This window comes from Micromys minutus, assembly GCF_963924665.1.
Source record: "Micromys minutus genome assembly, chromosome: 10".
NCBI lineage: Eukaryota > Metazoa > Chordata > Mammalia > Rodentia > Muridae > Micromys > Micromys minutus.
In genome coordinates, this window is record NC_137979.1 from 25,835,902 (window position 1) to 25,977,207 (window position 141,306).

Here is a 141,306-nt window from a genome sequence, read left to right on the forward strand (position 1 = left end):
CTTAAAATCTCAGCATTTTTGTAAGCTGACTTGAGTCCTTCGGAAGAACAGTATGCGTTCTTAATGCTGAGGATGATGAGCCATCCCTCCAGCATTTTCTGGTTTTTTATTTTATTCATAGGTATAAAATATCATGAATATTTTTTCTTTTCTTTTTGTTGTTTATTATTGTTGTTTTTCTCCCTCCTCCTCACAATTCTGGGTACAAACCAAGGCCTTGAACATACAATGCCAGTGCTCTTCCACTGAGCTCCCTCCCTGTCCTCTTGCCCCTGTTTTGTAGAAGTCTGATTGGTAACCCACCTGGTCTTAAAATCCTAGTCTTCTCTCCTCAACTTCCTGAGTCTAATTACAGGTGTGGGCTTCCGGCTGTATCTTCAATATGCTTCTTTAAATCACTGGGTATCTTCCTCCCTCTCTCCCTCCCCCCCATATATATATGTGTGTGTGTGTGTATGTATGTATGTTACTGTAAATATTAAAAATGAAAGGCTTATCTCTTTATTGGTCCCTGTGGTCTCACCGCTTTAGTATGGAGCTGAATGCATGAACTCTGTCACTCAGTCCACAAGCTACATTCTGCATAAGATTCCCTTCCAGACGGTTCACTCTGCCTGCCCTGGTGCTTCTGCCCCCGGCATGTTTCTTTATCCCACCGCCCAGCACAAACATGACTCTAAGGACCGATAGCTTTTCATACAGGTTTATATATTACATTCTTGATCCACAAACCTTCTATACCACAAGATTACATCAAATGGACAAAGGTGCAAAGTGCCCTTCTGTATGTGATAAAAGACCTATAGAATCCCTTAAAATAGTCATATTTACCTCTTGCTGATCAAGTCCACCTGGATCTAAGTCTGCTTTCTCCAGCTCCATCTTGCTTCCCCTCAATCCCTGTTCCTCTTCCATTTTCTTACCTTTTCTCCACCTACCTCTCCACTGTCCAATTATTTATTGACTTAACACAAATCTACATATATATGTATATGTGTATATATATGTGCATATATATATATGTATATACCCCTATTCCTGCACATCTGTCCTCCAGTTATCCTTCATCTAGTTCTTTCCTTCTTATAAATTCTCAAATGTGAATGTAGTGGTTCAGTTTGTTTAGAGTGTGTGTGGTGTGGTGTGTGTGTGTGTGTGTGTATGCGCGCGCGCGTGTATTCTCTAATGCATGTTGACATGCTGAGAGCTTTCCCTGACAAAAAAGATTATATTAATTTATCTCAAACAGCAATATCTGATGCTTGGTCATCTTTATTAACAGTTTTGGAGTGGTTTTTGTTTTTTCATATTAAGATCATGAGTGCAGGGCTGGGAAGATGGCTCAGCAGATAAGAATCATCGGTTCTCTTAGCAGAAGACTCTCTTTGGCTCCCAGAGAGCATTTAATAATTCAGAACAATCTGTGATGCTGGTTCCAGGGATCTGATGCTTGCAGATCTCCAGGGCACCAGTTGTGCGTGCAGCTCACAAACAGACAAGCAAGTGAAATACTCACACTTAACATAAATGAACTTAATTTGAAAAACAGGATCATGACTGTCTTTAAGAAAGCAGGAGGAGAGGGGGTGGGACAGTTTGGTGGGGTAGTGTGTTGGGGTACACTTGTGTGACAGTCAGAGACATGCACACACATACCACAAAGGTGATTTTAAAAGAAAAAAAATCGAAGACCACAATTGTAATTCTTTGTCTTGTCATTGAAATTGTGTGTTTTGTCCTTTGCCCCAGTGGTTCCAATTGTAGGAATCTTTGAAATATCCAAATTCCACAGAGCTTACGCTGGATGACTGGTATTAGTAGATTTGTTTGTTGTCTGAGTAAGCTCTACTGCTCTGAGCAATCTTTACTATGTCCTTGGCAAAGCCACCTTGAGCTGTGGCAGAAGGAAACCCATCTTTACTTACGAAGAAGGAGGGACAGAAGCTAACTCAGAGTCCTTGGACGATGTCACTGTTGTTTAGACACCATCAGTGTCTACTCTTTTGAAGAAGAACCACTTGCTTCTAGCACTTTCTATCCTCAGTGTTTAGAATCTCAATTCACCTTCCTCTGAGACAGCAGACCTTGGCTTGGGCACAGGTGTTTGCCCTGCCCTGTCTTTCAAAGGTCAGTGGCGACACGTGCCCAACTACCTGAGAGGCAGGGAGATGACGAAATGTGATAGTGATGTTTCCACTTGCTCACAAACCCTCCATTCTTTCAAGAGAAGGGCTTGAGAGGAGTCTCAAGGATCCTAGGCTGCTAGGGCTGACAGTGACCTTGAACTCCTAGTCTTTTGGCCTCCATCTCTCAGGCTGGATTGTAGTTGTATGGTTCTCCTCCCTTTTTGAGATGTGGTCTTTTACATAACCCAGACTGGCCCCTTCCTCCCTACCTTCTGAGCTCCGGAATTACAGACATAAGCTGCCACACTTGGTTGACGGGTGAGATCTTAGGATTTAGCCTGTGAGAGGGCTCTACTCTCACTATGGGATTAATGCTGTCACGGTGGAAGCGATTTTTACTACCATTGGCACTGGGTTTATTACAAAAGGGTGAATATAGCCACCCCTAGCCCTTGAGCTCTCTGGTCTTCTGCTTTCCACCATGAGATGATGATACATTATAAAGGTCTTTACTGGGGTTGGAGAAAGCCCAGGGGTAAGGGCACTGTGGCTCTTGTAGAGGACACAGATTCACTTTCAAGAATCCACATGGCTGCTCAAAACTGTTTATAACTTTAATTCCAAGACATCTGACACCCTCTCCTGGCCTCTATCAGCACCTGCATACACATGGTGTATTTGAACTCACACAGGTATACACACTCGTGCTCGCACACTTGCACACACACACACACACTTTTCTTAATGTTATTTTTTTTGAGATGTAGTGCTGGCTGTCCTGGGACTTGCTGTGTAGACCAGGCTAGCCCCGAATTCACAGAGGCATTAAAGGTGTGCACCACCAGAGTTGGCTTTGTTTTTGATTTTTGAGGGAGATGATGTAACAGGGACCCAGACTTTATAGATCTCCAGACTTTAGCACAACAGACTCCATGATGGAAGTACTTTTCAGGCCATAAAACTCAGTATGTAGCACCACCGCTGAAACTAAAACAAGGCCTAATCCATAAAAGTCCATACAGTTCTGAGAAAGTCTCAAAATGTACTAACCTTGTTTGTGAGCTTTTGTGGTTCCAGTTCTGGCTAACTGCTCTTGTTAACTGAAGAACACCAACCCATAGTATGTGTTTTTGTTTTTTGTTTGTTGGGTTTTTTTTTTTTTTTTTTTTTTTTTGTGCTTGAACGCTCACCCTGAGAAAGGCTCCGTGCTACACTGGGACCCCAAACACCCAGTGTAGTGGCGGGCTGGCTAATACTTTCTATTAGCTTAAACCTTTGCCTGGGGCTGGAGAGTTGGCTCAGTGGTTAAGAACACTGACTGTTCTTCCAGAGGTCCTGAGTTCAAATCCCAGCAACCACATGGTGGCTCACAGCCATCTGTAATGAGATCTGATGCCCTCTTCTACAGTGTACTTATATATAATAAATAAATAAATCTTTTAAAAAAAGAGAGAGAGAAAAAAAAAACAAAACAAAACAAAAAACCTTTGCCTGAGCAGTCTTCTCTGGTGACTACCCCACAACATACTCCAGGCTGTTGTCAAACTCTCTTTGTAGTCAAGAATGATATAAATCTCCTGATTCTTCTGTCTGTGTGGGCTCCTGTTCCACCCCACCGCTGGGGTGTGAGAGACAGGTGGATAAAATGCTGAGTTTACCCTGGTCTGCCCCTGTCAGGGGCTTGGCTCGAGCAAAGCGCAGAAGTACTGCCGGGGTGGGGGTGGGGGGGGGAGACGTAGCCTAGAATGTGGGAGGCCGAAGCTGAGGTTCCCTCACCCCTGGGAATCCAAAACCGCACAGAGGAGTTGGGATCTCGGAGTTGGAGGCCCGAGGGCTGAGGATGACAAGGACAAGTTGCTGAGCCGGGAGAAATGGGAACTCTGCTTAGCTCATGGGTGAAGTTTCTTAGCTCAGCAGTGGCTGTATGCAGAGGGGCCTTCTACGGGCGACTTAGGCTGCAGCTCTGTAGGCGGAAGGGCTCCGTGCTCCCCGTGGCGGTTTAATGGAAGAGACAGTCCTCGGTTCCAAACTGTTTATTGATTGTTCATCATGGAAAATGGGTACATACCCTCTTCTCAGGGTGGACCAGAGATTAAATACTTTTTGCAGGGAGGAATGTCAGGGAAGGGAAGCTTATTGGCTAAATCTGAAGGGCCTCTATATACCTAATTAGCATGGAGAACTCTGACTGATCTGGGGAGTGTGGTCACGTGTTCCGGGCCAGGAATCTAGTAGGGAGTAGAGAGATACTTCAGTCTCAGGTGGGTCCTTGGATGCTGGGGGTTTTGGACCCACTCAACCTTACTCGATTTCCTGGCATGGTCCACTGTCCCACATGCCTGTACCTCCCAAATGTCACAACTACAGGCGTTTCTACCACATATTTTCTAAAACACAATTTGAGCTTTCTCCTGATGGTTGTGTATGATTGTGTATGCACTCCTGTGCCTTTGAGACAGGGCCCTGTTGTCTAGCACTATCCAGACTAGGACTTCCTATCCTGCCAGGCAGGGCTGGAACCTGTAGCTGATCCCTGTGCCTCTATACTTCCACTGGGATTACAAGGGCTAAGCACCCCACCTGGCTTGATAAACCCCTCGTTAGTTGGCGACTGGCATGAACTTGATTCCCAGGCAGCAGACTGCACAGGTAAGTGTATCATTGTCTCAGTGTAGGAGCTCAAAGCTGACACGGCAGCTTGGCATGTCAAGGCCTGAGCACAGAAAGGTTCTCTTCACCTTTCCACTCTAGCCTTAAAGAGAGGAAGGGATTTATTTCATGGTTGAGCTAGGTTGTCAGCATGCAGGAAACCCAGCCTTCCTGCCTCTCAGTCACACATGACACTGCCCCATTTCCATTCCCTTCCACCCCAGCCTGAGCTCCTCTGTCCTGCCTGGAGGAGGCTGGCATCAACAGACATCGATCCTGCACAGGTTTCCCTCCAGTTCTTCCTCCTTTGTGATATTTACAGAACTCACTCATGGAGGTAAAGGACTGGGAAAAACCTGAGTCTGGTTTTGACTGAGCTTACCTGAAAGTCATGAGTTTTGCTTGTAGAGACCCTAGGGTATAAGAAAGAAAATTTATGCAACTATAGAAAACCAGAACCACTACTTCTGAGCTCATGTTAGTTTAAAAAAAAAAAAAAAAGACTCTTTTGTTCCTTTGAGAACAGCTAGGAACTCCAAGAGGACCTTGAACTTCTGACCCTCCTGTCTCCACCCCCAAAGTCTGGGGTTTTAGGCATGTGCTAACACTCCTGGTTTCTGTGGTGCTGAGGATGGAACTCTCTCTCTCTCTCTCTCTCTCTCTCTCTCTCTCTCTCTTTCTCTCTCTCTCTCTCCTTCCCCCCTCTCTTTCTCTCTCTCTCTGACATGCTAGGCAAGCACTCTACCAACTGACCTACAGTCCCAGACCCAGAAATGTGTGCATTACTTCAAACGTGGTTTGACTTGAAGAGACTGGAGAGAAAGGGGAACCTACACAGGAACACAGGATTGTACAGGCCCTGCTTAACTCTGTCCTCTGAGGCTCTAAGTTAGTCACCAGTTAGCTCATCCTGCCTGGCAGGTAATCAATGGGTGACATCATGGACATGGTGAGCCAAGTATGGTGAGCCTGATAACTGTGAGGCTTTGTTTATGGGGAAGCGAGGAACCCTCTGTAGCTGAATAAGTCATCCCTTCTCAAAGGATGATTCTTGGGATCAGCAAATCTTACCATTGCTTGCTAAGAATGCAGTTTGGTTGGGTGCAGCTTTGATCCCAGCATGCTGGTGGTAGTGAGTTCGAGGCCAGCCTGGTCTACATAGTGAGTTCCAGGCTAGCCAGAGTTACATAGTAATACATGTCTCACCCCCACACAAAAACAAAGAAAAAACAGAAAAGAAGGAATCTGACTTGTTTGGTCCTCTCTCTCAGAGCTACTGCAACCACATCTCTGAGAACAGGGCTGGTACTGTGCACTCCAGCAAGGCTGACAGGGGTCCAGCTCAGATGTGATGACTGTACTCTTTTGTGTAATTTATTATGTGTTTATCTTGGTTGTAACCTTATTTGTATATGTGCCTATGTGTGCATGCGTGTGTAAGTGGCAGGTAACTACAGTGGGTACAGGGAGGTCAGAGAACACCTTGGTGCACACTGTCTCCTTCCACCCTTACATGGGCTTCAGGGGCCCAGCTCAGGCTGTCAGGCTTACACAGCAAATACTTTTACCCAAGCCAAGTAACCACCATCTTTGGGAGTCTGTCTTCGCCCCCTGCAGGATTATCCCAGCTGGGCTTGTCGGTGGCCTCACACCTCCTCCTGGAAGGATGGGGGAGGGTCATGTGACCCTGGCCTGAGTCTCCAGTTCTCCCTGTCACTTGTATGCAACAAGTGATTGTTGTGCCTTAATTGTGTACGGGCTCCAGGATCTTTTCCTTATGAGACAGCTCTCATTCCTGGGATGAGAAGCTCGTTGTAATTCAGGGTAGTAATGAATTCAGTATGGATCTCAGGCTGACCGTGAATGTGAAACTTTCCTGCCTTTGCCTCCAGAATTCTGGGATTACAGGTATGGACCACTGAGTCTGTCTTGAACATGATTTTTAAATCACATGTATTTACTTATTTGGGGGTGCGAGAGGGAACACGTGCTACAGTGCACATGTGTAGGTCAGAGGACAATTTCTAGGAGTCCGTTTTATCTTTCCCTCTTTCCCTGTTGTAAGTCCTGGGGACTGAACTCAAGTTGTCAGGCTTGATTGCAGGGGCCTCAACCCATTGAGCCATCTTGCTGGGCTCTTGTGACGAGCTTTAACTTTTTTTTTTTTTTTTTTTAGACAGGATTTCTCTGTGTAGCCTTGGCTGTGCTGGAATTAAAGGGTGTGCCACCACTACCCCGATCTAGATGAGTGTTTATATTTTCTGTTGTCCCATATTTTATTTCCTTGTCTCCAAATGAAGTACAACAGATGAAGTACAAAAGTACACTCTGGGGTGGGGCTATGCAGAAAAAGTGTCAGAGACCTAAGTAGCATTTATTTTTATAAATGCTGAAATATATAGCCCAAAGGTGCATGGTATGCATGCATAAATCATAGGTTAGCAGACACCTGTGAGTCTAACACAACCAGCGCTCCAGAGTCCTTGTTCCCTGCCTTAGAGTAACTACCATTCTGAATTGGTTCCCTAATCTTTGCTTTTCTTTCTATTTTTCACACACACACACACACACACACACACACACACACTCCCAAGCAGTAAGTTTTTCTACTTTGCTCATTGTGTAATTAAACACGAGTGAATTTATTGTAGAATTTGCTTCTAAGCTTTATTCATGCAGTGTGCATATATTCATTCATTTGAGCATTCTATTGTTCTATTGTACCACAATTTGTCTACCTGTCCAAAGGTATTAGTATTCTTTATAGGTCTTTTAAAAGCTTGATCAGTGCTACTAAGAACATCCTGGATCTTCAGGCTTTCCGGAGCCCATGGGTAAAATTGTTTCCCTGGCATATAGGTATATATGGGCATGCATGTGTGTGTGCCCTGAATGGAATTATGGGGTCCAGTTACTTTTCAGAGCTGATGGACCAACTAATGTCCCCCAGCAGTGTTCCTGTTGTAACATATACGCCTGCAGTCTTGGTGTCCCTTTCTCAGCCAGAGCCATGCCCCTTTAAATGTCCCAGAGAATCTGTAGAGGTGTTTTTCTGTACTCTTGTATCCATAACTGAACAAAAGTGAGCACCGAGACAGAAGAGTCAGTCATGAGGTTTTCTCATGTGCCCATCAGAGCTACATGTCCCTCCTGTGGATATGTTACTTTTGCTCCACCCCAAAGTGCACCCCAAAAGTCTTGTCTCCTGGAGTGACAGAAGATACCTAATTATTTTTTTCCCATCACCCTCCCTCCCCATGTCCTTTCCTGCTTCTCAGGTGAACACAGTTACCTCTACTCTCTGTGTTTCTTGTGGTCTACATGACAGAAACAGTTACACTGGATGGAGAATGTAGCTCTGTCAGAGTCTGATAGGGTGGCTGGGAGCAAAGCACATTCTCAGTCCCTTTCTGACTGACTCAGACTCTCAGGGCTGCTGCTCCTGAGCTTTCTGCCTAATGAGTTCCCCAGGTGACATGCATGTGCCGATTTGGGAGCTGCTGCTTTCAGGATTGCTAGAACAGGAGTCAGGCCAAGGTCATCTCCAGGCAGGTTCAGCCACCCTCCCAACAGCTCTTCCAAGAAAGAGACAACCTTCATCTACTTCTGGTCCTTCCCCTACTTCTGTTGCCTCTCACAGGACAATAAAGACAGAGAACCGGAAAAGACCCAACTGCCAATAGATGTCCAGTCAGCTACAGAGTGGGAGGATTTCCCAATGGAATACTTTGTTTTCTTTATCTCTGTGAGTAGCCCTGGTTGCTGTCCTGGAATTTGCTCTGTTGACCAGGCTGTCTTTGAACTTACGGAGATCCACCTGCCTTTGTTTCCCGGTGTTGGTATTAAAGGTGTGTGCTACTACTTTCTGGCTTATTTCTCTTAATTAAAACAAATTATTTTAGGGGCTGAAGAGATGCTCAGCAGTTAAGAAGTGTGGCTGCTTTTCTAGAGAACCCAGGTTTGATTTTTAGCACCTGAATTGCAGTTCACAACTGTCTCTAACACCAAGGGGGAATCCCACACCCTCTTCAGGCCTTTATGAGCATCACATGCATGAGGTGCACAGACAAAGGCAAGCAAAGCATCAATCTATACAAAAATAATACAGAAAACACTCAAAACAACTCTTAAAAAAGATATGTTGTTTTCATCTTATGTGTGTAGGTGTTTTAGTTGCATGAATTTCTGTGTATCACTTGTGTACCTGTGGAGGTGCCAGAGACATTGGGTCCCCTGCAGCTGAGGTTACAGTTTTGAGCTGCCCAATGGGTCCTGGAAATTGACCTTGGGTCCTTTGGAAGAACAATGTTCTTAACTACTGAGCCATCTCTGCAGCTCCATTTTTCTAAAAGATCTATTTTATTCTTCATTGTGTGTACTCGCACTTCTGTGTTCTGGTATATGCACGTGAGTGTAGTGCCAGAGGAGACAAAGAAGAGGGTGTCAGGTACTCTGGGGTGTGCATTATAAGCTACTGTGAGCCACCTACATTTTTTTTTTCTGCAAATATTTAGTAACAAAAATCTTTTAAATAAAACTAACTTGTGTGAGTGTATGGCATAGGTGTGTGTACATTTGTGGAAACCAGAAGAGGCCATTGGTTGTCCTCTATCATTGTCTCCCTGTTCCTTTGAGACAAAGACCCAGCTATGTCTTGCTTGCTATGTGGAGACTAGGGTCCAAATCCTGGTTCTCATGAATGTCCATCAAGTGTTATGAGCCATCTTGCTGGCCCACCACATTTTATAGCTATGCCATATTACCAACATGTGTGTGTGTGTGTGTGTGTGTGTGTATGGGTGTATATGTGTGTTAGTTTACAAAGGACTTTGCATTCCTCCTCTAATATAGTGGTATACTATTGCCTTCGCTTTTTGAGCAGGGTCTCATGTAGACCAGGGTGGCCTTGAACTTGATATACAGTAGAGGAGGAAGTTATACTCCAGTGTCAACATCCCAAATGCTGGGATTTAACACCATACTCAGGGTTAAATGAAGAAAAAATGGGGCTAGGCAATTGAGGGGGTATTTGCATAGCTAATAGCTAATTAAGTTGCCAAGGTCAGTGTGCTCCTGGTCGTGATCTGTTTGATTCTGCAAGGTGCTTGAGGGAAGCAACTGGGCTCCCTTAAGACAATTATTCCTGCTGCAGCATACAGCATCATCTATGCAGGTAATTGCCCTCAGTGTGTGTAGAGGCAGTCCTGTCCTTTGAGGACTAGCATTGCTCCATGAAAGCATTTATTGATCAGTCCTATTGTTCCAGGAATACAAGGTGACTTACTTTTTTTTTTTTTTTTTTTTTTTTTAGAATACACTGTTGCTGTCTTCAGACACACAAGAAGAGGACATCATCCCATTACAGATGGTTGTGAGCCAGCCACCATGTGGTTGCTGGGAATTGAACTCAGGACCTTTGGAAGAGTAGTCAGCACTCTTAACCACTGAGCCATCTCTTCAGCCTGGTGACTAACTTCTTATGAGACAACTGAAACACCCTTTGGGCAATCTGGAATAGAACATTATAAAAATTAACTACAAAATGCCAGGATTTTATCCTTTTACTTTGTGAGTCCAAACAGATTCAATGTTTTTTTTAGCCAAATCAGTACCTTTTTTTTTAGTATGGAATAGAGTTTATTCAAGTCATTGGAGAGTTAAGAGGGTAGTAGAGGCAAAGAGAGAGAGGAGAGAGAGAGAGAGAGAGAGAGAGAGAGAGAGAGAGAGAGAGAGAGAGAGAGAGAGAGAAAGTATAGAAGTAGAGGCCAGCCATGAGCATGTGGAGGGGGGGAAGGAAAGGGGAAGAGGAGGGGGCTAAGGGGGGGGAGAGCAAGGCTGCAAGAGCACAAGAGAGGTGAGAGCAAGGGCAATCAGTACCTTTTTGAAAAAAAAAAAATTAAAAGGGGTTTACTTTTATGTGTATGGGTGTTTGCTTGCGTGTTCCTGCACCACGTGCACGCGTGCCTTCCGAAGGTCACTAGGGGCTAGAGTTACAGCTGGTTTTGAGTCACCATATTGGGGCTGGGACTCGAACCTGGGTCTTTTGTTGGAGTAGCCAGTGCTCTTAATTGCAGAGCCATTTTTCCATTCCCTCATGCCACCCAAATCAGCTCCTAAGTGCCAGTTATTTATTTGCCCATCTCACGGTTTATCTGTAACTACTGGCTGTGTCATCACATAGACTTGCTGTACAGTAGGTTGCCATCAAACCCAAGAGTATCCTTTTCTAGCCTTCCAATTTCCTGCCCAAGACTAGATTTAGTACGATTTAGTAAGGCTGGGGAGAGGTGAAGAAAGGCTACATTTAAAAAAAAAAAAAGTTTACGGCTTGGTGGTGTAGCTTGTCCCTGTAATCCCAGTACCCGGGAAAGCCAGGGGAGGAGGGTAGCTCCAAGTTCCTGACCAGACCCTATTACAAGATTACATGCCAGAAGACTAGTGACCCGGTCCCTCCAACTGCTAACCGAAGACATCTCCGGACCGACCACGCCCCCACGTCCCGGTGAAAACACGCCTTCATCTCCAAGTACCGCGACAGTTCCTTCTTTCTTAGGGCTAGGCCAAAGATCTCGCGAGAGTAGCCTGTCCAATCACGGCGCTGAGTGGCTGCGCAAGATGGCGGCGCGCTTGGAGCGTAGTATCTGCGTCTTTAGGAGCTTGGTTGTGTGAGTGGGTTGAGATTCTGGGTTATTGCAGGCCCAGCGACACACTCCGTCCGGCTACTACATTGGCCTACGAGGTGCGTGGTTCAAAATCTCTTACCCGGTTTCGCACAAGGATCGTCTAAGAAGTGGATCACCTGCTTTTCTTCCTCTGGCTCTCGGATCCTCCGGGGCTTAAAGTTGGATCAGAAGCCGGGGACCTGGGGCGGGTGTGTTTGCGAACGCAGGCGGTAGGTGGGAGGAGTTGAAGGAGAGATTTCCTCATCACCCTCCTAGGCTGATGTTCAGAGAGCGCTGAAACCGAGGCGGGAAGAAGGCGTGGATGAACCAGAGAAGTGGCGGAGGATAAGTCAAATTTATGAGGTGGGGGCGTGAAGAGAAAACAGAAGTGTTGGGGCCGAGGTGGGAGACATCTGTTCAGTTTTCTGTTCTTCTTAAAAACTTAAGAAAAAAACACACAAAACTTAGTGCGTTTTGCCAGCATGTATGTCTGCACTACTTGCACAGTGCACGCGGAGGCCAGAAGAGGATGATGTCATTAGACTGGGTTACATACAGACGTTCGTGAGCAGCCACATGGGTGCTTGGAATCGAACCCAGGTTCTTTGGAAGACTAGCCAATGCGCTTAGTCTCAGATCTAACTCTATAGTCTCCATAGTTTGTTTTTATAAAAGCCAAATTTAGAGTATCCTATAAGCTTCTGTATTAGAAAAAAAATGTGTGATGAGATAAAGGCCAAGAGGAATCCAGAAAACATGAAGTTTTAAAGAGGAAAGAAGGCTGGCCTCAAGGTCTTGGTTTTTGGACTTGGCTCCCATGAGCCTTTTTTTTTTTTTTTTTTTTTTTTGTTGTTGTTGTTGTTTTGGAGACTCACCTGGGCTGCCCATTCAGAAAGAGAATGCTGTGTCTCAGTGACTTATACAGTGAAAAGTATTTCCTACTCATTCCCTTCATTTCCTTTGGTGCTGATGACTAAACCTAGGGCCATGCTCTGTCACTCTGAGCTGCAATTCCTGATGACTTCAAATTCTTCTCAGTCAACAAATAGTTGAGTGCTTCCTCTTACAGGCCCTGTTTTAAGTATTTGGGCACCTCTGTGAACAAATACATTCTCCTCATTAAGTTTACTTGTAGGGAAGATTTTAAGAATGAAAGCAAATGCCTACCACATGTCAAGTGAGTAAAAAGACTGAAGTCAGGAAGCTAATACAGTGTGTGCTCCAGGCACTGAATATTTAAGTGAGGTGGTCAAGACAGATGGTAGTTAATAAGGTAGTATTTTACCAAAGACCTAAAGGTTCAGCACATGTGCTTTTCAGTGGGGTGCACAATCCATGCCAACTGAATGGCAGGAAGTGCAAGCCCAGTGGGATGGTGCACACTGGACTCACAGCACTTGGAGGATATGGAATTCTAGACCAGCCTTGGGTGCAGAGTGAATTCCCAGTCAGCCTGAGCACTGGAGATCTTGTCTGACAGTGGTAAGAACAAAAAGACTGCCTAAGTAGTCCGTGGCACTTGGTCAGGAAATGGCTCAAAGGCCAGTGGCAGGAACAGAGTAAATTGGTGCTAGCAGACACTCAGTAAACTCTGAGGAATGGGATGGATGGATAGATAGAAACCCAGAAGTTAGTTATCTTTTGTGGAGCAGTCCTTGGTAGAATATGTGTGTGATACTGTGTTCAATTCCCAGTTGAATTTTTTCTTTAAACAAAGGTTAAAGAATCAAAAGGAGCGACTTTATTGAGTGTGTCTGTTATAACCTGAATAAATAGTGAAGAAAAATGAACTGAATTGTCCAAGGTTGTAATTTAACTTGGGTCACGGGTCACATATGTTTAGAGTATGTGCCTGTAAACTGTGTCTTCTTTAATGTGTTGGAGGTCCTAATTCATCAGTATCTCTTGAACTTGTTACAGGAGTGCCTTTTTTTTGTTTGTTTCGCATTACATGAAAGAAAACCATTTCCCTTTGGTATTCTTGGGGCCTGGGGACTGTCCTCAGTTTATGCTGCTTTTTACTCTGATATTTGCAAGGGGCATTTGAATATTACGGAATTGAAACTGCTAAATAGTGAATTTCTACCATTTTGTGTGTGTGTGTGTGTGTGTGTGTGTAATTCTGAAGATTGAACCCAAGGCCTTGGGCTGGAGAGATGGCTCAGTAGCACCGACTGCTCTTCCAGAGGTCCTGAGTTCAATTCCCAGCAACCACATGGTGGCTCACAACCATCTGTAATGAGATCTGATGCCCTCTTCTGGTGTGTCTGAGGACAGCTGTTGTGTTCTCACATATGTAAAGTAAATAAATATTAAAAAAAAAAAAAAAGAACCCAGGCCTTGAACATGTTGGGCAAGTGCTCTGCTGATAGCTGTGTCCCCTTAAAGGGTGGGACAGGCTTATTGAGGGCATTTCATGTAGCAGCAAGTTGTACTTGCTTGCTTTACTATTTGTATGTGTTTGTTTCTGAGGCAGGGTCTCACATTGTAGTCAGACTGGCCTGGAACTCACTATGTAGTCCAGGCTTGTTGTAAGCTTATTGTGATCCTTCCTCTGCCTCAGGTACTGGAGTTACACACATGAATGTACTCCTGTCCCCACCAGTGCTTTTGGAACTAAATATGCTGATTTCTTCTTTATCTTTCTCACATCTCCTCTTCCCTTTCTCTTTAAAGATGGCTCTAAGCAAATCAATGCACGCAAGAAATAGATACAAGGACAGACCACCTGACTTCGCATATCTGGCATCTAAATATCCAGATTTTAAACAGCACATTCAGATAAATCTGAATGGCAGAGTAAGGTAGGTAACTCATGAAAAGTCATTAATCTGTATCATTGGCGTGTGATCTGAGTGGATGTGACGTGAGAGTAGGCAAGCTGAATGCATGACCTGAATGATAGCCATATGCATCTCATGAGAAGTCTCACATGACTTTGGACAGATGGTTTATCCACCCTGGGGGCCAATTTTTTACATGTAACAAATGAGAAAATTAGAGAGTCTCTTAATGGCTAAATTCCTGCTTCTACAACAGATGCCATTGTCACTCGGGCTAGGATGTGCTTTATGTGATTCAGTGCTTGGTGAATGTCAGAGTGTCTTATTTTGAGGAAAATGATAACTAGAACGTTAGAACTTCCTCAAGGATGTAGCTTGGTTGACCTGGCATTTGTGAAGCACTATCTCTAGCCCTGAATAAACCTGGGGTGGTGGAGCACACAGCAGTGATGACAGCATGTGGGAGGTGGAGGCAGAGGGATCAGTTCATGGGCATCTTTGGCTACATACTGAGTTTGAAGCTGTACTGGGTTATTTGAGACGACTACAAAACCAAAGAAGGCAGAAATTATGATAATGATACGAAAATGTGAGAAAGTAAGTTTGCTATACCTGAGGTTACAGGTGCACACAAGGCCTTGTCGACAAGTGATCTTAACTCAGCCCAGCATCCTTCAGTTTTTTGTGTATCAGTTGACTTCCTGTTATTGTAGCATACATAGCAATCATCATGGGAAGAGAAAAGGCTGCGTTGGCTCAGAGTGCTGAAGGTTATGCTCTAAGATAGAGTGACTTTGTTGCTGAGGTAGTGTATCATGACTAAAAGTGTCTAAGAACAGTTTATAACTTAGTCATTGGGAAATGAGAAGAAAAGGGACATGATCTCCTAGCCCCTTTGGAGGCATGCCCTTAATGACTGAAGACACAAGGTTCTAATGCTTCCTAATTGTGCCAAGTTGGGGACTGAACCTTTTTTTTTTTTTTTTTTTTTTTTTTGTTTGTTTGTTTTAAATCTCTTGAGTTCAAGGCCAGCTACAGAGTGAGTTCCATGACATAGCTTCATGGATGCTATACTGAAACCTTGCCTCAAAGAAAACAAAAACAAAAAAGCTAAAACAAACAAAAAAGAAAATACTAGTTCTAGGGCTCATATTGGGGTTCTGGCATCACAAACAGTTATTTATGAATTTAAATTTAGTATTTATGACTAAAGAACAGTCCTCAGGAACTGGAGAGGTAGTTCAGTGGTTGGAGCACTGGCCGCTCTTCCAGAAGACCTGGGTTTGATTCCCAGCATCCATGTGTTGATTCATAATTGTCTGTAACTTGAGTTTCAGCTGGTATGACACCCTCTTCTGGTACTGCATGTGTGTGGTTTAGACATATATGCAGACAGAAGGTCCATACACATAAAATAAAAATAAAGGAAGGAATAGTCCTGTGTCAGGGAGTTATTCTTGTATCTATGTGTACATGTAGGTAGGCTTTGTGCTTTGCCATAGCACACATTGAAGTCAGAGGACAGCATCTACTATATAGGTTCCCGGGATATTTGTTCAGGTTTGTTTGCAAACTGCCACCCTAAAATTCAGTCTTTTTTAAAAAGAAATTTAAATGTATGGGTGTTTTTCGTACATATATGTTTACCACATGTGTGTCTAGCACCCATGGAGGTCAGAAGAGCTTTTGGCATCAGATCCCCTTTACTAGAGATACACACAGTTGTGAACTGCCATGTGGGTGCTAAGAATTGAACCAGGGTCCCTCTGGAGGAGCAGCCACTGCCCTTAACTACTGAGCCATTTCTCTAGGCCCCCTGAAATTCAGTCTTAATGATTTGTATGACTTTATCCATTTTTAATGCTAGTGTGAATACAGCGTATTATATCTGTTACTAAAGCTTAGTTTTGGGTGGCAGTTGCATTGTTTTCTATGTATAAGTCCCTCTTACCTGCTGTCATTAGGTTACCATCAATAGCTGTACTAAATGTTGACAACAGATGGAGAAAGTGGCTGACATGCCTTTTACTGCTTTGTGTAACTATGTTTGTTTTAAAGTTATTATGTGTTCATATATGATGGAAGTCGTATGTGGGAATTCAGAGGATAATTTAGTGGAATTTGTTCTTTCCTTCCACCTTTTATGTGTGTTCTGGGGAGCAAGCCCAGGTTTTTAGGTGCTTTACCCAAGGAGTTTCTTGAATTAGCTGTGTCCGTGTCGTCGTCTCCTTCCCACTTCTCTTTGTGTAGCCCTGGCTGTCCTGGAACTTTCACACTGTGTTTTCAACTTAGATCTTCCTGCCTCTGCCTCCTGAGATCTGGGATTAAAGGGATGTGCTACCATTACCTGGCTAGCTTTAATTGTGCCTTTTAATTGTGTTAAAAAAACCACTTCTTGGATGAGGCTGTATTCCTTTTCAGTACCTCTAATACAGACAGTGGTTGAGCCATGGTGTCACAGCACTTAAAATTCAAAATGAGTAGCTCTGCTTTCCAAATTTCTTCCTATGGATTTTCTAGTTTCAATTCTTCAAAACTGATTTAGAAATAGCCTCCTCACCTGCATGAGGCAGGTGGTGACAGAGGCAGGTAAATCTCGTGAGTTTAAGACTAGCCTGGTCTTCAGAGCAAGTTTCAGGACAGCCAGAGAAACACTGTCTCCAGAAAAACCAAAAGGCAAGAGAAAAAGGAATTCTCTCCTTTTTCTCACCCCCCCCTCCTTTCATAGGCTATTGTATCTATCATGGGCTCCTTATATTGCTTAATACACTCAGTAGGTGGCTTTTTTTTTTTAACCTTAAATATGCTCCCACATAAATAGTTTTTACAGTTGAGTCTGGGTTGAAACGAAGACTTTTCTCATTTCTTCAAATTTTGCCCTTACAACATGGTTTTTAACTTGCACTGAATTTAGCAGCATGTTTCGGCATATAATGCCTTTTCAGATCATACTCTTTGTAAATTTATACAAGTGCGTGCAGGAACCTTCAAAGGTCAGAATAGGGCATTGGATCCTTTGGTACTGCAGTAAGTTATAGATGATTGGGAGCAACCATGTAGGTGATGGGAATTGAACCTGGGTCCTCTGCAAGGACAACTAGTGCTCTTGACTGCTGAGCCATCTCTTCAGCTAATGAACAGTTACGTTCTAAGAACATTGTAGAGAATGGATTGCAGAGAGAATTAAGGTAACTAGGAAATGATTTTAGTATCCCAGATTAAGTATATTAGTGGCCTATCTAGGTGAAGGTAATAAATGAAACTCATAGAAATTCCTAAGTATAACTAGCAATATGTGGTAGAAATTAGGAAGAGAAGAGCCAAGTGGGGAGCCAAGAGAGGAGCCTATCCCCTTGAGGGAAAGCGATAATGCCATCAACAAGAGTATAGAGCAATGGATAAGCTGATTTTAGGAAGGCATTTTCAGTTGGGAATATTGGATCTGAAGACCTTGGGATACCTGAGTGGAATATTTAATAGACAATGGACAATAAGTTAAAAGAATTATAACACAGTGATGGTGGGATGCTTGTTTGTTGAAGGCAGAAGAGAAGCAGGAATTCAGTGTGTAGGAAATAGATGCAGTTGGTTTGGAGAACTGTGCAGAGATGTGGATGAGAGTAGTTGAGATGTAATAGACAGGGAGAAAGGAAAGACAGTAAAGAACAGGTCACAATGAACATTGAGGGGCCAGAGAGTGGGCTGGTGGATAAAGGGACCTGACACCAGTCTAAAGACCTGAGTGATTCCCAGAGTTCCACATGGTTGGAGGAGAGAGAAGCTCCTAAGCTCCCATAGATTGTCTTTTGAACTCCATATGAATACTGTGGCACATGCACACAGTAAATATTTAAAAGCATTATGTAGTATATTAATTATTTATAGATGTTATTCTTCATATTGAGGAGTCTGAAAACAGTTGTTGAATGTGTGATATAGGGCTTAAATAAAGGATTCCATGCTTGTGAGGTGTACTGGCTAGTTTTGTGTCAACTTGACACAGCTGGAGTTACCACAGAGAAAGGAACCTCAGTTGAGGAAATGCCTCCATGAGATCCAGCTATAAGGCATTTTCTCAACTAGTGATCAGGAGGGGAGGGCCCAGCCCATTGTGGGTGATGCCATCCCTGGGCCAGTGGTCCTGGGTTCTATAAGAAAGCAGGCTGAGCAAGCCAGGGGAAGCAATCCAGTAAGTAACATCCCTCCATGGCCTCTGCATCAGCTCCTGCTTCCTGACCTGCTTGGGTTCCAGTCCTGACTTCCTTTGGTGATAAACAGCAATGTGGAAGTGTAAGCTGAATAAACCTTTTCCTCCCCAACTTGCTTCTTGGTCATGATGTTTTGTGTAGGAATAGAAACCCTGACTAAGACATGAGGCAAGCATTCTGCCACTGAGCTATTCTTTTTGTTTGTTTTCCAAGATAGACTTTTAGGAGTAAAGGTGAGCATTGCTGTTCCAGGCTGCAGCTCCCTAAATGTCTTGCAGTATGGAACACTGACAGTGAGTGCTTTATATTCTCACATGAGAATTTTACACTTTGGGCCTTTTTTTCTTTTGAAATATTTATTTCTCTGAGTACACTGTAAGTGTCTTCAGACACACCAGAAGAGGCATCAGATCCCATTATATATGGTTATGAGCCACCATGTGGTTGCTGGGAATTGAACTCAAGACCTTTGGAAGAGCATTCAGTGCTCTTAACCACTGAGCCATATTTCCAGCTCTGGACTTTTTATTAGTATATTATACATAGGCCTCTACATCCTAAGTACTAAATATTACAGGTGTCAACGATTATTCTTGGTAAAAAAAAATTTTTTTTAAAGACTGAATTTCTCTGTGTAGCCTTGGCTGTTCTTTAACTAGGTCTACAGAGATCCTGCCTATGCCTCCTGAGTTCTGGGACTAAAGGCATGCAACGCTACTACCTAGCTCAAATTTATTTAAAAAAATATTTATGGGTTTGGAGAGATTACTTTAGTGGTTAAGAGCACTTTTACTATTCTTTCAGAGGACTTGGATTTGGTTCCCAGCATCTACTTGGTGGCTTACAACAGTCTAACTCTAATTTCAAGTAATCTAATGCCCTTTTGGTGTCTGAGAGCACTGTACACAGTCATGCCTTCAGGCAAACACTCATACACACAAAACAAAAAGTTATTTTAAGGCAAAAGTTTTTATTATGTTTAATCAATATGTATGTGTGTGTGTGTGTGCATGCGTGCGTGCGTGCGTGCGTGCGCCTGTGTGTGCCTGTGAGTGGGTGCAGTCATGTGCCACAGGATGTGTGAAGGGCAGACAAGAACTGTTTGCTCTTTCTAGCATGTGGGTTTGGGGTTCAAACTCAGATTGCTAGGCATGACAGCACCTGACTTTATGCACTTCTTGCCAGGCCTTCAGCGTCTATTTTATAATAGATATGAAGAATTTCCTCCCTGGCAGTGGGCAAGGGGACATCTTGTGGTGTTGCTCTTATGTCATTCAGGGGCAGAGCAGATGGCAGTCCTTTGTTCATCCTAGCTTGATGCCTGGCTTTGTGGCCAAAGTTGTTTTATGCCTAAAGCACATTAAAAATTTTTTTTTGAAATTTTCACAGAGGACAGCAAATACACCTGCAAAAAGAAGACATTTTTCTTAAGCTTATTCATTATTGTATATGAGTGTGTATGTTTGTGTCTCATGGTGGATATGTGTAGGTCAGAGAAGAACTTTGAGGAGTTGGTCTTCTCACTGTGGTATCCAGGATTGTGTGGCTGGTGCTTTTACCCTCTCTTGGGTGTAGGGGAAGCTGCGGATAGGACAGTCAGGGAGACTGTATTTGCTTTTGGTTATCTGGTATTTACTTACTGTTTTAATTCGAATTAGCTTGTGTTTGCAAGTGATGCTGCAGCACAGACACAGGTTTAAAGGTAAGAGGATGCGCACATACTTGAAACAGAGTAGCCAGGTAATAACCTTGTTTTTAAATGTACAAGCTTTGTACATTTTTGTTTTATTTTGCGTGTATACCTGCATGTATGTCTCTATACCACACGTGTTATGCACCAGAAGAAGGCTCAGATCTCCTGGCACTGGAGTTACAGATGGTTGTAAACTGCCATGTGGGTGCTGAGAATCAAACCCAGGTGCTTGGAAGAGCAGCCAGTGCTCTTAACTACTGGGCCATCTCCAGCCCCTCCAAAGGACAGTTCTTTTCTCTCATCATAGGTTGTGGGAGATTGAACTAGGTCATCAGGCTTCTGTGATAAATGCTTTTACCTGCTGAACTGTCTAGCTGGACTGTTTTTACAGGAAAAAGAACACAAATTTAATTATGGTTCATGCTTAGGAATCCCAGACTATAGTATGGCATAGGCAGAAGGGATCTGCGATTTTTAGGTATAGGGTTGAGCTGGCCAGTATTGACAATGTGATGATTGCCTCTGTTCTTTCCTGTATCCGTCATTGCTTTGTTATAATTATATCAAACTGCTGCAATTTAATTTTAGGCTTTGTTTTTCATAGTACCAACTCCATAGCAACAGCCTGCTGTTTGTGTGAGCTCTGTTAGTTGATCTTGAACATAGTGAGAGATTAAAGACAAATTTTTGTTGTTAAACCAAAGACTGACACTGAAGGTAGGTTGTAATCGGTGACCAGTGGTTCTGGCATCTCATTGGTGATCCAGTGATGGAGAACAGTGTTACAACAAGGCTGACAGGCTTTGGTGTTTATTGACACATTTGAGGGGCAGCTTCTGCAGTATAGAATTATTGTTAGGTCATCCTATACAATATATAACAATGTTGTATAGCGGAAATGCATATTCTAAGACTCATCTCTAGAGATGATAACAAATAAAGTATCATTTGTAGCAGAGTGGGAATCATTTTGGGGAAATCAGAAGCCTGTTGACAATAGGCTGTTTTGTGAAGCTGCATGTGTTAAAGAAACAAGAAAGACTGGTGGAATGAATAAATGCTAATTTTCATGTGAGAGCTAATTTTAGTTCCTAGGCCTCCCTGTGATCTTGGAAATGAGAATAAAAAGGATCTTGCCTGTGCTCAGGATTTGCAGTGTCCCAGGGCACTAGTGTGACCTAGATATTTAAGCAGAGAAGTTGTGTGACTAGACTTTGCCCTACAAAAGATTTCCAACACTTGGTCTAATGTTTGCCTTTTCTTAGAACTAACAAAGGAACACTCAATTTTGTTGATAGAATCTTAGAATCAGCTTCCATAGTTTCCACTTATCCCCTTCACTGGTCTTCTCTCTGCTTTATAGGTAATGATTTTGGTGATAGGTTCATGTGCTATCGTTTGTTAGAATGGAAAGTGTGTGTGTGTGTGTGTGTGTGTGTGTGTGTGTGTGTGTGTGTGTGTGTGTGTAAGATCGTGTTTGAGGCAGTCTTGCTCTGTACGTACCTCTGACTGCTTGATGTTCACGGTGTAGTCCTGGATGGCCTTGAACTTGCAAAGCTCTTTCTGCCTCTGCCTCATAATTGTTGAGGATGCAGGTCTATGCTTCCATGCCTGACAGTAGATTCTGTGCAGCTGAGGGTCAAACCCAGCATTCCTGTGCACACTGTGTGAACACTGTACCACTGAGCTGTACACGCTTACCCCTGCATATTTCTACTGGCAAGGGGTGGTCAGAGAGACGGGGGGGGGGTTACTTTTTAATAATTTATTTTTGTTAATTATATATATTTTCATTATTTCCCTTTTTCCTCTCCCATGTACCTCTTGCTTCAGTGTGTAGGATTGAATTTTATTTTTGTCATTAAAGATGGTGTTAGCTCTCTCTTTTAATAAACTTGATTGGTTCAACAGAAGTAAAAGAATATTTTGTTAAGGTTTTTTTTTTTTTTTTTTTTGCTATAGGGTCTCTCTTTTCGCTGGGCTCTGGGACTTGGTATGTAGACCAGTAGACCAGGCTGGTCTCAAACCTACTTCTGCCTCCTAAGTAGGGAGAGTAATTGTGTGTACTTTTGGCTATTCCTGAACCTTTTTTTATGTTCTTTGTTTTTTTTGAATCAGAGTTTCCCTTTGTACTTTTGGCTGTCCTGGAACTCACTCTGTGAGCCAGGCTAACCTTGAACTCAGAGATCTACCTGCCTCTGCCTCCTGAGTGCTAGGATCAAAGGTGTTACCCAAAATGACCTGACCATTTCCCCCCTATTTTTTAGTGTGTTTTTGAATAATATGTTAGTGTCAGTGATATTGATGATAGCTTAAAAACACCCAGCATTTGTAAAACAATATGTATTCTTTTCAGAGACTGTTACATGACACTGATGTTGGAAACCTACCTTAACAGCTGAGAAAAGTGCCAGCTAGGCACATGGCTTGTCCAGGGTCTTAGCTAAGACAGAAACCAGACAGGAATTGGAACAGAGGCACTCTTAACCCCTGTACTTCATGTATGGATGCTGTCTTTCTGGTAGATAACTACACTGCTTTTCATAGGCTGTGAAGGTCTCAAGTACGCCTGTGTCTGCTGTTGTGCTGAACGTTGAATGTGACTTTCCATGTGAGATTTCTTTAGGAAATTCAAATGGGCATTGGGTCCCTGATATAGCTGCTTGATATGGCAAAGATGCTAGTGCACCTTGTGGTACATAATAATCAGTGTGTGCTTTTTCTCTGCTCTTCAGTCTTAATTTCAAAGACCCTGAAGCAGTCAGAGCTCTGACTTGTACTCTCCTGAGAGAGGACTTTGGACTTTCTATCGATATTCCATTGGAGAGACTAATTCCCACAGTCCCCCTGAGACTTAACTATATTCACTGGGTAGAAGATCTGATTGGTCACCAGGATTCTGACAGAACGACTCTCCGAAGAGGAATTGACATAGGTAGGTGGTTCTTCTTGTTTGCAGGGTTGTATTGTCAGACTCTTTCTAAGCTCTTCTAGAATTAACTGTGAAAGAAGCTTTATTTGATGCATGGAGATTTCTGACATTGGTTTCTCTTGAGAAGGGATGATGTCCAGGTAAATTAGAGAGCAGGGGGTAAGAGAAGTGTGGAAGGAAAAAGGTCCTTTTTTACATAGCTTTCAAGTTTTCCTTAGTATATATGTTTGTTGGGCATTGTCTGCTGTTAGTGAACAATTTATAATTAAACTTTAATATCATTGTTAATGTTTTGAGACTGTAGCTCTGGTGTCCTGCAACTAGCTTTTTATATCAGGCTGGCTACAATGCACAGAGATCTGCCTCTCTTCCTACCGAGTGCTGGGATTATGGATTAAAGGCGTGAGCCTCCATACCCAGTTGTGAAGCACCTCCCCCTTTGAGACATTCTGACTGTCCTGGAACAAGCTGTGTGGAGTAGTCATGCTGCCTGTGCTCCCAAAGCTCTGCCATAAATCCTTAAAGCCTTGCTTGCCTATCAGAGTTCCCATGGTCTGGTCTTTACCCTGTTCTCTAAGCCCTACTTACCTGATGTTTCTTTTGTTTTCCACACTTGTCTTGTAGAGCACCAGGTCTTTTTATATGTTATTTCCTGTGCCTCAAACTTCTCTCATTAATACTACACTTGTCAACTCAAGTCTGTTTTCTCCATAAAAGTGATCTTTTATCTTAACACCCAAGAAAGGTTACTTTCTTGGTTATATAATACATGGTTAATATTTTTTATTTGCTACAAATTAAAATTACAGTAATCTTTCCAGGCCTAGTGAAGTTGTTGGATAAAGGCATTCTTTTTTTTCTTTTTTTTAAAAATGAATTATATATACATACATACTGTAGCTGTCTTCAGACACACCAGAAGAGGACATCAGATCTCACTACAGATGGTTGTGAGCCACCATGTGCTAGGAATTGAACTCTGGCTCTCTGGAAGAGCAGCCAGTGCTCTTAACTGCTGAGCCATCTCCCCAGCCTCAAGGCATTATTCTTTTAACATTTACATTCTAAGTACTTCATGTGAGCTAAACTTTGGAGACTTGATGGAATTCAGTTAAAGCTGTTACCTTTATATTCATGGTAGAAGATGGCCGATGTGTGGAAGCTAAATGCTTGGCTTGAAAAGTGTGGTGGCAGGTGTTTGTGATCCCAGCACTTGGGTTATGGCAGTGGGAGGATAGCAAGTTCCAGGGCAATGCTGCCTAGGCTATGCATGAGACCAAAACTAGGGAAGGAGGTGGGGGAAAAGGGACTCTAGCCTATTAGGTGCTAATTGCATTTTAATTATGCCCCAAACCCACTAAAGTAGCACTTGGGGATACAGGAGGTTAATGGATTTTAGCTCTTCACAAGGGGTAATGCTTGCTGAAATCATATTCTTTCTAATTAGGGTTCTATATAAATTCTTCCCCCAGACTCCCATCAGGTTGCTCTAATTCTATGACTGTACTTTCCATTTTTATTTATCATTATAAGGATGATTACCCACTTACAGTGTCATTTGGCTTTCTGAGCATATCAGAATCTCAGAATTCAGGTGTCTTGGTCTTTAGGATTGATGGACAGTTTTAGAAGGGTAGGGGATGGGTCTTTTACCTGGATATTTTTCCTTCGAGATGAGGGAGGGCCTTTTTTAAAAATAAAAATTTTTTTTGAAAAAAACATTCTAAATGACTCTAGTTTTCTGGAATGTCCAAGCCTAAACAATTGTGACTCTTGAGAAGCTGAGTATTCTCTTCCTTCCTTGTACCTCCCAAATCCCCAAAGAAGTGTTTGCCTGACAGCATCAGGGCCAGGAGACAATACCATGGCTGGCAAAGAGGTTAAGTAGTGCAGCATTTACTTTGGTCTGTTTCCCAGCTTGTTAAGAGTAGTAGGTCATGAGGAAGTGATGGGCAGGAGGATTCCAGATCCTGCAGAGCTACAGTAGAATCTGGAAAAGCAGCTTTGGAGTGGTGGGTCCAGGTGTTGCTCTCAGAAGCCCTAGCTTTCCTTCCCTTGGATAGATTCACTGAGATCTAATCTGTCAAGATTGTTAGTGATTGTAAAAGCACTGGGGGCTTGGGGAAGTAGACCAGTCCGTGGTTAGGGACCCTACATGCAAATTTAGGAACACATACTAGCTGTTGAAGCTGATTTTTGCTTTGTTTTGTTTTTTTGTTGTTATTCTTGTTCATGAAGCATTGACTTCTCAGTATGTCTCCTGTACCTGTGCTCTGGCTAGTTAGTGGCTGACATGACTGACATTCTACACAGCCACAGGGAACTGGACACACGCGCACCATTTGCTTTTTAAAATGAACTATGTGTTTGTCTGCATGTTTTGTTTGTTTGCCCCCTTTGAGACAGGGTTTCAAACTCATAGTCTTTCTGCCTCTGCTTCCCAAGTGTTAGAATTGCCCGTGTGTGCCCCTACACTGATTTGCTCTGAGACACTGTGGTGTTTTAACAAGTAGCATTGTGTTGAGGAAATTACATCTTGTATGGGATGTAAAGACTTATAAGCAAATTTTACAAAATAAAGTGTTTTGTTCGCTTTAGGTTAATAAGCTATGTTTTCCTGGGTATTCATTTATCCACATTGCATTTTACACAGAACACACAAGAGTAGGGCATGAGGGGTTTTGTCCTCTAGGAACGTTGTACTTTGAGGTATGTGTAAAATGAGTAAGCCCAGTAGCTGCTTGTGAGTTAAGCTGTGGAGACCTGAAAGAATTCTTAGGAAGAAAAGGGATTTTTATTGTTCTCACCTTTCCCTCCTATGTGGGATGTGCTCTGGATTTTTATTTTCTAGGTACTGGGGCGTCCTGCATCTATCCCTTACTTGGAGCAACTTTAAATGGCTGGTATTTCCTGGCAACAGAAGTGGATGATATGTGCTTCAATTATGCCAAGAAAAATGTAGAGCAGAATAACCTATCTGATCTCATTAAAGGTTGGTTCCTCTAAGTAAATCACCCTTCGAGCTTTGTTTATTAAAAGTTCTTTAATATTACATGCATTATTATTATCTTCTGTGAGCTTTTGTTTGTTTGAAACAAGAGTCTCTGTATGCAGCTCTGGCTGCCCTGGAACAACAAGGCCACACCTCCTAATTCTTTCAGGGGGGCATTCTTATTCAAAATATCACACCTTCTAATTTAGTTAGTATGTAATTTGTTTTTGGTTTTGGTTTTTGGTTTTTTTTTTTTTTTGGTGGATGGTTTTTAAAAATTTGCTATGTTGAGGCTGGAGAGATGGTTCAGGGGTTAAGTACTTACTGTTTCAAACATTGTGACAAAATCATAGCGCAGTGGTCTGACAGCCTGACAAGACTTGACAGCTCTCTAGAACTTGCAGACCACGGCTTGCATTTGCATTATTATGTAATCCAGAGTTACATAAAAATTTCTCAGGCACAGGGGGTATTGAGCACTAAAATTCTAAGAAACTCGCACCATATTTCATCAAGGATGGTGATAACACTATATGTCGGATATGAACTGTTTCAAGTAGCTCTGCCTATGGCAATGCCTGCAGCACTGAGGCAACCACTAATAGTTGTAATTTTTTAATGCATCTGTGGAACGCAGTTTAGGAAAGTCCTCAAGGTAGCTAGGGAGGGTCTAGTAGCTGTTACTTGAGTTACATTATCTTATTACTGGACCTCTGGTTTGCTGGAAAATGAGGAGTGCTTTCTGTATAAATTTACAGTAGGTCTAGTGGCACAGGTTATCTTGGCCACCTGGGAGACTGGGGTATAAGGATCTATAATTTAAAGTACACCTGGTCTACGAATTGAGTTTAAGATCAGCTCATGCAGTTAGTATTTGCCTCAACGATAAAAAGGCGGGGATTTAGTTCCTTGGTAGAACACTTGCCTTGTATTTGTGAGTTCATCTGAAGTACTACAAACAAAAGAAGTTAGAAAATTTTGATGACTTATTAGCACCAATAATGATTTTAAACTATGCTTTTAACAGTATATAGCACCTGCCCATTATGCTAATGAGGGATAGTTCTCTTTCCTGTCTCATTCAGCCAGGAGCTTTATCAAACTTTAGAATCAGTTTGTTAGTAGCTAAAATTTGGAAGTGGGTTTTTGTCTTGTCTCGATTTGGTTTTCTCTCTTTTCATCAGTTCCTTTGTGTTAGGGAGGCTGGGCACACAGCTGCACCAGCTGTGTATAGAGGTTAGAGAACCACTTGCTTATAGAAGTGGTCCTCTCTTCACCAGAGGGATGGGCTAGTCCTTTGGTTTGTTTCTAGTTGAGGTTGACACTGTTGTAATCTGTCTGAATAGCACTTGTGTTTTCTTTCTAGTCTTAGTTCATTGAGTGCATTTGTATGCTGTTTCTTAGGGACTTTGCTACTTCAAATGACCCTAGACAGTGCAGACTCTTGTATTTCTGTGTGTAATAGAGACATTACATTTCACTTAGATGAGTTATAGTGAGTTAGCAGTATATATTTTTGATTTTTTTAAATTAAAACATTGCATAAGTATTTAACCTGTATATACGTCTGTACCACATGTATACCTAGTGTCCAAGGAGGCCAGAAGACAGAAGACTGGGTCAGATCTCCTAAAACTGGGGTTACAGACAGGTTCTGCCATGTGAGTGGTGGGAATTGAACTGTAGGCCAGTGTTCTTAACCACTGAGCTATCTTTCTAGATCTCTTCCCACTCCAAAGGTTCCCCCCCCCCTTTTTTTGACACAGGGTTTTATTGTGTAGCCTTAGCTAGCCTGGAAATCTCAGTGTGGACCAGACTAGTTTCAAACTCATAGAGATCTGCTTTGATTAAAGGCTTGTGCCACTACATGTGACCAATAATGTATATTAAATCAATTCTCTTGAAGCAAGACACACCAGAGATGAGGTTATGTATCTAAGGGGCTTGCAGAAACTGTACTTGTCCTGTACTTCCCACAGGAATTTGTCTTTGCTCATTCAGTGTTCATGGCAACTTCATAGACCACACCTACCACGAATAATGAAAAATAGGTATTGATAAAGCAACTTTGTATGTGCGTGGGTGCACATGTGCATGTGCCTTTGGAAGCCTCCAGAAGTCTGCATCAGAGTGTTCTTCAATCACTTTCTACATTATTATTTTAAAATACTTTATGTGTGAGTGTTATCTCTGTCTGTGTGTCTCTTTGCATCCCTGTGCATAGGCAGTGCCTGCAGAGGCCCAGAAAGGTGTCCGTCAGTTTTCCTGGGACTGACGCTTTTGCTGGTTGTTAGTGGTCATGTGATTGGAGTAGAATCCAGGTTGTCTAGAACAGCAGTTAATCCTCTTAACCATCAAGCCATATCTCCAGCTCTTTCACTGTATTTTTTTTTAAAGATTTATTTATTTTTATTTCATGTATGTGGGTACACTGTAGCAGTTTTCAGACACACCAGAAGAGGGCATTGATCCCTTTACAGATGGTTGTGCAGCAAACCAAACGTGGGTCCTGGGAGAGCAACGTGTGCTCTTCTGTTCCCCAGTTCCTTTTACTTATTTTTAAAATATAATTTAGTTTTTAGTAGAATGAACATAAATTCATTGCAGAAAAGTTAGAACTCAAGAGTAGGAGGAATTCTAGGAGAGAAACTTTGTTTTATTAAGGTGAGCTTTTACTGTGTCTCTTTAGAAAAGAATAAAGACTTTTCCTAGTAGTGTTAACACGTGTTGTTAAGAGGCACATTGATAAGGTTAATGCATCTGTTTTAACTCTCCATTTCTGTGGTTTTGCCTCTCACTGGGAGTAGAGTGAAGGAATTTTATACTCAGGTTTGCCATCATTTTGCTTCTTGGTTGTGTATTGTTTTGTGCAATTGCTTTAAAGACATTATAAAATAAATCATAACTAACAGTCCTCTTCCTCTCCCTAGTGGTGAAAGTACCGCAGAAGACACTCCTGATGGATGCGCTTAAGGAAGAGTCCGAAATAGTCTATGACTTCTGTATGTGCAACCCTCCCTTTTTTGCCAACCAGTTGGAAGCCAAGGTAAAGTATCTTTAAAGTTACCAACTGCTTAGCTATCTTTACCTTATTGTAGACATAAAAGTAGAAGGCAGTTTTTCTTTAGAGACTGTATAATTTAAAATGCTGTTGGTTTCAGGCATTTGTGAACCCAGTACAGATGGACTTTCCAGTTAAACAGTTAATTTATGTAGCTGAGAAGTTCAGTTAATAAGGCTTCAGGAGCAGTTTGGTCAAGGAATTCATACTATATAAAAGCCAAGGCTTTTGTTTCTAATTTTCTGTTGACTCTAGCCTGGCTTTCTGCTATTTCTTCTTAGAACTCACTCTGTAGATCAGGTTGACTTAGAACTCAGAGATTTGCCTGCTTCTGCCTTCTAAGTGCTGGGGCCAAAGACCTGTGCTACCACTGCCTGGCTAAAACCATTTTTAAACTTTAAATTTGTTATTTATGTTTATGAGTGTGTTGCCTTTATGCTTGTGCACCATATGTGTGCTGGGAATTTTCAGGGACTAGCCCTTGGGTTTCATTATTGTGAGCCACCCTGTGAGAGCTAGGACTGGAACTAGGTCCTTTGGAAGGGCAGCCTGTGTTCTTAATCACTGAGGCATCTCTCCAGTCCTTAAACTTTGAACTTTTAAAATTGAACTGAGCTTGTCAATTTTAGGGACAAAAATTGCTATTTTTTGCCATTTGATAGTTATTAAATGGCTGAATGTTGAAAATGTATTTGCCTTTAGATATTGAACAAAATCTATTGGATAAATAAACTGTTGTGTGGAGATCTGTAATTCCCAGTACATGGGAGGCTGAGGTAGAAGGATCGCAAGTCCTAGGCTAGTTTGAATTGAGTAAGTTTAAACCTGTCTGAAGCAACTGAGTGAGACGCCCTCTCAAAATTTAAAGGAGAGGGCTAGGAATGTATCTCAGTGGTAGAGTGTTTGCCTAGTATGTGAGAGGCCCTAGCTTCAAACCTTAGCACTGCAACATGCAAAACATAATATGCTTAAAAATTCAGTGTGGGGACTAGAAAGATGGCTCAGCAGTTAAGACCCTGACTGCTCTTGCAGAGGATGTGGATTCAGTTCCCAGCATCCACATGGCAGCTCACAGCCTATTTATTACATCAGTCCCAGGGAATCCGACACCATCTTCTGGTCTTGGGCACCAGTGGTACACAAACATGAGTGCAGACACTTGCACACAACATTTCTTTAGAAAATTATTATTTTTTTAGACAGGGCCTCACAATTCAGGCCACTGGAATTCACAGACTTCTTTTTAAGTACTGTGATTATGCCATTATGCCCAGCCCAAAATAAATACATCCTCAAAATAAAGGTTTTGAAATAATCAGGAATTTGAGCAGTAATTTATTAGAAATACTAACATTCCTGATTAGAAAATAAAGTGAAGTACAGTGTAAATAATTAAAAAGTTAGCTTTTGTGTAAATTTATGAAAAAGCAGCATGTTCTACAGTAGCATTTATTAAAAGTGTTGTTTGCCTCCATTTGAAAAATCTGGACAGAGCTTCGGCTTCCCAAAGTGCTTGGTTGCACAGTCCTGGGAGCAGCAGGTGCTCTTACCTCCCTAAATATCTTCTTATTTTGCTGTCTTTTAAATTTGAGGTGGGTGTTAATAAGTTGCCTGTCTGGCATGCCAGACAGCTTTCTGCATTAGCTGCTGCTTATGTTCCAGCCACAGTGTGAGGCTCCTCAGCACTTCTTAGTATCTGTAGTTTGGTGTGCTACCCCAGTGAGTGTGCTGGCTGACTGTAGCATCTTTTCTTGTGCTCAGTAGCCCTTTGCCCTTCTTCCATGCAATGATTTCATTTGGTTACTTTCCCTCATCTGTCCCTTTGTGGGTAAAAGGGTCTAATCAGCTCTAGTCTGCTCCTTACAGTTCTACACTGATTTCTAATTAGCAGTCCTGGGACCATGTACATTCTACACAAGCCCTGTGCCACTCACCTTCCATTTTGACAATTTTTAAATTGGGTTATTCCTATTAAGTTCTAAGGACCCCACCCCCATCACCAACAGGGTTTCTCTGTGTTCCTGACAGTTGTGGAACTCTCTGACCAGGCAGGCCTCAAACTCACAGAGATCTTTTTTCCTCTACCTCTTAAGTGCTGGGATTAAAGGCATATACCACCATTGCCTGGCTGTTTTTTTTTGTTTTTTGTTTTCTTTCTTTCTTTTTAGATTTATTTATTTATTTAATGTATGTAAGTACACTATTGCTATCTTCAGACCATTACAGATGGTTGTGAGCCACCATGTGGTTGCTGGGAATTGAACTCAGGACCTCTGGAAGAGCAGTCAGTGCTCTTAACCACCGAGCCATCTCTCCACCTGGCTGTTTTAAGGATTTGTTATATTCATATCCTAGGCCTGAGTACCTTTAATTATAATGATTTGCAAACATTTTCTCATCTTGTGGTTTGTCTTCAGTTTTCCATGGGATCCTTTATAGTGAAAATGTTTTTAGTTTTGATAAAATACAATTTATCTATTTTGTGTTATTCTTATGCTTTTTGATGTTAAATCTAAAAACCATGGGCTAATCCAAGTTAATGAAAATTTACTTTTATGTTTTCTTCTTGGGAATTTTATAGATTAAGCTCTTAGATTTAGGTCATTGATGCATTTGAGTGAGTATGAAGTGAGGTAAGGATGGATTGAATACTAAAGTATAAGAAAGAGAACCATAAAAGTATTAGAAGAAAACATAAGTAAATATTTATTTAATCTTTGGGTAGATTTCCTGGCCATGGTATCAAGACAGAAAGCATAAAGGAAAAGCAACAGATTGGGCTATATAAAAGGTAAATGTTTTTATATTTAATCCCCAGGGCCTTGCGCATGCTAGGCAAGTGCTTTATCACCAAACTACAGCCCCCACTGGCTGTGTGTTTTTTTAAATCATCAGGATAGCACAGTGATAAGTAGATTACATTAAAGGAGGTGGCTTTTGTTGTTGTTCAGGGTGTAAACTCTCGGAACTCTCGGAGACCTCCACCTAGTTCTGTAAATACAGGAGGCATCACAGAGATCATGGCAGAGGGAGGTGAGCTAGAGTTCGTCAAAAGGATCATCCATGACAGTTTACAACTTAAAAAGAGATTAAGGTAAGTAGGACTTTTGTCTCATATGATCCTAAAGAAATGATATTACTTTAAGGAAAAATGATCACTGGAATTGAAAAGTAGGTAACACTCAAAAGACTGCACAAATAAAAGGGAGAAAGATTCCAGATGGCATATTGCTCCCATTAGTGTGGCCTGTGATGGAACAAAACCAACTCAAATAGTGGCTTTTGATTAGAAAACAGATGGGTTCGAATCTGTCCCATGAACCAGAATCCATTTGCTATCTAGTCCTTGAAGCAGTTGAGGTTTCTTCTCAGTGTCCTGAACAGTGAGAGACGTGAGGACACTGAACTGTCAAGAACTTGGTGAAGGGAAACATTACCAGCCATTTTGGAGATGGGCTAGGGCTAAATATTTTGGACAACACGCCTGTCATTAAAGATTCTCATACAGGACAGCTTGTCTCTTGTAACTTTCCAGTCTCCCACATGTTGTTAATATGGTGAATAATGTGGTAACTAAAATATAAAGAGTGCTCAACCCTAGGATTGAGTTTTGTGAAATAAAGTGTTTGTTTATTTTTGTGTATCATAAAAGGATAATAAAATTGACTATTCAATAATTTTAGAAGGTTTTATTGGGAAGAGGGCATCTTATAGAGAATGAGCTCAAGGCTTCACTGTGACAGACACACAGCCCACACTGAGTTACATCACATCCTCATATTAGTCTATTTTTTCTTTTTGTTTTAAACATGTAGGTATTTTTGACTGCATATGTATGTATGTGTAACAAATGAGTGTCTGGTGCCTGAGGGGTTCAGAAGAGATTGTTGGATCCTTTGAAGTAGAGTTACAAATGCTTGTGAATTCATATGTGTGCTGGGAATAGAACCCTGGTTCTCTAGAAGAGTGGTCAGTGCTTCCAAACGCTATCCTATCAGATTAACTCGTTTTACAGTCTATAGTTGAGTAGTGTTAAGGACGTTCACATCTCCAGACCTCTCGGTATTTTTGTTTTTATTTTAGTTGTTTGGAGCCAGTCTCTTTCTCTAACCTTGGCTGTCCTGGAACTTACAATGTAGACCAGGCTGGCCTCAAATTCATAGAGATCTGCCTACCTATAACTTCCAAATGCTGGGATCAAGGTAATTTTCCAATGTGCAGGGCCAGAACTCTTGGTTTTCCAAGGCTGTACCTGCACCTCTTAAACAGTTCCCTGTTCCTGTCTTGCAGCTCCAGCCAGTCTTCTGTCCTTGAGCTTGGCTGCTCTGGACACCGCATCTGTGTGAAGTCAGGCAGTCCTTTTCTGATTGGCTTCTTTCACTTACCATAATGTTTTCATGCTTCATCCATCTGATCCCTTCCTTTTGGAAAAAGGCAAATGTTTTTGTGTTTTGGGTTATTTTCGTTGTTGTGTTCTGTTATTTGTTTGTGACCAGCTCTCAATGTATATCTCTGACTGGTGCTTGCTGGTTTACAGCCTAGCAAGAAAGCACCAACTGCCCAGTTCAGGCATAGAGCCTGCCTCAGGAATAGGTGGAACATGGCAGAGGACACCGTGCACGTCCTCTCTTCTGGCTTCTTCATGTGTGCATAGGAACCCACCCCAGGTCTGCACAAATACATACATGAATCTGTCTCTAAAAAGAAAGATTTATTCATTTTATGTATTTGAGAACACTGCTGCTCTCTTCAGACACATCGTGTGGTTTCTGGGAATTGAACTCAGGACCTCTGGAAGAGAAGTCAGTGCTCTTAATTGCTGAGCCATCTCTCCAGCCCCTGAAGAAGTAGAGCACTGAAATGTGAAGAAGAAATAGGTATATGAGCATTGTGGTCTAGCTGTGGCATATAACCATTTCACTGTATCATCATCTGCTGGTTTTTGTTCTCTCTCTCTCTCTCTCTCTCTCTCTCTCTCTCTCTCTCTCTCTCTCTCTCTCTCTCTCTCTCTCTCTCTCTCTCTCTCTCTCTCTCTCTCTCTCTCTCTAGCTCTTGCTCTCTGCTCTGAAATTGAATCTCATTTATATAGTTTTTTTTTTTTTTTTTTTTTTTGGCTATCCTGGAACTTGCTGTCTAGACTAAGCTGGCCTCAAATTTACAGAGATCTGACTGGCTCTTCCTTATCAGTATTGGGAGGAGAGGCATGCACCACTATGTCTGGCCATGTGTTGACTTTCGGGAGATTGGACCAACCAGGAAAATGGGGGAACTGTAGATGGTTCTCTTAGGCTACAATTTAATGGGAGGGAGCTGTTAATTTTTAAGGAGATCTTTAAATTATACATTTATCTCCACAGGCTTTCATCTGGACTACCGAAACAAGTTTTAGGCAGTGGCTTTCAGGCCACAGGCATGTGTCTTCACAAGTCTTTTGTTTCTGAATTTGTCCTTCTCTGAGCTATTGCTGAGGTTTACTGCCTGCCCGCCCTGGGGGGTGGGGAGGTAGGGAGTTCTTTTAAACTCATGAAACTGTCTTTGAGTTTTAAAACAAGTTTTTAAAGAAACATTCTAAGGAATAGAAAGCTATTTAGTATATTCTAGGTCTACTTATATCTGGCTCTACTGCAGCCCCCAAGTTGAATAAGGAGTATAAAATTGACTGAGAAGGGCTATTGTGTCTCTGGATAGTTTGCCATTTGGGGGAAATGCTGCCACTCACAGTTGATTTAGAAAGTGTTCAGCTCTCTGTGGATAGGACTCGGGCAGAGTTGTCACCATCATCATGCTAAATCACTAGTGACTTGATTTTAGACTGCTGCAAAGGGTGTATATTCTGAGGCTCTATGAAAATAAGAGATTAAAAACAAGTGTCTTAGCTAATTGTGGGGTACATGCCTTGTCATCCCAGCATTTGGGAAGCAGAGGTAAGAGAATCAGGGGTTCAAGGCCAGCCTTGTTACAAGAGACTCTGCCTTGAAAGAAAAAGAAAAAACAAAAATCTCTAAGTATCTTCCCTGTATGCATCTAAAGGATTTTTTCTTTAGGTAGGGCTTAATGTTTAAAGCTCTTGTTTCTCCCTTAGAGGCTCAAGATCATTCCCAGCACCCACCTGGTGGCTCACAACCTTCTACAACTCCAATTTTCTGACCCAGAAAGATACCAGGCGTGTACATGATGCACAATATTCAGGCAAAACACCCATACTTATAAATCTTTTAAAAAATTTAAATGTTATTTTTTCTTCTTATTTATGAAGATATACAGAAATTCAGAAGGCTAAAGTCATGTTCAGTAGCAATTTAGTTCATGCCACCATATTTCGTTATACAGTTGAAAGGAACTCGAAGGATAAGTTATACATCTTGGTTTTACTTATAAGGCAGATTTTCTGATTCTGTTTCGGTGGCCTGTACTGCAGTTCCATTTCTAAATAGACTACAGTTGCGGTGTGTGGCCATCCTGGGCTACGTGAGATTGCAGGGAGAAAATGTAAAAGTTAATTTTTAGCCATGACAATTTAGAATTTATGTCAGCTTAACTGGTGGATTTTGAGATAAAACATCCTCCAGTTGCTCTAGTGACTGTACGCCTTTGCTCCAGCACTCTACTTATGTGCACTGAGGTGTTGGACTCACAGCCATTGTCACTGCAAGCCTTTAAATTTCTTATTGTTGGCTTTACTGTGGGTCAGTCTTTATAATGATAATTGCAAATTTATAGTCTTTCAAATAATTGATTACAGAGCTGAGTCAAAATAAACACAAGGCTATAGTATCTTGTAATATAATCTTATAATGTAAGAATGAATGCCCCAAACAACATATATTAGAAGGACATAAGACCTAACTCAAGCCAAATTGTGTTGTGTTGAATAAGTCCATAAACAGTGAAGCTAGAAAGGTCATCCTTTTGTAGTTGTCATAGTTATAATTGATCTCTGTGAAAAATCAACAGTGGGAAATTGCAAGAACAGTGTATTATTGTCTGGGCTATAGCTCAGTGGTATAGTGTGTATGAAGTACCTTTTATTTTAAATTAAACAACTTTATCTTAAAAAACAGATAAATGTACAGATTTTAAAAGCATTTTTGCATAAAACTATATGAATATATTTTTGTCAGTGCTTGATTTTTTTTTTAAAGGTTTGATAGTATGCATTGAAACTTTCCATGTTACATTTTGTTTCATATGTACTTTATGCTCATTGTAACTAGTAAGTTTTCAATGAAGTACCTTTTGTACCCTGGGTTTGATCCCAAGCATTGAAAAACAGCAAAGAACAGAACATTTACATAGTTTCAGAATATCTCTTCATAGAGAGCTGACTTTCAAAGAGTGGGAAATTTAAAGTGGAGAAGCCACAAGGACTGCCCCCACCCAGGAGCTCCTGGTCTGATATTCCTAGAAGGACACAGGAGAACCTGTGTTTCTTCACAGTAAAAAGAGGTACTCTGAAACTGTTAAGGACCAATTCCAGATTAAAGAGACTAAGGGGACATGACAGATAACTGAAATGCACAACCACACACTGGAGTGTGTATACAGGGACGATTGGAATAATTGGGAAAGTGAGTATTGATCAAGTTTTGACTATATTCCAGTCCAGGTCATAATATCATTCGAACATTATATTTTCTCCAATTTTGATAATTGCTCAATGCTGTTACCAAAAGGAATGTCCTGTTTTTGTAAATTGTTTATGCCAAAATATTAGGCCTCTGGAATATTTCATAGCTACCTCCCAAATAGCTTATTATAGATACAGAACAAATACGTGGGGGAACTTGTTAATAGGTAAACCTGGGTGAAGGTGTAGGAGAGTCATTTGTATAAATCTTGCAACTCCAACAAGCCAGAAATTATTGCAAAATAATTTTTCTTGAAACTTAGCATCTCAGAGGAATTGTGAAGTGCGGTAATGAGTGGAGCTCTACTTCCATGATTAAGAGCTGTAATGGGCTCACAGTCTCCTGGGTAACCAGAGCTTCCTTTGTTCCTTTTTTGTTCTACTTGCATTTTGATGAGTTGTCACAGGGTATCTCTTGAGACTGTAGCCAGCATGTAGTTGTTAGACACGTTTACATATAAGGCTAGAAACAAGGAGGATGGTCATATTCACCCTTGCGCCAAGGCCAGCTTTTGAGCTCATTATTTAGAGGATGATTACTTCAAAATTCTGATTCTCCTACCTCTACCTCCCAAAGGTATGCTCTGTTTGGTCCAGGGCTTTGTGTGTGATAGGTAAGCACCTCCCTCCCATGCCCTCTTTTTGAGAGAGTCTCATATATAATCCAACAATGCTTGAGACTGACTTGATTCTGATGCTGTCCTTCCTGAGTGCTACAGTTATAGCTTTGCACCATACCCGGCCTGTACGTTGTCTTTAAATGTACTGAATAAAAGTACTTGGGCCAGGAAGAGATTGAGTTTAAATTCAGCTTTAATTGGTACAGAACCATTTGAGATACCTACTTCTAGAATTTAAGTGTGATAGTTATGTCTTTTGAATAATTTGTTTCATCTAGTTGTGAGATTGTATAGTAAAAGTAGTTTGTTTATTTTTTTCTTCAGGCTAGGGATGTGAGTAAATTGATAGAGTGCTTGCCTGGAATGCAAAAATCTCTGGGTCCAATCCTAGCCCACAACACTGAACGTGCCCAGCATAGTGGTACATGTAATCCTAACACTGGAGTGAGGCAGAGGTCAGAATTGCAGTCATCCTAGTGAACTCGGGAGTCTCAGTCTCTCTTCTCACCCAGTTCCCCCCCTTCTGTGTATCCCTTACATTTTTATATCTTCTGTGATGGTTTAACTCTTTCAAACCTGATAGTTCGTCTTTTTATTAATTTTTTTCTTTTTTAAAGATGTATTTATTTATTATATGTAAGTACACTGTCGCTGTCTTCAGACACCAGAGGAGGGCATCGGATTCCATTAGGGATGGTTGTGAGCCACCATGTGGTTTCTGGGAATTAAACTCAGGACTTCTGAAAGAGCAATCAAGGAGCGCTCTTAACTGCTCAGCCATCTTTCCAGCCTTCATTGATTTATTTTTTTAAATCTAATTTTAATTATTTATTTTTTTATTTATATTTTTAAATTTGCTTTGCTGATTTGGTGCTTCATCTTTTGGCCTCTCATCTTCATTTTATCAAATCAGCAGAATTGTTGGACTATGTTTGCGAGTCCCTTCCCTGTACTGCAGCTGGAAATACACTTGGAGCAGTAAGCCCTGGCAGCCTCGGGACTTAACCTTGTATAATTTTTTTTATTTGTACAGAGTCTCATCACTTTCAACAAAAGAGGCAGTTCCCATGCTAATCACTCTTTCATTGGCTGAAGTTCAGTCTTCTATATCCTTTCTCTATTTTCCACGATATCTAGAATACTCTGAAGAAATGATTTGCATATTTTATCTTTCAACTAACTCACCGATTTCTCTACATGCCTTCAGGTCTGTGTTTACTGTTAGAGCGGTTCAGAATACATGGATTGTATGTTTTCTTAATATAGTGCCTAGGGAGGGTTGTTATATGCCTCTTAGTTATTTTTCAGAGATTTATTTATTTATATTTTGAGTTTCTGCCTGTGTGTATGTATGTGTACATTGTGTATGCAGTGCCTGTGGAAGCCCCGAGAGGGAGTCAGATCCCTTCAGTTGGGAGTTATGGATGGTTATAAACTACCATTTGGAGCTGGGTTACTGTTCCTGGGTCCTCTGCAACACCAGCAAGTGTTCTAAACCATCTCTCTTGGCCCTACCTTTCTGTTGTTGATTAATGACTGCCCTAAAACAAAATGGTCTTCATTGTGTGTAACGGAGATGGAACTTGCCATCTTTACTCTCTTCCCAGATATAATACGCATTGGAGAACTTAGCTGTTTATTTATTTTTGCTGACTAGGTTTCACTGTGCAGTACTGGCTAGCCTGGTCTACATTTCGAGTTCCAGGACAGCCAGGGCTATACAGGGCAAACCTTGGTTCAAAACCAAACTGAAAACAAACAGACAAACAAAAAAGATGTGTGCCATCATATCCTGTGAATAGTTTGTTTTTATTACAGTTTTTAATTTGTGCACACTTGTGGTGCAGTGGTGGGTGTGAAAGTCAGAGCACAGTCTCTCTTTCCACTATGGCACCCAGTTACTGAACTCAAGCCTTTCTTTATGGGGCCATTTTCCAGCCAACATAGTTCTTTAAGTTGCCTTGGGCTCCCCCTGTGCCCATGTCGGTCTAATTTGTGCAGTTATTGTTAAGTGTCACTTAACTCATTATTTGCTTGCTTCTGTTCTCATGAACGATGCTTATAATCATTTGTCTCGATATTTTTTTAAAGGTGGTATAGCTGTATGCTAGGAAAGAAATGCAGTCTGGCTCCACTGAAGGAAGAGCTGAGAATTCAAGGGGTAAGGCTGGGTCATTACTGTTCAGGTGTGTCCTCTTAGGATGAAATTTAGGTACAGCGCTTTCCTTATACCCTAAAGCTAAATGTGCTTTAATTTTTTATTTGTTTGTTTATTGTATGAATGTTTTGTCTGCAGGTAAGTGTGTGCCTTCAAAGGGACATTACAAAGCTGCTTATGGCCAGACTTTGATTGGCTCTTGTCCTTAAAGAAGTAATCAAAGGCCAAGCATGGTGTATATACCTTTAATCCCAGCACTCAGGAAACAGAAGCAAGTGGTTTGAGTTTGAGGCTAGCCTGATCTCCACAGCAAGTTGGCAGACAAGCTAGGGCTACATAATGAGATTATATCTCCAAACAACAGCAAACAAAGGCTAAAGAAGTGGTGAATGCTTGTCTGGCATGCCTGAAGCTCTGCTGTCAATCCCAAGCAGTGCTGGGGCTGTTTACATGAGTGATCCCAGCACTTGGGTGATAGAAGCAAGAGGGCCACAAGTTGGAAGCCAATTTGAGGCCACATAGCCAAGTCCTCTGTCAAAGAAATAAAGAAAAACTACTTTTACATTATCATTTTACACTGACTCTCCAGAAAACTGTTCTAGGTGTTTATTGTTTGAGTTTATCTATAAATTCTAATATTTGGTGAGAAGTAAAATTTAGGATTAGAGATTATGTTTTGATTATCAGGCAGCTGTATATGCCCATCCTTTGAAATAATGTTTGTTAACAGAAGAACAGTAGGAGTTAGCAGCCATAAACAGTAGTAGAGAGGCTCTAGTTTGAAGGTGAGTGCGGTATCATCCATTTTATTGTCAGTACTCAGGAAGTTGAGGTAGAAAGTTCAAGGTCATCCTTAGCTTCTTGAGACCTTCTCTTAAACCAAACAAAATTTCCATGTGAGATGCTGTGTTTGCTGGTTTCAGGTTCCTAAAGTCACCTTCACGGAGTTTTGTCAGGGTCGGACAATGAGATGGGCCTTAGCTTGGAGTTTTTATGATGATGTCACAGTACCGGTAAGTAAAGATTTGCTTTGGCTTTCCAAATGCCTGTTATGTGATAAGTTTCATTAGATCATACATAGTCTGATTCTGTGCTGTTCTGCTTTCCTGAAGTTTTATCTAGATGTTTATGGTAAATGAAAGATATAAATATCTAAATATAAATATAAGAGTAATCTTAGCATGTATTGGTTAACAGTTAGTCAGTGTCTTAGGGTTTTATTGCTGTGAACAGATACCATGACCAAGGCAACTCTTATAAGGACAACATTTAATTGGGACTGGCTTACAGATTCAGAGGTTCAGTCCATTATCATCAAGGCAGCAGCATGGCAATGTTTAGGCAGGCATGGTGCAGGGGGAGCAGAGAGTTCAACATCTTGTTCCAAAGGTAGCCAGGAGAAGACTTAAAAGGTCTCAAAGCCCATGCCCACAGAGACACTCTTCCTCCAACAAGACCACGCCTCTTAATAGTGCCACCCCCTGGGCCAAGCATATTCAAACGATCACATTCTACTCCTTGGCCCCCATAGACTTGTTCAAACATGAGTCATAGGGGGCCAAACCTAGCCATAGCAAAATACAAATGCATTTAATCCAACTTCAAAAGTTTCCATAGTCTGTAGCAGTCTGAACAATGTTAAAAAGTTCAGAATCTTTTCTGAGATTCATCCAATCACTTAACTGTAAACCCCAAAGCAAGACAGAAGAGCAGCTGGGCAGACTCCAAACTCTGCATCTCCATGTCTGATGTCAAAATGGTCTTCAGATCTCCAATTCTTGTTTTATTTTTGTTGACTGCAAAAAAACTTCTTTCTCCTGGGCTCCGTGTTAGCAGCCTTCCTCAGCAGCTAACTGGCATCTCTAACATTGTGGGGTATCCAAGGCAACTTCAACCTTACAGCTTTTATTCCACTGTCTGGGATCTACACATGACATTCTGGACTTCTCTAAAGTCACGTCCTCACTTCTGCCATCTGCAGCACTCTAGGCACTGGTTGACTCCACTCCACTGATGCTGCAGTTCTTGGTGGTCATCCTATTGCACTGGCATCTCCAGTACACCGAGGTCTCCGTGCAACTAGACTTTACCAATAGCCTCTCATAGGCTCTCTTCATAGTGCCAAACCTCAACTTCTTTGCATGACCCCTTTAATTCTGGGCAGTCAATTGCAGCTGAGGCGGCACTTTCATCAAAGTGGCCTTTCCTGTCCTCTCACAGTGCCAAGCCTCAGCTGCTCTCCATGACCCCTTTATACTTTCAAAACCAGTACCACCTGGGTGATTCTTACACATTACTGAGTCCAGCTGCAGCACAAGGTACAACCTTGGCTATCTCTGGAACACAGCTTCTTTGTGCTCTCAGAAAATACTTCCCAGAAGATTTCACCTCAGTGATGTGGGTCTTTTCTTAATCTCGGCCAATTTCTTAGCTCCAGTTAACCAGCATTAACTGTCCCATTAGTCCCTTCTATTCTTGACTCTAAAGTCAGAGCCACAATGGCCAAAGCTGCTGAGTTCTGTTCCTAGCTGGGGCTGGAACAAGGCCACCCTTGTCTATTACATTATCACTAGGTTTCTGTTTCCTAACTCTTTCACTGCCTTAGCTTGATTGTCCTGGAGCTTGCTCTGTAGATTAACTTTGACCTCAGAGATCTGTGTGGCTCTTGTCTCACTTACCACTACGCCTGGACTTAAGCTTTTCTCTACTTCAAACTTGCTCTATTCTGGCCTTGAACTCAGAAATCTACTTGCTTCTGTCTCCTGGGAATAAAGGTGAGTACTACCATGCTTGGACCTAAGCTTAGCTGGGTGGGATCTTGCCCCAAAGTCACCACTCCCTTAATCTGTCTCCTTAAACATAGGATTCAGCTCCATTTCTTTTCCTGGTGCCCCTTTATTACTTGAACAGTACATTTTATATTTTTCTTTTCTCTGCTGCTCCTTTTCACAAGAGTAAACTTCAGTAACCACACAAGAGAATTTATACCAGACTGTTTTAAATCTCTTCGCCTTAGCTTCAGGCAGACTCTTTGGACTCTGGCAAAAAAACAGCCATGTTCTTCACCAAAATCACAAAAAATAGTATCTAGGCCACATACCAACATTCTCCATTGAAACTTCTTGGGCCAGTAGGCCTACACAGTTCAAATCACCCTCAGCACCACTGTTTCTCTTATTTCTTTCCAAATCCAAAGACCCCAAATCCACATCTCCCAAACAAAAGTATGGTCAGGCTTATTAAATTAATAAGTTCCTGGTACCAGCTTCTGTCTTGGTTAGGGTTTTACTTCTATAAGCAGACACTATAATCAATGAAGCTCTTTTAAAGACAACATTTAATTGGGACTGGCTTACAGGTTCAGAAGTTCAGTCGATTATCATCAAGGCAGGGGCATGGTGCAGGGGGAGCTGAGAGTTTTATTCTGAAGGCAGTCAGAAGACTAGCTTCCAGACAGCCAGGATGAGGATCTTAAAGCCAGAACCTCGAGTGACACACCTAATCCAACAAGGCTCCTTCATGGGTCAAGCGTATTCAAACCACCACAGGCAACATAGCCTGTAGGAAGAGCTGGCCAGAGTAAGGATTCTGGTGGACATTCTGTAGTCTGTTCCTCTTTTCTTTTTCTTTTTAAGATTTGTTTCCAGATTTCTCTTTGTTCTCTATACTATTGTGTCTACCAGGAAAAGCTAGAAGTGGTGTCACACAGCTATAATCTCAGCACTTAGGAGGCTAAAGAACATTAAGCATTAAGCCAGCCTGGAGTACAAGCTTGCATGCTTGCTCATTGGCGCCCCCCCCCCCCCACCTACCCACCCACCTACCTACCTGGGAAGTGGTGGTAAAACAGCATGTGTCTGTTCTTACATGTCCCTGCAAGAGTGGTCTGCTGCTTGTTGCCTGGAGCCACACATTCTAACCTATGCTCAGCTCCTCAGCTCTTCTTACGGCTGTGTGGGGGCTAGTACAGGCTCCTGTAGGTCTCTAGCCCAGTCTGTATTGCAGGCTTGTTTGGGGAGCGCCTTTTCCAAGGATTTGGTTATTCTTGTTTCCAGAGGTATCCAAAATGTTGTTGTCTTTGAGTTCCTGTTGCCAAAGACAGGCAGATAGATGTGTGTGGGAGCACCACTTGCAGATGCTTCCGTTTGACTTCCTCCTCCACAGCCAGTTGTACTGCAGGATTGAAATTGCTCCTATAGAGTGTCCTTTCTATGGAAGCTTAGATCTGTTCTGGATTGTACAGCAGGGTGCCTAAAGGTTAGTGTTTGACTTGATTACTAATTGAAAAGATGCCCCTGCTTTTCATAGCTCCATCCTCCTCCAGATATTATCTTACTGTCTTCTAGACTACTAGGACTTACACAGCAGATGGTTCAGATCATTAGCAGTGCCCTAAACTGTCCCTGTACAGACACAAACAGCTGTGGGAAATGGAAGCAGCACCTGCTTCTAAGAATGTCTGCTTAACCTGCTGCCACATTTTTGACGCAGCTGGAACAAGCTGATAATGGGCTCTGACACTCCCCACAGGCTCCGTACATTTTCCTTTTCCCTCTTGGACTGAGGCAGTCATCACAGATACTAGTGTTAAAGGGCAAGTGTCTTATGCAGAATCAGCATCCATCCATCCATCCATCCATCCATCCATCCATCCATCCATCCATCCATCCATCCATCCATCCATCCATCCATCAGTGAGCTTACTTAGAAAAGGAAACCATGAGTGGCCTTTCTCCTTTTCAGGGTATCTTGTAGCGCTGCATAGTTTCCAGCCATCAAAAATGCTACTCAATAAAGGCCTGAGATTCCTTCCATGCTATACAGAATTCTTCCCTCAGCACCACTGCCATCATCCCTAAGTTGCTAATAATGCATCCCCAGTGTTCCATTAGATGCACTTAAACTGCTGGGTGTCTGTGTGTGCCTGTTTCTGATTTGTAGTAACCCAGCAACAGTTTCTTAGCACTGGTGCTCTTGATCAGCAATGGCTTTTCCCAAGGGTAGATCCAGGTTACTCAGCAGATTTTGGTTTGACTTTCCACTTGATTCCCCTTCCTTGTACTTAGTCTTTCCCTCAGTCACTGCTTCTGTGGAAAGTTCACCTGACATTCCTTTCTTGATCCTGTTAGGGATCAGGCAGGAGGAGGAGAATGTTCTTTATCCAGGAGAGGAAGACATGGAATAGAACTGGTTAAGCAGAAATGTTGACCTATTTCCCACCCCTACCCTGACATTTAATGTGATGTGCAAGTTCCTATGGTAGCTGTGATTTCACTTATCTCAGGCCTACTGACTTGTTTCTATTGATGCTCAATGCTGAAAATTCTAATCCAGTCGATTCAAGTGCCTACACTGAGCCCGCTGCTGTTGTCTGGACTCATTTTAGCAACAAGAAGACAATGCTAATATTGGTAGAGTTTTTGTACCACCATGACTGGTGAGGACTCAGGGAGGCAGTGAAGGCTGTTCTCCATAGGATGTCCGACAAGTCCCTTTTAGAGCCCCTTTCCCCAGTTCTGCAAGGTGGGGCATTGGCTCTATTTTGCCTTCAGGAAGTTTGATGTTGGTGAAGGATAGGGGTAGAGGGTGACACATAGTTGTAGTAAATTGTGTAGTATTGATGTGACCATTGCCCAGGAACCCTGGTTTAGGAAGTATTCACAAGGCTGAGGAGACGGCTCAGTGGTTATAAGTACTTGTTCTCTCAGAGGACCTGGGTTAGGTTCCCAGCACCTATGTGACAACTCACAAACACCTGTATGTTTTATTGTAGGGAATTCCATACCTTCTTTTAGTCTCCATGGGCACAAGGCATGCATGTAGAGGCACATGCATACATGCAAGCTAAATGTAGACATAAAAATAAAAAAATAAAAATATTTAGAGGTGGTCATTTCCCTTAGCCTGGGTTTCTCCATATAGCTTATTAACAAGAGGCTTTTGCTGACTAGATGGGAGGGTTCAAAATAAGAATTTGTGGGTGTTTTGTGTTTTCTGGCTATACTATATAGGTTTTGTCTTGTTTTAAAATTTATTTTTAATTATGTGTGTTGGGTGTTATGTGTATATAAGGGACTGTGCTCACATAAGCCAAAGGAGTCAGATACCCAGGAGCAGGAGTTACAGACAGTTGTGATCTCCCAAGGTGAGGAGTTGAACTCCTCAGAAAGAGTGGCGCCTCCTTTTAACTCCTAAGCCACCTCTCTAACCCTAGGTTTTTGTTGTTATTGTTTTTATTTATTTATTTTTGTGGCCTTCTTCTTTTTCTTTAAGATTTATTTATTTATGTATGTGAGTACATTGTTGCTATCTTCAGACACACTGGGTCCCGTTAAACATGGTTGTGAGCCACCATGTGGTTGCTGGGAATTTAACTCAGGACCTTTGGTAGAGCAGTCAGTGCTCTTGACCACTCCATCTTTTTGTTTTTAATTGAGACATAGTCTCACTATGTAGCCTTGGCTGGCTTGGCTTACTGTGTTAACCAGAGCAACCTTGCCTCCTGAGTTCTGGCATTGAAGGCATACACCATGTTCAGTTTAGATTTTATTAGAAAAATATTTTTATCTATTGAAACTGGAGAGATGGCTCAGCAGTTAAAACCACTACTGTTTTTCCCAAGGAAAGGTTTGGCTCTTAGCATCCTTAAGCTCACAACTGTCCTTATGACTCCAGTTTCTAATGATCTGACACCCTCTGACCTCCAAGACACCTGTGTGCATATGGTAACACATAAACTCACATAGGCGTACACACAAACAAATCTTTAACATTTAACATTTTGTGTGTGTGTGTGTGTGTGTGTGTGTGTGTGTGTGTGTGTGTGTGTGTGTGTGTGTGTATGTATATATGTATATATATAGTGTGGGAACACGCATTTATATGTGTATGGGGTCAGAGGAAAACTTGCTGGAGCTGGTCCTCTCCTTTCAACATAAGCCACACCTTTTCCCCCATAGTCAGGCTTGTAGAGAGGTACCTGTACTTGCTGAGTCAACTTACAAGGCCCCTTCATAGATTTTCTTTTAAAGAATTTTGGTTCTTTTTCTTTTAAAAGATTATGGTTCTTGTGGTCTCACAACTGACATCACTGAGAATATATTCTTTCTCTGTCTCTTTTTAAAAATATTATTTAATGTATGTAAGTACACTGTAATTGTCTTTGGATACACCAGGAGAGGGCATCAGATCCTTCTTCTGATATAAATGGTTTTGAGCCACCATGTGGTTGCTAGGAATTGAACTCAGGACCTCTGGAAGAGCAGCCACTGCTCTTAACCACTAAGCCATTTCTCCAGTCCCTTCCCCCCTTTTAATTTTATTTTATGTGCATTGGTGTGAGAGTGTCAATTCTCTTGGAACTGGAGTTACAGTCAGTTGTCATGTGAATGCTGGGAATTGAACCTAGTTCCTCTTGAAGGGCAATGAGTGTTCTTAACTAACTACTGAGCCATCTTGCCAGCCCCCACTTCATAGATTTTCAGTATAGATATTTGAGGGAATTCTAAGCACCTATCTCAGGGTTGATAGCTGGAAGTAAGCATCAATTTGGTATTTTAGTCATTATTCTTTGATCTGTGGGTTTTGTTTTGCTTTGTCACATGTTAGCTGTGGTTTTTGTTGATGGAATACTGTTGCTAAGAAATAGTTTGGGCAGTGGTTGTATGCTTTAGTGCTTCTATGTGAGGGTTGAGTTTTTGATAGGTTTTATCTGTCTACTTAAGGGTAGGGGTCTCATTGTTCTAGTTCTGGCCTGGAACTTGCTGTGTAGATCAGGTGCGGAGTTTCTCCTGACTCTCCTTGGTTCTGAGATTACAGGTATGTGCCTCCACACCAAACTTTAAAGTGGTTTGTACCAGAACTGTAGCAGGCTCCATAATAGGATGTAAAACAATGGTGGTTAGGGGAGCTTTGAGCACAATCAAAGTCTGATCCTTGTGGTAATAACAAAGAAATCAGAACCTTTTTAGTTCCTTGTTAGTTTTGTGGCAAAGCAAAACAAACCTGAAACAATGTATATAAAGATTGTATATGTATAAGTGCTGGGATGAATAGGGATAAGAACATTTCAAAAAGAGGCAGTTAGGACTAGTCTGGTCAGAAATTACTTTAGAGAGGAAGCTTCCCCATTTGTTTCTTTGGCAGTTTGTCCTAAGGAAGAGTTTGTTGAATGTTTAAAGAAATGGCGTAAGACATACATTGAGGCACTGCCTTGTGCGTAGGACATCAATTGGTTTCAGAAGGTTTGAAGTACTACATATAGTTATTTAAAGATATGTCCTATCCCCTTTGCATTAAGCCAGGACACAGTTCTATGCAGAGTGGTGCCTGCCTTTGGAGGCTGCACAAAATCAAACCCCAGTCTAATTTTCTAGCCCAAACCGTAAGCATCTGGATATATTGCTTACCAAGTTTCCTGTCTTTCCTGAGCCTCCTTTGCAGCCTTTACTCAAGAGTCTTCCTTAGGGATTATCCCAATTTTTCTCTTCTGGAAAAATTAGAATTACCCTAAGTCTGCCATATTGATCAGAGGTCCTGAGCTGGGCATGTAGCTCAGTGATAGAATGCTTTTCTAGCATGTACATAGTCTTGGGTTCCACTGTCACATCATAGTAATAATAGTAAAATAATAATAATTATTATTGTTATTACTTCTGTAGATCTTAAATTTGGGCTATAGACACAGGATTTATGGAGCACATATAGAAGAATTTGTATTGAAGCGGTTTGGCCCTGTCTCAGACTCTTTGTATAGTCTCACTCCCAAGATTATCTTTCTTATAGCAGTTGCCTCTGTAGTGTCCTTTTTAGAGTTTTTTTAATTAGCATATACTTCATGGCCTCTTAATTGATTGATACTGCTTAATATGATAGTCAAAAGAATTGAGAATTTTAGACCAATCTGGGCTATGTGAGACCCTGCTTCAGAAACAGCAACAACAAAATCATTTCAGTTGGAAAAATGACTTTTTTTTATTAGTATCTTTATTTAAGGTGTAAAATTTTTCTAGTGCCAGAGACCTATGGGGCTGAGTTTAACTATCGATTTCTTAAGACATGGTTTTACATTTCTTTTTTTTTTCTCTTCTTTTTTTAAAGATTTATTTATTTATTTAATATATGGGTGCTCTATCTGTATGTAGACCTGTGTGCCATTGGATCCCATTGCCATGATTATGAACCACCATGTGGTTCCTGGGAATTGAACTCAGGACATCAGGAAGAACAGCCAGTGTTCTTAACCGCTGAGCCATCTTTCTCATCAGCCAACCTGATTTTACATTTCTTACTGTTCTGTTTACTGGGTACTTTAATTACAAAGAAGACAGAGTGGGGTTTAGGATCATTACCCAGTGTCATAGTTAGTTCTAGTCTTTCATCATTTGGAAACCTTATGTGAAAGTTCTACAATATGAATCATCTCTTTTTTTTTAAAGATTTATTTTACATATATAAGTACACTGTCTATCTTCAGACACACCAGAAGAGGGCATCGGATCTCATTACAGATGATTGTTTGCCACCATGTGGTTGCTGGGATTTGAACTCAGGACCTCTGGAAGAACCATCAGTGCTCCTAACTGCTGAGCCATCTCTCCAGCTTGAATTATATCTCTTCAGTTTTTTGAGACAAGGGTTCTCTGTGTAGACCATGTTTGCCTCAAATTTGAGATCCTCTTGCCTCTGCTTCCCAGGGCTGGGAATTAAGGCTTACAGTACCATGGCTGGCCAGTTTACTGTTGTTTTTTTACAAAGATAGGGTTATGTAGCCCTGGCTGTCCAATGACTTGCTCTAAAGGCTAGGCTAGCCATGAACTCAAAGATCTGCCTGACTCTGCCTACCAAGTGCTGGGACTGAAGTGCCACCACATCTGAGCAGAAATTAATTTCTAAGACTGATGGAGTTCACTGTTAACTTTCAAAGAATCATAGAGCAGAGCACCCTTCCCCCCAGAAGAGAAACAGCAGGATCTTCAGAAAACATAGTGTGTGGCTGTCCTTTTGCCATTCTCGTAGTGTACTGGGTAGGCCGTTAGGGTGGCCCTGTCCTATTGTTGCTATGAGCGTTGTGAAATCAGTGGAAAATCTCACTTTTGTCCTTTCATCATCCATCCCATGTGCCACTGTCTTTCTTTACCCAGCTTAATAGACGTCTTATTTCAGATTCCCTGTGTGTTTGCTCAATATTCTATTAAGAACCCTGTCTCTTCTCATGGGTTATGGAGTAACAGTATTGCTGTCCTAATGCTACTATGAACTCCCTCACTTGTCTGAAACCTAAAGGAGTAAGGATCAACCCCTTAAGGTGTACTGTTTCTCAACGGTAGTTTCTCCTACACATGCATAACCATTGGGTGTTTTTTTCTTTTTTGTGATGCTTTTGTTTTTATTTTGAGACAGGGTTCTTGGTATATAGCTGTAGCCAGCCTCAAACTTCTGATTTTTGTATCATCCTCCTGAGGCTTTGATTCCAGGTGCATTTGAGTTTTTCTGATTTGTTGTTTTTGTTACTGCTTCTCCTATCTCTACTTCATCCTCCTGAAGCCTGCCTACCCTCATATCTCCCCCCCCCCCCTCTGATATGTGTGTGTGGTTTTTGGAGACAGGGCTTTTTCTGTATATCCCTGGCTGTCCTGAAACCATTCAGTAGACCAAACTGGTCTTGAACTCAGAAATCCCCTGCCCTTGCCTCTGCAGTGCTGGAATTAAAGGCATGTGCCGCCACCACCTGGCTCATATGAAACCTCTTAATGGTTAATAACAGAGAAATAACAGGATTGGGAATATAGTTCAGTAAGAGAGCACATATATATGCAAGGCTCTGGGTTTGATCCATAGCTTTTGTCTGTCTCCAATTGCCAAAAAAAAGGAATTAAAAGATGTTTCTTAGAAAAATGTTTCTGACATCACCTTACATGTTTCCTAGCATAGAAGCCACTGGCTGTTTTCTGAGTGTCTTCAGTGCGAGGCCGCTGGTTAATGTGACAAAGCCTCACCAAGTTCCTTGGGTGTGTGCACAGGCCCTGTTGGTGTTGGCAGGGAGAACTGGAGCTGGGGCAGCATAGTTCTCAGGGGTCTTGTTCACAAGGACAGGTCTTCAACCTGCTTCTCTCTGTGAACTTTCCCTTCGTATCATCTTCTGCTCACTCTGCACCGATCTGAATTTTAAGTGTTTTTACCATTAGCACAAATCTGTTATGTTAAAAGTGCGTCTGGCAACCACTCCCAGTCTTTACTTGGGAAGACAAGCAGTTGGATCTTGGTGAGTTCTAGGCCAGTCAAGCAACATAGTAAAACAACACTCCCCCTCCCCCAAACATACACACATATTCCCCAAAAGGGTATTTTTAGCTAAATATAACTTTGGGTTCCATGTAGAAAGTTTTAACTTTAAAGAAATAATTTAATTACTGTAGTGTTACTTTTAATATTTTAAGTGGAACTTGAGTCCCTCTAGTGGGTGGATTGTAATCTGCCTAAGCCCTAGGTAGAAAGGTAGAAGGTGATTTGGATTCCCATGGCCTTAGCTTTCAAGTGTGATGTTCTCTTTGGTGCTGGTGTCCTTTATCTGCACTGTACAGGCAGTACATGGTCTGGGCCAACCTTTTCCACTCATGTGATTCTCAGTGGATCAGATGTACATCTTAAGGCTTACATGCCAAACACTTTACAAACTGGGATGTCACCCCTTACCTGTGTGCAGTTCATTATGGGTGTGGTTGGGGCACCCAAGGAAAGGGGGGTTTAGTGTGGAGAATGTCTGTACTGGTAGCTGGACTATATTGAAGAATTCAGATCTGAAGTTCCAATCCCAACCTGATACAGAGTTACAGATGGTGTGACTCTGAGCTATAATGACATAGCTTGTCTTAGTTTTCTTTTTGTAAAGTGAAGGAAGTAGTAAAGCTTTCTTCCACAGCTGTTATTTTCAGTATTGGAAATAACATGTACAAAGGCCTTTGTGTTTCAGGCCTTGTGGTTGGGAGCAGAAACCCTGAAAATGTCCCTACTTGTGTCCACAGTGGTGCACTTTCTAATTGTTGGGATAACTTTCTTCTTTTTTCTTTCAGTCACCTCCAAGTAAACGAAGAAAATTAGAAAAGCCAAGGAAACCCATTACTTTTGTAGTGCTGGAGTCTGTGATGAAAGAATTATCCCTCAAAGCCTCCTCTTTGGGCTCTGAGACAGTGGAAGGCATAGTGGTTGTAACAACGTGGATAGAAAAAATCCTCACTGATCTGAAGGTGTGTGGCTAACGCACTGCTGCTGAAGCTTTACCATCACGACCTTTATGGGTTTTGTTTGTATGTTTGGTTTTTATTGAAGGAGTTTGATAAGGTGATTTCCTATAAGATTCTGGTTTCCTTCCACATAGGTGCAACATAAGCGGATTCCCTGTAGAAGAGATGAAGTCAGCCTTTTCCTAACAGCCATAGAAAACTCATGGGTTCATTTAAGGCGGAAGAGAAGAGAGCGAGTAAGGCAGCTGCGGGAGGTGCCTCGGGCTCCTGAGGACGTCTTCTTAGCCTTGGAAGAGAGAAAGTCCACTCCCAAAGAGCTGAGTAGTGGCCAAGACGTGGCCCATTGCCCTGAAGATAGTGCCTTGTGTGGACTTGATGCGCCGGAAGGGGAGTCCGCTGCTGTCGGTGGCCATGGCCTCAGCCAGAAGTTACTGTGCCAGGAGACTCCAGAAGCCATGGAGGATGAAAGGGATGAGGAAAGGGGAGGGATGGAGGTCATGGACAGTTGTAAAGACTCCAGCAATGGAGCCCAGGACGGAGAGGCTTCTGAGAAGGGGGATCACCTGGATGGAGCGGCTGGACATTACCTGTTTAAGTGTTTAATGAACATTAAGAAGGAAGTAGACGATGCTGTAGTTGAAATGCATTGGGTTGAGGGCCAGAATAGGGATTTGATGAACCAGCTTTGCACCTACATACGTAACCAGATTTTGAGGCTTGTTGCTAGTTAATTCTTAATTTCTTCTACAGCTAGAAAAGTGTCTGTCTGGGGCTAGGGATATGGTGCAATGGCCTTACGTGTTTAGTATCCAGAACTTTCCCTGTGTTGAGTTCTTTACATCTAACATCAGTATAAGAAAAAGCAATCTATAAACTAGCTTGCTTTGGAGGTAGAACTTATTGGGAAGCCATAAAAATGTCGCTGCTGGCCCATTAGTGACACCATGTGGAATCATCTTTAAAAGCACAAATGTAGTTGGATGTGTTCTCTGGCACTTGTAGTCCACTCCTTGGAGGCTAAGGCAGGATTACTTTGGCTGTAAGGTCAGTCTATGCTGCAGAGAACGACACTGTCTAAATAAAAAGAAAAAAGGAGAGCAGAAGTGACTCCATTTTTAACCCTTCCCCTCTATCTGGAGTTATAGATATTGTACAGGGGCTCAGGGGAATTTACGACTATAGCAACAGCAGATTAGAAACCCAGGAGGAACTTAGATCTCACTCCAGTAGTTCATCTTGGCCAAAGGCCGGGTGGCTCAGGTGGCATCTGGTGTGGGTCAGTGCTGCCTAGAACATTTGTCACTAAGGGTTGCTTGGCGAAGCAGTGTTCTCCAGTGAAGGCACTTCAACAGAGCAGAGGCCTGGGGGTGCTCATAGTTGCCTTCAAGACACCTGCTTTCTCAAGGAACCTAGAATTGACTGAGCCGAAAGGAGCTAGCCTGGTGATAGGTAGCCAGTGTGTCTTAGTCAAGCCAAGGAGAGGGCCTTTCTGGGGAACACACGGGAAGCTGTGTATTTACCGCTCACTGCTGTTCTGACATTGCCTATTTCAGAAGCAGAACTGAGTAAGCACAACTCTTGAGCTGTAGCTGAGGCAAGACCTAATGCACTCATTAGCCCACCGGCAGCATTGTTTCCTACATTTTCAGTGTGAAGTGGAATGCTTTGTTTTTTAATATAAGACTTTAAGAATTGAATACGATTGATCCTGTTTGAATCTTGGAATTGGGGAAGTACTTTCTTGTATTTAAGTTGGGTAAATGGTGTGACAAATGTGACAAACTAAGTAAGGTCCTATGTGTACTGGGTGGGATGTTGGGGTAGAGGGTATCAGTGATACAGAGAGCCTTTACCTCGAATCTTATTCTCAACACAAGAGAAAACAGGTGTGAGACTGGAATCTTCTTGTTGACAGTTGATTTGTTGACAAAAATCCTGCTTTTTTTGGTGGCTGCCCTTGTCATCCTCTGTCTCTTCATCTGTTAACATTGGACACTAGTGAGCTCAGAGTCACCTTATGGGAAACACATTTCTAATGGGAATGCCAGGGTTCTACAGATACTTCTGGGAAAGAGTCTTAGTTTTGTTCTTTCGTGTCTCAGAAAGTTTGTGTACTGGATTCTTGACTAGCAGCCTAGGGTTCTGTATGGACGAACTCTGGTTTAGTGCTTAAGCTCTTTGGCATCCATAAACTAGTTAAGCTTAGGTTTTGAGAGGTGGCCATACTTAATGGCAAAAGTATAAGGAAATGTAAATAATGGGGGGGGGGGGTTGGAAGCTGGGAAAGAACGTTTTAGCTGTGGTCTTCCAGAGACTCTAGGAACTTGTTTTCTTCCCATAACCCCTTCCCCCTAGAGATCTGATCTGTGACATTGTGATCAGAAACTAACTAAAGAAAAGAAGTACTGTTCTAGACAATCTGTATCCATTGGACAGCATGAAGCAACCAATGTGACAAACCACTTGCAGATTTAATTCAGGGCCGGAGATTACCTACATCCAGTAATTATGCCTGTGTGGGGTATATGTATGGGAATGCAGGTGTCTGCAGAGAGGCATCAGATCCCCTGGAGCTGAAGTTACAGACAGTTGTGAGCTGCCTGATGTGGGTGCTGGGAACAAAACTTGGGTCGGCTGCAAGAACAGTACATGTACTTAGCCACCTCCCCAGCCAGTTGTTGCTTTTGAGACAGGGTCTCGTGTATTCTCAGACTTGGTGTATATCTGAGGTTGAATTTAATACCTTTTTCTTAAAGTATCTATATCCTGTGTGCTGGGATTACAAGCCTGACTTGCGTGCTGCTCTAGTGAACCTAGGACTTCCTGTATCCTAGGCAAATGCTCTTCCAGCTGAGCTACACCCTCAGTACCCAAATCTAGTTTCCTTGATGAAATCTTAGGATCTCTGAGCTCAGTGGCAGTTAAATGCCAGAGAACCTAGTATAAATAATCAGTACATGTTTCATTATAAGTTAGATGTCCATTGATTTTGAAACAAATGGGTAGAGATGTGACTCTGGTAGAGCATTTACCTAGCATGCACAGGGCCCTGAATTCAATTCTTAGCATTGAAAACAAACATACAAGTTACCTAGGAGATTGGCCTTCTAACAGCAGTTAAGAGTATTTTCATTTTTTTTTTCTGGTGGTTTTCTTCTGTATTTATATTGGAAATTGGCTTTCTGTTGTACTTTTTGTTTAACTTACAAAGTTTTTATGTTTTTATAATTATGTATTTTTTATACATTTTGCCCATTTAAAATTCCCTTCCAGCACAGTGTTGACTTTTGTTTATGTCTAGTTCCTAGAAATTGTTAAGAGAACATTCTGTGTTACTGGAGATACAAAAGTCAGACCTGTATCTCTGTGTTTCAGTCCTAGGGTTGAGACTTAATGGAGAAGGTTGTATAGATGCTGAGGTAATGCTCCTAGAATGAAAGCAGTCTGACAAACAGGAGTGCTGTCTACTATGGTCTTTGACAAAAACTAAAGCCATGAGTATCTTTGCATTTTTGAACACCATTTTTTCTTACATTGTCTAAGGAGTTGTTATTGTTTTGTTTCTTCAAGACAAGATTTCTCTGTAGCCTCGGCTGTCCTGGAACTCACAGAGATCTCAGTGCTGGGATTAAAGGAGTGTGCCACCAACCCCCTGGTGACACTGAAGACATTTAAAAGGGATATCAAGTGTTCTGGTTATATATGTGCTTTATAACTGAAGAGGATCTTTTTAAAGAAATTAGTTATGTGTCACGGCATAGAATGACACTCTGCTTAAGTGTCTAGAGTCAGGTTGGTGTTGGTGTATAGATACGAAATTAAATCTTTGTGGAATTATCTTAAATTCTATTCTGGTCCCTAGAATTGGCTTCTGATCTGATAGCTAAAGTGGGAACAGAAGCTGAACTTGTTTTCCAGGGAGAACTGAGGTGCTTTTGTTTAGAGTCTGCTTCTGTTTGTCAGTTTGGGTCCCTCACCCATCTGTGCTCAGCTGCTCCTACAGTAGAGCTCTGAGGAGGCCTTTGTGCTAATCTTAAGTGTTCCGGTGGATTAGTTTATTTTAGAAAACAAAACCTTCCTTTTCATGATGGAAACCAAAGCTTCCAACAGGAATAACTAACCAGCCACGTGTGGAAAGATGTAAAAGTCCTATGCAGTTCAAGACCATTTTGTTTTATTCTATTTTGTTTGCTTTTCTCATTCACTCAGGCTGGCCTATGACTCATTCACTAAGGTGGCCAAAGTGGGCACTCAACTCCTCGTTCTCCTGCCTCCACCTCCACAGCTTCTGGGCTAATAGATGTTGCCATCTTATGTGGTTTTATGTGGTTCTGGGGGCTGAACCCATGATTCTGTTAGTGTAGGGCAAGCCCTGTACAACCTGAGCCTTACCCCTGAATTCCTCCCTGCCTGTAAGAGGAGGGAGGAAATGCTGGACGTGATGACCTCCCCTTGAGTCTTGCCTACATTGTGAGTTCAGGCCAGAGGGAGTTGTATCTCTCTTCATAGAGAAGGTTGTGGGAGCACCTTGATCTTAACTTGCAGCACTTTCCTCTGGAACCACACGGGGGCACCTTCAGATCATTTAATCATGATCCTGAACTTGACTGTGGGAATGGGTAAAATTTAAATGAGAGAAAGGAAGAAGTTACTCCCTATAGTCTTTATTTGGTCTAATTCTTTTCAAATGTTTTGTATTTTTTATAGTCTTGACTGATGAGTTTTCCTTTTTTCACATCTGTTGACTATAGAATATACTCGGATGGGGCCTGCCCGTTGGATTCATCCCTTAAGTTGGTGTGGTGTTAATGAGGTTCCCAGAGAGGGGGTGTTAGTAACTCGTCAAAAGCTTTATGTTCCAGGGCTAGTCAGGTAGAGATGTAGAGAAATGGGCTTTCATCTTGCTTTGAGTTTGGTCTTTTGGCAGACTAACAGTCATGTGATGAGTTATTCATAGGAAAAGTGGTATGGGTTCTTTGTTGTTTGTTTATATAAACTAGTTGGGTCTTTTTTTTTTCCCTCCTAAGGATGTTTCTGTATAGATTAGAGCATGCGTATGACTAGCCCTGAATAGTTATAGGCTCAAGGAGAAATTCTTTTGTCTATTTATGGTACAAGGTCAGAGTCAGCAGTGACCTTCCACCTCATTTACAAAACTTCAGTTATCGCTCTTTGAATATAGAGGAGTCTGGGGGATGTCATCCAGGAGTGACCTGTAAAGGGGCGAAAGGGGTGTGTTTTCACTGTTTTAGGGTAGCTTGTTGCTTAAATTTCATTTGATGAATGGCCATCAGTGATGTTCTGTCGTGTTCATTAATAGAAGAATTGGCTTTTGCCTCTTAAAGGAAGGCATAAATTTGAAAGGTGCTAATCATCCCATGTCCCTTGTGTAGGAACCACTGCAGTGTTAAATGCCTAGCTCAGGGTGCTCAGCAATAGAGCTTACACATGCCTAAGATCCTATTCTGTTTTGGAAAGGTCTGCTGTGACTCACTCAAATGACTAAAACAGCGGTTCGTTTCTTTAATTGCTGGTTGGAGCAGCTAATGCTGCCTTTGTGAGTCTGTGCTTTTACCCTGAGAAACTATGTTGTGACTGAGTGAAGACCTTGTACCTCTTTGGGATATAGCCTATCCTTCTGTCTGAATTCAAGCAGAAAGCTCAGGGCCTCTAGGCTCTCCTTGGAACATAGAGGATCATGGGTGTTCTTAGCCACAGGGAAAGTGAAGAGGAGAGGAAGGTTCAGGTGGAAGTACATCTACACTTGGCAGTGTTTGGAAGTAAGTGGTTCGGAAGTAAGTCAGAGGAGGGCAAGCATGGACTCCAGGTCCTGTTCACCCAGGGCAGTGAACAGCAGGAGAGAAACAGTGTGGCAGCATGGCAGCTTAGCAGTGCTTGGTTGGCAGTGCTATTCCACACCTTATATAGGGCTTCAGCCTTGGGAGAGCTGAGGGCTGCCTGCTCTTCTGAGAAGTGAGAGAAGGACTCAACAGCAGGAACTTTAGAAACAAGACAATTGCAACTTGTATTCTTTCCTCCTTATGTGGAGAGTTTTAGAGCTTCGTCAGAAACTCTCTTGCCATTGGACTCGATTGAGAAGGTTAAGACCTTGATTAAATCTGTAAGGGCAGGTAGGCAGATGTAGAGTACTGCCTATGGACCAAAGCAAAGCCAACTTCTGTGTCATGAGTTGATTAGGAACTGACCATGGGTAGAAGAATATCTTCCATAGAGATTGTCTCTGGTAACCTTATTAGGTGATGTGGTATCCCTCTGTGGCAACTGAAGGCAAAAGAAGCTTCAAGAGCTTAGGTAACTTTCCCTAATGTTATTCACCGAGCAAAGGGAAAGAAGCAGGGTTTGAACTCAGGTCCAAGAAGCTATGGCTGGGCGCTAGCATCAAATCTAGAAATGCTATGATGATTTATTTAAGGTAAAAATGCATTTTCTTGTCTATTTTCTCCACTCTGCATGGAGGAGTCTTCAGTTACATGACACAGAGAAGCCAGAGCAAACATGCTTTCCTGCCCTCATAGTTCAGCACTTAAGGTATCATTTTCTTGCCTGTGATCAATGAGTTAGATCTAGTAAGTAAGATTACTTACAGTTACTACTTATGCCACCAAATCTTCACAATCTTATATTTGGCAGTAACGTAGATAATTAAGTAGCTAATAAAACCACAAAATCAGTGTCTGGTGAAAGCACATTGGACCAGAATCAATGGGAAATAAGTGATAATTAGGTAATGCCTCTTTGACAATATATAATTGTATAATAGCAGAAGGAAGTTTTGTTCTGTTTTAAACACTACAGTTCCAAATATTTTACTCTGGAGCTGCACAAAACCCATATGCTTTGTAAGCTTGCCAGAGAAGGTAGGATGGTCACAGAATCATCAAGTTCTCTTCCTAGGAAGGCAAGAGAAATTATAGGTTTGAAAGCCACAGAGGCCTTGGAGTCTAGAAGGGAAGCCAGGGATTCCCAGCTGGGGGACTTGGCTAGATGCTGTAGCTAGTAGACCCCCAGAGGAGATGGCAGCTTGTTTTGCTAATTGTTCAAAAGAGCATCCTACCTGGAGAGTGGGACCCTCTAGGGATAGTGTTCTCCTGTTGTTCGTTTCTAGCTGCAGGGAAGTCCTTCTGGTGTGATGTAGGATCAAGTCCCAGGATTCCTGCCTGTAGGCTAAGAGAAAGTGTGTTGCTGTGCTTTGTGGACCAAACTCTGGTGAGGACTTAGTGAAAGACTGGATCATCATTTAAAAGGAAATTGTTCTTCCTTTCTGAGACAGGAGTCAAGCAAAAAAGGGGTGCACCTCAGCCCTCACTAGCAAGGGCTGTTTTTATTCAACAGCTGATGATTGGTACCATGTTGGATGATTCAAGCGATGCCAGAGATTTGGATTTATTTGGATCATACTTAATTGTGAATCCTGGCAATTCACTATTTTATTTGAGAAACAAAACATAGTAAAATATTAGTCAGTGACCTCTACCAACTGTTACTTCTGCCTCCACCTTTCATAATTCTGTTCACATGGGCTCTGAAGTTTTGCTGCTGCCTGCCCTTTCTAAGGCCCTTATTCCTCCTTAATTGGATCCATAAATCTTACTTGTACATTTCTCTCTCCAGGCTGCTGTCACCCACTTGTGTGAGTTAACCACATGACCACTGCGCCCCAGTGTAGATGCTCTAAACCTGCATTATAGTGCACCAGCATCTGCTGGACAGTAGGGCCATGGTTATGGCAGTGTGATTGATTCTTGTGCTCTCCCATCACCTTCCTTGGGTAGGAGAGAGCTTTCTGCTCCATTACGGATCAGCACAAAGCTATTTCACCAACCTTGTCAGTCCCAGAAGTCTTGTCCACCCAGATCTCACCAGCCCTAGTAGCACTGTTCCAGTGTGGTTCCTATGGCCCAGATGAACAATCTTACTTGGAGGAGTGTGAGAATGATGGTGCAAATAGAGAGGATTTAGACAGGAAGGAGGGCAACAAATTGAGAAAAAAACTGTATGGGGTGTTCTCAGAAGAACCCCTAATGGAAAATGGTGCCATAGGTAGTTCTGGAGAGATTAAACACCATGGTATCTTAGAGAAAGGGTGTCCTTCCTGAACAGAGCAAAGGCAGCCTTCCCCCTCCAAGGCATGCTTCAGCTTCTCACATTTTCAGCTTCTCAGTGACTTCATTTTATAATTATAGTAAGTTCATATTTAAAATGAATAAGCTACAATTCTGTTACTCAAGTGAAATTTCGTTTTGTTGTGTTTGTATGCATATGCTTTTTAAATTGTGGGGTCAGTCATTGTACAATATACTTTTAGAATCTTCTGTTGAGCAGTATATTATGATGTCTTTTTCCCCTCCTTTTCTGAGTATAAAGCTAATGATCTGTTTTAGGAACGCTGTGAAAATAAGAATTACCAGTTCCACCCTGCCTGATGCCAGCCAGTGCTGCCCCTGTAGTGGCAGAGCTGGCTCCCGTACTTGCTCTGGTGTGTTATGAGCACACTGCCAAGCTGAAATGTAGATTGTCATGAAAAACATTTTGCCATATGTCTTTGTATGAAAGTTGTAATGTAGTTTTCTTTTTGAGGGTTAAATTGGCCTGGAGTTCCCAAAGCTGAGAGTACACCGCCTTACTTTGCCCACGCTGGAGGCTAACAGTCCGTGAATGAGTGACTGGTTTGGCCATGCCTGTGATAGTGATAGAACTGGTTTTTATGTGTAGTCTGTCTGTCTATGCCTGTAAATGTTGGTGCCTTGGGAGGCCAGAAGCACAGTGAGCTGCTGGACAAGCTAGGAACTAAACTCGGTCCTCTGCAAAAGCAGCTTGTTCTGTTAGTCTTTGAGCCGTCTCCAGCCCCAGAGAGCTATTTTAAGAAAATTATCAACTGATAGGAAAAAAACGTTGTTTCATGTTTGAATCTTATTATTGGACCAACAAGGTGTCTTCAGCTTGTATGTTGTTATTTCATGGATGTCTCTTAAAGCTTTAGATTTATATCTGTTAACTATTGAAAATTTAAATGTTCTTTTGCAAGGATTCCTTCCATCTTGTCATTCCCTTTCCCGCCTCCTTTTAATCATTATTTTATTTTTACAGTTAGGATTTTCTAGGGATAATCAAATCCATCAAACAGTGTCTTTATATTTGCTTTTGTGAGTAAAAACCTCCATTGCTCTGGAGTAGAAAAAGGTTGTCTATTTTCCATTATAGGGTTTTTAATCCTTTCTTTATACAACACTTGACAATCTATAGGGTAATGGTATTCATGTTAAGGATCTGTTTAATGGTGCAGTTATCACAGAGTGTCTTCAGAAATGGCTGATAAAGTACCACGTAAAATCAACAAGTGGGCACAGGGCACAGGGCGGGCAGGGAATAGACGTGTACACTCTACTCTTTCACTCCCTGCTCTGCCCTTCCCCACCCTGGAAGTGGAAATTCAAGGGCTTGTGGCTACTAAGCCCTGAAGAGTGGCCCCAGCAGTGCCCAGGGGAGACTCTTCTGCAGCCCTGCCTGTTAGGGATGGACCTAACTTGGCTCCAGCCCTCTGCCTTGAGAGGAGCCTTCCCTATCTCTCAGCACATCTCCACCCGAGTGATCCAGCTGGCTCTTGAGTCATACTGCACGACTCCACCTCTCTTTACTCATAACTCTGCCCAGTTCCATCCCCTTGACCTGAATTAATTGACTCAGGAAGCCACATCCTTTTTCCTTCAAAGGAATGTCTGAAGTCCTCGTGCTTTTCCTGTGCCTTTCCAGTGGATCAGCTTCTTCCACCCCCTGGCACCCACAGCTCCAACTCTAGACAAGACAGCAAGGTGCTTAGAGAAACCTAGTAAGAGTTTCCTCGTTTCTGAACAGCATGTTTTTATCACTCAGCACCACCCAGGATGGGTGCCTGGATAAAGGTCTACCCTTCACCTCTGTCACTGGGGTGATACTGTGTGACGGTCTCAGGCTCAATCAGAGGTTCCTCCAAGGCAACCCACTCACAGGCTAAACCTGCATATGTTACGGCACTAAGCAAAGTTAATGATTTAGCAATGGTGTGTGTGCACGCATGTGTGCTCTCTTTCCTTGTTCACTCATTTCCGGGAGACTTTCGGGGACTCTGGACCCCATACAGATAGTACTTGCTGAAATTCGACTAGTCCAGACAGAAAGGAGGATCAGGCCACTTTTCAACTTGACAGCTTGGTGACCTTTGATAAGAATACCTTTTCTTGGGATCTCAGACAGCTGTGACATCCAGTGAGGAAGTGCTGAGAAGTACACTAGGAGAAACTAAGCTGTACTTATTTGGTGGGTGATGTATGACCAGGAAGGGGAAGTACTTCTGGGGAAGGCGCTTCACTGATGACTGGACAGATGGCCTTGCAGGGTACCTCTGTCAGCGTAATTTTTTATCCTGATGTCTTTGTTAAAGTTTAGGGCAGCCCAGCCCTAAACACATCTGACTTCTTTGAAGTTTTGATTTGTTTTGGAGACAGTAGTCCAAGCAGGCCTCAGAAACTGGGAAGCCCTTCCTCTGGGTGAGCCCAAGTGTTTAGGTCGTAAAGTGTGAGCCATCATGCCTGATTTTGTTTGTTTGTTTTTTATGGGTTTGGAGGAAATTAAGATCTAGGAGCCTGAATTGGTATCTCATAGCCCTGAGTTGTATTGTCTCTTACCGTCTTCCGTATGGAAGAGAGCAAAGTGAGCCTTGCCCATGTGAGTATTCAGATCAATGCCAACGTCTCACTGAAGATCGCCTGGCCTCACATATAAACATAATTAGCCGTTGTCTGGCATGTGCTTGTTAAATGAATGTCACCTGGTGTGTCCCTGAACATAGGTGTCTGATGTCCCTTTATCTTATTTATAGATGGCTCTTTCCCTTTGACTGGTGAAAAGTTACCTAAAGCTAATCAAAGATTTCATGTCAAGGATGAAAGGTTGGGGCATCTCCTGGAATAGCGTGAACATCTGTACTGACCGCCACACCCTTTCCCACATGCCATTGTTTGGAATGGTCAGGGAAGTGATTTCCTAGAGCACTTGGAACTGGAAGTGTATGGCTCTGTTGGGATGAATGGTGTGAGGACAGGAAGTCTGTCAGCACAGACAGAAAAGGGAGGAAGGCAGAATGTGGAGTAGGCATTGAACACAAAACAGGAGGAAGACGTTGAAAATCTTCATGAGAAAGTGCACTGTGGTAGAAGACCCTGTCACCCTCCTGACCCAAACATCCTCAGCACTGAGAAAAGACACAAAAGGACTTGATTGTTTCAGGAGATGGAAGCTCTGGGATCATTCTCCAAACCTGCTAAGCTTTTGCTGAAACATCAAACTAGACTTTTTCCCTTGAGTGAATGTGCTTTCCAACTTAGGCCCTGGCTCCACCCATTGGAACAGGAAACTAAACATGTTAAAACAGCCCTCCCATTCATTTCCCTCTTCTGTGCCTTTGTATAGGTGTCTCATCTCCCCACTGTCTCCTCCTGAATTTCCAGAAACCTTGGTTCCTGAGAAATTGTGGTGGCCATTTTTAGGTTCCTAAAGGCAATAGCAGGTATTGCAAAGCCTTTCTAAATCCTTGGTTTTGCTTAACATCTCCTGACTGCTGTCCCCATGTGACCTAAATAAACATGATCATGTGAAGCCTGTAAGGCTGTTTGTTTTAAATAGCAAGCATCTCCACTAAGCTCTGAAGCAGATGGGGTATTGGGAGCAAGGGAAAGGCTAGCATTCAAGTCTGCATTCACCCCACTTTCACTTCCTCTTCCCTGAGAAAAGTAATTTCTTTTTTGTCATAGAACTGGTCCCTCACAAGAATAGAAGCACTAGGCTTTGTGTGAGTGCTGTGGGCCACTTGAGGAAGACAGAAAAAAACTGGACAAACTGAATAGATGGTGATAGCTTCCACGCAAAAACCAAAATAAAACCAGTAGCTCCACCTCCAGCGTCTCTGTCATCTCCATGTTGTGTAGTATGTGTAGGTTAGGTCCAGTAACATCCAAAGTAGGTAGATACCAGGAAGGAAAGGAAGAGCCTGCGTCCCTGGAGGCGTCTAGGAAAAGGCTGCTTATCCTGTAGACAACTGGGCTCTCAGTCTACTTTCCTTTGCTTCTGATTCTTGGGGGCACTGGACATTTGCATAAGTTATTCAAGCTCAGCTCCACGCTAACAGTTTAGTACATCAGAGACTCCATTCAGTTGTGCTGGGTATCTCTCTCCGATAGACCTCAAGGGGAAGAGACCGCCACCCTCTTTTGTTTGATGTTCCTGGCTGCTCTAGCTGCTCCTGAAGTAAGGCACATAAGTAGGATAGGTTGGATTGTCAGGGTGGCCTGCTCTAAGGTCTTAGAGTTTGCTTCCCGGTGCTGTGCGATGGAGCCCAAGATCCTGAAAGCACAGTCATGTCTCCACTTTTGGTTGCGTTGGCTACCAATGAGTTTGACGCATTAACTAGCAGGTAACTGCCTATTCCTAGCACTGGGACAGTAACTGGATCGGCTCCATTGTGCCCAGGATGTTCTAGTGCTTTTCAGTGCTAACTGTACGAATGGATTGTATGGCTTCACCAAAGAAGCCATACAGTGTGGTTGGGTTTCAGATACAGGACATTTCTGTTGTCCTAATCAATAATATGTAAGTGCTCAGACCCCTTCCTGCACTGCAGTTTGATAGTCCTTCACTTTTGCGAGGACGGGGGTGGTAGAGAGAGGTCTGACCAGATTTCGAGGAGTTGCTCCTGGAACAAGGAGCAATTGGAGTAGTCCCTTCACTTGGGCCTCAGTTTTCTTACCTGCAAAGTTAAATGATTTGGACAAGCTGACTTCAAAGATCTTTCTGATTGTACCCAGAGAAAGTCCTAAGCCCTGGAGCCAGGATAAAGGCTGACTGGCGAGCTTAGGAGAGAGCGCGGTTCCAGCCCAACACAGTGCGCGACCCCGCCCCGCGCCCGGCGGACAGCCAGGGTAGCGCGCGGCTTCCGCCCTCCACGTTGTTGTTCCTGATTTAGGCCACGCCTCCTTAGCCTGGGCTTCGGACGTTTTCGCTTTTTGACTACTGGGGCTGGGGCCCAACAATGAGGTGCCCTCTGGAGTGGCACACTTTTTGTGCCCACCCATATCAGAAACTGGTGGACAAAGAATTTAGGAGAAGAGAAGGAAGACCTGGTTTTGAATGGGAGGGTGATGTAAAGCAGGGGTTGGGCCTGAGCACGACTGCGGAATTCCCCTGTAGGTGTCTCACCCTACCGTCACCCGGTGGCCCTATCCGTACCCGCTAACACGACCCTGAAGACACTGGCCCTTTAAACCCAAGGCTGGCGGCGCGGGGTGTCCATGTGGAGCTGCTCCATGCCGTGTTGTCCTGCCCTCCCATTGGCGGGTGGCCTGGTGATGTAGCCTAATAGGATGCGAACGCACTGCGGGGGGAGGAACGGAGAGAAAACACGGAACGGGATCAGCTCTTCTATCCCTCAGTCAGCACTCCGGCAGCCTTCTGTCAGCTCCGCCCAGGGGTGGATCCCGGGGAGGGGGGATTGCGACAGACAGGACGGCTACGGGATATAGATCGAGTCTACGTGGGGCGTAGAGACCTGGGGGTCAGACTACGTCTCTCTGACCTGTGTCACCACTGTCTCATCTCAGCTGGGCGAAGCCTTGGGCTTCCCATTCTCTCTGCAAGGCAGGTCCCGCCGTGAATGCCCCAAGCACGCAACCCCTGTTTAACTTGTGGCTGGCCATGGAGAGGAGGGGCAATTAGGGAAAGCGGAAACAGCGCGGAAGCCTGGTTCCATCTTCTTCACCCTCCCACCCGAGCCACGTGTGCGCGCGCGGTGGGCGGGGCCAGCCCTGGCGCGACCCCGCCCTCAGACACCGCGGCCCTGCGGGCGGGGGCTCCGGTCCGGGCTTTGGCTGCGGCCCCGGTGTAGTAGCGGGGGCGGCGGCCGGGGGCAGCGCGGCTCCTTCCCTTGTTGTGTGTGTCGGTGCCTCCTCGCCATCTTGTTGCAAAGCCCTTTCTTGTCGGCGGGACTCCGGGGGCCGCGGGGCGGGAGGCATCGGAAGGGAGGAAGAGGAAGAAGGAAGGAAGAAGGCAGTGCCGCCTTTTTTATTTTTTGCATCAAAATTTTTTTAATTTGCAAATTTTTATTTTGCAAATATTTTGGGAGACATTGATTTTTCTCCCCGTGCTCCCCCGTTCTTTTCTGAGGAGTGCGCTGCGCCGCCCAGCCCTGTCGCCCCCCGGAGGTGATCCCTCCCTCCTGCCGGCCCGCCAGCCTGACCTGTGCTTGGCTCGCGGGCCGCAGCCTCGGCCCCGGCGCGCCCCCGGCTGCTCTCGGCGCGATGAGCATAGAGACGCTACTGGAGGCGGCCCGCTTCCTGGAATGGCAAGCGCAGCAACAACAGAGAGCACGTGGTGAGCGGCCCGGCTGGGCCCCTGGGGCACTGGGCAAAACGGGAGGCCAGTGACCCCGATCCCCGAACCCACTGGAAATCGCAGGCAGGCCCCTCTACGGCGCGACCTAAAAAGCCGGGCAGACTCCCCGCAAGAGCTGCCGTCCGGGAGGAGTGATGCGAATGTTGAAAATAATTAGTGAATTCATTAACATGCAAAGAGGGACCCAGTTTCTGCGGGTACCACCCTAGCTGCCTGGCACCCCAGTACACCTTCTGTGGGGGGCCCCTTAGTTGTGGGCGGGCGGCGCCCTCGCTACCATTGAGGATGTGTGAACCGGGGGATGGGGAGAGGGATGTTGTGTGGGGGTGGCAGACCCGCGTGTGCTTGCGTGTGTGCACCGAGGTGATGTGTGATGGGAGCCGAGGAAGAGCGGATGAACGGACGTGTACACGGGTGTTTGTACTGCACACGAGTGGGCGTGTGCGTAACTGGGTGGGGGTGGGGAATACTCTACGCGGAGCCGCTCTTCGGATTCCCTGGCCCGGGCTGGAGGGTGCGGGGAGCGCTCCCGGCAGATCTACGCGCTGCTTGGGGCGGAGGCGGCCTTTGCAGAATGAAATGACATCGCGTGTCTTATGATCCTGGCCAGCCCCGCCTGACCCCGCCTCCCAGAGCTGGGCTGGGTCGCACGTCTAGGTTTGGCTGAGAGCTGCTCTGATTGGGTGCATCTGAGTGTCCCGCGGGTCGCTGGGGGCAGCCCTAGGCCCCCCTGCCTTGCCCTGCTTTAGCCGGTGTGGAATGTGGCGTGTCTGCGCGTTTCAAACCCGCTCTTGGCTGGAATGTTGCGTGTGCCTGCGTCCCAAGCCCGTTGGTTACCCGGAGTGGTGACGTAAACAGGCTCCGCCTCCGACCACGTGCACGGGGGACACTCCCGCTGGGGACTGCGCGGCCGGCCCCTCCTCACCGCCTCGCGGCTGCCCGGAGGCGGGGCCTGGGCGGGGCTGGCGAGGGGCCTTAAGTAGGGTTGGCCTCCAGCTCTGGTTGCTGGCCATCTCCCAGAGAGAGCCTTTGCCCTGGGTAGGAGGAGCTATGTTCACCTCGGCTCTTGCTGGAGCCTCCTGTTTTTGATCCTGTAGGGAGGGAAATCCTCAGAATCTCAGGGTGACATTTACAAGTAACATTTAACTGACCCACTAACGGTGTCCCTAGGCCCTTCTGGCAACACCCGGACCACATTGGAATAAGCTCGCACAAGAAGGGCAAACTTTGGCGCGCCCTCAGAGGCTAAAAGAGGGTTTATGAGACTGTCACCCACCCGCTTTGGCGGTGGTCTCTAGCCTTGGAGTGCCTCTGAAATAGGGGCCGAAGGGAAAAGACCTCCGCTTTCCAGACGGTTGTGGAACAGTGTGTGTGCAGTTCCTAGGGATTCCTGGTTCCCCTGCCCCCTCAGAACCCTTCAGTCGGTAGTGTGGTGGTGTTCTTCGCCCTCCTTCCCTTTCTTTCTGCCTATTGTTGCTTCAATGATGAGTCATGCAGGAGGTAGTAGTGTGTGTGTTGTGTGCCCGCGCACAAAGGCGCGCGCACGCCTGCAGCTTGTTCCGGCGGTGGGGCGGGAGGAGTGGTAGCCGGCAAGGGGCAGAGGAGCTGCAGGTTCTCAGGCCTAGTCCGATGGACTAGCCACTCAAGGTCAGGAGTCACTGGAGACTTGCAGGACCCAAGTGCTTAGGTTTTTGCAGAAGGAATGGTTGGGGTATCCGTCCACATGCCCCTCCCCTTTGGGTTTTGGGTCCTGAGCAGGGTTAAGCTCTGCTGGTGAGTGCTGGTGGTTAACCAGAATGACTCCTATGCCCTTTTCAGCGGTGGATGTGGGGAGGGGGAGAATTGAAGAGTTTGGGAGAACGAGTCACCTGCTGCTACCTTCAACACAAGCAGTTCAGGAGTACCAACTATGTCCCCATTATGTAACCAAGCAGTCTTCGAGAGGTGAACAGGATTGACCCTACTGTTGCCTCTGGGGAACATTAACCTTCCTGGCCATATAGAAAAAGGGAGAAGACCCCCTTACAGCCATGCCTTCACCCTTGCCTTAAGCTCAGAGCTAACCTGTAGAGAGGGCTGGTGGATTCAACTCTCGAAAGGAACCTGGGGAAAGCCCCCTTAAGAAATCACACAGCCCTTCCCCAAACCCTGAGTGCTGGGGAGAAGCAAGGTCAGCACCCAGGTCACAGCTGGTCTGTGTTGGGTCAAAGAGTCTTAGAGGTTAGATAGGTGGGGCTGGAAAGCCAAATGTAATCCAAGACCAGTCATGGTTCCCACAGGTTAAAACCTCCACAGGTGATGCCAGCTTTCTGACCAGAGCCGGTCATGCTCTGAGGTCACGTCAGATAACCAAGTCTGAGCAGGGTTCTCTTGTGCTCTCCATCCCCGACCAGCTTGCTCACGTGAGGAGCCCGAAGGGTGTGATGCATATTTCAGCAAGGGTGAGAGAGAAGAGAGGGAAGGACAGAGGCTGTGCTGGTGCCCAGAGGAGGGCTGAGTCTGGGCTCGGCCAGCACCTGTGAAGAGGACTTGAATTGTTCTCTTCTTCCTTGTTTGGAGGGAACTTGCTGTTGTGTGCAGAAGTGCTCTGGGCCTGCCTTAGGTGCCAGTTCTCAGGGAGAGTTCCAGTACACAGAAGGCTACAGCAGTTTAGAAAGGTTGCAGGCAACATGAGCCCACTGCTCTCCCCGAAACCCCCCAGCCTCCCAACCCAGATAGAGTCTTGCTGGCTCCACCGGAGTGTGAAGCCTGGAGAGGGTTTGAGTTTGCGTGTGTGAGAGTGAGCATAGTACACCCGTGGGGTGGAACATTCTTTAAAACAGCCCAAACACAGATTGTTCCTACAGGAGGACCTAGCACTGCCAGTGTACTTGGTCCTCCAGTGCACTCAGGGGACCCTGTGAGTGTGAAATGGGGCAGGGGCAGGAAACAGTGGTGGACTGCTTGCAATTGGATGGTAGCCTCTGCTGTCCAGTCGGGGTTGACAGTGCTAGACCAGGTGTGGTAAAGCCTCATTCAGTGAGTTCTTCCCATTCTTCTTCCCAGGGTCTGGGAGTGTTGTGGCTCTGCAGGAGGTGGGAGGAGGGGAGGTTGCTATTTCCTAGAGGAGCTTTGAAATCCAGGCTTTGCTTCCAGTCCAGTCCCTGGCCCTTGGTTTCTCTGCCTATGGTGAGTTTAAACCTTGTCCCTGGGGCCAGTGAGACGGCTGTGCCAGTACACTCTCAGAGAAAGCTGGACTGCCTGAGTTTCATCCCAGAAAACCATGGTGGGAGAATTCCTCCAAGTGGTCCTCTGGCCTGTGTGCACCCTCACTAACAAGGAAAATGTAATTTAAAAATAAACTAGACCACTCTAAGGAACCCTGAGTTGGGGGTGTTTCAGGCCCAGCTGGAGGAGAAGGGCTCTGAAGTTGGAATTCAACAGGCTTCTTTGCTACTGTGGTTTGTGGGAAGCTGGAGCAGGGGGCTGGTTTTCTCAAGGGCTGTAACCTAAGTCAGTGCTGACAGGGAGAGTGAGGCCTCCTCATTGGTGCAAGCATACCCTCCCCTGCCTGAAGGGCAGGAGAGATGGGAAGAGGCCAACCGTGGCAGCCCTCAACTCTCCCTGTTGGAAAACAGTTTATGATTCCTTCCAAACATTTCCCCTCCACTTCCTCCTCAGCTCCTTCCTTGTCTTGGGCCGGAGATGGGCCTGCTTCTCTCAGAGCTTTCAGTGCCCACGAGACCATGGGGTCTTGAAGCTGAGAAGACCTGAGGGGGGACTAAGCCCCTCCTTCCTACCGAGGACATAGACACAGCCCCACATCACATGACCTGTTTGGGGTGTGTCCACCTTTTGTTGTCAACAATTTTGAACACCACTGCAGAAAAGCCTGGGCTTCTTTCCTTACCTGGGGGATGGTGATCCAGCCCTGTTCCAATGCCATAGCCAGGGAACGTAGTGGTGGGGCCTGAGAGAGGACCCTTTCCTGGGTGGGGTTCCAGTCCCATTTGCAGCTAGCTCTTGAGTAGGTCATGATCTTAAAAGTTGCCCAAGTCCAGTGGCCCTGCCTGTACCTAATTACTCTTCCTTTCTGCCTGCCGCCTGCCCTTTCTATTTGTGCTGTCCCTGCTGGAGGGATTCAGACAACAAGCAAGACTAGAGAAATGGGTCGCAACAGTTTGGAAGAAGAGAAAACTGTTCATTGCTCTCTGGGGAAGTTTGAGGCCTTGGACTTAGCCTGGGAGCAGGAGTCCAGGGCCATTTTCTCATGAAGTAATGTGATGTGTTTGCCCAGTAGCCTGTGGCCATAGACGTGAGAGGGCACCTAGTGAGCTTACAAATGCAGGACGTCCGGCTGGGCGACAGACAGACTCGCTGTGTCTGACAGTTTGTCTCTCTGTTCTGAAACAAAGGTGCTGCCTGCTCTCCAACAGGTGCTTGGTAAATTCTGTGGAAGGTCTCTCCGTTCTCCTGTGGTGATCTGGCCTATTGCCATCTCTAAGACTTCTGTCCCTGTGCACACTTTAGCTCTGTGTCCCTCTAGATACTTCTGTTGGCCATCTGTCTAGTTCATCCAGCTCCAGGCTGTTAGGCCTACAGCATCCCTTCCCCTCTCTGTTCCTGCTCACCTTTTCGTGAAACCCTGTCTTCCCCTAACCCAGCCTGCCACTCCCGGCACCCCATCCCTTTTTTCCTCCCACTTCTTTCCCCAGGCTGTGAGTTCGGCAGTGGTAGGGGTCGGATAGGGATCAGGCTTGTGCTTTGTTGGTGAGGTGCTACCTTGGCTGGGCATGCTTGGCTGTGTTTGGTGTCTCGGGCTAGGCAGAATGTCACCAAGGCCTGACTGGGGACACAGTTAAGGTTGGAGGATAAGGGTCCAAAGGCTTGGGAGTTTTGCTAAGACCTTTGTACGTTCTCTCTGTTTAGAGGAGCAGGAGCGCCTTCGCCTGGAGCGGGAACGCGAGAGAGAGCAGGAGCAGAAGAGGGCAAGTAGCCTGGCCAGGTTGGCCCATGCCCTGCCTGTGGAGGAACCCCGAATGGAGGCTCCACCACTACCTTTGTCTCCACCGGCACCACCACCCGCACCACCACCGCCACTTGCCACCCCTGCGTCACTGACTGTCATTCCTATTCCTGTAGTGACCAATTCCCCGCAGTCTCTACCCCCGCCTCCACCTCTACCCCCCGCAGCCCAGCCTCTTCCCCTGGCACCTCGTCAGCCAGCCCTGGTCAGCACCCCTGGACTCAGCATTAAGGAGCCAGTCCCCCTGCCCACCAGACCACAGGTGCCCACCCCTGCTCCCCTCCTGCCTGATTCGAAGACCACAGTTGCACCCACTGGCAGCCCCAAGCCTTTGCAGCCCCTCCCTACGCCCATCCTCACCATTGCACCACACCCTGGAGTCCAGCCTCAGCTGACTCCCCAGCAACCACCCCCGCCCACACTCGGAACCCTGAAGTTGGCACCAGCTGAAGAAGCCAAATCGAGTGAACAAAAGAAGAGGCCTGGGGGGTGAGTGGGATGGTCCGGTGGGATGGGAGAAAACTGTCAATCTTGGGCTGGAAATGCAAGAGAAGGTACCCTGGCCAGCTAGCCCTTTTAAGAATGTCTCATGCCACTTAGAAGTACCTCTCATGGTAAACCACTATGCTGCTGGTTTTTCTCAACTTTCTGTGTGGTTGGACCTCAGCAACACTGGAGATTACGGCAGACGTTTCTAGACCTTTGCCGAAAGATTCTAGAACCCCTACATGATCCCTTGTGTCTCTCTGTTGGACCAGCGGGATGGAGGGTTCCAGAGGCTATGAGTTATGAGCATAGAGGTACCCTCCAAGGGTTGGATGGGCTCAGCACAGGGCCAGCACTTTTAATTCATAGCAAATGTTAGGGACACCTGGTTAGTGGCGGTATGGGTGATGTGGGTCCAGAAGGCCCTAATTTGGGCCTTCCTCCCTGAGCCTCCTATCTGTCTGGGTTTCAGGATCGGAACCAGAGAAGTCCACAACAAATTGGAGAAGAACAGGTGTGTGCGCGCGCACTTACAAGTGTGACTCTGGGCCTGTCCCTCCTGGTTCCCCAAAGCTTCCATTGGGTTTGTCCCTTCCTCCAGCTCCTGTGTACTCAGGCGTTGGCTGACCAGTGTTCATCCCCTTTTCCCAGGAGGGCCCATCTGAAGGAATGTTTTGAGACCCTGAAGCGCAATATCCCCAACGTGGACGACAAGAAGACTTCGAATCTGAGCGTGTTGCGGACCGCGCTGCGGTACATCCAGGTATGGGGAAGGGAGGCAGGGCTGGGCGGTGCCTTGACGGCCGCAGCGCCAGCTTCCTCCTGCTACGGGCAGGTTCCCCCGCCCGTCTCCACGCGGGCGCTAAGCACATGGCTTGGCTGACGTCAGCGGGGCTCCCACCCCGGGAGGGGGCGGGCGTGAGGGCGCCTGCGCGAGAGGGCGGCGGCGCTGCACTCTTCGGCCTTCCCCTCCCCCACGCACCCTGTCTTCTTAGCCCGCGGGTGGCGAGGGGACGAAGCGAGTCCACCGCCTTGCTATACGCAGTACCCGGGCAAGACCGGGACTCGGGCCCAGAGGGGTTACTGGGAGAGTTGGGGAGGGAATGAGTGGCGAGGGACGGTGTGTCTACATTCACCTGGCAGTGCTCAGAATTACTGTCGGGTGGGGCACTGAGGCAGCAGGAGTGACAGCGCGGGGCCACTGAGCCTTAACTATTTCCATTCCGCGAATGCTGGGAAGGGGTCCCCGCTGGCCGTGTCTCCCCTCTCTTCGTGGACACTGGCTGCCCGCTGCTGCAGTGTGAAGTTACTGTCGCCCTGGAAACCGCGTAGGGTTCTGCGTGCCCGGGAGGCGGTGGGGGGATGGGCGCGGCCCGGCTTGGCGGCGCGAGAGACCGTTGGGGAATGGGAGGGTCCAAGCGTTCCGGGCAGCGTGGGGTGGGGGTGGGGGACAGGGCAAACATCGGGGTTTCCGTCCGCCCACTCGGGATGCTCGCGGATGCGCTGCTGCATCACAGCTTCCGTGGGAGGGGTGCCCGCACTCCAGCCGGGGTTCGGCCGCTAGGTCACAACTTAGAGGTAACCGGACCCAGAGCTTGAATCCCCAGGCCACTCCCCCGACCCGCCAGCGGACGCGCGCCTTTCAGCCCGCCTCCCGCCGCTTCCCGGCAGCTAGGGGTAGGGCCAGCCACCCGCGGTGACGCAGCGGACAGGTCCGCGTGGGTGCGCGCGTGCTCCGAAGGGGCGGGGCCTGGCTTGCAGGCCAAGGGGCCCCGACTGGCTGTGCAGTGTCCTGTAGCTTATTTCCGTGACAATTTTACAGACTTTTAAGCTTGGGCGTAATTCACTTCTTTTTACCAGTGCCGCCTCTTAGCAGACCTCTGCGGTTATGCCGTGACATTTTCTTAGAATATGAGTTTCCTCACTTGATGCTAAGCATATCAGGTACTACTGTAGAGATGGTAGGACTGAGGTTTATGTAAAAAATGTTGCAGTCTTTAAACATTAATAGAAATTGTAACTGCGAAGTAGGAGCTGGAGCACGTCAAGTGCCTTTTTATAGATGTGTACTTGGGAGAAGGAGCCTTGCATAATGTGTGAATTTGAAAATAGCTCAGAAACAGCCGAAGGAAGTTCCTTAGGATCAGGCCTGATCTGACGAGGAAGTGGGAGGGGCCCCAGCCTGTCGCTGAGAATGCTTGCCTGGTTATAGAAGTAGAAACAAGTCACAAGATTCTGGAGCTCCTCCTTGGCACCCACTCATTTATTTCGTTACATATTTTTAGTCATACTCTGGGTCTGCTTCTGAAGACTAGAGACCAAAAAAAAAAAAAAAAAAAAAAAACCGGGCCGAGATGTGACCTTGCAGCAGGTCCTAACTGAATATTCAGAGCCTTGAGGAGTGACAGGATCTTTGGAGAGGAGGGCGTTAGGGCAGGATATATTGAGGTGAGCAAGGCAAAACAGGACAGAGTGGTTGTTTCTTCAGCTGGAGGGAGAGGGACAATGGGATGGTGTGTTTTGCATAGAGGCAGCAGGTGTCAGGTGAGAGTTTGTTCCTGGGGAGAGCTGTGGAGTCCTGAGGACCTAGGGCTTTGGTAGTGTATTTAGTGGAGGAGGGCTATAGGACCCCTGTGCCACCTGCGTTAGTCTCAGCACTCTGCAGGGAGGGGCAGGCGGCTCTGAGCTCCAGGCCAGCTAGGCTTACTAGTAAGACCTTGTCTTTTTTAAGGGCAGGGGGTGTTATAGGAGGGTGTTGAGGTCCCTAGTGGCCTCCAGAGGCAGTAAAGGACTTAAAGCCACAGTGAAGTGGAGAGAGGCAAGAAGGGACATGTATCTAGATAGATACCTAAAATAAGTGGGTTTAAAACAAAGCCTCAGGCTGGAGAGATGGCTCAGGGGTTAAGAGCACTGACTGCCCTTCCAGAGGTCCTGAGTTCAATTCCCAGCAACCACATGGTGGCTCATAGCCATCTGTAATGGGATCTGATGCCCTCTTCTGGTGTGTCTGATGACAGCTACAGTGTACTTATATGTAACAAATAAATCTTTAAAACAAACAAACCAAAGCCTCTTGGGCAGGGAGCTTTAGCTTAGAGCGTGTGTGGAGACTCCGAAAGCAGTGGACCTGATCACCAGCACCGCAGAGCAGGAGTAGAGATGCAGTGTGCACTGACCTTTGATGCTGGGGAAATTTGCAGGGGTCTCCAGGCCCGTGGGGTAACTCTGGAAAGAGGGGATTTAGCCCCTGATGCTTTGTCTCCCTGACCCAAAATATAGCCCTCCCTGCAAGCAGTGGATAGAGTTCAGGATGGCACTTCCAGCCAGGAGCCTCAAGGTTCAAGTGAGGACTGAGTCACCAAGGGCCTGTGGTTGATGTGGCCTCCTCTGATGTCATATGCAGCCCTCAGGGACAGAGCCAGGTGAGAGGACTCACAGGTGCCATGTGTGATTGCGTGTGTAGGGTGAAGGAAGGGTCTTTCCTGCTAACTCTAGGAGAAACTCAAGTCAGGCTGGTAGAGGGGGGACCGTGGTGTGGAACGAACTAACACTGGGCGTGTCGAGGCCAGCGTGCCAGCTCTGGGCCTTGTGCTGTGGGCACTGGTAGTTTGAAACTTTTGTTCGGTGTCAGGAGAGTCTAGAGCTTGGGGTGGCTGGGGGAATGTGGGTGAGTGGGATCTAGTGGTGTGGGGGTTGAATGCTTCGCTGTGTCCGTCAGGAGAAGCAGGGGACACTGAGTCTGCTGGGTTCCCTTCCAAGAGGGTCTGCCATCCCACCTGGTACCAGGGTGGCAGACTCCCAGCTCCTGTGAGGCCTGAGTAAGCACGCTACTGGCCACTGCTGGGGTCAGGGTTTAAGCTGACTGTGGGTCAGCCCTTAACATTTCTCACAGGTTGGACAGGGTCACGTGTGGTGAAACACCCTGGTTATGTGAGCCAGGGCTAATGAAGACCCGTCACAGACTCCTGCTCAAGTCTCAGTCTCACAGTAGGAGCACTGGGAAGACTGAGGCAAGCTAGGGAAGGACAGTGAAGGAAGTTGGGATCCTGGAGATAGGTTTGTGAGGTGGCTCAGAGGGTGAAGGGGCCAAGTGTTAGCTGTGGCCTACCCTGCAGACATTGAGCAAAACTTAGAAACTGTTCTATGCTTTGCACTGTAGTACGTGTGTATCCTTCCTTTGAAAATCAATAAGTATCATTGAGAAAGAGAGGGACTAGACAGACCAGCTTCCCCCAGGGATAAAGGCAGGGGATCCATGTGTGAACAGCAAGGCAGACAGGATTCAGAGACAAGCTCGTGCATGGAGTGTTCATGGTCTCTGAACCTGGAGGTGACCCCATGGTTTAGAAGACATTCAGAAGCCGGTTGAGAAGCCGCCTCCAGACATTTAGCAAGGGTGGGAGGGTCTACCTTGACTTACCCAGCAGGGTTGGCATACCTAGGCTGGTGTCCGCCCTGGAGGTCATGGAAGTACTTCATTATAGAAGGCAGCTGAAAATGGGTACATGCGCCAGCCTTTTAGAATGGCTCCTAAGCGACCTACTGAGGTTTTGTGACTAGGACGGGGTGAAGTCTAGAAGAGGCACTGTGGGTAAGGAAGACCCTCCTGTGTTCTGAGGGAGGCAGGGGTATCTGTGGTGAGGACAGTGGTCTAGATCTTGTGGTGAGAAGTCTCTGGGGTGTGTAGTCAGATTTGGAGCTCCCCAAGATCCTTTGTTGTTGGGCAGTGGGGCTCACCACAGGTTTTTCAGCATCCTGTGAGGTCTGGAGGGTTGGAGGCAGGGTCCTGAGCAGAGAGCAAGCTGTGAATTGCAGGCTAGAGAGGAAACATAGGTGGCTAAGGTGCAGCTGAGCTCAGGGGCAGAATGGAGCCAGTGTTGCTGCCAAGGACACCGAAGTCTGTGATGGAGAGGCCACACAGAGGCACCGTCACAGTCCAGTGAGTAACCCTCCAAGGACAAGAGCAGCCAGCAGACAAGTGAGTGGTAGATAGGAGGAGCGCAGGCTCTTTGTGGGAGTGAGAACTAAGAAGAGTCACTGTAGTTTCAGTGGTTGAATGAGATGAGGGGTTGTAGAGACTGTGAAGTCCCTTGAGCCAGTCGTGTGGGGAAGGGCCCCAGACTCTGATTTGTGCTAGCCTTTAATGGTGCCTGCTCGGGGACCCATAGTAACCTGAAAGCTGGCCCTTACTGGGCAGAGTGATGGAATAGGAGGCAGGTATGGCCTCCCAGTTGGTCTGATGACTACAGATTGGCCAGAGCAGTGGTTCTCAACTGTGGGTCTTGATCCCTTGGGGGTGGCATATCAAGATATCCTGCATATTAGATAGTTACATTATAGTTTATGACAGTAGCAACATTACAGTTACAAAGTAGCAATGAGATCACTTTATGGCTGGAGGTCCCCACAACATGTGGGACTGTATTAAACAGTTTGTAACATTAGGAATGTTGAGAACCACTGGTCTAGAGGTTTTGAGGGCCATAGAGCCTGTGGTCCTTGCTAAGGACACCCCCTGCTGTCCCTTGCCCTTTCCCTAGTCCCTGAAGAGAAAGGAGAAAGAATATGAACATGAGATGGAGCGGCTGGCACGGGAGAAGATTGCCACGCAGCAGCGGCTGGCAGAGCTCAAGCATGAGCTGAGCCAGTGGATGGATGTGTTGGAGATTGACCGTGTGCTCCGGCAGACCGGCCAGCCTGAGGATGACCAGGCCTCCACCTCCACAGCCTCGGGTGAGCCTCATCCTCTGTGCTGTTCCTACCACTCTCAGACGTTGTCTTTGGCTTCTCTGAATAAGTTCTTCCCTGCTAGAAGAGAGGCCACCTGCCCTAATTCCATTGTGTTCCCAGACTCCCAAGCACTCCTATGTCTTCAGCCACTTGTTTCCCAACCTCTTTTGACTTGGTCCCTGCCCTGTGCTCCCTGACAGAGGGCGAGGACAACGTTGACGAGGAGATGGAGGGAGACCGGGCAGGCCTGGGCCCACCTAAGCTGAACCATCGTCCCCAGCCGGAGCTGCTGAAATCCGCCCTGCCAGCCCCCAGTACTGCTCCTGCACCTCTGCCTGCCCATCAGCACCCTCACCCCCACCCAGTGGCCCTGTCTCCTGCCCACCTCCCTGTGCAGCAGCAGCCACCACAGCAGAAGACCCCTCTGCCAGCCCCTCCTCCCCCATCTGCCACCCCTACCCAGACACTAGTGCCAGCTCCAGCCCATCTGGTGGCCACAGCTGGGGGCGGCTCTACGGTCATCGCCCATACAGCTACCACCCATGCCTCAGTCATCCAGACTGTGAACCATGTTCTACAGGGGCCAGGGGGCAAGCACATCGCCCACATTGCCCCCTCCGCCCCCAGCCCTGCTGTGCAGCTGGCACCTGCCACACCCCCCATTGGCCACATCACAGTGCACCCTGCCACCCTCAACCATGTGGCCCACCTCGGCTCCCAGCTGCCCTTGTACCCACAGCCCGTGGCCGTGAGCCAGCCTGTGGCCGTGAGCCACATCGCCCACACCCTTTCGCACCAGCAAGTGAATGGCACAGCTGGGCTGGGGCCCCCAGCCACTGTCATGGCAAAGCCAGCTGTGGGGGCCCAGGTGGTGCACCACCCCCAGCTGGTGGGCCAAACAGTGCTCAACCCTGTGACTATGGTCACCATGCCCTCCTTTCCGGTCAGCACACTCAAGCTGGCTTGAGGAGGAGGTCACTTAGGCCCCCAGTGGGGGCAGGGAAGGGGACCTGACTGCCTCTTTTCCCACCCACCAGCTCCACACATTCCAGCCAGGCCCAGGCCCGCCCCACCCACACCACCCCCAGGCCTCCCTAGGGGAAGGGGGTGCGGAGACTCTGAGCCAGGGGAAGGGAGGAGCCCCCAGGGAGTTGGGTGGAGGCAGACAGTCCTGCTGCACTAGAACCTGGTGGACATGAGGATGCTTAGGTGGACATTCCTGCCTACCCAGCCTGGTGCCGGTTCTGGTGCCACTCCACCTCCCTGTTTTGTCCCCCAGGAAGTCTGCACTGTGGCTTATGTTCTCTGGCTTCTCCTTCCCTGGCCTGCCTTCCTGTGCTGTTGCTGCTATTGCTGTCTGGTGAGGTGGCTGAGTTCCCTGGCCCCCCCTCCCCAGCCTCAGAGTCCTATGAGATCTCTATATAGGAAACAGCCCCAGAAAGATGAGAAATGGGTGGGGAGGGGCCCAGCTCTGAGTACAGGCGACAGATTTGGAGTCAGGCTAGGACAAATGAGGGCCTGGGCCTGGGACACTCTGACCCACCTGTGGTCACTGTGATTGGTTACAGAAGAAATTGTTCTCAATGAGTCTCAACCAATAAACAAAACCAGGCTGTTCTCAAGTTTCCCAAGCCTGCCCCTGGGCTGGGGCTTCTCTAGTGCTTCCCCCAGCCCCTGGGTTAGGTACTGCCTGCAGTTTTAGACATGGCCCAGCAATGGCTCTAGGAACTAAGCCACACGGCTGAGGTATCAGTGAGCTGAAATCCCAGGGCTTTCCCCATCTCCCCTGTCTGGTGATTTCGAGACCCCTTCCTGGTGGTGCTGCAGTGTCCATGGTGGAAAGGCCTTTGCTGGGTGAAGACAGACTTGGCTTGTGTTTGGTTAAGAGCGAGGGTGCCGTGCTTAGGGGATGCCGTGTCTCCTGCCTCTGCTTTTGCAGACCGCTTTGGCTTCTCTTTTTAAGTGGATATTTATTACAAGTGGCCTTGTGTCAGACACTCAGTTACACGTGTGCACATTCAGCTCCTCACTGGACACTCACCAATGGCCTTTCAGTGTGGGGCAGGAAACAAGTGTCCCTAAGGTGTGAAGTTTGCACTGGGGCTTAGGCAGTTGAGGGGCTAGAGGAGAGGGCTCAGGGTCCTTCAGATGACGCCATGAGCGGGCACAGAGGCCAGCGAAGGTCTTGAATGCATTCTCCCTTGAAATAATGACTCCTCAGGTGCCTCAGCTCACAGGTCCTCCTGGCCCTGGAACCCTCCCAGGGCATGTTACTATTATTTGTCTCCTGGGGTAGGGAGTGGTGGCTAAGACCAGGTCTCTACCCCAGCACAGGAATCCCAACAAATTGGCTGCCTTCCTGTGGTTGCAGCCAGCCACCTCTACCCGCACTCTGACTCTGGGGGCCACCACCACCACTCTGCTCTGTGTTGTGACAAGGGGCAGAGTCTGGTGCTGGCTGGGTAAGACCACCTGTCCCATTTGCCCTTCTCTGTGTCTCGAGGCCAGTTCCAGAGTTCACACCATTGTGTTGGCCCCCAGGCCTGCACAGATACCTCATCATCCACCCAGCCCTCCCTCCCCCAACAGGGGTTCCTCCAGATCTAGTGCCGAATGACTATGTCCAGATTGGTGGTGATGGGTGTTGTTGCTGTTTTTGTTGTTTGTGACTGCTGTGTGCCCAAGTGGGCAGCCACCTCCCAGCCCTTTCTTGGGCATCTCCCCTTTGAGAGCTGTTCGGACCACATCTGTCCTCACCCTGTGGGACCGCCTGGCCCTTCCCTTCCTATCCCTTCTAGCCTGGGACACACATACACATACACACACCTTACCTCTCATGCGTGTTTTACCTGTGCTGTTTGGAGTGGCTCACTGCCTGGGATCTTTACCTCGGGGAGGAAAAGGGGAGAGTGGTTCCCTGGGGGCCAAAGAAGGGCAGGGGATGCCTGGAGGGTAGTTGGGTCACCATAGTCTCTCTCTAGGAACAGCTGCTTCTTCCCCCACCCCAATCCCAGGGTCCCGCTCCCAATCCCCAAAGAGGTGGCCCTTGTTTACAGTGAGGACTTGGTCACTGTGTCTCTGTTTCCTGAAATATGAATTGTAGCGACCCCAGACTGTAGAGATTTTTATGTGTTTGGGTACATCTGCTGTGTGGGAAAAAAAAAAAAAACTACAAAAACCCTAATTTTGTACATATTGTATTTTTACTATTGAACTGTACTCTAGTGGCCGTTCATGCTCTGAGTTTAGGTATTGAGACATGAATACTATCCATGTAATAAGCACTTGCCTGGAATAAAATATAAAACTGAAATAAATCTGCACTGAAACCTGAGATGGAGCTCACAGCCTGCAGCATCTGGGTCACTTCATTTCGAGGCAGAGGCCCACGGGGAAGCAGCAAGAGGCAGCAAGCACTCTGAAGGCTGGGGAAGGGTGAAGTTGGGTGGTGGGAGTAATTAAAACCCCAATAGGGTTCCAGAACTGGCTCACCAGCCAGAGCATGTGGTGCTCTTCAAAGGGCACAGGTTGGGGCCCCAGCACCCACGTCAAGTAGCTAACAACTGCCTTTTGCTCCAATCCCAGGGACTCTGACTCCCTCTTGTGGCTTCACTGTGCACCTGTGTGCATGTGATAGGCAAATGTAAATAAAACATTTAAAACAGCCTATTAAGGCCTGGGAAGATGGCTCAGCATTTAGAAGCACTGGCTGCTCTTCTGGGGAAGTTTGATCTCCCAAATAGTGGCTCACAACTGTAACTCCAGTTCCAGGATATCCTATACCCTTTAGATTCTGCAGGGATCAGGCACATGAGATACGGATATTCATGCAGGCAACACACACACCCATACCTTAAACTGAGGTCAGGCAGTGGTGGTGTGCCTCTGTAGTCCCAGCACTCGGGAAGCAGAGAAGGCCAGCCTGGTCTACAGAGTGAGTTCCTGTTCAGGCAGAGAGCTACATGGAGAAATTGTTGGGGGTAGGGGAGGGGTCAGTGGAAAGCAGGCTGGGTATGTATGGTGTACACCTCTAGTCCCAGCAGAGGAGTGTACCAGATACAAGTTTGAGTGTGAGGCCAGCCTGGCCTACAAAATGAGTTTGGGCTAGTCAGAGCTACATATAGACCCTGTTGTAGAAAACTAAACAAAAGCACCAGGGGATGGCCTACCCTTACCCTGTGAGTCACTGAAGGATCTGGCCTCATAGTTGTGACCCAATACAAGGTTTAATAGGTCCTCATTGTTTTAAACCATCTCCTCATTAAACAGCCCAAGTGAAGTAAATAAGGCAAGAGGTAGTTTTTTTTTTTTTTGAGCAAATCAGAAACAGCCAATGACTTGCCAAAGTCACAGTTACACCTTGTTGGTTAGGAAACTGAGCTTTGCTTGCTCACTTCAGTAAACCTCCCCTTAGCATTAGGCACTCCTGACCTGGCCTTCTGGGGATAGATAGCAGAGGCTATCCCCCAGGACCTGGGGCCAGATGGTGAGAGGTTTCTCAAAGCCCCTTTGGGTCCTAGCAATTCATTTCACTGTATGAAGCTGAATGAGGTTGGAGGCTAGGATCCCAAAAGTAGAGACCTCAGCTGGGCACAGAGGACTTCTGACCAAATAGCTCTGGTTAAGGCTGTCTTGGAGGCAAGTGGTGGGGAACACGATCAACAGTCCTGTTAGCTGTGTCTGCTGTGGATTAGGTGGGTGCTTTCTGGTTGTATATAACCCTCAGCCCCTTTTCTAGGAGTGTGTGTGGGGGGCATTACCCTCAGGAAAGAAAGGCTGGCCATAAATAGCTTGGACTCTTGTTCTTTTGGAGGGCCACTGCTAAAGTGTCAGTTCCAATCTCCCGAATCAGCTCTTCTGAGGTGTGAGCGCTCTCTGCTGGTGGCATCAGGAAGAACTTTGTCCTGGCTGCTAGAGCAGCAAGGGAAAGGCTAGGTAGGGTTAATGAGGCTTGGAGTTGCTCACTCAGGCTTGGTACTGTGCCCAGCACTGCGAATAGCATGAAGCCCCTGCCCTGGGAACACCACCTGAGACCTGGGCTGCATCTTTAGGATAAGCAACGAGCCACTCCCTGTGCTCAGAGCTCTAAGAATACTCACCAACAAGTTCGTGTCCAGGAAGCCCAACGTACCAGGTTAGCCCAACCCTCTGGAGACCCCTTTTGGCTGTGGGATCCCTTGTAGTGTTTACATAGCCAGCTAACATGTTGAATAGGGAGGTGGAGTAGAGAGTGGGTTAGGGAGGGGCCAGGTTACAGGTTTATTTGTCCAGACCTTTGGTGAATGTGGTCACAGCAGGATTCAACAATCACCCAGGCTACAGAACCCCTTGAGGGTGGGGGAGGCTGGGGGTGGAGTGGGAGTATTTCCCTAGAGAGCATACCAAGTCCCCTTATACAAGCTTCATGTGTCCCAGTTTTCCCTGGCCAGTATGGTCATTAGTCTGCATTCTGTCTTAGTAGCTGGTGCCAGACGGCTAGGGCTATAGACTGGAACACAGCTTTTGAGAAAATGGTCGTGGACCCTAGGGCTCAGGAATTACAGGGAGCTGTTAAAGATATGACAGAAGGGCTCTGGGTCAGGGTTATAAGCAGGCCCTCCCATACCCTCACAGCAGCTGTCCCCTCCAGCGACTTCCCCCAGACAGATCCAGAGATGAGCTCACTGGTAGTGAGGGGGCTCAAAGGGCAGGTCTGGCGGCTGAGAGCTGGAGTGTCATTCCTAAGATGATTCCTCACTCTGATAACCTGGCTGAGGAGGGGGGTAAGCTGGGGGCCTGGAGGACAGGAGTCCAAGGACTTTCAACTATGGGTTGGGGCCCTACTCTAGACAATATAAGACTGTGGTTCTGGAGTAAGGCCCCTGGACCTAACTTCCTAAATAGCCTATGCCATGGAGCCCCACACTGGAGGCCCTTCTAAAAGGAAAGTTTCTAAGGATTTTGGTTCTCTTAGATCATTCTTCTTGTTTTAAGCTGTCACCCTTTACTGTTGGATGTTGGCATGTACAGAACTATCTCTAACACATGAGCTTCTGTGTCCAGCCAGTCCCACAAGTAGCCATCAGAGCTTCAAGCATTGCCAAATGCGTTTTATTGGTCTGTTACATTTAAGAGTATAGTTTCTGAGCAAAAAAAAAAAAAAAAAAAAACAAAAACAAAAACAAAAACAAAAAAAAACCCGAACAAACAAAAAACAAAACCCCATACACTCTGCTCCTCACAAAACCAGAGTCACTAAGGCAGGCACACATTGGCCACCCGTGCTTGGTGGATGCTGAGGAATCAGGAACAAGGGTGGGCCATAGGGTAGGCTGGCCCCACACAGGCTGTGCAGTACCCAGGGGTAAGGGAGGGCAGGGAATGCTGTGCTATGTGCAGAATGCAGCTGGTCCTTTCTCATGTTTCTCAACTGCAGCAAGTCTGTGGACCTTGGTGACTTCTAAGCAGGAGCCAGGCAAGGTGGGCTCCAAGTCCCAGACTTGGTTTGCACGTGCTCAGATGGTGGGGATGTAGGGGTGACAGAAGAAACAAGCAGCATGCCTAAACCTTAGGTCAAGAACCGGACTTATATCAACAACCCTGTAAACTCTTCCAAGGGCCCTCTAGGTTTCCAGGCTTCCTGGAACCCCAAGAAGCACGTGGAAAGGGGAGCTGGCCTTGCCTCTCACTAGGGATGAACTGGGACAATCCAGACACTCCCACCTCCCTCAGCCCCAGGAACTCATAGATGTGTAGAACAGGCAATGGGAAGCCCCAGACTCACAGGCCTGTCCTTGGAGGGAGGCTGTGACAGGACTGTCTTCCTACACTCTCCCTGGGGTGGTTCTGGAGAGCAGGCATAGCCCCGCCCTCTGTACACATAGAGGCCAGTGTGCTGCTTTTGCTCAGTCCTAGGGATGTCTAGTGCAGAAAGCAAGGGCAGGGTGCGGAGAGTGACACTGTGCACATGAGAGGGGTCACTCTGGGGGCCAGAGGCTATGGCAGTGCTGCTGAGCTGGGCCACTCTCACCAAGGGCCCACATCTGACTGCCCCAGAGTCTTAGGAGAGCCTAGAAGGTAGCCAAGGTCTCCTGCCCCTAGGACATGCCTGGATAGGCAGCTAGTTGAGACCACAAAAGGCCTCGGGAGAGATATGGCACAGAGCTCCTTGCCCTATGCAACTCTTGCTAGAGAAGATGCAGGCCACTGTAGACCCCACTAAACCTACAGGGCCCCAGGTCAACTGGAAAGAGGCATTGGAAAACAGTCCAGGCTGAGGCTGCAGGTGGCAGTGGGGCTATTCTAAGTTGTTTGAGGCCGGCCCCTCCCACCCAGCTGTGACCTGTAGGTATCCTGACCCCAACCTGCCCTGCAGGGCCAGCACTACCCCCACTCACGTCCCAGGCTCACAGTCACTTTGTTAGGTTACACAGCCGAGTGGGCGGGGTTGGCGGGAGTGAGGGGTGGGGCGAGACAGTTTGGGCTGTGATGACCTCTGCCTCTTCCTGCTGGAGCTCAGGGGCCTGGTACCCGAGCTCTCCACTTTGCAGCCCTCATTTGTTGTCCATGAGCATCTGCACCTTGTGGACCAAGTCCCGAGCGATCCGAAGGATCTCCTGGGCATCATGCCGCTCAGCCCGCTCTGGGGAAAACATGGATCATCATGGGGATGACCCCTAGCATAGTTTCCACCTGCTGTGCCCTTGACACCGCCTATGGGGACTAGAATTCTTGAGAACCCTCCAACTCCGCCCAATCCAGGACTTGAGGCCCCGCGGTCCCCGCTAGGGCACAGGCCGGATCAGCTCATACCATTGAAGAACTTGATGATGTCAGTGAAGTTCATGTTGTTGTCACGAATAATCTCTCTGTAAGCCTCCACCAGGGCCAGGGCGATGAACAGGACAAAGTGCTCTGAGGAGATGTGCCTGGCTGCCCAGATCACTTCCCACACTGCAAACACGTCCTCATACAGCAGCTCTGGGGACAGTAAGAAGCTGGCACTTAACTGTCCAGGCACGGGGCTTGCTGGTGACACATAGACGCAGTTCCAGCAGCTACATTTCCCCTCCTGCACCCAGCCTGGCTCAGCCTGGCTCCAGAATGGGGATCCAGACCCAAGACTGAGACCCCACCCCTTTCTTTGGATATTTCTGCAGACCCGGAGCAGCACGCCACAGTTTTAGTTGCTTAGGGGAGATGTAGGGACAAGGCTCCAAAGACATGTGACAAAACGGGCAGAGCCGTGGTATGGAAAGGCCTCGTGAGCATTCGGGGATACACGTGCTCAAGCAGCCTTACTAAACCCAGGCTGGCCAGGGGTGGTCACACGGGTCACCATGGAAGTTAGAAAAACTGATTCTGGGCTTTCCTGTCTCCCTGACCCCAGTCCCATATCCCAATTTTTAAAAATTTTATTTAGATAGGGTCTTGCTATGTAGCTGATACTGGTCTCGAATTCCTAGTAACCCTCCTACTGTTCTCTGGAGCACTGGGATTGTAGGCATATGCCATGGTGCCCAGACCCACCCACTTCTTACCTCTTTTAAAATCTAGCAGGAACCAGCGATAACAGAAATAGAAGTGGGTATAGTCTCCATTTTGATGCATCAGCTCAAACAGCTCCGAGTCCAAGATCTCATGAGAGAGAGGGAGAGACGCTGACCTGGGCTGCTTCTGTGCCACCCTCAGCCAGCACCCAGGGTCACCTCAGCCACCCCCTGCACTGCCATGTCTGTCCCAGCATTCCTATTCACCTGCCTCCCCGCCCCTGTATTCTTTCTGCAGCGACTCCAGTTTCTGGACATTCGATTTCACCACCAACTTCACTTCTCACCAAAACAGGTCCAGGCATGTGGGCACACTGCTTTTTCTCAGTTTGTAATATGGATAACTATCTTTCTGTGTGGTGCTGGGGATGAAACCCAGGGCTTTTCGTGTGTAGGCAAGCACTTTACCTGAGCTAGAGCCTTTGTTTTTGAACAATTAAATCATTTTTAACGCCTTATTTTTAGTTTGTGTGCATTGGTGTTTTGCCTGTGAATATGTCTCTGAGGGTGTTATGTCCGCTAGAGCTGGAGTTACAGACAGCTGTGAGTTGCCATGTGGGTGCTGGGAAGTGAACCTGGGTCCTCTGGTTGTCCCCAACTCAGTGTTTGTGTATTTGTGCCTACATGTGTTTGTAGGTGGCCATGAGCATGTGGGCATACTGTGTGCCTGGGGACAGCCTCAGGTCATCCTTTGCTGCTCTTCACCTTTTATCAGTTTCTGAATACAAGGTCTTTCACTGGCTCAAGTAGGTTGTCTGGCCAGAGAAACCAGGGATTGGCTTGTCTCCTCCTTCCCAGTACTAGGATTATAAACTACCGGGTGGCTTTAAAAACAAATCTACTGCAATCAAACTTAGCTCCTAGACTAAGGTATTTCTCCAGTCCTTTTGACATGACAGGTTCTCACTCTGTGCCCTGCCTCTAAATCCCAAGTGTAGGGATTAGGAGCATGTGCTAGGCAGTGAAATTTTTTTTAAAGTGAAGGTAATTTAGCTATGGCTGGTGGTGCATGCCAATATCCCAGCAGTCAAGGAGGTGAGGCAGGATTGCTGCAAATTCAAGACCAGCCCCTTGGTAAATAAATATGTGAAATAAAAGCTTACATATAAAGGACACTTCTGGACCAACCTCTAGCCTCCCTATGGATGATGAGCAAGCCTAGCCATGCCCAGCCCCCCCCCCCCAGCTGCAGCACTTACCTGGATGAGGGACCGCATGTTGGCAAAGTGGGTGTCCATGGCACCCCCATTGGGGAAGTTTTGGCTCATCCTCTTCATGAGGTGGCTGAAACAGCTGTAGGCCAGTTGGTCTGTGGGGAGATGGGAAGGAGGCCCCCATGACACCCAGAGGGCAGACTGGCTAATATTTTCACCCCTCCCAGACTTTCTCCCATTTTGTCACCCTGATCCCAGTTCCACTTTGGGAAGCCCCACACCCCATCCCTTACCATTGTCAAGGATGACTAGAAGAGGTGCCAAGAGATCACACATGCCCTGCACGTAGCCTATATCCAGGTGTTCCCACACGTAGCTGAAATGCCAGGGATAGTCACTGTGGCCAAGTCATTCTCTTTTCTTGGGAACTGCCATGAACATGGCCCCTAAAACATTCTGTTCCCCACAAGTCAGCCTGTCTTTCCACAGTCCCGAAACATTTACCATAGCTCTACTCTATAAGGTAGTGGGAAATGCCCATGGCCTTTGTCCCTAGGACACCTCAGTAGAGGACAGTGAGGGAAATAAAAGGCCACTGCAGTCTGGTGTGAAGGACAGTGGAGTGAAGGTGTCTCTGAAAGACCTCTGGGATGCAATGGGAAGGGGACTGGCCCTGTGGGAACAGCGCTCCAGACAAGATGCAGGGAGACCTGACACAACAACAGGTAAAGCCCATGGCCCAGGCTGGGTCTCCAAATCTCCCAATGCTTGCCCCCAATGGCACCTGCACATGATGTCTCTGAGCCTCTCGAGGTTGGGAGTCGTGAAGTACCAGTAGTTTCGGTCACATCTCTGCACATCCTTGTCTATGCGGTGCAGATTTAAGGCCACGGTGTCCAGCAGTTCTATCTGGAAAAGGGGTGTCCCTCAGAGGTAAGGCTGGGCCAGCTCTCTCAGGCTGGGGCAAGAAATGATACCCAAAGAAAGAAAACTCAGCCAACAAGGACCCAGAACTCTGAGGACAGAGGCCTCTTGGTGATGCTCAAGAGAGCCCTTTCAGGATAGACACCACCCTCTCCCCTTGCAGTCAGTCCCCAGATTTTAGTGTCAGGACTCGCAGAGCCACTGACAGTGGTATCAAGGAGCATCCACGTACAGTATAGGCTGCAGCACACACAGCTGCAAGCTCCTCCCCTGCGTCAAGCTTCTCTTGGCCTGGATCCTGGGGTCCAGGGAACGTGTGGGCTGCAGTGGCTGGCCCTTCGGATCCTTCTTCTCCAGCACCGTCTTCTTCAAAGCCCACACTCTGTGCCTCATCTAGGCTGGACTGGATGCCTGAGGCCACAGAGTAGTTTCGGGAGGAAGGCAGCCCTGAGTCTGGAGAGTCAAACTCCACAGACTGCTGCTCTGCAGCTGCCGTGCCTGGAGTCCCAGTTCCCGGTTCCTGTTCCTGCTTTGTTTTGGAATCTTCAGGGTCCTGAGGCCCAGGGGTCTCTAGATCATCCACAGAGATAAACACCTGGTGGAAATAAACAGATGGCTTCACCCAACACTCCAGGACCTTCCCAGATTAGAATGGAACTGGGAAGAGGGATTTTCTTCACACTCTCACCCACCCCTGCTGACCCCCATCTCCCAACACTGCAGCCCCAGGCACCGAACTGGCTTCTAACCCAGCCAACCAAAAGAAGAACAAGGCTTTGGGCAAAAAAAAAAAAAAAAAAAAAAACCCCAGACAGGCCGTGCCCTTTGCAGTGTATGCCACAGCTGCAGGAGACTGAAGTAGGAAGGGGAACAGAGGCCCCTAGTTTTTTTGGTTTTGTTTTTTTCTGTGTGTAGACCTGGTTGTCTTGTAACTCACTCGGTAGATCAGGCTGGCCTCTAACTCAAGGAATCCACCAGCCTCTTAAGTGCTGGGATTAAAAACGTGCATTACCACCATGTTTTTTTAAAAGATTCATTTTTTTATTTTTAATTACATGTCTGCACTTGGTGAATGTACCTGAGTGCAGGGACCTACTGAACTCAGGTCCTCTGCAAAAACAGTTTGTGATCTTAATAATTGAGCCGTATTCAGCCCATAGGTCCTATAACCACTACTCTTGGTAGCCAGTTAGAGCTCACTGTCATTCTACAAAGACCTTAAGTCACAAAGGAGCCCAGGAGACCTGCCCTAGTGTCTTGGCATGAAAAAGATGCATGTTTTAGGAAAAGCGAGTTCTTTACTCTTAGTATTGAATGTTGAGCAGACAAGTCAGGAACCCTCAGTAACAATACCAAGTCCTTCATGTTAGTCTTCAGAAAGTACAGAAGAAGGGACAATCAGTATACAGAAGTCCACCATTAAGAACCAGCCCCAGGGGAGAGGTCACATCCACATACTGCCTTACTCTTTTTCTCCTAACTGGACACTACTAGTAGTCAAAGGGATGCTTCAAGTTTTCACTCTGGGTGAAATCTGAAAAACTGAGTAAAGCCATGCTAGTGGAAGTCTGTGGCCCAGCATGGCCTCAGCATTCTCTAACCTCAGCCACCAAGTATTCCAATACTGTGTGTGTGTGTGTGTGTGTGCGCGCGCGTGCGCGCGCTACGGGGAGGGAGAATGTGTCTTCCAGTTAGACACTTTTAAAGAAAACATGTATTTTTATTTTATGCTTTGCCTGCATTTATGTCTGTGCGTCACATGCATGCAGGGCCCGTGGAGGTCAGAAGAGGGCACCATATGTCCTGGAACTGGAGTTAGCGACTGGTTACGAGGGTGTTGGGAACTGAACTGAACCCAGGAACTCTAAACGAGTAGTCATGCCCTTGATCGCTCAGTTCAGCCATCTCTCTGGTCAGATTACATTTTCTGCTGACATTCCCCATTAGTAAAGCATCAAGACCAAACTATCTAAAAAGGCATGTTCGTTGTTTTGTTTTTGTTTTGGAAACAGGGACTAGCATAGCCCAGACTGGCTCAGGCTCTGCTGTGTAGCTCAGGCTGGCCTTGAATTCCTGATCCTCCTACTTCTCCCTGTAGGATCCTGGGATTTCAGATGTGAGACACTAAGCCTGTTTTTTTAAAAATTTTAATGGTAGTATATTATAGAAAGTAATGGACTTCACCATGGCAACTTTATACTTATTTGTCATTTTATTTTAGGAAGAAACTATTTTGAGGGGTGGGGTGGGGGTAGGGTGGGATATACACATAGTGGGGACTGGAGAAATGGCTTAGTGGTTAAGAGCACTTGTTGCTCTTCAGAGGACCTGGGTAGGTTTCCAGCATCCATAAGGTGGTTCTTGATTATCCGTAACTCTAATTCTAAGGAATCCTGGTGCCCTCTTCTGACCTTCACAGGCACATGTGGACAAAATATTGATACACATAAAAATAAATAAATCATAAAAAGATGACCACTTGTGGGCTGGGCATGATTGTACACAACTTTAATACTAATATTTGGGATACAGAGGCAGGTGGATCTCTGTGAGTTCAAGGCTAGCCTGGCCTACATAGCAAGTTTCAGAACTACAAAGTGAGACCCTGTTTCAAAAATAAGCAAACACAAGAATACAAACAAAGCATGCTGGGTAAGTATCTAGAGCATGCCTGAAACCCCAGCATTTGCACTGGAAAGGCTGAAGCAGGGTTACAGGTAAGACAGTTCAAGATAGAAAGGCCTGGGGACAGGAAAGGGGAAGGAAGGAAAAACAAACCCAGGCACGTGTGGAGCAACAGGCGGCCACTGTTACAACTTCCGTTCTCAAGCAGAGTGGCTGCAGAAGGAGCCATCCGCAAGTGCCCTGCCTACCTCTGCAGTCTCTTCTGAGAAAGGACCCTGCCAGAGGAACGCAACGGCTCTCTCAGCGTGCCTCTGTCCTCTGGCCCACAGCTTTCCACAAAGCCTCTTGAGTCAGAGGCATGGGAATGGAGAAGTTTGGAAACGGGCTAGACATTGGACAGTCTTGCTCAGAGACACGGATCTCACCAGGCAGTACTGGGACCCATGGGAACCTATGATTACCTCACATGCTCTCTACACAGAGGGAGAAGCTTCCCTAAAGATCTGTTTCCCCTACTGTTCCATTGAAACCCAGCACAAAGCAGTGACTTGTTGTGATGTGAAAGTACTAGAAGTTGCCCATTCTTCAATTGAAAACTTGAGACACTAACACATAAAACCTCTGTCCAGGACCCAATTACCAGGATTGGAGGCTGGCCCCATGCTTGGGACCCTTCTGCCTATGAGATTGGTGGGTCTCCCCAGCCCTCCCCCAGCCCTCCCCCAGTCTGGCTCACATCATTGCTGATGGTGGAATCCCGGTGCACGAGGCGCTGCACGTGGCTATCGATGCTGCTTCCCGAGGAGAACTTGGTGAGCGTGGCTGGGTGAGCCTCCCGCTCCCGCTGCCTCACCACCACCTCGCAGGCCTTCCACTCTGCCAGCACCTGCTGATACCTTGCTGCCACTGCGACATCCACCTGTGCACAGACCACACCATGACCACGAGGGGAGGGTGCCCAGGGCCTCCCCCTCCTCAAAGCTGGCCAAGCACTGGAACTTCAGCCTAGAGGGGATTCGGAAAGTTGAGATGGCTGAACTAGAGCTCAGATGAGGCCGCTCTTCTGTCTTCTCTGCTGTTTCTAGCTAGGAGGGGCCAAGGGTTCCAACCCCTTCCCCCTGCCCGGGGTCACTTGTTCAGCTGCTATTTCCTTGGCTCTGTAGAAAAAGGCTCCCTTACCTGCTCCATCTCCTTCTTGCTCATTCCAAACTTGTAGTGGCCAAGCAGGAAGGGCCAGACGTCCTTGCGGATCTCATGTTCCACACCTCCATAGTACACCTGCCGGAGCAGCTCCAGCTCCTTGTAGTTCTGAGTGATCCAGAGGGTAAAGACCATACAGTCTCCAGTTACTGTGGCCCAGCAGCCAACCCACATCCCAGGGAGAGCAAAGCCTGGGCTTTAGTGGCTTTACTAGGCTGAGGCACACCTTGCTTGGGGGCAGCCATAGTCTCTAGTTCCCTGGTTATAGCTTCAAGAGAGCTCGTCATATCCCCTTCCTCATAGGGCAGGGAGCAGAGCTCTAACAGGCAGATCTGTCAGCTCTCAGATCAATATGGAAGTAGATTGGGCTCCTGGCCCAGTCCCTTCCCATGCAGATGAGATTCAGCCACACCTCTATGATGCAAACATATGTCACCCCATGGCATCAGTTTGGTCTGTCTACCCAAGCTCCCTACTATGTTTTACCCCAAGTGAACATTCAGTTTAGAGCAGGCGGCTATGGGTAATTCTTGCCTCCCAAGGCCCACCCCATGGCTTCTGCCTTAGAGGCCCAGTTTGCACCTTTTTGTCCTTCTGATACTTGCTCCACACATCCTTGGTAAGGCCACCTGAGGCCCCCGGGGGCCTGTCCGGTGGAATTATGTTGTGATGCACCAGTGCAGACAGGTGTGTCCTCACTGTGGACAGGTGGCGGCAGTAGGCTAGCCCTACAGTGGGCAAGGAGGAGGCTGTGACTGAGGTGCTTACCCATTCGCAGCCCCTCAGTACCCCACCTCACCACACACTTACAGCCATAGAAGGCCCGGGACACAATCTGCCTCTTCATGCTCTCACACAGCAGCCTGAGGGGCAACCTGTGGAAACATCCTGGCTCAAAGGGGGAAGGATTATAGCCCACTGGCAAGAGGGGCTGACATTGTAGCTTCAGGATGCAGAGGCAGGCAAGATGCTGGGGGCTGTGTGGAGAGGGGGTGTAGATAGCTTAGCAGTGCAATTGTGGCCCCCCACCCTACCAGTCATCCTTGATGCCGCTGTTAAATTTGCTACAGTGAATCTTGATTTCTTTATGTATAAATGGAGACACTTTGAGACCACCAGAAATGGCAGGTTAAAAAAGAAGTGATAAGTGAAGGAGCGTATTCAGTCAAGGAGCCTAAATGGTTCCCAGACACACAGCCTCACAGTGGGGCATGTGTCATGGGAGTGTGAGCAGAGTATTGTTCTCTATTATGGGGAAGCATAACCCTGGGCATCACATGTCCTCCCCTGCCATAAGGAAGGAGGTGGGATCACCCCATTTTTCAGGGGAGAAAACTGAGGCTTAGGACAACAGAAGTGCCAGGCCTTTAATCCCAGCACTTGGGAGGCAGAGGCAGGCAGGTATCTGTGAGTTGTAGGCTCACCTGGTCTACATAGAGAGTTCCAGGCCAGCCAGAGCTACATGGTGAGGCCCTGTCTCAAACAAAACAAAAGGAAAGAGAGAGGCTCACGGGGACCCAACAATTTGCTGAAGTAATGTAGGCAGCATAAATGAGATTTGAATCCAGGTCTGTCCAATGTCAAGAGGCAGAGCCTGTAAGGACAGAGGGTACACACATGGCCAGCAGCATGAACAGGAGGCGAGTTCCTGTCCTTCCACTCACCTGTCAGAAATGCAGCTGCAGTAACTGGGGGTTGCATATGGGGAGCTACTGGAGGAGCAGGAAAGGCAGGAGGAGCCCTGGCTACACAGGGGCTCTAGGTGCCAGGCTGTCAGGCTGGGTCCAAACCCCTGCATCTCAATCATGTCGCCAGCATCTGAGGGCAGGAAGGAGCCAAGGTCAATGCCTGCGTAGGCTTTCTCCCCCACGTGCCCTGCAGCATGCCCATCTCTGCCCAGAGCTGCAGACAAAATCACATTGGTGGAAATTCCTAAGGTGGTGCCTGCCTCGTTGAGAACCCAGAGATGGAGAGTGAGGGGTGCCTGACACTGCCCGGTTCCAGAGCCTGGAGAAGATGGCGGCCTTTTCCACGTGATAGAATATTTGGACTGAGTTGTGGGTGATGTGTTTACCCACCTCCATCAATACCAGAGAGAGAGAGAGAGAGAGAGAGAGAGAGAGAGAGAGAGAACATATGCTTTCCTAGAGGAAAGAAGAACAGAAGCCTCTGCTCCCCAAAACACTGCCAGTTAGCCTGGGCTGTAAAGACTCTCAGCCTGCTTCTTTCTGAGGCACTCACAGGAGTGTGTGGAAGCCCCAGTGTCAACGATTAAGAGCCTTGAGGCTGCCTCAAGCTACAACTCACTGGGAACAGTGCTTCCTGCCCAAACCAGACATTCTGAAGCCTGCCTACCTAGCAATGGTAGCTCTTGTGTGAACTGGAATGGAGGGAACCTTCCCGGGGCTGGAGGGTGGAAGTGGTGTCTGGGCAGACAGACCCAATGATCTAACACCGGTCATAGCTGACCATGCCAAAGTGCAGCATCAGAAGACAGACCCTTAAGCATGTCTGTACTTCTGTAGATGAAGCTGTCTCAGCCATCCCTACTGATCTAAATTAGAACCGAGTCAAGTTTTCTAGGGCCTGCATTGGGCAGAACAGTGCTCAGGGTGGGTATTGGCCAGGAGTCACAGAGATGAGACGCAGTGATGGACTTAGTGAAATCATGGGGTTCAGGTGTAGAAAGTGAAGAATAAGAGAGCTTCGTGTGCTGAAATCTTCAGCAATGGTTTCCTAGGTAGATCTAGCAAGAGACTCTGATTCCCCAGTCTGGAGGCCAAGGTCTGGCGTTTTTAGATAGTTAGACTCCAGCTGTGGGTGTGCCTTGGTGGTAAGGGCTGAGCTGATTTCCCTCTAGTCCCCTCAAGGGCTGCCCTGCCTTGTCCCCCCAGACCCGTGGGTAGGACTGTGTCAGTATCTGGACCTTCAGCTCCACCAGGAGGTAAATTAAGGGAATATGTTTGATAGGGGGCTGCGGCTCTGGGAGTGAGGGGTTGCAAGCCATGCTGAAGACTCTGGGAGCAGCGAGAGAGGGTAAGTGCAGGTTGTGGGGGTTTGGAGCCTACTCAAGCCCCTGCAGCAGGCAGGAGGCCAGGTGTGGGAGGAGCCAGGGGTAGGGACAGAAGTGGATGGGGAGGAGTCAGCCCAGCCAGGCAGGCAGCAGGCAGCAGGCAGGGATGGTAACAGGTGCAGAGAGGTTGGAGGATGGGCACAGAGGGAAACAAGCTCGTGCCCAGAAAGTTGGGCCCAACCAAGGCACATCTCCTGGGTCAATGCTCTTCACCTTAATTCTCCAGGAAGGAGCTGAACCAGCCAGCACTGCACACTCTCTACACTGTGACAGCCCAGTGTAGACAGCTGGAGCTCTGGAGTGACTGGGTGAGTGACTGGTGAGGCAGCAGGCTGGACAGGGGTCTGCTGGGTCAGCTTTGACTCTGACTCTCTCCTCTGAGCATGAGGAAAGGATAAAGCAAACAATCAAGGTGGGTGAACCACACAGCTCCTAAGACTCCGAGTGAAAGGTGCCTGGCCTGGAGCAGAATTAGAGTGAACAGCATCTCTGCTCTGTAGGGGGGGGGGCAGCAGGAAACGGAGACAGAGGGAGGGAAGAGACCTGGACACCCCGCCACTTAATCACATGCACAAGTCAAGCATGTTGCAGGCCTGAAAAAGCAATGGCTGCAGAACTCAACAGTGTTGTCATTATGGACTGGAGTGCACAGGTGAGCGCCCACCCCACATCCCTACTTTCTACTTCCCTCCAGATTTTCTCCTCATACCTCTATCCCTCTCCCAAGTACTGGGGCTACAGGGGCTACACAGCGGGTTGGTCCAATCCCCAAACTCTACAAAAGGATATCTGAACTACTTCCAAGGCCTCTGGACCTATGTGCCTGGAAATTCGTTTGATTTAGAGGCCTCAGTCATAATACTACTAGTGGGCTTTCTTTTGTCTTCTGAGATCTCCAGTTGCCTGGGTTAGCTTCAACCTCCCTATGTAGCTAAGGCTGATCTTGACCTTCTGATCTCCTCCTTCTACCCCCGAAGTGCTGGGATTATAGGTGTGCGTGTGCCATTCCACCCAGCAGCCAGCGGCCTTCCTACTGCCAGATGCCTGTTTGGAGAATGAGTCAACCTTCCCGCATGACTCAAGGTTATGTAAACATCATAACCTGTAAACAGTGTTGTCCAAGTCTATGGTGCAGACAGCAAGATAGCAAGTGTGTCTGTCAGGAACCTAAACCCTAGGGTGTTCTATGGCCTACAGGCCTAGAAAGGAAAGGCAGGATGTGGCAGGAAGAGCAGCTCGCAGCGTTGCCTGATGGTACTGGGCTTGTTCTGAGCCACAGACCTGGCTGGAGAGAGAGAGTCATTACCAGCTGAGTGACTGGCCTAGGACGCTGTGTCCTTAGCAGAACTCTACAGAAGTGTAAGAAGAGAAGCAGAGTGTCAGCATCTCTCTAAGGAGTGTAATGTATTAGCCTCCCTTTGTAAAAGCGAACCAATTAACACTCTGTGGCATAGAAATGGTGGGGGCTGGAAAATTCCCCAGCACCTAGAAGCTAGTCTAGCATCAGTGTCTCTGTCCAGCCTTTCTTGGAGCCCCTCCCTCACCACCAGAGGGCCCCCGGTTGATGCTTCTCCGAAGAGTGGGTCTCCTCACCAAGATAGTGTCTATGTTAAAGAAGAATTCGGTGTGCAGAGGCATGCTGAGTGGCTGCAACTACCATCCTATGTTGTCTCCGGGGAAGGAGATCCCGGCCACCATGGAAGCTGAGGTCCTAGAGTATGGGACACCCGGATAACACCACGGGCACAGCACTGAGCACCAGTGAGAAAACCAAGTCTGGAGATGTTAAAAATTCTTGCTCAGCCCCACACAGTGAACCAGGGGCATGTGGGGCAGGAATTCATGTTGCTGCTGGGAGCCTAGACCAGTTCCTGGACACTCTGTGGTATTTCTAGTTTCATGCTAAAGTACTGGTCATACAGGACAGCCCTCACACAGGGGAAGACCAATTATCGGAGTCTCCTCTCCTGGTGAGTCTTATCTCTCACCTCTGTCCAGCCTGTCTTAAGTCATAGTCAGAAGCACAAGGCTGCAGGCTGGTTTTCCTGTCAGCAGAGAAAATGAAAGAGACCACATGACTGGCAGGAATAGGGAGAGGCTCTGAGAGCCATTCTGGTCCCCAAGAGGCCATCAGATAGCCAGCCCTGCTCCAGTGGCTCTCTCTCTCTCAGCATAAAGCCCCCTCTCCTCATTCAGAACCATTTGCTCTGCACATTCCCTCTTCTTGCCAGGACTGATCTGGGCTCCTTGCGTCCTTACTGATCTGCCTCTGGCAGAAGGAAATGGCCCTGCGTGTAAGTCCCCTAATGCCAACACTGCTGTTTGTGGGTGGCAAGTGGGCCCAGGGGGGTTAGGGGGAAGGATGAGGCGAGTCAGGGATGGGGAGGGATAAAAACCTTTCATCGGATTGGGAGCTGTGAGGTTCCGCGAGCAGATCATTGAGAGCATCGCGTGTAGTTTATCCTCCTCTTCCTCATCATCGTCCACCGAGGCCGCTCGGCTGGCCGCTAGGTGGTGGTAGTTAATAGTGACTGCTCAAAGAGAATAGCGAGAGAGGCAGAGGCATGAGGACCCTAGTCCCTGAGCCGGAGAGACCAACTGCCCTCCTTGAGGTGAATGGCATGGAGACCGAGATCACCTTGGACCTGCAAAGTACAGAGGGAATGGGGCGGGCGACGGCAGGGTGGGGGCTAAGAACCTTCTGTGGCTATTAGGAGAGGATGGGAGTGTGTGTGTGTAATTTTTATTTAGCTGCTGTCATAGGCATTTAACCTACAGATGTCCCCAAGCCCTCCTTTTAGGAGTATAAATTCAACCTCTTTCTCCCAGGGTCCTCTCAGAGCCACTTGGAAAAGCAGGAGTCACTTAGCTGAGTTTCAGCTCTTGATGCCTGGCTTGCCCTCTAGGGAGGGAAGAGGTCCTCACAGTGGTGTGAACGGAATGGGACATGTCATGGACTGAAGAAGGGAAATGTAGGCTGCAAGTTGAAACCAAGCAAAGCCTGAGGTGAAATGCCAGTCTAGAGCACTCTGGCTGTAGCTGTCTGTTATCTGGTACATCTGAGTGGAACAGAGTCCTCCACACAAGGTCCTCCAAGCCTATTTGGATCATTTATGCTGTAGCTTCTGTGTGAAGTCTGGGTCATCTGCCCATCAGCAAAGACACACTATGGATAACTTTTCAGTACAAGTTAGGAAACGCAGAGAGGGGTAGGTGGTCTGGTTGGCAGTAATCACTGTGGACTGGCAGAGTCCCTGACCTAAACTTCAAGAAATGCAAGTCTAGTGCAGAGAAACCTATGGGTAGCTGCATCACTGAGCAGAAAGAGCAGATACTTATTGAGAGACCACCCCCCCACACACACCCATCCTGAGGCCCAGCTGCCTCAGGCCACAGCCCTCAACATGCAAGCCTCAGGTTTCATCCTCTCCAGAGGATGCTGTGTCAGAGGCTGGCTTGAGGAGGCCTTTGGCTCTGGAAGTGAACCTGCATTGTTCAAGGAGCGCAGCTCCTGTGCCCAGGCTGATGGGTCGAGGTTGGATGTGGGACTGAAGACGGGAGGAGTGTTTTATTTTAGGCTGAAGAGGAATGGGAAGTTTTCCACCTTCTGTTAGTATTTCTAGTCTCCCTTTTTCTGCATCATGGCATGAAATATTACCAGGAAACGTGTATAGTGATCCCTGGATCTGCTGAGCTGGGCCTCAGGGTGATGGGGGTGGGGGGTGAGGACGATCTGTGAGTGATTCAGTGGGGAGGCTGTAAGTTATGAACCAGTGGGCCTGCCTGACTCTGATGTCACACAGGGGTCACGGGGACACTCACTGTGCTCGTGCCTATGTCCTGGGTAGATGATCCGGAACACGTAGTCTGTTGCCCGTCCGACACCCAGCTCCTCCACATCCATGGACCGTATGCTGCTGCGTTTCCGTAGCTTGGGAAAAACCTTGCCCTGCAGAGGAAGCAAATGGTCAGCCTGTCCAGTGCACAGTCCCACCCAAGGTTGTAGGCAAAGATGATCCTGAGAACTCTGTGGAAAAGGAAGAGAGGAGGCCTTCCTTCCTTCACCCAGCCCTGCACCCAGAGCCTCCCCAACCAAGATACCTTTCCCTGCTGGGTCCACAGCGGGGGCTCAAGCTGTCCACGAGGCAGCAGCCCATTCTCCAGACATGACAGGAAGGACAGGAGGTGTCCTCCCTGTGGGAAGTGTAGTGGCGGCCTCTGGATGCCATCCTGGCTCACCAGCACAAGCGTGCCACCGTTCTCTGGTGGGGGTGAATGCCCACGAGTGAGGCTGGGGCCCTTCCTGAGACCACCCGACCCATCACCCTGGCCCGACAGGTGAGATTTCCCAGGCTAGGAAGGAGGAAAGACAGGCTAGAACATGCTTCATTAACAGGAATGACGGAGGGCTGGCAAGATGGCTCAGCAGGGTAAGGTGACTGCTGCAGGGCCTGACGATTTGAGTGGCATTCCCACCCTTGGAACCCACATGTTCAAAGGAGAGAAGTGAATCCTGCAGCTGTTCTGAGGTCTCCGTGTGTACTGTAGTGCAGGTGTGAATGTGTGTACTTACATATACTCAAAAAAAGAAGCTGGAAACTTTAGTTCAGCAGTTAAGAGCACTTGTTGCTCTTGCAGAGGAACCAGGTTCAATTTCCGGCACCCACATGGCAGCTCACAACTGTCAGTAATTCTAGTTCTGGGATCTAGTGCCCTGTTTTGGTTTACATGGGCCAAAACATACACACACATACATATGTATGTACAGACATACATAGGTACATACATACATACATACATACATACATACATACATACATACATACAAAAGTGAAACAACCATACACTTAAAAATATATATATATTTTTTTGAGACAGGGTTTCTCCGTGTAGCCCTGACTGTCCTGGACCTCACTTTGTAGACTAGGCTGGCCTTGAACTCAAGAGATTTGCCTTCCTCTGCTTCCTGAGTGCTATGATTAATGGTGTGCACCACCACTAACTGCTTGACTATACGTTTTTTAACATATAATTAAAAAAAAAAAAAAAAAAGAGCAGGCTGGGAGTGTGCCTCAGCAGAACACATGCTTAGCATGTACAATGCCCTGATTCCTGACACTGCAAAATAAGGATTTTCAGAGGGACACAGAAGTCTAACAGGCTCCGTGCACAGAAGGAAGACGGTGTCGGTCCTGCCTCTGTGCCTCCAACAGGCAGACTCACTTTGCTGGTGGCAGTGGATGCAGACGATCTGACTGAACGGCACCACCAAGGCATAGTCCCAGTAAACACTAAAAAGGAACCATATGGTGTCACTATGTTCAAGACCTGCCTCTGTCAACTGAAACACCCCCTGAAACAATGTTGGGCAGCTATAGCCAAGCAGTGACCCAGGCCAGCCCTGTCTCTATGTCTCATGCTGTTTTCCTGGCACATAGTCTAACAGTCTTAGCTATCCAGCACTTGGCTTGTGCAAACCCCTCCATGGCCAGGCGTGGCTCAGTTTCGGAGGGCTTGGGAATCACTCCAAGCAGCCAGCCTCTCCCTCTAATTCTTGGCATTGGGGTAAGGAGTAAGTCTTGTCCCTTGGAGTCTGCTTTGTTTCTCCACTCCCTGCCCTGGGCCAAGCTTCTACTCCCTTCCCTGCTTCCTTAGAACAAGTGTTAAACCCTCACCTCTTTTCTAGCTCAGAGTCCCCAAGAGTCCCGTTCATGAGTTGGTTGGGAGTCCACTTCAGGGTTAGGTTCTCTGCAGACTGGTGCAGGGAGAGGTAGCCAGGGACTGCCTCCATGTCCTCCTTCTATAGGGAAGAGACACACCACAAGACACAGACAATATGGGCCCAAGAGTCTCTAAGAATGGCCCAAGCAAATGATCCCAAGAGACCAGCCCAGGCCAGCAATGGAGTCCTGGGGCTAGAGCCAGAAGGACCAGAAGCTTGATCTGGATAGTTCTTCCTAGTTGGCTCAGTGCTATTGGCTCTGTCCTGTCTGCCTGGGTGCCAGGTGTTCCACTGGCCAGCCACACCCACACTGGGCATTCACTCTGCCAGCTGGCTGCCCTCCTAGGCCTGGACAGCCGGGATTTCAGCTAGCCAGGGCAGATGTCATCTCTGTCTCCTGCCAACTCCAAGTTGGGCACGAGTCATGACAATGAAGTATGGGTAGAACGAGACCTACTTCTCTCTGGTCAAGTACTGAAGCAAAGAAAGCTGCTTCTGGTCCCAGGACCTTCTAAAGAGGGAAGCATTCCTACCGGCTGCACCAGTACGTTGTTCTTGCCATAGAGCAGCCGTGTTCTTGAATTCTGGTGCAGAGACTCCACGTACTCACGGGCACAGGCAGCTAGCCGGTCTTCTGAAGCACTCCCACTGGAGTGGCACTTCCGGATCTGCCGGGAAAGTCACAGCTCAGGCCCCTGCTCTGGGAAGCTGGCCTTAGGACTTAGCCTTCTGGCTCCCATGCCCGCTCTCTCTAGCTGACTCTTTACCACCCTTTACTCTCTAATCAGCAGTAGACATGGATTACTGGCATGTATGGGAGACTCAGTGTAGACTGAAGGTTCTCTTGGGTACTTCTTGGGACCCATGAATATAATCTGAGTAAAATGAACACGAGAGAGGTGGCGAATACTAACCCCTAGGGCAGGGCGCTTTGCCGGGGAGTCCTGACGGGTAGGGGGACCCCGAATACGGTGCCTCTGAACTAGCTCATCAGCAGAAGGGTCAGTCCAGTAGTGATCAGCTGTCTTGAGCTTCGTGTATTCCAAGGCACAGGGTCCCACTGTGGAGACGGGGATGGGTAATTTAGCCGTGGCTCTCTTATCACTCATCCCTCACCCAACTGACCTGACACAGGCCTTCAAGTTTCCAAGCTCACCGAGGAGACATGCCAGGATTGGGCCAAACACAGGATCTGCCAACAGTGCTTCCTTCTCGTAATACTTGCTGCCAAGAGGAGACAGACAGGGTGACTACCAGGGCTCCTGGACTCAGGCCCACGTGGTCAAGCTCACTCAGGAGAAGCATGGCCAGAGACCTGATTCTTATCAGTCACCAGAAAAGAATGAGTCCACAGGATAGAGTGTTGTAGGGTTCTTGGCATGGTCAATATTCTTGGGGTGCCAAAAGAGGGCTGGAGGCATGCCTACAGACTGCCATGGACTATTAACCATATGGAGGGATGAGGCTGAGGGGGGCCAAGAAAAGAACCAATGGGGGGTGGGGGTAGGCAGTCACCTGCAGTTTTCGGCCAGGTATTGTACAACCCTGTCCAGAACTTTCTCCATGAGTGCTGTGCGTACCCATATGTGTTTCAAGGCCTGTGGGCTGAGAGCTGGGGCCTTCCCACTGGTTGAGCCCTGTTTCCGAAGGGCTTCCTGGCTGCCTCCCGAGGGTTTCCTGCATGAAAAGAAGGGAAAGTTTCAGATTCAGAACCAAAGGCCTCCGGTTGGTGGCACTAAAGCGAGAGTCGGAGCTCGGAGCACTGGGGCTGAGAGGAGGAACTAAAAGGGAGAGAAGGGATATGAATAGAAACTATTAAGGACCAGCCCACTCTCAGGCTGGCCCCTGGAAGGCAACCACCTTCAGGCAGGCTGTCTTGACAACAGTCAATGCCAAAGAGCTGGCTTGGGCCTTACCTGCCCTCTGCCTGTTGCTGTAGCTCCTGCACCTTATGACAAATATCTCCAGCCAAGGGGCAAGTCTTCCCCACTTTCATGAACAGGGCCGCCATCTTGTCACTTCGAAGAAAGCCAGCAGCACGGCGCCTTAGCTGATGCAGGAGGCAAGCCTCCACAGCACCTGGACCGTAAAGTAAACAGGATCTGAGCCTAGGTTAGGCAGAGGCAGAGCACAGCACAGCACAGCACAGCACAGCACAGCACGGCTGTTATCTCTAGGAAGGAACGCTGATGGAAGCCCAAACATCATACCCAGCCCCCTGATGGTTCACACCACAGCTTCTGAATTCCTGAGGTGAACTCAGGTAAGGTACTAACCCATCTAAGGAAGGAGCAATCCTTCTTGCCTTCAAACTACAGCATGCTGTAGACAGGCAGGGACCAGGGCAAGCCCTGAATTGTGCTGGAATGAGGGGTAGGCCAGAGAAGTATATCCTGACTTCCTACCAAATATCTCCATCAGTCCTTCTGCCCCCAGGCCCATGGTGGGCTTGTGAGAGCTGTTATGGCCAAGCTGCTCCTCCCCTGCCTGTGCGCAGTGTCACCTCAGTGGGCTGTGGAGCAAAACTACTCACTAGGGTTGACACGGATATGTCTGCCTGACCATGAGGACAGAGACATGACAGCACCAATAGAAAAGGGGACAGAAAGCATATGGCCCAGCAGCCCTTCTGGAGAGCATGGTGACATGGTTGCTTCTCTGGAGAAGCTGAAATATTGACGAAGCCTCTGCAGAGATCAGCCCTGACAGGAGCCTCTGGATTATTTATGAGCACAGCAGCTGAGAGTGAGAGATTTCTCTTTCTGCACTGGGGGAGGGGGGTCCCTTTACTTCATTCATGTTTTCAGGGGCTACACCTAATCTCTCCTCTGGATCCTGCTTACCATCGAGACCCCAGAGAAAGGAAGGAAGGCTTGGCATGGAAAAGCAGAGTTGGCCTTGGCATGTACAGACCCTAAAAACACTGGTGCACATGTGTGGCAGGAAGTGCGTGGCCACTGCTGAGGCCAGACTTAACAGTGCTAAGGACAGAGGTAGGCAGCCCAGGATCTAAGACTGGTCTAGGGACTCCATGCTTCTGGGAAACCTGGTAAGTGAGTTCATGCTCTAAGTCTCAGCTTTGCGACCTCTGCATTGGGGGAGACTTCTTAGGACTGGTGTGATGTCACATTTTTTAAAAAAAGATTTATTTATTTCATGTATGTGGGTACACTGTTGCTGTCTTCAGACACACCAGAAGAGGGCATCAAATCCCATTACAGATGGTTGTGAGCCACCATGTGGTTGCTGGGAATTGAACTCAGGACCTCTGGAAGAGCAATCAGTGCTCTTAATTGCTGAGCCTGTGATGTCACATTTGATGGCATGTGAAACCCCTTGCTTACCCAGCTCCTCACCCTCCTCACCCTCTGTTCAAAGACTGATAGCCAGTCAGCAAAAGCCAATGTGGTAAGACCTGTATGCATCAGAGGATCATGGGCCACCCCACAGGTGGATAAATGATGCCTTCTTTGGTATAGGAGAGCTGAGGCCCTGCCAAGTTGGTTTCTTTCTTTCTTCTTCTTCTTTTCCTTGTGTTATTTAGTTTGAGCATGTATCTGTGTAAGGGGATGTGAATACCCATGTTAGAGCCCTAAGAGGATGATGGGCATCTTCCCTCTTCATCCTTCACCTATTCCTTTGAGGTAGGGTCTCTCCCTGAACTGAAGGCTCATATGATCTAGACTAGGATGAACACTGTTCTCCTGACCCTTGTGCTCAGGGATGACTCCAGGCATACTCAGAATGCCTGGCTTGTTACTCAGGGGCTGCAATCCAAACTCTAGTCCTCAGGACTGCACACCAAGTGCTCCTAACTGCTTGAGTCCTCTATCCAGTCCTAAGACAATTTTGACTAGGATATGAAACATGGACTCAGGAAGTAACTACTAATTTATTTTAAAGGGAAAGTCTTACAAAGCCCATACATCTCAAATTTGCTATGCAGCACAGTCTGGCTTTGAATCCTGAGAGCTTCCTGAGGGTTTTGTGTGGTCTTGGATTGCCCAGCTGAGTGACTCTCTTGCCACAGTCTTTCAATCTGGAACTGCTGCAGATCTGTGTTTGTGAGAGGGTGGTCACCATTTCTGATGTTGAATCCTCAACGGACAGCGAGAAAAGAAACCACACTGAACAAAGCCAGAGTGGCAGCAGGTGGCACCAGCCCTGCAGGGAACCACAAGCCTCAGTGATGTGACTCATTGCAACAGTAATGAGTCATTAGGCTTCCCACCTTCCCCCAGCCGCTGCAAAGGAGCTGGGCTGGGGTCTGGGGAGTAGCTACCCCATTTGGCCTCACCTGCCCTGCCAGCAGCCTCTCTGCACAGGAACAGATTCTCATGAGAGCCAGCAGAGGCAGAACTCAGCAATTATCACAAGGAGGGATTGCTGGGGGAAGCCCAAACATCACTCCCAACACTGCTGGTTCTCACCACGACTCCTGGGAAATTCAGGCAGAGTGCCAAGCTGTATTTGCAGAAGGAGGAATCCCTCTCACCCCGCCAGTCTTCAGGGACCTGTGAGCCAGGTGTTCCTGGCCTAGTTCCACACCCTCCCTCAGCAGCAGTTTCCAAAACCACAGGATCCTTCCCTGTTCCCACTGCAGAAACGAGAGTGCGGCTGTGTGCAGTACGGAGATAAAGATAATAATGATCACAACAGAGAATGCTGCCTGAAGGGGCCAGTGGATGGGCTTCTTGGGCTCCAAAACTACATTAACTATGGATTTTATGTACGTACATTTATGTGAATTTCTGTTACGTTCAAGTACCCTCCTGCCCAGGGGAAAGAATCAATGATTAAGAACCTTTGTTCTAGTTAATCATGCCCAACATGGTGGTACATGCTTTAATCCCAGCATTCAAGAAGCCAAGATAGGCCAAAAATCTCTGACTAAAGGCCAGCCTGGTCTACAAACTGAGTTCAAAGCTAGCCAGGGCTAAGCAGCCAGAACCTGTCTCCACAAACAATTTTTTACACTTATTTAGAGTGTGTGGAGGTCAGAAGAAAACTTGCAGGAGTCAGACTCAAACCTGGCAGCAAGTACCTCTACCTACTGAGCCATCTTGTTGGCCCCATGCTCTGAGACATTTGAGTTGAGACGAAACCTAAACATGATCCTAACTTGTTCTGAACGTGCTTCCCAGAGGTGGCCTTTTACAGACTGTGTAGGGCACTGTGAAGCCTCATTCCTCAGGGCAAGTCCAGGTAAAGACCTATGTGACCTCCTCATACCCAAGGGCACCAGGACTCCAGGTCCTCACTGCCTGAAACCTGCCACTAGAGCACTAGATTGTTGCAGAGGCTATGCAGGTAACCACAGAACTAAAGCACCAAGTTATAAGGCCATTCCCCTGCAAAGTGAGCTGTCTGAGCTCTGGGTATTCACCCATGGAGGCTGCAGGGCCCTCTGTCTCAGTGACTCCTGGTACCATGTGGATCTACCATAAGGTGACAACCATGACATCTTTTGGCTTATTTTATATGAGAAAAACATGTACTAGTCAATAAATCTCAACATAGGAAAGCTTGGACAGGGCTGGAGAGATGGCTCAGTGGTTAAATAAATAAATAAATCTTTTAAAAAAGATTTGCTCATATAAATAAAATAAATAAATCTTTAAAAAAAGATTTATTTATTATATATAAGTACACTGTAGCTGTGTTCAGACACACCAGAAGAGGGCATCAGATCTCATTACAGTTGGTTGTGAGCCACCATGTGGTTTCTGGGAATTGAACTCAGGACCCCTGGAAAAGCAGTCAGTGCTCTTAACTACTGAGCCATCTCTCCAACCCCTAATAAATAAATTTTTTTTAAAGATTTATTTATTTACATATATGAGTACATTGTAGCTGTCTTCAGACACACCATAAGAGGGCATTTGATCCCATTACAGATGGTTGTGAGCCACCATGTGGTTGCTGGGATTTGAACTCAGGACCTCTAGAAGAGCAGTCGGTGTTCTTAACCACTGAGCCATCTCTCCAGCCCCATAAATAAATCTTAAAAAAAAAAAAAAAAAAAAAAAAAAAAGGCAGAGAGAAACAAAGAAAGGCTTGGACAAATACATTAAAACGGAGTTAGAAAGACAGGACTTAACAAGCACAACTCTCCCCCCCACTGCCTATCTTTATCTTCCGATGCCTCTTAGGGTTTGGTCAAATGATCCCAGAGAGCTTTCTCCATTGTCATCCATCCCATCACACTGACAGGAAAGCTCAGAGAGGCAAGAGCATGGCTAAATTTTAACTCTAGCACCTTGCTATGAACACCCACTAAAGTCCTCCCACAGAAAGCTGACAACGCTGATGACCTCAGGCCAGCCCAGCCCGAGGGGCTCCTTGGGCTCTTCAATGTTATAGAGCTTAGCAAATGGTATCTGGGGCTGGAGAGCACAGTGCTAATGGAGCCTACCAGCCTTGGTCTCAACCCATCACACACTGATTTAACCATTCAAGCGATCACTTAGAGTGGAGACACTGGGTCATATTTGATGGCACCAGCCTGTTTATCTCCGCACTAAGGCAGGAGGGTTGAAAGTTTACCCTGCCTGGGCTACAGTGTAGAATGGAAACCTTGTGGGACAAAGATGGAGAGATACTGGAAGTTAGGTATACTGCTACTACATTACTGGTGGGAAGGTTAGTGACATCATTCCTATGGAGCATTTTAGTATTTTCAACCAAAGGTGCAGAAAGCCTTTGACCCAGCAACCCCTCTTCCGGGGTTTTTCCTACTTGTGTAAGTGCACAATTAGTTACAATAGTAAAGAAATGGAAACTACCCATGAGTCCATTAACAAGGGTCAGGCTAACTAGTTGTGGTTTGTTCACACAGGAGAGTAGCTTTCAGCTCTAAGAAGCAATAAGATGCTCTCCAGGAACTAACAGGGGAAACTTCCAAAAACAAGGTGATGGTGCCACTGCATGGCACCTTCTGCTTACAAAAAGGGTGGGTGGAGTCAGGTGTGGTGGCTCATGACGGTAAGCCTAGTTAGTACTTAGGAGGCAGGGTAACTGACTTAAGTTCAAGACCAGCCTGGGCTACACAGTGAGTTTCTGTGTGAATCATTTCAAAATAGAGGTGGGATGGGCAAAGGTCACATATTCTTGTTCTGAGGCAGGCTCTCATGTAGCCTAAATGTCCTTAAGTTTCTGATCCTCTGCTTCTACCTCCCAAGTACTGAGATTACACGTGTGAGCCACCAAGTTTAGCCACATCTTTATTGGAGTTTAAAAACAGTAACAATGGGCTGGAAAGATGGTTCAGACATTAAAGGCTGGGCTCACAACCATAACCCTCCAGTTAAGTCACAAGCAAAGGTGTTGGTTTGTGTGTGTGTGTGTGTGTGTGTGTTTGTGTGTGTGTGAACGTTGTACAGAAAGGGGTGTTTCTTTCATATAGCTTTGATTTCAGAAGTACGTAGATAAATTACCAGTTCAAGATGATAATAATAATTGAGTAGGTGACCACCGAGGGTTCCCAGTGTGAGGTGATGCTGGAGACCCTCTCCAGTCTAGGAGAGAATCAACCCCAGAATGGATACTCTGTCCATAGTACCTACCCACTCTTTCCACAGCTCCTACAGCAAATGAGGTCTTCCAAATGGTTTACTTCCTCATGCTTAGCCAGTACCTGCTTAGAGCCGCAGCAGGTAACCTGAGCTTGGCAGAGGAACAATTCTAAGTGCTATGACAAGCCCGAGACTCAGGGGCTCACAAAAATGAACCAAAGCTAACGCAGTGGCTGGGAAGGGCCCTCAGAAACAAGGAAGATGTCTGGAAGTTCTGTTTGTCCACCTTGTGTCTCAGATGCTTATACATTTGTATTTACACCTCTGTTCAACAGTTGTGAGTCCTGGCAGCTGTGGGACTTACTAAATGGCATTCAGAGGACTACCGTCGAGGGATCCAGCACTCACAATTAGCAAAGCATGGCAGAAAGCTGGCCTAAGGACCAGGAGGAGTTGAGGAGGGGAGGAAGGCAAGTGTGAGAGTAGCAGGCACATCACCTCTGGCTCAGTTTCACCTTTCTCCCCAATGCCATCTGTGCACTGGGAGTGGGTTGTAGTTGCCATGGAGAACCTGAGGGAGGAAAGTGTGAGTGGAGCACTCATCCATAACCTGGTCCTGGAGCTGTGGGGGCAACACCCAGAACAGAGTTTTGTGGTATTGGTTCAGGCCTGTGAAAAGTGGAGACAGGAGGAGCTGTCTGGCTGGAAGGGGAGTGGAGAAGAGGAAGTTCACAGTGGAAATCTGGAGCTGCCAAGTTAGAGCTTTGCCCCAGGTGGAGGAGGAGGAGCAGAAAGGCTTTCCCCCAGGCACCGTGAGCTTGTCCCATGCCTTAGATCTCTGACTGCCCATTTCTACCCTGGGTTCGGTAATGGCTTCCTGCACTCACAGTGAATATTCCCACTCTATTTGGGGCATATTTTCTCTCAGCTTGCCAGGTATTACTGACTTTATTTCAACTCTGGGGCACTCAGCTTTGCTCAACTCCCCAAATAAGGAAGCAACATTCCTCCATAGATTTGATGAGGAAGAGATGGAACTGGTCTTGGCTTTCTGGAATCGAAGTGAGAGAAATGAGAACCAGGCCACACGTGCATATCCCAGTTTATCCTTCTCCATAGCAATCGCTTGGTTGAGGGAGATTTCAAGATACACAAAAGTAAGGATCCCCCATATACTGGCTCCCCAATTTAAATAGTTAACAGGTATCAGTTAAATTTTGTTTCAACTAAACCACATGTAACCAATTTTTTCCCTATCTTTGGACTATTATTATAATTTTATCTATTTTTTATTTATTGAGACAGTTTCATTCATTCATTCATTCATTCATTCATTCATTCATTCATTCATTCACCTGTTCATTTAGATATGGCTTCTCTGTGCTATCCTAGCTGGCTGTCTTGGAATTTACTCTGTGGACCAGGCTGGTCTTGAACTCAGACAGATCCACCCGTGTTTGCTTCCTCAGTGATGGGATTAAAGGTATGTACCACCACCCTCAGCTTTATATTTGGATAATCTGAGGTAACTTTTAGACTCTTGACCCAAGTATACATACCTTTACTGAACAATAATCCTTCTCTCTCTCTCTTTTTTTTTTTTTTTTTTTTTGAACCAAAGCCTGGCTGTATTACTCTGGCTAACCTAGAACTCATGTTGGCCAGCGTGGCCTCAAATTTACAGGAATCTTCCTGTTTATACTGCCCCAATCTGGGTGCTAGGATTATAGGTGTCTCATAATATCCAACCCTAGTATCAATTGCTTAGTATGATTCATTTCCTTCCCAATTATGTTCCCAGACTTCTGATTTCCCCAGGTTTCCAGAAACATGGACTCCTAGGAATCCTGAATTATTTCTGAGGAAGGTTTCCAGAGACGGTTCGAGAACAAGGTGTCACTGGACATCATGTTACATGCTTTGCTTACATGGCTCTTTCAAGTTTTTCATCTCCAGAGCATGATCGCTAAGCTGATCACTCACCTCTAGTCCTGAGCATCTCTTCCAATGCTGAGATTTACCTTCTGGGGACAGGCTCAGAGAGGGAAATGAATAACTAACTGGCTATGGGTTAAACATGAACAGCATGCAGACCTTGGTCTATCTGCCTCCAAACCGCACGACCTTGGCTATGCCCTAGCACATGGGGGAAGGAAACCAGTTGCTTTGGACATCTGCCTTCCTTCCTGACCATAGCTGAAAAGCCACCTGACTTGTTCACTTCTGGATAGAAAACAAACCATAGATAGTCTGGGAATAAGCTATTCACTGGATGCAGGAGGGAAAGAGTCTCTTTTGCTGAAAAGAGTCAGGCAACCTCCTGGAGTCGGAATCACAAAATGTGCAGAAGCATTTCTGGCTGCAGTATCCCAGGTGGGATGCAACCTCCTGCAGCACCTGCTACTCCCCAGGCTTATTAGTATCTCTCTGCCATTCGCCAAGAAGCTCACTGCAGGGGAAACCTAACTGGCTAATGAAAGCTGCTTAGCAATGGGGAGCTGGTTAGTAAAGCCCAGAGTCATTCCCAGTTCCAGGCTCCACCCCCACCTCCTACTACAGCCTCAGCCTTAAGCAACCCTCAGGTCGGCCCTGGAAAGCTGCTGGTTGAGAAAATAGGCTGGCCTGGCCCCACCTACAATGCCTAGCAGCTGGGATGAGAACCGGCTCTTCAAAGTCAGAATCGTTTCTCCCAGCCACTTAAGCTTAAGATCTACAGGGCTGAGGGTAGAGTTCTGTGGTAGATGCTTGTCTAGCCTGCCTCAGGATCAAGGTTCGATCCCCAGCTAAACACACACACACACACACACACCAAACAAACAAACAAAACCAGAAAAAATTCAACCTAGGCTAGGCATGGTGGTACACGCCTTTTATCCCAGGGAGAAGAAGGCAGATCTCTGACTTTAAAGTTATCCTCTATGAGTTTCAGACTAGCCAGGGACACTCAGTGGGGCCTTGTTTCAACAAACAAACAAACCTTCACAATCCTAGTACTCAGCTGGGAAGATACTGTTGTAGAGAAGGTCAGGTTTGGAGAAACAATTTCATGGGTTGGTTACCTCAGTCATTGATGGCGAGAGAGGAGCTATGTCTAGGCACATGCATTATTATTTCAGAGCAAGGTTCAGGGAACAGCTTGAGATAATTTGCTGTTTGCCGCTCTGAATGCTCCGTTTATGCACGTTAAGAGCTCCTTTCTTCCACCATGGGAGGTGGCGGGAGATGCCAGTCAATGGGGGCAAAGGTAGAAGAAATGTTGACAAAGCCACAGAGAAAATACAAATTGAAAGTGTTAATTTAATTCAACTAGACAGTGTACCCAGAATCTCAGACGTGCTAAGCAAGTATACTCTGGGATCCAGCCCAGCAGGAAGTCTTTGCTTGGTTGGTTTTAGAGACAGGGTCTCTGTGTAGCCCTAGCAGTCCTGGAACTCTCTCTCTGTTGATCAAGCTGGCCTTGAACTCAGAGAAACCTGCCTGCCTCTACCTTCTGAGTGCTGGGACTAAAGGCATGTGCCACCATCACCTGGATTTAAAATGTTTTAATTTAGTGTGTTTGTGTGTGGACATGCATGTGTACCAACATGCACATGTGCAATCTACCATGTGGGGCCAGGAGCAGTGGGAATGGTCATCTCTCTCCATCTACTGAGTGGGTTCTGGGGACAGAACTCAGGTCATAAGGTTTGGCGTTGCTCAGTTTTACCCCGTAAAGCCATCTTCCAGTCAGGCTTTAAACTCTCATTTTAAAATTTAAATGTATGTGTGTATGCACAAACACACATGTACGAAGGTCATGTATGAAGGTAAGGTTCTCACCCCTTTCCTGGGGAGTGAACTGGTTGTCAAGCTCATATCCTTGAGTGGCAAGTACTTTTACTTGCTGAGCTATTTCTTTCTTTATAAAAAGATTATTCTTTTTAATTATGTGTATATGTGTGCACATATGAACATGTGCACTTTTTAATTATGTGTATATGTGTACATATATGAACATGTGCACATGATAGGCCAGAAGAGGGTGTTGGATCTCTAGAAACTGGAGCCACCCATGGTTTATGAACCACCTGACCCATGTGGGTACTAGGAATCAAACTACAAAAGCAGCCAATGCTCTAACCACTGAGCAGAGTCTCTCCAGTCCCCCAACCTTGAGCTCTTGATAGCTCCTGATTATACCTCCCAAATTCTTGGGAGCAGTGTGAGCCACCACATCCTGCCTTCTCTGTAAGTCTTTACATCAACATTTAAAAGTTTAAAGACTAGGCTAGAGGAGCTTAGTGACATCAAAAGCGGACATGTGCAATTCTCAGTACCCTAAACCACATAAACCCCCTTTCCCCAACTCCCAGAAAAAACACAAAGCAAGGACCATACTATGGTCTAGCAAAAGCAAACTTGATAGAACTTGGAAGACAAAAAGGTGACGTCAAAGGTTTTTTTTTTTTTTTTTTTTTCCTGTGATGGTGGTTTTGAGTTCATTCTCCAAGCTCCATCCTAGCCTAGCATGACAGATAATCTCAGAGGGACTGATGCTCTGGTATAGGATGCCGAGGTAGCTTTGGAAGAACACCACCACAAAGCCCGGAAGCAGGAGAGACAGTACCTGAACAGGACCCTTCCCTAGCTCCCAGGGTTGCCTTCACAAAGAAGCTAGTTTTGAGATAGAGCCCACATAGCCCAGGCTGGCCTCCAAACCTCTATATGACTGAGGTTAGCCTTGAACTCCTGGTGTTCCTTCCTCCACTTGAGTAGATGCTGGAATTTGCAGGCATACTTCACACATCCATTTTAACAAGGAAGGTTTCTATGTGCAGGGCCTGAGTAGCTTCTGGACAAATGGGTTTAGAAACCACAGCACTTTAAACAAATGTACTTTACTTTGACAGTCTTGTGAAGCCTGCCCCAGAATCCCACTCCAAGCCTCGAGTATCAGGAATCATAACTTGTCTGGTCATAACTTTCTTAGGTTTGCCCATGGCGAGGTTTTAATACAGAAAGTCTTTAGTTCCATTTGGTTCTCATGGAAGGTTTTATTTCTAGCTCAAATATATGCACCCTGAATCTTTAAAAAAATAATTGTTTTAGATTAATTTATTTTTGTTTTATGTGCAGTGGTGTTTTGCCTACACATAAGTCTGTGTGAGGATGTCAGACCACCTGGAACTAGAGTTAAAGAAAGCTGTGAGCTGGGAATTGAGTCCAGGTCCTCTGAAAGAACAGCCAGTACTCTTAACTATCTTCTCTCCTACCGCAACCCTAAGAAATCTTAAGCCAGGTCATTCTTTGTCATGCTGTGGTCCTCAGCTCTTAAATAGAGTAGGGCAGATTTTTAAACTGTAAACCGTGAGATGTGACCTCATGTGGGATGTGGGAGGGCGTCACAAAACCTCTGGAAATAATAAAACATGTAACGATCAAAAATTAACTCAAAATCAAGTGTTCTGGGCTGGCAAGATGGCTCATAGGTAAGGGTGCTTACGTCAGTTTGATCCGCACGTTGGTTTTTATAGACGGGGTTTCTCTGTGTAGCCCTAACTGTCCTGAAACCCACTCAGGCCCCCCACCACCTGGCTGGAAGATTGATGTTTGATATAGACCCTGTGAGGTGGGAAGATTCACCTTTAATGTGAGCCACCCCTTCTGCTGGCAGCCCATATAAGGACACGGAAGAAGGAAGCTTTGGCTCTTTGCCCGCCTGCTCTCGGTATCCTTGGCAAGTTCAGTTCTTCACTGACACTGGAACCTGCGTCTTGGGATTTTGAAGATCAGTTGAGATACCCAGCCCCATGGATCGAACAAATATGAAACTCTTGGGCTTTCTGTTAATAGACAGCTATTGTTGGACCACAGCCTGTAGCCACACTCTAATAAATGCTCCCAACCCCATCCATCCATCCATCCATCTTACACACACACACACACACACACACACACACACACACACACACACACGTTCATTCTTTAGAGAACCCTGACTAATACAGCCCTTGCCACCACGGCACCTATGTTCCACCCACATAAGTAAATGTAAATACAACCAAGCATGCGATGAATCAGGGTTGTTTCTGGTGGCTACCACTTCCCTGCAGCTTTGGTTCTGAACAGCCTTGTGCACTGTGCACACATCAGACCACACCAGCGAGGCTGCCTGCGTTACCAAACTTCAGATCCAAGACTCCTGTGTGCTATGAACCTCCTTGTTTGTGTTGTATGTTTTCTGCTCTTACAGAAACACAACAGTTTCATTACAGAAAACAAAGACTTCTAGTAATATCTTATTATCATTCCTCAGCAGGTATCAAATTAGTATATCTCTGTATTGTATTAGCAGGATGTTGAATTTCATTTTTTACAAATTACACTTATTTATTCTTTTGTGTATATGTGATGTTTGAGTGTGAGCACATGCTGTCCTACCAGGTTCTGAAGACCAGACTCAGGTCATCAGGTTTATATGGCAAGACTGAGTCATCTTGCCAGCTCAGAATGTTTGATTTTAAAATACGTTATCTGAGTTGATGATGTGAGTTTCATAAATAAGATGGGTGTGGTGGCCCATGCTGTTAGTTTCAGCAGTTGGGAGGTAGAAGCCGGAAGAGAATTAGTCAGTTTGAGGCCAACTTGGTCTTCACTGTGAGATTCAGGCTAGCGAGTGCTCCATGGTGAAGGCCTATCTCAAAAACAAACAAATGGCTACCCTCCCCTCACATGCATCCACGCACAAATTCCAAAAATACAAGAGAGGGAGGGAGGGAGGGAGGGAGGGAGGGAGGGAGGGAGGGAGGGAGGGAGGGAGGGAGAGAGAGAGAGAGAGAGAGAGAGAGAGAGAGAGAGAGAGAGAGAGAGAGAGAGGAAAAGAAGCCCAGATCCAGCTGGGGAGCTGGCTCCATCTGGAGTCTGCTGGTCAACCAACCTAGCTTAATTGGTAAGCTCTGGGTCCCCGTGAAGAGACCTGGTCCCCACAAACAAGGTGGGTGGCCCCTGAGAACAGCATCTGAGGTTGATCCCTGTCCTCCACATGTACCCACACCTACAAACATGCTAACACACCAGCAAACACAAAATTCCAGACTTCTTTCAGGCCAGGCAAAGCCTTGCCACAAATTCCTGTGGCAACTCAAATCATGGCTGACACTTCACACGGAGCAAGTGCTTTTGGGCCACTTCAGCCCCTGACACTGCTGCCTCACATCTGGGCAGCTTCTCTTGCAAACATTTTGTCTGCTCCCATGGCATCTATGTTGGCATTAGTGACTCTTAAGAACCTTGGAGGACAAGCAGAACATGGGTCCTCCTGCTCCTGGACCCTGTTTAAAACCTGGAGACTTGAAGGCTTTGTTTTGTCTACAATAACTGAAATGGCTCAAAGGGAGCTTATTCTTGAGTGTGGTCTGCCCTGATGAAGGAGCTCAGAGCTTTAGAAAGGAGACCCACAGCTCCTGGAGGGCTGCGAGTCCCAGGCCAGCTGCAGGAGAGCTGGCTGGTGTTTCTCACCTCAACAGCCTGAATGTGGAATACTCAATGCTCTTCTTCTGCTGGTCTCTCTCCAGCCCTCTTCTCTTCATTCTCCCCTGGCTACCCACACACAGCACCCATGCACAAGCTGTTCTCACTATGTGGTAGCTTTCTACAGTGTGCGCTTTCACAAAGCCTAGCACTAGGCCAGAATTCTAATATGCTTCTAGGCTAATAATGACACTGGGGCACTGGGGAGCCTTTTCTCTCTCCCCGAGCACGTGTTCTATGAAGAAGAGGAGGTAAAAGCAGGCTGCAGATGGATGGATCAGGACATCGTATGAGAGAACTGGGAAAACCCACCCAAAAGGGAGACGATGGGACTGCAAAGACAGCAAGCCTAGCCTCAGCCTGGATACCCAAAGGACAAGGAGGTTTTTCTGCTCTTGGACTCTAGGCATGCTTACAGACATAAACTCAATCCCCACAAAAATTTGAGGAGGAGACCACTGCTCTAATTTTACTTATTGAACTTTTAAATTTTTTGATTTTTCGAAACAGGGTTTCTCTGTCCTGGAGTCACTTTGTAGACCCAGCCTGGCCTCAAACTCTGAGATACACACTTGCCTCTGCCTCCCCAGTGCTGGGCTAAGGGTGTGCTGCTCTAACTGTAAAAGAGCACACCAGGGGTAACAGCACACTAGTCACAGAGGAGCAGGGCATGCTGTGGGATTAGTAAGTGTGAGGCTGCACACGTCACACTGCATGTGTTCAAGGCCAGCCAAGGACAGGTAGAAGATTGAGGGAAAGACAGAGATGGGAGGGGATGGAGGGGAAAAGGGAGGAAGAGAGGGAGAAAACCTTTAAGTATTATTATGCAGAACACTACTTTTCAAAGCCCTGTGTCCCACGGCCTTTGCTCACTGGCTGCCTCTCACACTATAACTCCCTCTAGAATGCTTTTCCTTCATAGCTCTTTTTATTATTTATTATCACAATACATTTTTTCCCACCCATTTGTTTTTCTGTCTGTCTGTCTCTTAGCAGGATTTATGTTTCTGGGGCAGAGACTGTCTACCTTGTCCCTGACATCCTGCATAGAGAATACTGTTTAGTGTGTGGCCAAACTTATGGGAAAGTCAGCTCTGTCTCACTGTTGCCAAAAGCAGGGCCAGTAAGAGGCTCAGAGGTGCCTGATGCCAAACCTGATGACCTGTTGTTGATCCCTGGTTGACCACACAGTGGAAAGAGACCAGACTCCCAACAATTGTCCTCTGAACCCCACACAGGTGTCATAGTCCTTACATTTGCATACATACACCACACAAAATATAACGTAAAAACAAAATAAAAAATAAGGCATTTCTTCGGGGTACATGACTACTAGTACACACTAGGCTCTGGTACCCTTCCCACCTTAGAGGATGTTAGGGGATGGCCAAGTTTGTGGAAATTAAAGAAAACTTTGTGTAGATGTAAGCTTTTTCCTACAAAGGCAAACATCTGGTGCCTCCCATTATTCAACCTAGTGGTACAGCCAGAGGTACTGGCTCTTCCTCCTTGCTCTTTTACATCTAACCAAGTGCATGGGGAATTAGGAGAATGGAGCAACTAGAAAGATGTGCTCAGGGCAAGGCTCTCAACCTGTGTTCCCGGGACAGTACCCAAGCTTCCTCTGTGAGCATGGAAGAAATCCAGAGTCTCAGGACACTCCAGACCTACTAGAACCAGAAATGCCTTGGCAAGATCAGGTATACTTTGTTTTGTGATGCTGAGTCTTCACAAGAGAGTGTTGGATCTTCTGGACTGTGATGTTAAAGACAGTTGGGAACAACCATGTAGGTATGGGGATCAAATCCGGGTCCTCTGGAACAGCAGCCAGGGTTTCTCTGTGTAGCCCTGGCTATCCTGGAACTTGTTCTGTAGACCAGGCTGCCCTCAAGCTCAGAGATCTACCTGCCTCTGCCTCCTGAGTACTGGGACACTCTGCTGAGCATTTAGGCTTCTTAACTGCTGAGCCATCTCTTTAGCCTCCTCTACTTTTTTATTTTGAGGCAAGGTCTCACTGAGCTGTCCAGGCTAACCCTGGAAACCACACAGCTATAAGTGTTTTAATGTACTTTCAGGTGAATTCTGGTACTGCTAAAATTTGGGAACTGTTGTCCTGGAATACTAAAATACACAGATTCTTGCAACCTGAAGCCTCTGGTTCAGTAGATCTGGAGTGGGGCTCAAATAGACTTCAAGAGTGTTTGGATTGGTTGGGAATCTCCTCCATATCTGAGAGTTACTAAACCAGGAGACTCATCTTCCCCAGGTCCCAGGACGAGTTCTCAGTCACAAGCAGGTAACCCACCACTGTAAAGTGTTCACTCACCACACAGAGCAATGATGTGGCTGCTATCTTCGTGCACGAATTTCCTGGTGACAGCCTCCTCCATGATTTGCTTCACCTGTGAATAAACGAGCATCTCCATCATTTTAATTCATGTTTGCTGGGCTACTGATCACACTCAGGGCGAACCCTCTGTCACTGGACTCCATCCTTAGGCCAGTGCTAGTATTTTTAATTTTTTTCCTGAGCATATTTTGAGGGTACAGGTTTGAGGGTACAGCTCAGTGGTCAGGCATATTCTGGATACACACGGCTCCGGATTCAATTCCAAGCACCCAAAGGGGGTAAAAACCAGCAACAGAACAGGTCTATGGAAAGGTGAATAGCTTGGTTTTGACCTTGTGGTCTTGGTTTTTTAGATACTTTCAGAGGTGACAAAGATGGGAGTGGGGTGGGAAGTCAAATGCTCCTTAGCATAGTCTGCTCCAAGTGTTTTGGAGAGGAAACTAAGAGATGTCAACCCCCCCCCCCAGCCAATCAGTGTGGAGGGTCTGGTTCAGACAAAAGGGTCCTCCTGCCTAGAAACCAAAGATGGAGACTATTTGCTCATCCGTACTCAGCTGGAGAAGGGCTTCTGGACAGACACACTCTCCTTCAGGGACAGACGGTCTCAGTACAACTGCCCTTCCATTTCTGAGGTTAGGAGTAAGCCCACCCATGTCTCCCCAACTCACTTGTTCTAGCTAAGCCCGAAAACTCATGCTTTAGGGTCTGAATGAGAGGCTAACCTGAGCTACACAGTGTGCGACAGAGCCTGAGCTATAGTGTGAGACCATTTCAACTCCCAAATCCCAATAGGCACTTACAGGTTGGGATTGTCCCTCTACAGTTGAGTGCTTGACTGACATTCAAGGTCCCTAGGTTCAATCTCTAGGGCCACAAAAAAGATGTTCTTATTGTTTATTATCAGTCCTTAATCATATAAAAAATGAGCTTCTGTGATAATATCACAAGCTTGGTGAGTTCTCACACACTGGATACTCTCGGAGCAGGAAACAACACAAGTGTCAATGTGGTGGCACAAGTCTGATCCCAACCCTTGGGAGGTGGAGGCAAGAGGATCAAGAGTTCAAGGCCCAGACTGGCTAGATGACTCAGCAGGCAAAAGTTCTCCTGAGCAAGTCCGATGACCTGAGTTCGATTCCCAGAAACCAAATAAAAGAGGAAAAAGAGACTAGTCTACAAGACGTCCTCTGACCCACAGAAGTACACTCACACATACCAAGTAAAGTTAAAAGAAGAGTTCAAGGCCAGTCTAGGCGACACAGCAAGTACGAAGCTAGTTCGGGTTAGGACACTGTGTCTTAAACAAGTGAAATAGAATATAGAACCTGTTTGCCCAAGTACCTTGTTTTATCATCTTCCCCTCCAATCTCCACTTTTTCTGAGAAGATTTCCTTCTTTCTCTCTCTCTCTTTCTTTCTTTTTTTTGTAGTGGTAACTGAACCCAGGGCCTTGTGCATGTTGGGCCAATAAACAAAACTATTTCTGTATTTTTTTAGACCTTTTTGTTATTGCTGTTTTGAGGTAGGGTCTCACAATGTAGCCTTGGTTGGTCTGGAACTCACTATCTAGACAAGGCTAGTCTTGAACTCGGAGATCTTATCTTCCTCTGCCTCTTGATTGGTGGGCTCAAAGGCATGAGCCACCAAGCATTCCTCCACTGGGAGTGGAGATTGTTCGTTCCCAACTGTGTGACAATGTCACAGTTAACTGGCATGTAGGTATTTTCCAGCTTGGGGCTGTTATGCATCATACGAACATCTGGACATATTTTCTGGTGAACATATGTGCTGGCTTCTTAAAATTTATATTTCTAGGCAAGGAATTTCTGATGCATATATTCTGCTTTAGTGTCTAGTAATACTGCCAAAATGTTCTCCAAGTGGCTGTAGCAATTTACACTTCCATCAACAGAACGAGGTTTTAGTTGCTCTTAACATTTGTGCCAGATTCCATGGGGAATTTTCCAGGAGACAGATACCGCCAGTGGGAGTCAGAGATGGGTTTCCTCAACCCCAGGATAAAAGCCTGCAGGATAGGCCATTAGCAGAGACAGTCCATACCTTTTAAAGGATTTATTTATCTTTATTTTATGTGAACGGGTATTTTACATGCATGTATGCCTGTGCATGATGTTTGTGTGGTACCTGCAGAGTCTAGGAAAGAGCATCAGCTCCCCTGGAACTAGAGCTAACTGTTGTTAGCTGTCATGTGACTTCTGGGAATCAAACTTGGAAGAGCAACCGGAGCTCTTAAGCGCTGAGCAGGCTCTCCAGTGCTTTCTCTTTTATTTTTGAAATTAGGCATTTGCCCTTATGCTCCAGCTCCACCTTCATCTTTGGCTGCCATTCTTTGGACAGGATGTAGTGTCCTGATGACACCCTGGCTTCCAGTCAGCTTTGTTTTATTTCACCTAATTACCTATTTATTTACTTTCAAGTCCAGCCTCACTATGTAACCCTGGTTGGCTTGAGTGTCATAGGGACCCAAAAGGAGTAAAGGTATACACCACATCAGGCCAAGGTCCTCACTTCACATGCACCATATTACATGGAGAGTGGCGTAGCACCTAAGGAGGAAGGAAAGAAGGACCTGGAGGTTTCTCCCTGCTGGAACTGCTCTGGGTTAGTGGTTAGGTAAATGAGGATACGATTGGATCGATTCTTACACTCAGAGCTGTTAAAACTTCCTTGATTACTTCCCAGGGGTCTTTGCAGAACTCACAACTAAAGATCAACAGGTATCCGAAGCAGCTGGAGAGACGTAGATCCTGTGAGGAGGACCCTACTGATGATTTTAGTCCAGAGGTCTCTCTGTGAGGACAGTCTCGCCCCAAGCACTAAAAGGGGGAACTATGTGGAGTTCAGAGTAGGTCAGCCAGGGAGACATATCCTTGCAGAACAAATTCAGCTTTCAAAGGAACCATTCTTAAAATAGTCTTTGGATACCGGGAAGAAGATCCTGTTCTCCAAAGCATTTGCTCACACACCCAATCAATTCTCAAATTTGGGTCCTACATAATTCTAGCAGCACATCCATAGTTCCTACTCACTCACGTCCCCCTAGATCTCTTGGTTTTAGAGTGCTTTCTTCCTGGGGACCATCGCTGAGAGTTCACTTTTCTCTGGTGACAAAACTGGAGCTTAAGATTATTTTGAAAAAGCCCTGGCCTAAGAAACCCTTACTTGGCCACTTCAGAGCAAAAGCACAGTGAAGCTGTTCACACAAGCTGGGAAGTTAACGGTTTCAACTTTTTTTTTTTTTTTTTTTTTTTTTTGTCAAGAAGGAAGGGAACAGTTAGGGCACGAGTCAGGTCATGGTTAAAGCAGAGTGAGAGCCCAGAGTCTTCTCAAATCCTCAAACTCTAAGGGTGCATGAGAGAATATAATACATTTATATGTGTGAGATAAACAGTATCATCCTATTTTAAAAAGAGACTAGGAAACCAAGACTTGAGTTTAAGTAACTTTACTCAAGTTCACACAGATGGAAGTCTGGAGTACTCAAGACTATTTCACCAGACCTCAGTTTCCACAGCCAGCAGATATATTTACTAAACAGAGTGCCTATCAGTGTGCAGGGCTCTGGAAACAAAACACTGAGCAAGCAGACAGATTTTTTTTGCCTTCCTGTAGTTCACACCTGGTAGACCTAGCTACAGAGGCAGGCTGAGGAAGGAGGCCTCATTCATCCCATCTACACTGCAGGCTCTCTCACAAGCTGGTGAGTCATTCATATGAGCGGCCCCCCCTCCAACCCCCGAAATTGAAATGAGCTTTTAAGCAGCGTCAAGGTAAAGAGGATTCGCAGAGAAACTCTTGTTTCTGAAGGATTTCCCTCAAGAGGGCAAAAATAATCGGAGTCTTAAGAACCATTCTTAAAAAAATACTGGGTAAGGAAGTGGGCGTGGAGGGAGAAACAGTAAGGTGTGCAGCGAACCCCTCAGCCAGCCACGACTCACTTTGCCAGAAAAATGTTAAGAGGGCGGCGTGTCGCACACCCGAGAGCGAAGCCCCTAGAACTGTGGCTCGCCGCCTCCAGGAGGCCCGTGGGGACCCCGCCCCCTCCTCCGGCAGGACCGGCAATGAATGGGCAACTCGGGTTCTCCAGCAATCGCCGTCACCCCTCCCCCGACCTCGGTCTCCCCGCGCTGCTGCCGTCACAGGGCGGGGACCCGGAGGACCGCGGAGCAAACAAGCTCCAGGGCGCAAGCCTGACCCTGACCGAGGGCGCTGCCTGGGACGCAGAGAGGGGCGTGGGGCGCGGCTCGCACAGGACCCCGCCCCCGCCTGGCCCGGTGGGCTGGCGGCCGGGCGCGTGGGTGCCGCGACCTCTCTGCTCCTGGGCCAGCGCGGGAGGAGTGCAAGCCCCTGAGACCTTGCCCCGACCGTACCTCCTTCTTCACGTTCCACAGCAGCTTTTCTTTGACTGCGTCCTCTGCGCTGCCCATGGTGCGGCAGGTGGCGGGCAGGCGGCACCAAGCGGCCCCCCGAGCCCCCGAGCGCCCTCACCGCCTCCGCGCCTCCCGACTCAGCGCCCCACGCGCGAGGCGGAGCCCCCGCCCGCTGCACTCCCCGCCTGCAGCCGCCGCAGCCACTGCCGGGTGCTCAGCTCCGCAGCCATCTTCCGAGCCCCGCAGACGTCAGGCAGCAGGCCCGGCCCCTTCCCACAGCCGGCAGGGAGGGGGTGTGTGCGCCGCGACTGGGGAGGGGGGGTCAGGGCGGGTGCGGACGCCTGGGGGCGTCGGGCCCGGGCGCGCGCCGCAGGGATGGTTGTCATGGCGACCGGCCGGCTCCCGCCCCGAGGGCGCGAACCTGCATTGTGAGCGCTGGGAGTCAGCTTCTCGCCCGGCGCTGCGCAGCGGGCGGACTTTGGAGAAGCGCTTGCGCCTGGGCTAACCTCAACTGCAACGACCGCTCCCGACTTCTGGCTCCTCGGAGAGGAGCTAGGGAGCCAGGGTCTCGGCTCTGGGTCACTGTGGTTCGAACCTGATCTTAACACTCCTCGGGGATCCCATGGCTTGAGTAGCTTAGTCGCAGAGCTTGCAGGAGAAAGGCAAGAACCCAACTGCGAGCTACGAAGAGCAGGTGCCCGAGCATAAGAGGACGCCTTCGCTCTTCACGTCCGGTTTTGTTCATCTTGCAGATTTGTGGGGAGAGGGGGACACGAGTCGGAGTAAGAGATAGAACGGATCCGGTGATACGAGCCCCTTTAAAGTGATTCGCGTTGGAAATTAGAGTAACAGAGGAAAGCAAGGGACACCCAGTTACAAATTTTATTTACGGTTCATTGGGACCGGAGAGAGCAGCGTGGGAAATCTACGTGATAGGACTTATATTTCTTCCCACGGGATGCAACTTTAGCGTTCAAAAACGGGAAGATGGGCGCAAAATAGACCTCCTAATCAAGAGCCGAAGCTGGGAGAGTACTGCTGATCTCTTTCAGCTCTCAACAGGGGACTGCAGCGTGGGAAAAGTTACCACGACGTATCTGCGGAGACTCGGCACCCGGCGCTCGCAGGCTGGCGGAAAAAGCCTCGCGAGAGGTCACGGGAGCGTTAACTCTGAAATCCTTCCCCGGGGCCGGAAGCGCTCCGGTGCGCCCGGAAGTAGTGTTTACTCAGTGCACGTGGACTGCAGGATGGCGGCTCACCGCTCCGGGCCGCTGAAGCAGCAGAATAAAGCCCATAAAGGCGGGCGGCACCACGGCGGCGGTTCCGCACAACGGGACAGCAAAGGTGAGTAGGTAGAGGAGGAAGGGCGGCTTAGCCGATACCCGTGCCCAGAGACTAGACTTGGGACCCTTGCCAAAGGCTCTTTTTAAGGAGCTCGGGGAGGTTCTCGTTTGTTAATCTAAGGGTGAGAAGAACCACTTCTGATCTGCCTTCCAGGTCGAGTAGGACCGAAAATCCTGTGCAAGAAGCTGAAGAAGCAGCTTAGTCGAGTAGACCAGAGGCATCGTGCCAGTCAGCTCCGAAAGCAGAAGAGGGAGGCGGTAAGAGGGGTGGGGAAACGGTGCGGCTTATGGCTTTAGATAGAAAATGTGTCACGGAAATCGGCCGAAAACGGGGGTAAACCCAGGATACCTTCGGGCCGCGTTCTTAGTACGAGGCCCTGCCAAACTCCTTGACAGCACCTACATGCACGTGGCTTTTAACAAGAGAATGCTTGGTTCTTGAATATCTTCATTTATATGGACTTGCTCTTTTGCAGACGATGATTATTTTAAACAAAGGGTCTCACTAGTAGCCCTGACTGACAGAACTCAGAGATCCTTCTGCCTCTGCCTTCTGAGTGTTCACTATAAAGGCTTGGGCCACCACACCTGGCTGTTCTGATCTTTTCTAATGTGTTATATCACACAAACTTCTAGTACTTTTACAGAGCAACAAAGTGGAGAGTAGTTCTCTTTCGGGGTTGCAGCATCTGAATTTTTAAGATGTAATAGTGAAGCAAATGATTGAGATATGCTTGAATCCTTGTGTTGCTAGGTTCTGGCAGAGAAGAGGCAGCTGGGCAACAAGGACGGCCCCCCACATCAGGTGCTGGTGGTACCTCTGCACAACAGGATTTCCCTTCCAGAGGCATTTAAACTGCTTCAGAATGAAGCTTTGGGAGCAGTGCATTTGAACGAACGGGGAAGTACCCATAGTTTTATGCTTCTGTGTCCTAGCTTGAAACATCGATGGTTTTTCACATATGCAAGACCAGGTTAGAGTATCTAATACTCTTTTCTCGTTATGTTTAAGTAGTTTTATTTCTTGATTATGATGTGCTAACTTTGCCCCTCCCCCCATGTCTTTTGTATACAGGGGATCTGCATACACTATTAGATATGGCTAAAGTTGCTGATACCATTGTGTTCCTCCTGGACCCACTGGAAGGCTGGGACAGTACTGGGGATTACTGTCTATCTTGCCTCTTCGCTCAGGGCCTTCCCACTTATAGTAAGTGTGTTATAGTATTGGAGACCAGCAAAGAAAATTTTCTCTTTTTATATATACATATACATACATACATACATACATACATACATACATACATACATACATACATACATACATACATACATACATACATACATACACACACTGTATACCTCACACACAGAAACACATACACTGTAGCTGTCTTCAGACACACCAGAAGAGGGCATCAGATCTCATTACAGATGGTTGTGAACCACCATGTGGTGGCTGGGAATTGAACTCAGGACCTCTGGAAGAACCAGTCAGTGCTCTAACCACTGAGAAATCTCTTCAGCCCCAGGCACAAATTTTAACATTTGGTTTAGTAGTAAATCAATGAGTTATATTCTGCTGGTATGAGCTATTCTTGTCAAGAATAAACATTATTTTCATGTATTTTATTTTTTGGTGTTTTTTGAGAAAAAAGTTTCTCTTATGGAGCCCTGACTGTCCTGGAACTGATCTGGTCCTGTAGACTAGGTTGGCCTCGATCTTACAGAGACGGGCTTGCCCTGTCTTCCAAGTGTTGGGATTGAAAATGTGTGCCATCCCCCAGCTATTTTCATATTATTAAAGAGAGTTTACATCTGGGCTGTCCTGTGCCCCGTGGGAGGAATAGGAAGTTAACACTCATTTTCATTGTTAGCTCAGTGTTGTTTCCCAGTAATCTCTGGGATCACACCAGAACTGACCGCTGGGTTGTTTGTGAAGTGCAGAGGAATATTCAAGTAATCAAACAGTAAGTTCCTAAGCTCTTCTTTCTTGTTTCAGTACTAGCTGTCCAGGGGCTTTCTAGCCTTCCACTGAAGAAACAAATAGATGCCAAGAAGAAGCTAAGTAAAATAGTGGAGAAACGCTTTCCTGAAGACAAACTCCTGCTTCTGGACACCCAGCAGGAATCAGGAATGTTACTTAGACAGTTGGCTAACCAGAAGCAAAGGCATCTTGCTTTTCGGGATCGGCGAGCTTACTTGTTTGCCCATGTTGCTGACTTTGTGCCTAGTGATGAGAGTGACTTAGTGGGCACCTTGAAAATCTCAGGCTATATTCGTGGGAGGACTCTGAATGTAAATAGCTTGCTGCATATTGTTGGACATGGTGATTTCCAAATGAAGCAAATAGATGCGCCTGCGGATCCTTTCCCTTTAAATCCGAGAGTGATTAAATCCCAAAAGAAGTCAAGCATGTCAATGGAGGTAAGACTGGGCTTTTCATTTCTGGGAGGCAAACCCAGGCTAAGCCGGCCCTCTACATCTTGGTTACATTCCTTGCCCAAGATTGTTTTTCCGCTTGTTTTTAACATTTTTTACTGAATTTATTTTTGTGTGTTCGAGAGGGGTATATTACCAGTGTGGAAAGTTTGATTCTCTCCTACCTTGTGGGGCCACCCTGCTCTTTAAATTTTCAGAGCAGATGGTTTGCATGTTGAGGCCACTGAGGAGACTACTGCTAGTTTGAAATACAAGGCAGTAGACATTCAGACACATGTTGGTTAAGTGTAGTTATCTGGTACTTTCTAGGTACTTTGCACAGTTGGCAGATGTGGCCTCTTTTTTCAGAACTTAATTTGAATTATAAAAAATACTTGTGAACTTAAAAATTACAGTAGTTACGGTGCAGAGCTGCTGTGGAAATTAAGAGTACACCAACTAGCACAGGAGAGATCAAAGTTAGCCAAGTGTGTGTACGGGATGAATGACAGTTCAACAGAGCTTGAAAGACTATGTTGGGACTTTGAGCCTACATGCAGGGATGGAGTGAGGAATTAAAGCAGTGTGCTACCACACTTGGCTTTCTTTGAACTTTTTTTAAAACAAAAAAACTAGACCTCACTATGTAGCAGTGGCTGGCATAGAACTTTACAGAGGCCAACCTTCCTCTGCCAGTTGAGTGTTGATAAAAGGTATTCTGAAGGGAGCAGCTTGACTGAAGGGAGTGTGATAAACACTGTCAAGATTAATAACAATCTCAACAGTAATACAGCAGAGCTGAAATGCTAAGAGATGGCCATTTGGAAATTTTGATTTTTCTGTTTAATTTGTGAATCCTTCAGGTGAATGTCTGATAATCCGTTGCCTGCTTTTGGGTCTTAGGTTTGTGTTACAGATGTTGCTGCTGACATGGAAGAAGACCTTAAGGTTCTGATGAAGGCAGACCCTGATCAACAGGAGACGTTACAAACGGAAGTTATTCCAGATCCAATGGAAGGAGAGCAAACTTGGCCCACTGAGGAGGAGCTGGAGGAGGCAAACAGTCAGTGGTGACAAACATGTTACTCTTCTGACTTACATTTTGTGTGGCTCTTTACTTGGTCCATGTTTATATGCTTTTAGGGCTGGATGAGGAAGTGATTGAATACTGAATGGTTACACTAAGCAAACACTGGGCACAGCTCTGTTTCCCTTCTGGAAACTACCACAGGCTAGTCTCTTTAAATAATAAATGACATTAAGTCCACTGCAGGGTTTATTTAGCTGTGTGTTTGTTGATAACTGTGAATTGTCTGAATTAAATTTGGAAGTAGGCTGTTCTCCTGTAGCTGCTATTTTTCATGTTGGTAAGAATACAAAAAATTGTGCTCTTACAGACTCACTGAAGCAATGTTCCAGGGTGGTGAAGAAAGTCCCTAAAGGAACATCCAGTTACCAGGCTGAGTGGATTTTGGATGAAGGCGACGGAAGTGATGGGGAAGGTGATGAATATGATGACATGCAGCATGAAGGTTTCATGGAAGAGGAGTCTCAGGTAGGAAAACGGGCCGTTGGCCACCTACGTACACAGCTCCAAAACCAAGCTGTCCTGTGAAGTCAGCTATTGAACAATGCCTGTAACTATTGGGAGAAATGTGAGTTTTATTTTTTAGGTTGGGAAAGTGGCTCATTGGGTAAAGAACATTTGCCACATAAGTTTTAGGACTTGTATTTCAATCCCCAGGATCCATGTGAAGCCAGATGTGGTAGTGTAATTCTATGAATTCAGTGTTCCTATGGCAAGATTTGTAGTAGAGACAGGATCTCTGGAACATTGAGGCCAAGTTACAAACATTAAAAGATCCTGTCTCAAGGCAGAAGGTGAGGAAAGACAGAGTTGTGCTCTGACCTCTATAGGGATGCCTAAAGAAAATGACCTTGAACTCACAGCAATCTTATCCTTATCTTCCCAGAACTAAGATCACAGGCAAGAGACGTCAAGCTATTTTGTTTGACTTTTTCTTTTTTCTTTTTTTTCTCTTTTGACAAGGGCTCATGTATCCCATGTATTCACTCTGTAGCAGAGAATGACCTTGAACTCCTTATTCTCTTGCCTCTACCTCCCCAGTGCTTGGATTATATAGGTACTCTAGCATACTTCTTTGGAAGTGGTGCTAGGAATCTGTTCCCAGGGCGTCACAAATGCCAAGTGATAACCAGTTGAACCATACCCACCCCCACAGGGTGTGGGGGGGGGTGGTGGTTGAGGGGGGTCCTTAGAGACAGGATGTCTGTTCTGGAACTTGCTATGTAGACCAGGCTGACTTTGAACACACACACACACCCTGCCTCCCAAATGCTGTGATGAAAGGTTCTCATTATTATGACCATCTTGCATGCTTGCTTGTGTTTATATGTGAACTTGTGTGTGGTAGTCAGGAACAGCTTACTGGAGTCATTTCTCCTTTTCTACTATTTGATTTCCCTGGATAGAACTCAGGTTTAGAAATAAGGTCATCTGGGTTGGAAGCAAAGAGTCTCATTTTGTGGGTGATAGGATTTTCTTTTTTGGGGGGATGGGTTACGGACATAGTCTTATGTATCTCAGGCTGCCTTGAATTCTATAGCTGAGGGTGACCTTGAACGGAGCTGTTGACACTGTAGGCACTGCCCAGCTTTAGGCTCTAACCAAGAGCTGGTGTGCTAGGTAGGAAAGTACTCATTAGTGGAGCCACATTCCCTGCCCTTCTTGGGGTTGTTGTTTTGTTTATTTATTTATTTATTTATTTTTTGTTGTTGTTGAGACCATCTTACTTTCACCCAAGCTGCCATCAAACTCATAGTGAATCACCTGCCTCAGGTTTTTCAATGTTAAGATTATGTTTCATACTGCATATATTTAATTTTACAGGATGGAAGTGGTGAGGAAGAAGAGGAGGAATGCGAAACTATGACTCTAGGGGAGTCTGTTCGTGATGATCTATACGATGAGAAAGTAGATGAAGAGGATGAGGAGAGGATGTTAGAGAAATACAAGCAAGAAAGATTGGAAGAAATGTTTCCAGATGAAATGGATACCCCCCGTGATGTGGCTGCTAGAACTCGGTTAGTCAACAAGTGATTTCAAACAAGTTTTATTTAAAACTTTCATGGTTTAGAACTATGTAAGCAGAAAGCAAATGGAGTAAAACACACTGTCCTTTTCCTTGAGGGACTAACATGCTATATAAGAAACAGCAACATATAATCAAGGATTAGAATGGTTCAGAGGGCCCTAGTGAAAAAGACATGAAGTTTAATTAGCAAATATTTCTTGTAGGAGTAAATACTCAAAAATGCATATTTTGGGGGGAAGCAAGAGTGTATGTTTTGAATGAATGCTTATAAAAGTAGGTGATTTTTTTTTTTTTTTTCCTGGAAGCAAGCCTGACAAGGCTGCAATGTAAGGCAGGTTTAAGAGCAGGCACTGTAAGTACTTGTCCCCTTGGAAAGGCCTGGGTTGATTCTGAAATACTTGCTTGGAGATTGTTTAAAAGAGTCACATATAGACCAGGCTAGCCTTGCTCCTCTGCCTCTGTTTCTCATGTAGGCATGTATTTCCATGCCCAGTTCTAGCTTATTAGACCATTGGTGCCTTAGTTTCTTGAGACAGTTTTGCTTTGTAGTTCAGGCTGATCTGGAACACATGGCCCCAGCCACCCCAGTGCTACACTTTGTAGTGCTATGCTGGGGCCATGTGTATATTAGATAAGCATTCTGAGACTGAGTTACATCCCTAGGTAAGAGTACTTTGAAAAACCTAGAGCCTTAGCCATTTTCAAGTGGAGTGAGTTTTACATAGCACCATCTAAACCTCTTACTTCTTTAAAACCTTTGTTCTAGATTCCAGAAATATAGAGGCCTCAAGAGCTTCCGGACATCTCCTTGGGACCCTAAAGAAAACCTTCCTAGAGATTATGCTCGGATTTTTCAGTTTCAGAATTTTGTTAATACTAGAAAAAGAATCTTTAAAGAGATTGAGAAAAAAGAAGCTGAAGGAGCTGAGGTACCTGCCTTCTGTCCACCTTTTAATTTGTTTGTTTGATATGCTGCTTGTTTGGGAATAAGGAGGGTCTCAGCTTAGTAGCTAGAAGGTTGAATCTGGGTGGTTGATACATCCATGAGCGTCAGTCTTGAAAGAGAAAGGTTACATCGTTATTTTGACACTAAGTAACCCTGTGACTGTTGTGCTTCCTCCTGGCAGGTTGGTTGGTATGTCACACTTCATGTTTCTGATGTCCCGGTCTCAGTGGTTGAATATTTCAGGCAAGGAGCGCCCTTGATTGCATTTTCTTTGCTACCTTATGAACAGAAGGTAAATCAGTGTTTTGTGGGAAATGGAGAGGTACAAAAATTTGTTTTTCCCAAGTGTACATTTTGCCTATTAGTGTGTGAGAGCCTACCTTTTTGTTCGAGGAATTAGAATAGAGAAGTCAATGATGGTTATGCCCAAGATGTCTGAACCTGTCTGAAGCATCTTTGTGATGTAGTCTGTGGTTCTGAGACTTCTCTAAGTGTGTTTTTGGGTTTTTTTTTTTTTTTTTTTTTTTTTTTTTGGTTTGGTTTTTTTGTTTTTTTTTTTTTTTTGTTTTCAGATCAAAATGGGGTTAGCAGTTTTAAAAGTAAATGTCTATGCCAATGTAGCCTGTAATCATGCACACTGGGAGCATGTTGAAGAGGCTTGGCTGGTTGTGGCTGGGAGGGTACAAGGTGATGAGATGATGTGAAGGACAGTTACTAATGGTAGACATGGAACAGCAAACTAGCTTAGACACGTGCATGGAAGCACCATGATGTCAGTTGGTGGACTCAAAGGACTAGTTAAGTGGCATGGTCAGTTTTTAGAATGAATCTGTTTGTTTTGCCTTTCAGGTTAGGCTGTTGTATGCCTAGACTGTGAAGCTTTTTCTTATTTGGTCCTCAGATGTCAGTATTGAACATGGTGGTGAGCCGGAACCCTGGCAACACAGAACCTGTGAAGGCGAAAGAAGAACTGATCTTCCACTGCGGCTTCAGGCGCTTCCGAGCCTCACCTTTGTTCTCTCAGCACACAGCAGGTAAGCATGGAAGCTGCTTGGAGTCTTGCCACCTGCTCTTTACGGTTGAAAGACCTTTAGTACTCTGACTTAGGAGCCAATGATGTTTTTATTCAAAATGTCTGAACCTGTCTGAAGCATCCCAGTGATGCAAACTGTTGTGCTGAGGCTTCTCTGCTGAGTATTTGTTCCACAGTAGGTTTTGAATTTGCGTGTGTAGCTGGAAGTAGGAATATGTGTCAGTGACAGGAGATGAGATGGTGACAACATTACTGGTGCTCTGGGTACATCATTCTCTTACCTATCACGTTACCATTTTGTAAACAACGTTTTATTAAAAATGACATATCTTGTTGCATTTAGCTTGGGGGCCTTCCACCTTTAACTCCTAGTATTACTGTTATTACATGCTTGTGATTAAGTAACTTGTGGATGACTGTCTTGTTTTACTTTTTAAAATTTATTGATATTTGAGAGACTAGGACTTAATATGTTGCCCAAGCTGGCTTTGACCTTCAGAATGCTGGCTGTACTGATGTGGAGTGGGCATAGCACCACGCCCAGTTGGCACTGTTACAGATGCACACTGACAGACCTGAGTAATTGAAATATAAAGTAATATGTGAGGACCTACATTTAGTGAGAACTGTCCTCTGACTTGTATGCTAATGCTGTAGCATATGTGTCTCCACACCCCCAAAATAAATGTATTAAAAAGTGGGGTAAACAGTTTTCCTACTAGCTTACTGTCCTATACCCCGCACTAAAGCAGTCCTCACGGCCGTGCTTACTGACATGGGAAGCCCTGAGTCAGCATAGAGAAACAGAAAATGAACCGGCAGTTTTAGCCCTTGATGGCAGAAGGTACACAGCACGTTCCAGGCCAGCATGCAGTACACGAGACAAAGCAGGCAGGAGCTTGTACAGGACCCAGGTTGGATTTCCAGCATCCACTTTGGTCAACTTAGAGGCACCTGCACTCAGATACATACACATCAATAGAAATAAAAATCTTAAACACTGAGAACATGCTGTCGGTCTCTGGCAGAGCACTCAGTGTGCACACAGCCCTGGGTTTAATCTCCATTACCATAATTTTACAGCTTTTGACACTTTGGATTCCTTGTGGTTTCTCAAAAAGCCTTTTACTTTTCTTTCCATTTACTTGTCTTGGACCCTTACTATGGAAGCTGATAAACATAAATTCCAAAGGTTCCTGACTGCTGATGCCGCCTTAGTGGTGACTGTGTTTGCGCCAATCACTTTTCCTCCTGCATCTGTGCTGCTTTTCAAGCAGAGAAGAAATGGTATGTTGGATTTGGAATATAAATAACGAATATGCAAGTACGCACTAGCACCATAACTCTTCTGTACTCGGGGTCTTGCTATATTAAGGAATATTGGTGTTTGTTTTTTTTAATACTGGTTTCAGCCACATTGAGGGTGTAAGCCCAGGGTGGTACACCAGCTGTTACCTGTTGGCATGCTTCAGTACAGGCTAAACAATATATGTAAGGTGGGTGTGAGGGAGGCTCATTAGAAATGTCTTTTAGTGGTCTTCCTGTAGCCTTGGGAAATAGCATAGGTGGGCCCTTAAAATAGATGGAGCTGAAGGACTTGGCCTGTGGATTAACAGCTGCTCTCTTTTTAGGAATGCACAGCCTCATTGCTACAGGCCATCTGTTCTCAGTGGATCCAGACAGGATGGTCATAAAGAGAGTGGTTCTAAGTGGTCACCCTTTCAAAATTTTTACTAAGATGGCAGTAGTGCGTTACATGTTCTTCAACAGAGGTAGGTGTGAATGAAGGAGAGTGGTGGGAAGATGGGCTTGATGCTGTGTGGGTAAATGTTTGATTTTATGTTTGTGTGTTCCATTCTAAGAGGATGTGATGTGGTTTAAGCCTGTGGAACTGAGAACCAAGTGGGGTCGCCGGGGACACATCAAAGAGCCTCTAGGTAAGAACCTGGGGTTCCCAGGTGCTATGTTGGACTAGTGGGCTATAAGTTCACTGGTTAAGTGTCCACTTTACTTACACTAATTATGTGTTTTCCTTCTAGGTACCCATGGCCATATGAAGTGCAGTTTTGATGGGAAGTTAAAATCTCAGGATACAGTACTAATGAATCTCTATAAGCGAGTATTTCCCAAATGGACTTATGACCCATATGTACCAGAACCAGTACCTTGGGTTAAAAGTGATATCTCTTCAACAGTGTCTGAAGTAGACATGGAGTAATAGAGATTCGGTTGGGTTCTGTCTACTGTAGCCTTGACTCTGGTGTTGGAGTCTGGGTTGTGACTAGGCAGTTTGTGCTTTGTATTTCAGTTGTCTACGTCTCTGCTAAGTACAGAATTTACATGATTACATACTTTCTTGATTAGGATTTTGGAAATACTTTTAAACAGGAAGATGGAAAACAAAATTTTCATCTAGAAACAATCTTATCTCTTCCATGAATTTAAACAGAAATAGTCTGGTAAGGAGCTGGCCGTTCAGCCTGCTTCACCCAGTTTAGGGAGGTTAAATCTACATTCCCACCACTGAGTACAATACAGATGTTCTTCACTTCTGGAGAGACTGTTTGGAAATGCTGAGACAGCACTGCAGCCAATCCAACACCAGCAGTAGGCTCAATGAGCAGTTTCATTCTTTCCCACACCAACTGGGTTGCGTACTGTTGGCACAGAAAGGAGCGAAGGTTAAGCAATCAGCTTACTAGAATCAACCCTACTAGACTCTAGGGTTACATTGTAAAAATGCAGTAGACGTTTGGGTTTGCTGTGATGCGTTTGTGTGCTACTGTCAGTGTTCCCACAGACTACGTGAATGGTCTGTTAATGCCTGGGAAGTTAGTCTGTGGCTGTTTTCTCTGAGTCTTACCTTGATTTCATCTTCCGTGACAGTGAAGACATCATCCACAAGGTCCCTTATAATAGGCCAGGTATTTAAGCCAATGCTGGATTTGACACCATCTGCTATGGTTTCTGGAGTATGAAGATTGGGGGTCAGCTCTCCTTTCAGCTTAGACTGGTAGCAGTCATCTGCATTTGAGGGTTCTGCAGCGTACACCTTCACACTAGGTTTCAGGGCCTGGGAAAGGAAGAGACTTGTACAATACAGCCTTTGCATACCTGAAGGAGGCATAGTTTGTTAAAGTTGTGTTATGTTTGATGTTTGATGACCAAATGCAAACATGACCTTGAAGCACTTTAATAAAAGTTGTATCTGATAACTGGCTTGTCTGGATTATGACTGGTTCTAGGAACTGGGAAGGACAGTAGCTTAGTCAGGTGGGCTTGAGAAGGAGTGAGGATACCACCATTGTAATGTACTGCTTGTATGGCGGCATAGATCAAAAGGACAGTGGGGTCCTGTACCTGGTCTAGAAAGTTGCTAGAAGCTGTTTTCTTACCTTAATTGTAATGGCTATTCCAGCAACCATTCCTCCTCCCCCTACTGGTACCACCAGTGCATCTACCAAGGGAACCTGTAGTAAAAATGTAAATAGGCCAATTAATAAAGCTTTATATGTGCAGACACTCTAGAGCAAACCACTTTGCTGACAGCTAAATAGAAGTACGCCATTTTACCTGGCTCAGCACTTCCAGGGCAATTGTTCCTTGTCCAGCGATCACTGCAGGCTCCTGGTTGGGATGGACCAAGATGCCTTCTGTTTCTTGCATAATTCTTTGAGCGGCCTTTTCCCTGGCCTAAAAGGTAGTATTAATGTAGCTTACTTGACTTACAGTGAGTTTAGTTTCGTGAAAGCTAAATTCTTAATACTTTTTTCCCCATGAGAATAGCTATAAATAGAAATGTGTTGTAGTTGTGAGAAAACTTTCATTGGATGACCAAGGGGCATCACTACATGATGAGAACAAGCTAAGAATGTTTGAAGTGCAAAGTGTATAAGGTTAGAGTCTTGACCTTTCTGAACTGTTATAGAAGAAAAAAATGGAGTGAATTAGGAAGATGGACTGGGCTTATCACCCCAAGGACTATGGTGGCTGCTTCTGGTGTATTTGATGACAGCTATTCTGTACTCCTAAAATTCTTACTGTGTAACCCAGGCTGCTCTGGAACTTGCCACTCTCTCAAACTCCTGATTGCTAGAATAGGCATGTCCTATAACACCTGGCTTTAGTCACATTAAGTCATACTAAGAGAAGAGTAAGAGGCAGATAGTCACGTGAAGGTATTGTCGCTGAACACTGCTCTCTTTACCTCATCACTCGGTTCACTGTACACTACAGATGCTCCGTAGGCTTGGATTGCCAGTTTCTTGCAGTTGGGAGCTGTTCGGGGCACCACAATGTAAGCAGGAATTCCTGGGTGGGGAAGAACATGATTAGTATGAGGGCCATCTAAGACAGAAACATCATTTTGCTTACAATCTAACGGATACCTTTGGAAACTTATTTCCCGCAGCTGCCATCCCTCTTACTGAAATTAGGGTGTCTTTCTATTTGCTTTGCTGTTGATACTGCCCTGAGGAAACAAAATACCTTCCAGTTTAGCAGCATAGGTGAGAGCCTGTCCATGGTTTCCGCTGCTGTGAGTAACAACAGCTTTGGGCTTCCCTTCTAAAGTATCAGGAATCAAGCCTCTGATGGCATTAAGGGCACCTCGAATCTGAAAGAGATAGTAAATTATAAATGGTGCATTTCTAACAACGGGGACATGTTCAGAGCCGTGCATCAGCTTGTTTCATTGTGCAGACTGTACACAAACAGCCTGCTGTGCACTTGAGGCTATAGGATCAACTATTGCTCCCAAGCAATAAACGGAAGCATGGAGAAATAATGAACAACAATACAGGCAATTGAAATGCAATGGAATTTGTCTTAATACAATTATACAGAAGAAAGTTAAAATGGCATTACACACACAGCACACTTGGCTCCTTTTTATTTTATTCTTTTAGATTTATGTGTGAAAGTTTTGTCTGTAAGTATGCTTATGCATGATGTAGGAGCCAGTCTGCTGGATTCTCTGGAACAGATGGTTGTGAGTATACATGAAACCCATATCCTCTGGAAGGACAAGTGCCCTTCCATGCTGGGCCACCTCCCTGGTCACCAACTCTATTCTGACTTGAGACTGAGTCTTATTCACACAGACATGCATGCAGGCAAAACACCAATGTACAAAAAATTTAAAGAGTTCAAAACTTTTTTGTAATGACTTTATTTTTACATGCATTGATATTTTGCTTACAGTTGTGAGCTGCCATGTTGGTATTTGGAAACTGAACCAGCATCCTCTGGAAGAACAGCCAGTGTTCTTAAATACTGAACCATCTTTCTAGCCCCAAGTATCATTCATAATAGTAAATTGGCATATAACCACTTTACTTTGTAAATTAAAAAAAAAAAAAGTGTCTTGTGGCTCAGGAAGGCATTGAATTTGTTATGTGACCACAAGCAACCTTATTTCTGACCCTTCTACTAAAAGAAAAAAAAAAAAAAAGCACTGCTGTACAATACAGCCAGGTGTGGTGCTTCATACTTTTAATTTTTTTAAGACAATATTGATGGGACCACAGTTAGAAGGGATTTTAGGTTGTATATGAAAGTGGCATAGCAATGTTGTAAACCTGGTACCCACAACTTAGAAATCGTGCAACTTATTTCCAGCTGCAAAAAAAAAAAGACACCTGTTTGCCAATAAAGAAGAATAAAACCAACAGATTTGGAAAACATAAAATTGATTTTTACCTTAAAAGACCCAGTTTTCTGGAAGAGTTCACATTTGAAGAAGAGATTTCGTCCTGCTATTTGATTCAAAATGGAGCTTGTCAGCACTGGTGTGAGGTGGACAGAGTCTTGAATGTTGCTGCGAGCTTTCTCAACGTCAGCAAAGGAAATGCAGTACTGAGCACACATGGTTCTGAAACCCAGAACAAGGGGTCAAAGCACAGGGCTAAAACACTGCCACAGGACAACAGCTCGGGGCTGCAGTGCTCTGTAGAACTGTTCCCAATAGCCCCACCCACCCATCATCCCTCTATAGGCAGGCTGGCCTTGAGTTTACAGAAGTCACCTGCCTCTGCCTCTGAAGCACTGGGAGTACTGTTTGGTTTGTTCTGAGAGTCTTTGCTCTGAGTTTCTTTATGTCATCTAGGCTGGCACCTGGATTCTTTGTCACAGCCTTCTGACTCCTGGGACTTCTCCTGTGTGCCATTGTATCTGGCTTATATTTTTATTTTGAGAATTAACAAATATTGTGACTGGCAAGGTAGCTCAGCAGTTCAAGGCAGGTAAGACTGTAATGACGTAAGTTCTGACCTCCATACTTATGCCTTGGCATACATGGCTAACACACACACACACACACACACACACACACACACACACACACAAACCACTCAAATTAATGTATCCAAGAATGATGGTACAAGCTTTTAATCCCAGCATTCTGGAAACAGAGACAGGTGAATCTCTGTCCAAGGCTAGCTTGGTCAACACAGTAAGTTTCAAGTTAGCTAGGGTTAAATAGTAAGACTCTGACTAAATAAATGAATAAAAGTTATTTTGGAAAAAAAGTGGGTTGTTTTTTTCCCCTTGGTTGGTTTTTACAGAAACCAAGGTCTCTCTCTGTTGTAGCCTATCACTCAATTTGTAGACCAGGCTGTTCTCCCACGTAGAGATTTACTTTTCATCTGCCTCCTGAGTGCTGGGATTAAAGGCTGGCTAAGTTTTATTTCTTAAAGATTTATGGGGGACTGGAGAGATGGCTCAGCAGTTAAGAGTACTGACTGCTCTTCCAGAGATCCTGAGTTCAATTCCCAGCAACCACATGGTAGCTCACAACCATCTGTAATGGGATCTGATGCCCTCTTCAAATGTGTGTCTGAAGACAGCTACAGTGTACTATATACATAAATAAAATCTTTTAAAAAATTCTTTTAAATTTTTGTGTAATTGTATGTGTGCATAGCATGGATATGTATGTATGTGCCTGAAGCTATCACTTTTACTTTTTAAGGATTCTGCCATGTAAAGCAGGCTGTGATCCTCAAACTCAGAATCCTCCAGCTTCCACCACCTGACTGCCAGAATTGCAGCCATGTGCCAACATTTCTGGTTAATAGGTTGCTTTCTTTTGAGAGGTCCAGGAATCCTTAAATGGTTCTGTAGCCAAAGATAAATTTGAATTCCTGATCTTTCTGCCTCTATCTTTCAAATGCTAGGAGTATAGGATATATGCCATGAAGCCTGGGTGCATTGTTAATTTTTATACTTTTGAGAAAGGGTCTTAGTCTGTAGCTGAGGCTGGCTTGGAACTCATGATGTAGACTAGGTAGTCTTGAACTTGGCATAGTCCTCTTGCCTTGGCCTCCCAATCCTTGTACCATACTTGGATCAGTCTTACCCCTTTTAGTTCCAAGTGCTGAGGTTTCAGACCTACACCACTGTGTCTAGCCTTAGTACCATTTTAATAAGTCATTTTCTGTCTCCAAAACACATTCATCACGATTGGTAAGACATCCTAAGTGTCATGTTGATGTGGCGATGCCAGTCTTGTAATGGTTGATCCCTATGGCCAAGCTGATTATCAGTCCAGCAGACAACATTGGAAGGGTGTTTGTTCACTTCTGCCTTGCACTGCTTTGTTGGTTTGGGACAGGGTTTCTTTGGGTAGTCCTGGCTGTCCTGGATCTTGCTTGGTAGACCAGACTGGCTTTGAATGCAGAGATCCACCCGCCAACATACACCACCACCACCTGGCACACTACTGCTTTTCATTAAAAACATTTTTTTTTTTTCTGTGTCTTGGGGTGGATACCCACCATTGCATTAGAGAAAAGCTTTAGGAGTTGGTTCTTTTCTACCACGTGTGTCCTGGGGCTCACACTTGGGTTGTCAGGCTCTACTCCAAATCTTTACCCACTGAGCCATCTCTCCAGCCTGCCGTATAATTTTTTTAAAAACTTTTTTTTTAGATTTATGTGGATGAATGTTTTGCCTTGGTGTACATACGTACCATGCGTATGCCTGATACCCATGGAGGCCAGAAGGAATCAGATCTTCTGGAACTGGAGTTAAGGTGATTGTGAGGTGCCATGTGGATGCTGAGAATTAAACCTGGGTCCTCTGGAAGAGCAGCCAGTGTTCTTAACTCCTGAGCCACTTCTCCAGCCCTATCATGAAATTTTAAGAATACTTAAATATATACTAAGATTTTGTGTATTTATCATGTAATGAGATACTTTACTAAATTATTTTATTAGCTTTTAAAGTATGTCCCCATTACTCCTGTCTTGTAAATGGAATCAAAGAACTCAGGGTAAATGCTCTATCAGTGACCTTCACCCACAGTCCCAACTGTTTTCTTTTTGAAAAGATATATTATTTTTATTTATGTGTATGGGCATGCCTATGTGAGCTTTGTGCACCACATAAATTCTGGAACTTGAGTTACAGTGGTTGAGTGACCTGTAAACTGACCCCTGGGCTGCCACTGTGTGGCCAGACTAGCTGTTTTTTTTTTTTTTTTTTTTTTTTTTTTTAAACCAGATCTTTTTTAAAAGATGTATTTGTTTATTTTATGTATGTGAGTACACTGTTGCTGTCTTCAGACACACCAGAAGGCATCAGATCTCATTACAGATGGTTATGAGCCACCATGTGGTTGCTGGGAATTGAACTCAGGACCTCTGCAAGAGCAGTCAGTGCTCTTAACCACTGAGCCATCTCTCCAGCCCAGACTAGCTGTTTTATAGCTGATGTCCTTTAATCTCTCTTTTTTTAAATTTTAGATATGGCTTAAGGTAGTTTTCCTTTTTTCTTTTTTGAAATAGGGTTCCCCTGTGTTGTTCTGGTTACTCTTGAACTCACTCTGTAGACCAGGTTGGGCTTGGACTCAGAGATCTGCCTGCCCCTGCCTCTTCCTCCCAGGTGCTAGGACTAAAGGTGTGGCCATCACCACCTAGTAGGGTTTAAGGTAGTTTTTATCAAGTATCTTTAAAACAAACTGCTCTTCAGTTCTCAGATCTCACTTTGGCTGTGTTATTTTTAGCTTCCACAGGAATCAGAATGTTTTTAGGGGAAGGTTTGGGTGGGGAATTGCAGAAGCAAGTTCTTCCTCATGACTTCCAGGCTCTAGATGTTCCCAGGTCTGAGCTCACACAGATGTGGGGGCCTCTCTGACCACACAGAACTTTAGAAGCCTTTCATTATTTCAGCCCCTTTAGGGAAACTTAAAACTGCAAAGACAAACATCATTCATACAGTAACTCCCCTGGATTTTCTTCTTATTTGGAAAGTAAGCTATCAAAACCACCCTGGAAAAAGCTATCAGTTAAGAGCACTAGATGCTTTTGTAGAGGCCCTCAGTTTGGTTTTTAGCACCCACATGGTGACTCACAACCATCTGTAACTGCAGGTCCAGGAGGTCCAAGACCTTCTTCCAACTTCTCCAGCCACCAGGCATACTTGTAGTGTATAAATCATACATGCAGGGACAATACTCATATAAATGAAATTAAATAAGAAACCTACGCCTGGTGTGGTTGCACACACATTTACTCTCAGTACTGGGGAGCAGAGAGAGGCCAGACGGCTCTACATAGAAAGCTCCAGGCCAGCCAGAATTACACAGTGAGATCCTCAGGGGACAGGAAAAATAAAGATTTGTGGGCCAGTGTGATGTTTATACTCCTTCCCCTCTCATGCAGGTACCAGGCCAATCCATCCAAGGACAGACCCTACTATGGGACAATGCTGTATTATTTAAGGCACTCGTTTTTGTTTTTTCCTAATTTTTTTTTTAAGCCAGAGTCTTTGAATAGCCTACAGTGGAATGAAACTTGGTGTGCTGTAGCACAAAGATGACCTTAGTCTTCTGATAATCCTGCCTCCACTTCTTAAGTGCCAGGATTACTTGTGCATATTGCTAAGTTTAACTTTTAATTTTTTAAAAAAGAGTAATATAATGCTATTAAGCTCTGATCAGGTAAGTGCCATGTTAGAATACACACACACACACACACACACACACACACACACACACACACGTAATATTTTGTGATTTTGGATTTAGGTTCTTATGTAGGCTTTG

The 141,306-nt window shown here is 46.1% G+C and overlaps 5 protein-coding genes across 9 annotated transcripts in view; 3 read left to right on the top strand and 2 right to left on the bottom strand.

Moving 5' to 3' along the window:
- The first annotated feature begins 11,385 nt into the window (after positions 1–11,385).
- Positions 11,386–53,429, top strand: METTL16 (methyltransferase 16, RNA N6-adenosine). Of its 3 annotated transcripts, none has more exons than XM_080922783.1 (11): positions 11,386–11,514; positions 14,114–14,241; positions 22,857–23,056; positions 25,905–26,045; positions 28,976–29,091; positions 32,058–32,200; positions 38,387–38,560; positions 39,445–39,514; positions 40,435–40,524; positions 51,583–51,756; positions 51,888–53,429. In XM_080922783.1, exons 2-11 carry the CDS (start codon positions 14,114–14,116, stop codon positions 52,482–52,484), a joined length of 1,833 nt encoding a protein of 610 aa, XP_080778909.1. In that variant the 5' UTR covers positions 11,386–11,514; the 3' UTR covers positions 52,485–53,429. The 3 variants fall into 3 exon arrangements, with proteins under 3 accessions (XP_080778909.1, XP_080778911.1, XP_080778910.1); XM_080922784.1 differs by lacking the exon at positions 11,386–11,514 and adding an exon at positions 11,523–11,800; XM_080922785.1 differs by lacking the exon at positions 38,387–38,560.
- A 12,366-nt stretch (positions 53,430–65,795) lies between these two features.
- Positions 65,796–80,734, top strand: MNT (MAX network transcriptional repressor). Its single transcript, XM_080924626.1, has 6 exons — positions 65,796–66,171; positions 71,101–71,686; positions 72,156–72,197; positions 72,335–72,446; positions 77,224–77,416; positions 77,614–80,734. Exons 1-6 carry the CDS (start codon positions 66,099–66,101, stop codon positions 78,378–78,380), a joined length of 1,773 nt encoding a protein of 590 aa, XP_080780752.1. The 5' UTR covers positions 65,796–66,098; the 3' UTR covers positions 78,381–80,734.
- Positions 80,735–83,596: 2,862 nt separating this feature from the next.
- Positions 83,597–122,459, bottom strand: SGSM2 (small G protein signaling modulator 2; the record flags this gene model as incomplete). 2 transcript variants are annotated; one of them, XM_080923048.1, is made up of 24 exons in its annotated part: positions 83,597–85,034; positions 85,205–85,372; positions 85,933–86,029; positions 87,141–87,250; positions 87,389–87,471; positions 87,880–88,004; positions 88,252–88,614; positions 91,381–91,563; positions 91,824–91,952; positions 92,427–92,572; positions 92,655–92,719; positions 93,509–93,662; positions 97,314–97,448; positions 98,740–98,866; positions 99,019–99,179; positions 100,141–100,208; positions 100,593–100,717; positions 101,173–101,307; positions 101,554–101,699; positions 101,796–101,863; positions 102,155–102,316; positions 102,556–102,718; positions 117,989–118,064; positions 122,403–122,459. In XM_080923048.1, 24 exons carry the CDS (start codon positions 122,457–122,459, stop codon positions 84,946–84,948), a joined length of 3,135 nt encoding a protein of 1,044 aa, XP_080779174.1. In that variant the 3' UTR covers positions 83,597–84,945. The 2 variants fall into 2 exon arrangements, with proteins under 2 accessions (XP_080779174.1, XP_080779175.1); XM_080923049.1 differs by lacking the exon at positions 97,314–97,448.
- Positions 122,460–123,617: 1,158 nt separating this feature from the next.
- Positions 123,618–133,482, top strand: TSR1 (TSR1 ribosome maturation factor). Its single transcript, XM_080924360.1, has 15 exons — positions 123,618–123,746; positions 123,900–124,003; positions 124,500–124,719; positions 124,821–124,955; positions 125,748–126,172; positions 127,070–127,229; positions 127,564–127,721; positions 129,078–129,271; positions 130,049–130,211; positions 130,410–130,520; positions 131,130–131,262; positions 132,432–132,548; positions 132,893–133,033; positions 133,124–133,198; positions 133,301–133,482. Exons 1-15 carry the CDS (start codon positions 123,650–123,652, stop codon positions 133,477–133,479), a joined length of 2,412 nt encoding a protein of 803 aa, XP_080780486.1. The 5' UTR covers positions 123,618–123,649; the 3' UTR covers positions 133,480–133,482.
- Positions 133,483–133,702: 220 nt separating this feature from the next.
- Positions 133,703–141,306, bottom strand: part of SRR (serine racemase) — a gene marked incomplete at both ends in the record, with an annotated part of 9,798 nt that continues 2,194 nt past the window's right edge. Inside the window, 7 exons of one of the 2 annotated variants that reach the window (XM_080924362.1) lie at positions 133,703–133,918; positions 134,125–134,334; positions 134,657–134,731; positions 134,835–134,954; positions 135,469–135,572; positions 135,750–135,876; positions 136,962–137,129. In XM_080924362.1, coding sequence (XP_080780488.1) covers positions 133,703–133,918; positions 134,125–134,334; positions 134,657–134,731; positions 134,835–134,954; positions 135,469–135,572; positions 135,750–135,876; positions 136,962–137,129 — 1,020 coding nt within the window. Of the gene's footprint in view, positions 134,335–134,656; positions 134,732–134,834; positions 134,955–135,468; positions 135,573–135,749; positions 135,877–136,961; positions 137,134–141,306 lie in introns of those variants that run through there. The other variant, XM_080924361.1, reaches the window with a different exon arrangement.

What these genes read in the sequence shown, in the direction of transcription:
- METTL16 (XM_080922783.1), top strand. Translation starts at nt 14,114, where the DNA reads ATGGCTCTAAGCAAATCAATGCACGCAAGAAATAGATACAAGGACAGA. An exon ending in CCAACCAGTTGGAAGCCAAG is followed by an intron (nt 29,092 to 32,057) that starts GTAAAGTATCTT and finishes GTTGTTGTTCAG; the next exon opens with GGTGTAAACTCTCGGAACTC. An exon ending in AAGAGCTGAGAATTCAAGGG is followed by an intron (nt 39,515 to 40,434) that starts GTAAGGCTGGGT and finishes TGCTGGTTTCAG; the next exon opens with GTTCCTAAAGTCACCTTCAC.
- MNT (XM_080924626.1), top strand. Translation starts at nt 66,099, where the DNA reads ATGAGCATAGAGACGCTACTGGAGGCGGCCCGCTTCCTGGAATGGCAA. An exon ending in GCAACAACAGAGAGCACGTG is followed by an intron (nt 66,172 to 71,100) that starts GTGAGCGGCCCG and finishes CTCTCTGTTTAG; the next exon opens with AGGAGCAGGAGCGCCTTCGC. An exon ending in CAAAAGAAGAGGCCTGGGGG is followed by an intron (nt 71,687 to 72,155) that starts GTGAGTGGGATG and finishes TCTGGGTTTCAG; the next exon opens with GATCGGAACCAGAGAAGTCC.
- TSR1 (XM_080924360.1), top strand. Translation starts at nt 123,650, where the DNA reads ATGGCGGCTCACCGCTCCGGGCCGCTGAAGCAGCAGAATAAAGCCCAT. An exon ending in TTTCACATATGCAAGACCAG is followed by an intron (nt 124,720 to 124,820) that starts GTTAGAGTATCT and finishes TTTTGTATACAG; the next exon opens with GGGATCTGCATACACTATTA. An exon ending in GTTCTCTCAGCACACAGCAG is followed by an intron (nt 131,263 to 132,431) that starts GTAAGCATGGAA and finishes TTACTATGGAAG; the next exon opens with CTGATAAACATAAATTCCAA.